Here is a 116,496-nt window from a genome sequence, read left to right as displayed (position 1 = left end):
TCAACTTTAGTTTCACATATGTGGTTATTCTGTATTGACAGCCAATGTAGAACACGGTGAGAACTAATTTATTCAAATATTCTTTCATATTATTTTTGACAGTTTGTCATAAAAAGAAACAACATGCACAAAATCATTCTGTTGCAATAATCAGACTTTTTGAGGTATATTAATGCATAGTTTAATTAATTAAAATACTACACACAGTTACATTGCAGCGGTAAATGTAACTTTAAAGGATTTGCATTTAAATAAAAAATTTCCATACAGCAGCATAACTTGTTACTTCTATAGTAAACTCCATTGTCTGAGATATTAATTAGCTAAAAACAGTAACTGTAGCTCTTGCGGCTGACAAATGTGCAGCTTTTGAAATAAGACACAGCTTTGCTTATATGTCATTTGTAATAGTTTAATCATGCAATATCGGATATATTTCAGTTTCAGGACTGCATTTCTAGGACCATAGATTTTTTGTGACTCTATTAGAGGAGACCTGATTGAAACCCAAAAAAAACAGGTGCAAATACTTTTTTTTTTTACACAGGTGCCATTTTATTCTTGAATATAAGGCTTGTATAAAAGATGCTTCCAGTTAAATTTAGGTATGCAAAAGGAGTTAAGATTATGCTTGATGTTGCAAAATACAAAGTTCTCTCATGAAACTCTAGATGGTGCAGGTTGATAACTCATTCTAATAAAATCACATTATTATTAACATGATGCAGCTGATTGGTTTCTTTTCACAAAACCAGCCAATGAACTCACTGCTCAACATCTCAAATACTTGCTTAGCGCTTGCAGCTGCAGTACGCATTAGAAACCCTCCACCTTCCCCAGCTCCACCTGTATAGATCTGTTATGGGGTTATTTCATGTATGTTATGTGTGCAGCAGCAGTATTTCCTACATGCTCACAGCAGCATGTCAGTGGATGTACTGCAGCAACAGCGTAGCAGATCTAGTCAGCCAAACACATTAACATTGTCATGTAAATTACCATGGAAAACTCTCAGAGTTGTTTTGACAGAACTGGTATTTAATACCATAAACACATAAACAGTTTTACTGTTTACTAAACTTTGTTAAGCCGGTCGCACACCATGAGATTGCTTAATAAATGGAAGCTAATAAAATGTAAGTTTTTCACATAAACAGAAAATAGCTTACCTCCTTGATGAAAAATATGGCAATAATGGCCTTGTTCTTTATGGTCTGCGCAGTACAGAAGGTGGATCAGCCTACAAATTTGGGCAGCTAAATCGATCAACAGGCCCACACAGAATCTGCGCCCACAGCACTCAGCAGAAAGCTCAGCAGATTTATGAAAAACACCCGAAACAAAGTTCTACATATTATGCACCATTTGCATGTTCATCCCACAGATTTTGTCCAAAAATAGCACTTCTATATATGTGGAGATAAAGTCCATAGATTTAGTCTGGCCCTGATCATTCTTTTATATCCAATAGCATCACTTGTCATGTGAACTCAACATAGGCGATAAATGTCCCCCTTCCACTTTACTCTATCTTAGTGAACAATTAACATATTGTCAGCTAGCTGGTTAGCAAATGTAGAAAAAATTTAGAAAATTTTTAGAAATGGCAGTTAGCTACACTTTACCTTACGAGGCATATAAATAGTGTGGCACGCGCACGTTTCATAATTTCTAATTAAAGTCTAGCAATTTTATATAGCAATGTCACTGAAGATTTGGGTTATATTCTGTGTGATCACAGAGAAGAGATGATGCCAACCCCTCAGAGGACCTCAGATGATGCCAACCCTGAAACAACATACTGAACTACCACATTTTGCTATAAGTTTGATTGCATCATATAATAATTGCTGTTAATAGTGTTCATCGTCTGTTTGATTATGTCTTTAATTGATTTTTCCGTACATTTCTGCCATATGTACATTAACTGACAGTCACAACTGATAAGCTTGTGAAAAGAGCAACAATATATAAGTGCAAATGATAAGTCTCGGTTAACCTAACGCAGTACGCGTAGCATGTATATATATTATACACACACACACACACATACATATATAATTACCTTTTTATTTTTTTATTCCATGGCAGAAAAAAAAGCCATACTTGTGAGATGTAAACTGAGACTTCTGCAAAAAAAAGTAAGAATTGCAAGATATAAGCTTGAAATTAAAAGAACAAAAATCTGAATGTTAAGTAGGCTATATCTTGCAATTCTGAGAAAAATGTTGCAATTACCTTTTTTTATTGTATTATTCAGTGGAGGAAACAAGCTTCCATAAGAAGTCTATTGTACAAAGACGCAGAACATGTTGCGTAATATCCATTAATGGATTACACAAACATACTGTACCACTATGACTGATTATATGGAGCTCTGTATTGTGGATTGCTCTTGAAATCCAAATGACCACTCGGTTCAAAGCAATGCAACATTTGATGAAACCTTTTAGAGTAGGATCATTTATAATATCTGTGGATGACAGTTGTGCCGTGCAGCATGCACTGTAGGCAGGGTATTTCAGAAACATGCAGTAATTGAGGTGCTGTAGGAGGGATGGACATCACTCTCTTCCAAACGATGCTCCATAAATAAAACACTTCAGCTCACTGTATGAAGTGTCCTTCACAAACTTTTAGTACAAGCTGCACCTCCCAGCACAATGCTATAATCATATACGGGGACTTGAAGCATTCATTTGCAAAATGATGAAGGTTAAAGCAACTTAAAGTGAGTGGGGGACTGCAACTTTATATATGTTACTTGCGATTACGTGAGTACTTTTCGATTCTTAATTTCGATGTCTTTGTCCCCTTGGAAAGACTTGACACATCCTGACAGAGAAAAATATCACGGTTTGGAATAACACGGGGCAGAATAAATTATGACCATTTTAATTTTTTTAATTTGTGAGGTATGTCAATGGCATGTCTGTTTTAATGTTTCAGTAAATAAGCAGCTTTCTGAAAGCAGTATCACTGGTTGGGTTAAAACAACCCAGCACTGGGTTCGTCCCTTTTTGACCCAGCGCTGGGTTGCCAAAATAACCCAAATTGGGTTGTTTTTAACCCAGCGGTTTTTAGAGTGTAGTTACTAAAATATTATCACGAGTTAGTAATGTAGTCTAGTAATGATCTATGGCAGGGTTCCTCAAATCTTGTCCTGGAGGGCCAATGTGCTGCAGAGTTTAGCTTCAACCCTGATCAAATTCTAATGATCCTGAAGACACTGATTAGTATGCTCAGGTGTGTTTTATTAGGGTTAGAGCTAAACTCTGCAGGAAAGTGCCAAAGTGGATCTCGCTTTGGATAAAAGCGTCTGCTAAATGACTAAATGTAAATGGCAACCTGCTCAAAATTGAATTCATAATGAGCTCAGGTATTATTCACACTGTGAGGATCACAGTATGAGGATCATGTGATGTCACTGTGCTCATCGCATGATCTCACGTGTTGACTGGGTGAGGATCGTTTGAGTTCAATGACCTCACATATTACTCACACTACTGTGAGTATAACAGTATGAGGATTGTGTGATGTCACTGTGATCATCGAATGATCCTACCTGGTCTCATGGCAAAAACGTACCTGGGGGCTCTTTTTCGCGAGACACCAAATACCAATAAGTACATATCACTGCAGTTTCCAAAAGAAATGAACACTAGAGGCAGTAAAACCCTGACACCTTTTAGTCCTTTTCACACAAATTTACAGTTTCGATTAATAAAGCGTAATTTTCACACAATTACTTGAAGAATATTATGTTACGACTTCAAAACTATTGTAAGAGTCAAAAATTAAACAATTTTATTTTTGTGTTAGAAATGCCCCATGTTAAAGTGCCTGTTGTCCTGAGGACTTTTATTCTGACAGGGCGGAAGGCGGAAAGGAGAAGAAAGTGAGGAAAAAGAGCTTGTCAGTATTCAAGGGTTTTATTTCTCTAAACATTCAGTTAAAGCCCCGAAAACATCCACAAGCGCTCATGCAAGCATTACACTGGTGGCAGCTGTGTTTTTCGTCGGATATTCGAGTTTCTTTTTTTATTTATGCTTTATTTTTTTGCCAGCGCCTTGCACGAGCACAGTGTGGACATCTGTGTGATACCAGCGGGACTCCGTGAAGTTCGGTGTGCCATTAATAAACTTAAGAGATGTCAGACGAGGAAGCCCAAGCACCGTGGGAGAACAGTGCTCATACCTTAGTTTTTTTTACACGTTTTGTTATATTGCTGCCTTATGCTAAACTGCTTTAAATTACTTTTTTTACACATCAATCTATACTCCAAAATCTTGTCCTGGAGGGCCAATGTGCTGCAGAGTTTAGCTTCAACCCTGATCAAATTCTAATGATCCTGAAGACACTGATTAGTATGCTCAGGTGTGTTTTATTAGGGTTAGAGCTAAACTCTGCAGGAAAGTGCCAAAGTGGATCTCGCTTTGGATAAAAGCGTCTGCTAAATGACTAAATGTAAATGGCAACCTGCTCAAAATTGAATTCATAATGAGCTCAGGTATTATTCACACTGTGAGGATCACAGTATGAGGATCATGTGATGTCACTGTGCTCATCGCATGATCTCACGTGTTGACTGGGTGAGGATCGTTTGAGTTCAATGACCTCACATATTACTCACACTACTGTGAGTATAACAGTATGAGGATTGTGTGATGTCACTGTGATCATCGAATGATCCTACCTGGTCTCATGGCAAAAACGTACCTGGGGGCTCTTTTTCGCGAGACACCAAATACCAATAAGTACATATCACTGCAGTTTCCAAAAGAAATGAACACTAGAGGCAGTAAAACCCTGACACCTTTTAGTCCTTTTCACACAAATTTACAGTTTCGATTAATAAAGCGTAATTTTCACACAATTACTTGAAGAATATTATGTTACGACTTCAAAACTATTGTAAGAGTCAAAAATTAAACAATTTTATTTTTGTGTTAGAAATGCCCCATGTTAAAGTGCCTGTTGTCCTGAGGACTTTTATTCTGACAGGGCGGAAGGCGGAAAGGAGAAGAAAGTGAGGAAAAAGAGCTTGTCAGTATTCAAGGGTTTTATTTCTCTAAACATTCAGTTAAAGCCCCGAAAACATCCACAAGCGCTCATGCAAGCATTACACTGGTGGCAGCTGTGTTTTTCGTCGGATATTCGAGTTTCTTTTTTTATTTATGCTTTATTTTTTTGCCAGCGCCTTGCACGAGCACAGTGTGGACATCTGTGTGATACCAGCGGGACTCCGTGAAGTTCGGTGTGCCATTAATAAACTTAAGAGATGTCAGACGAGGAAGCCCAAGCACCGTGGGAGAACAGTGCTCATACCTTAGTTTTTTTTACACGTTTTGTTATATTGCTGCCTTATGCTAAACTGCTTTAAATTACTTTTTTTACACATCAATCTATACTCCATACACCATAATGGTAGAGCAAAAAACAGGTTTTTAACATCTTGGCAAATTTATTAAAAATAAAAAACGTAAATGATTCCATTGCGTAAGTATTCATACCCTTATCTGGGACAGTTAAAATTTAGCTCAGGAGCATTCATATTGCTTGTAGATGTCACTACACTTTGAGTGAAGTTAACCTGTGGCAAATTCAATTGAATGGATATGATCTGGAAAGGCACACACATCTTAATAAAAGGTCTAACAGCTGGTAATGCATATCAGAGCAAAAACCAAGCCCTGAGGTCAAAAGAACTGCCTGTACAGCTCAGAGACAGGACTGCATCAAGCCACACATCTGGGGAGGAGTTTAGAAAAAAAATCTGCTTCATTGAAGGTTCACAGAAGCATGTAGTCTCTGTTACCCTTAATGGAAGATGTTTGAATCAACCAGGACTCTTCCTAGAGCTGGCCTCCTGGCCAACCTGAGCAACTGATTGAGAAGGGATTTGGTTGGTGTGGTGACCAAGAACCTGATGGTCACTCTAGTTGAGCTCCATGATCATTTGTGGAGATGGGAAAAACCTACAGAAGGACAAACACCACTGCAACACTTCATCGATTTGGGCTTTATGGCGGTGTGGCAAGTCTCAATCCTCTCCTTGCAAAAAAGAACTAAAGGACCCTCAGACTGTGAGAAATAATATTCTCTGGTCTGATAAACCCCAATTCCAAGCATCATGTTTGAAGGAAACCAGCTCTGCTCATCACCTGAGGAGTACCATCCCAAAAGTAAAGTGTGCTGGTAGCAGCCTCATGCTGTGGGGCTGTTTTTCAGTGGCAGGGACTGAGGGACTCATCAGAGTAGAAGAAAAGCTCAATGCACCAAAATATTGAGTTAGCCTTAAAGAAAACACAGTCCAGAGCATTCAGAACCTCAGACTGGGCAGAAGGTTTACCTTCCAACAGGACAATGGACCTAAGCACACAGCAAGAGTGGCTTATAGACAACTCTGTGAATGTCCTTGAGTGGCCCAGACAGAGCCTGAGCTTGAACCCAAACAAATATTTCTGGAGAAACTTGAAAATGTGCGTCTGCCCCCATCCAACCTGACAGAGCTTGAAAGGTGAAGAGGTGAGGTGAAGAATGGCAGATAATTGCCAAATGCTAATGAGCAAAGCTTGTCGCATCAAACAAAAAAGACTTGAGGCTGTAAAGGTGCTTCAGCTAAATATTTATGAATACTTATGCAATGTACTTATTTCAGTTTTTTTATTTGTTATTCATTTACGAAGTTGTGACAATTCTGTTTTTGCTTTGTAAATATGGTGTATGGAGTGTAGATTGATGTGGGGAAAAAAGTACATTTAAACAGTTTAACATAAGGCAGCAACATAACAAAACGTGAAAAAAATGAAGGGGTATGAATACTTTCGCAAGGCACTGTAAATGCTCTTTTGCTCAACCACAAGTGACATTTCTGGGCCATGTGGTATCATCTGCGGGTCTTCAGCCAGATGGGAAAAATATTCCAAAGGTCAAGGATTGGCCTACTCCAGGAAGTCCTACAGAAGTTCGAGCCTTCTTAGGTTTGTGTTCATATTACAGGCGTTTCATTCACTCCTTTGCTCAAATTTCAGAGCCACTGCATGCTCTAACTCAGAAAGGGAAGTTGTTTGTTTGGACTGAGACAGAACAGGAAGCTTTCAATTCCCTGCGACATGCACTTACAAATGTTCCAATTCTTTCTTACCCAGACTTTTTAAAAGAGTTTTTACTCTTCACGGATGCTTCTAACACAGCCATTGGGTGTGTTCTATCTCAGTTGAATGCTGACAACAAAGAAAGGGTCATCGCTTACGGTAGTCATGTTTTGACATCTACGGAGAAACGATGGTCCACCTATGACAGGGAGTTCGCCATTTCCATCAGTACCTCATGGGGCACTATTTTTGGATCATCACAGACCATAAGCCCTTGCTTAGTCTTAGGCGAATGGTTTTGGATGGCGATCCAACGGGTCGCTGAGCAAGGTGGGCTCCAGAGATTGAACTCTATGACTGGACTATTGAGTACCGAATGCATGGTCATAAACATGCCAATGCAGATGTCATGTCTCGTCGACCTGACGAAGAGAGTAGGGAGATTTCTAATAATTCTGAGATCAAGTCTGTCCATTTAGTGGCCACTTCAACGCAGACTGAGGTCACCGAATCGTATTCTTCTTCTGTACAGCCTGCTTCTTCTGATACATGTTCTGGGTTTGAACCTTCAAATTCTGCTTTCCTTACCTGTTCCAGCGTTGCATGCCTGGCTATGGGTAGTGAAGATATACAGCAGGCTCAGACAGCTGATCCTGTCCTAAGCGTTGTCGCTGAATGAGTATCAAGTAAGAAGAGACCTACATATACAAAGCTGAAAGGAACTGCTAGAGAACTGAGGTATTTCTGGAAAGATTTCCCAAGGCTTACTTTTGTGGATTATGTTCTTTGCCGTAAAGTTAGACCCCCACCAGGTGATCAGATCTTGCAGGTTGTAGTTCCACCTGCGCTGCAGCCAAAAGTGTTTGAGAATTTGCATGGTCACTCGCTTTTTGGACATTTCAGTGCACACAAGACATTGCAGCATGCTCTAGTGAGATGTTTTGGCCCCACATGTCTAGGGACATTAATTACACTGTGGTGTGCTCAATGTCAAGCCTGTGAATCAAGGAGACCACCAACGCCTCATCAGCAGGCACCAATGCAAAACATAATTGGAAGCATGCCTTTTGAGAAAATTGCTGCTGATCTAACAGAGTTGCTGTTACTCAGAAAGGGAACCGTTATGTTCTTGCAGTAATGGACTACTTTACAAAATATCTCAACCTCTATGCAATTGCTGATCAACATGCAATGACCATCGCTAAGTGTTTGTTCGAAGATTATGTGGGCCAGCATGGAGTGCCCCAGAGTTTGCACACTGACCAAGGACCAAGTCTGACTCTGACTTGGTGAAAGAGGTGTGCTCCCATTTTGGGATTTATAAAACAAGGACATCCCCATATCATGCTGTCAGACGGTATGGTGGAACGTGCCAATAGATCTATAAAAGATCAGCTTGAAAAATACCTGTATACCAAAGGGGGAGAATGGGATGACCACTTAAAACAGGTTGAATTTGCTTACAATACAAGTGTTCATTCATCGACCAAACACACACCTTTTTTCTTGGCACATGGCCGAGAAGCTCACCTTCCTGCTGATTTTCTTCTGGGTGTTCCCATAGCACCTTCTAGAGCTACCCCAGGAACCCCAAATGAAATATGCGCATTCTATGCTTGGCTGATTACGTTCTGTTTTCACCACTGTTGCAGACAATATCCAGACAGCTGGAGCACAGCAAAAGCATTACTATGACCACCATATCCGCCATACAGCTTATCAGCCTGATGATCTTGTATGAGATGATCTTCCAGCTATGTCAAGACACAAACTCTCTCCAAAATGGACTGGACCATACAGGGTCTTGAGCAGATTGGATTCATCCACAATTTGCATTGGAGTGACATATAAAGTGTTAGATCTGCTTGATCCTAGGTCAAAGCCTAAAGTGATTCACTATAATTGGCTAAAACCTTACCGCTCTGTGTGGTCCCCTGAACTACGTAGACGCCCTCCGCTTACAATACTATCAGGGTCCAGACCTTATGTTCTTCAAGATTCTTCAGTACCCAAGTCTGTAAGACCCATTCAAGGGGTGCAAGAGAGGGATGGTACATTACCTCCTGTTCAGAATGTACTGTCTGAGGGGTCTAGAGCTAAATTGTCAGTAGAAATCTCTTGTGAAGGTCAGGACGTTCTGTGCATCCTCCAATACGTTATAGGGAATTATAATGTCTTTATTTATCTCTATAGTGTTTTTTCCTTCCCATTTGCTAATACATTCCTGAGTATGGGATTTTGAAGGGTATGGTAGAAAACACAGTGGAATAATGTCAAATGAGGTCAGAAACATAACACATTCAAGTTGTTATATGTATGTTGTAAAAGTTTACTGTTGTTGAAACTTTGGAATTTAGTTTTTTTATGTACCTAAAAGTGTTTTGTGTTGAAATTACAAATGTATGATTTTGTTGTGGCTTTTCAGAAAACAAGGACATTTATTTTCATAAGGGGGAAGTAGTGTAGATTTTTTTTTTAATTATTATTATTATTAATTTATTTTCATATGCTATTTATATATCAAACATTTCTTAAGCACCAAATCAGCATATTACAATTTCTGAAGGATCATGTGACACAATATTACAGTTTTTGCTTTATTTTTAATTAAATAAATGATGCTTTAGTGAGCATAATAGACTTCTTAATGAATTAATGAAGGAAGGAAGGAAGGAAGGAAGGAAGGAAGGAATACATACATACCGTTCTGAATGGTAGTATTTCTTTGTTTGTTTGAAATCCCCAGTCCTCAAATATTTTCCAATATATTTTTCAGTGACATAATAGTCACCCCTTACATGTGAAAATAAAACAACAAAATAAAATAAAACAAAAAGCAAAAATACGTTAGCTCATTGAAAAGAGAGCAAACCAACCCTAAACCTATAGCTATATATAACAAATAGCATACTGTTATTCTTAATAAATTACACAAATAAAAATATAACAATAGCATACTGTATATAACAAGCATTCCTGGTTTCATATACAGTAAGGTGCATTACATTTTATGAAAAAATGAAATAGGAAGGTATGCTCAGATGGACTCTGGGTGGCAGTATTACCTCACAAGTATTACATGACTCATTACATTAAGAAGGAAGGAAGGAAGGAAGGAAGGAATACATACATACCGTTCTGAATGGTAGTATTTCTTTGTTTGTTTGAAATCCCCAGTCCTCAAATATATTCCAATATATTTTTCAGTGACATAATAGTCACCCCTTACATGTGAAAATAAAACAACAAAATAAAATAAAACAAAAAGCAAAAATACGTTAGCTCATTGAAAAGAGAGCAAACCAACCCTAAACCTATAATATCAACAAATAGCATACTGTTATTCTTAATAAATTACACAAATAAAAATATAACAATAGCATACTGTATATAACAAGCATTCCTGGTTTCATATACAGTAAGGTGCATTACATTTTATGACAAATGAAATAGGAAGGTATGCTCAGATGGACTCTGGGTGGCAGTATTACCTCACAAGTATTACATGACTCATTACATTAATTCTTGAGCCCATTCCAAGTGTTGAATAACACTAATTTGTGAGTTGAGTGTCACACTATAATACAGTGATTATAAGAAAAATATACTCCACTATATATAAATATATTTGATCTTCAATTTGAAAAGTATAACCAAACAAGATAACATATTTGTCTTAAAGCTGAATTTCACTACAGCTACATAAACATTTAAATTATGCATAATTATTTGTGTGGAGGAAAACTTTGTATTTCTGTATTCAAAGACTTTAATCTTTTTGACTACCTAACAAAGATCAAAAGGTTTGAAGCGTTTGTCTAGTATTAAAACAAAGTCTTGGAGTATTGTTACAGTGTGCTGTCTTTTTGCTCATTTTGGGAAAACAATTCACCCTACAACTCTGAATTCTGAGTCTGAACAGGTTAGGGTTGAGACTGGTCAGTTCCTACACAAAATACCACACGCTCAAGTGTCTGAGGCTCCAGCAGGTGGTGCTCAATCTTCAGTCTGCATGGATTCCCCTCACGGTCCAGTAGTGACAGAAACACTGTATAAAATGTATATAAAAAGCCACTGTCCTTCAGATGAGATGTTAAACTGAGGTCCTGCCTGTGGCCATTAAAATCCCAGGGGTCTGCCTGAGCGAAAACCTCCAGACAAATTACTCCTATTAGCGCCTATCCATCATGGCTTCCTAATAATCCACACATAATAGTCTTCTTTCCACCAATACCTGCTGTGTAGTCAGCATTCTAGTATATTATGATGGTGCATAAGGAGATTCCAAAATGCTTTGAACGTAAGTGTGCAGTCAATGGTTATACATGCAAGGAATTATAATGTGCAAATGTTGTTTTGCTTTGTTAGAGTGGCGGTAAAACGAATGTTTTAAAAGAAGAATTTCATCCAAATGCATGCATTGATTTTTTTAATTATATATATATTTTTCCTGAATAAACACTATGCATTGATTATAGTGGTAGATTGTGGCATAAGAGTCAAGACTAAGATGAGACACTAATATGAGGCTTTCACTCGAGGACAGGAACAGCCCAGCTAAAGCTTCACTGCTAATTAGAGCTGGCTTCAGCCTCATGGTGACATATTGATGGACAGGGATGGAAATCTCTGGAATAAAAGTATGCTGTGAAAAAAATGTGTTTCCTGAAGTGAGAACATATTGATTCAGGGTATGCGCCAACGAAGCAGGCCTGCAGGATATAAACACTATAGCTTAATTGAAATGAGCATGGATTCGTGCAAACAGGCTCTGTTTTAGAAAGTCAAGCTATTGGCAGATTATCTATACTGTACTGAGAAGATCAAAGATGCAGTGAACTTTGTGGCCGGTGTTCAAAGAAACCCCTTTTTAAAGCAGTGACGGGTTGGTTCTCTGGGTAATATAGGGTTTGAACTGCAAATGTAATTGAAGGCTTGTCAGACTGAATTTTAATAGAGCATAATGTTCAATAATTGACATAGATAAGGGAGATTATAATGCTATAAAGTTAATGTACAGTGCAACTGAGTATTAGCATTTATTTTCTTTGCTCTGTAAACAGTGTGGTGTCCAAAACCTATTCTCACAAGCCATTTTTGTGTCAAATTAATAATAATAATATATGCTAAATTACTGCAGAATAATCAGAAAAGTTCAGACAAATCTCCAATGATGTCTGCAAGTGGATAGAATCATATAAAAAATGCATGTTTACAGAAATTATTAATAGTTTGATTTAAATTAAAGGAATGGTTCACCTAAAAATGAAAATTTGCTGAAAAGTTACCCATCCTCTGGGATGAGGATGAGTTTAATAGTTTGATTTAAATTAAAGGAATGGTTCACCTAAAAATGGTGAACCAAAAAATGAAAATTTGCTGAAGAGTTACCCATCCTCCAAGATGTAGATGAGTTTCTTTTATCATCAGAACAAATTTGGAAATTGGAAATTGCATCTCTTGCCCACCAATGGATCCTCTGCAGTGAATGGGTGCTGTCAGAATGAGAGTTCAAACAGCTGATAAAAACATCAACAATAATCCACAAGTAATCCACATGACTCCAGTCAATCAGTTAACGTCTTATATGTGAGAAGTTGCATGTTTGGAATAAACAAATGTATCATAAAGATGTTAAACCGCTGGTTCCTCTATTCATAATAGTGTTTTCTCTAGTTTCCTAGCCTTCATCAGGATAGAAATATGTACAGATCAAGCACTATTTACAAGTGAAAACAGATCAAAAGAGTTGTAAAGAAATATGTTAGTGGATTTTGATGTGGGAGGAGGATTAACTTTTTCAATGGCTTTTGGCTGGAATGCCAGTTTCAAAAAAAGGCCTCAATCATGGATGATGATTTTTCTTATAAACATGCAGATTTTCACTTATTTCTTATGTTTTAAAATTTATTTTTATTTTTCCCAAATTTTCAAAATTTTTGGGTAAACTGTTCCTTAATAATGTAAATAATACCAATAATAATATATTTAAAAAATTAACATTTTTGCCACAATATCTGGTGAAAAAGCCTTACATATAGTGACTAAATGAAGAAAGTGACTGCCAAAAGCATATACGTAAATTTAAAATATGTATCTCTTTTGTTTAACTAGAAACCATTTTGTATGTGTGCTCATTCATTTTTGCTAATTAAAAGTATACCCCTAAAGAAATGGTTAGTCATATTGAGAATATAATTAAAATGATGCAAAGTGACATGACTTCTCAGCATGTGTGAAATCTGCAGTCCAAACAGAATGAAATGCCCTAATGTGCAGTTCCTACAGAGCTATAGGACAAAAAGTGACTATGACAAGCAAATGCGTCTGTGACCGTACAAGATGCAGCTTGAGGCTGTCCGGTGACGCTGCAATGCAGTAGCCAGCTGCGTACCAGCATGAACAACCAACAACACAGCTAAATCTAAAAATATCCATTTTATGGATGTATATAGCATAAGATGGAGTAAAACAGACGAAAAGATGCAAAACAAAAGATTCCAGTGAAACTTTATGTATCTAAGCAGATATCTAGGCATATAAAGTCTGTGGAAACACTGTGGTAACAAATTAATTTTACAAAACACCATATACTGTACATAGATGACCGAAATGTTTCGCTCAGGCTCACTATAGCACATATAACCATTAACTATTTTAAATACCTCGCTATTCTCACAGGTTTCATAAGATCAGAGGCCTAACCTGTTAGTGGGAGTGATGAAAGGAGCACAAAGTCATGCAGCTTTAGCATATACCATTCAATTGACTCTCCCACTCTGCAAATTACCAAATATATTTATAAAATGACAAGTGTACCTGAGAGAATTTTGTGACAAGTGAACTTCAAATAGTCTAATTTGTTCTGCTTCAGCAGCTCTCCTCTCTCTCTCACACAGTACATTTCTCATGCCTTAATATATAAGCAATCCAAAAGCATCATGCTACATATTTCTGAATCAATGTTTCATTCATTGCCTATAGAGTGGTCTGAAGGTCAACAGGTGTTTTCTTTCCACTGTTTTTTTTTTATTTATGTATGGCTTAAAATGTCTTAATGTTCACTGCTGATAGTGTTACCATAGACTGAAGCCATTTCAAGTTATCTTTAAAATATTGTGTATGAAGCACATCAAATGGACAGTTCATACCCTCAAAATTAAAACTGTTATCATTTACTCACCCTCATGTTGTTCCAACCCTGCATGATTTTCATCTGTGGAAAAAAAAGAAGACATTTAATTTTAAACCACAGGAGATTTTGCTTAACATTTCACACTGCTCATTTGTTACTCGGACAATGTGAAAATAAGGACATGTGTGCAATTGGGTGTCTTTTGCTAAGCATGAAGTCAGAACATTCTAACACTGCATTGTTTCACGCTGTACAAATTTGGCTCCACAAAAGCAATGCTAACCTTGCTTCTAAATTAGAAATGTGAAACATGCCTTTACCTGGGGTTACAAGTGGGCTTAGAGTGAAAATAACCAGGGTTTAGCACAGTGTGAAAAGCCCTATTTGATGAATGCCAATGGTGTCCTGTGTTGTTTAATGTAACTGTGCATGTAAGACTAGTACATTCTAGGGTCCTATATATGACCAGCCAAACAGAAAGTTACAGAAACATTTTAATGAACAATGAGCACAAAATGTAAATAAAACATCAGCATACATAACCACCTGAATAAGGCATAGCAAATGACCGACGGCAGAAGTAACAGCTACTTTAATGTTTGACTACTGTCGTCAACATGTTCTAATAAAAGGAACAGTGCTAATATTGTGTGACAATTACCAGAGCATGCAGTCAAGTACAAGAACTCAATTGCAAAATTTAGGGGTGGGCGATATACCGGTAGACATGATTAACCGGTATATTTTTTACTATCATCTCTATCGCGTTTACACACTCTCTTGATGTTGCTGTGCTATGTGGTCATAATAACGTATCGTTTGCACATATATTTAAGCATTGTGGTTTAAAAACAAGTGATATTGAAAATTCAATCAGCAGCGAAAGAGAACTTATTTCACTATATGCACATGCTGTCTAAGAGAGGCACACGCACGTGAAGGCGGTGCTCATATTTCTCAGTTATTTTTGACACTTTATAGGCCTTTAATAGTTAAATACACACATGTATGTGTCAAAATGCCAAGTATGCAAGTATCCTCATAAACAGAGCAATAAGGTCTTAAATGAAAGCAAACCGCTGAGAAAAAAAAAAAAAAAAACACGTGTCACAATTTAAAATTAAATTAAAGCTAAATTGTCACATAAAAGGAAGGTTACCAAGATAAAAATGAGTAATTCAGCTGGTCATTTGATCTCCAAAAATCAACTCCTATGAGACGACCTGCTCCATTTAAATTGATTCTGCGGAAATCGTTCTGAGGAAAAAGAAAACATTTCATAAGGCTATTTTAAGAATAAATTTGAATAAATTAAGTTGTTTTTATGCATTCAAATAATTAGACATGCTACAACACAATAAAACATATGGTGAAAGAAAATAAAACATTTCATAGGGCCCTAAATGTACTTTTTGTTAAACTTTGAATAAACTAATGTGAAGTTGTAGAAGTTTCATGATTTTAATTAATTAGACATGCTTTTTGATTAATAAAATGTAATTTAACTATTAAAAGGATTCCAGAAAAATTAGAACAGAATTTGGGAAAAAAATAATTAATTAATAATTCAATTATTATAACACCTAAAATATGTTGCGTGTAAAAAGTGTTGGTTTCAGCCAGTTGAAGGGTGGGTACATTGTGTGCACATGATCAGAATGGTAGGCCTACCACCTCCGCCTCATTTTGAACCAGGAAAAACCCTGATAGCCTACTCATTGGTGTCTTCACCTCATGGGAGTCTACATGATTTTAAACAAATTTTTCAAAAGCTCCAGGGGTAAAACTTTTTTAATGAGGAAATAATTACAGAGTACACCTTTAAATAAGTGAGGAACAAAGAATGAAGAGCCGAGCGTTCGTGCATGAATTATTGATGATTTAGTAAGTAGCAGGGTTTTTATTAGGCCTGTAATTTCTTTATTAAACAAGTGAATTTAGTTGAATTTAAACAGTATTAAAAATATTAAAAGTTGGATCCCCAGAAGTCCTTGCTAATCCCTGTTGGATAAAACTAACATCATACTTTAAACAAAAACGTTCTCTCTTTTTCTCTCTTTGTGTGAATTTTCTTTTAAAATATACTCTTTCGTCTCCAGCTCTTCAGTTTCAGTGTCTGTATTATATGAAAGTGAGGACACCCACTCAACTTTAATAATACTGGAGGTGCATCACTCAGACAGCCTGTCTTTGTGAATAATTCTTGTGTCATTGATAATGCTAAAGGTTATTGCCATGCTTGACCACAAGTTTAAATGACCTGCCTCCCTGCCTGAGACTTATCTGAAAAGAGCAAGGGTGTTATAAGTCACACTTTTTCCTGGTGACATTTGGCCCTCTACTGACTTGATAGACCATCACCTTCTAGGCAGTGCTGCCATTGCTCAGTATAATTTAAAAATGGGGAATTTTCTCAGACAGACTGCGAAAGACATTCACATGTTTGATATAAACTGTTAATTGAAGTACAAGTATGCATCTCTGTTTAAATTTAGTCTAAAACCAATGATATGTTATAAACAACCTCATTTTAAATCGGTCTGTAATGCAAGCAGATAGAATGGCACCAATGTTTTAATGCATGATTTCTAATATTTAAGTAAACGTATCAATCTGAGATTGTGTGATTGTCATAATTGTAAGCATCTACACCAAATCCTGTGTCTCCAGCATAATCTCAATGCCTGGTAGGAAACAAAACATGTCAGTGGACTGTTGAGCAGCATACTTCTGCACTCTGATATGAGTTACACGTAATCTGTCTTGAAGTATAAAACTTCCAACAGGGAGGCTGAAATTACCAGCATGAAATATGCATAAGATATTTTAATATGTTCTGGCTTGTTTTCAAAGTTAGGTAAAAAATAACCACTCAAGTCAGGTGGGAGTCAATATTTCATGAGAGTAGCCCAGAATGACCTGGCATCCCTGGTTTGTTGTATAACAAGCACCTGGTGGGATGAATTCAAAAGAGAAAAAGAGAAATGGAAATACAACCCCTCCGGAAAACATTGCAATGTTCTAAAGCCCTGTTACAGTGCTTTTCTCTTTTTATCCTGTAAAATGGCTTAGGTGGATGTGAGCACTGGGGCAGCTTTCCAGACTGAAGCATACATCACATCCATTTTGAGTTGTGAAATCTTGTTCATTTGGGTTTTTACTTCGTTTAGAGGTCTAACACCTTTGCTTTGTTCAAAAACTCACCGAGCTGCACAACAGACTCAACTCACAACTGAGTTTAAAAGAGTTTGTCGTTAGCATGTTGCTAAGCTAACAACATGATACATGAAAATTGGCATAGAAACTTAATTTCACAAATAATTACTAAGAATCTGCAAGTAACACATTCAATTGAATTTGAAATCTGATGTAGAGAGACTGAAACAGTATTTCAGAGGCAACATTCACACTGTTAGCCTTAGTGCTCAATTTAGATTTTTGCTCAGATCTGATTTTTTTGAATAGCTGTTCACATGTTTGTTTTAAATGTGGCAAATATCAGATTTCCAGTGCAAAAAGACCACTGTTCTGAACTGACCCTCATGCACAAAATAACTATATGAACAAGGTTGCCAGGTTTTCAGAACAAAATCCACCCAATTGCTTCTCGAAACTAGTCCAAAACTAGTAAATATCACTTTAGAGGGGTCACTTCAACCCAGTGGTTTTCAAACCTGTCCTGGAGAACCCCCACGCCTGCACACTTTGTATGTCTCCCTAATCAGACACACCCAGTTTAGTTCTTGCTGTCTCTACTAATGAGTTGATGAGTTGAATCAGGTGTGTTAGTTGAGGGAGAGACATACAAAATGTGCAGGGCTGGGGGGTCATTCAGGACAGGTTTGAAAACCCCTGACTTTAACCCACAACATTGAAAAACAATGGGCGGCAACAGTGGAAAAAGTAGCCCAATTCCGAGGGAAAACTGTGGACTTGGCAAATCTTGCGCAGCACGCTGTTATACGGAAGTAAACACGGAGGACATAAAGTAAGCGTTTATTTATAGTGTGATCTGCTGCATAAGCCAGTGAAATTGTGCACAGCCAGTATGAAAAATAAAGACAAGTATGTGACAGAAAACTTTTATAGCCTACTTATGAGTTCTGACACATCACTGTACTTCCACTGACTACCTTTCGCAGTTGTCTTGATAATTTTGGGTATGCAAAATCTTTTAAGTGACTCCCATGAGCGCAGAATTGCGACAAATGTTGATCTAGAGAGATGAATGACCTTTTATATTTATATTTTCAATTTATAGTTAAAATTTTTTGTTTAATTTTGTACTATTATTTTGTTTTTATTTAACTTCAGTTTTAGTAATCTTGGTACTTAAACTTATTTTCCATTTTTAGCCAAGGCAGCATTTCTAATTTTCATGTAATATTTTTTTAAGCTAATATTTATTTTATGTATTTTTCCAATTAACAAAAACATGCATTTTAAATAATTTTTAATTAACAATACCAACACTGCATAGAATATACAAATAATGTCTAAAACCGTACATTTTAACTAACTTTACCTATTTCAATCAATATTATTTGGTACAGGATTACATAGTTATTAATAGTTATAAAAAAAAAAAAACATTTGTATTTCTGTTCAATAGTCTTGTCTGCCATTTTAGTGGATCTTTTTCACTGACCTCATTGCAATTCTGGGATTGTCTTATACATTAAGGATACATGTGATTCTGTCAAACAAGGTATCTTAAAAGGGAGAATAAAATGCTGCTTGCATTTCCGAACATCTGGGACTATGATGTGTTAAAATGCTGTCAAAGTAGGCAGCTCACTAGGTTTTGGAACAAAGCGGCTGTTGCTGGTTTAATTCTGCATACATGCTTATGGAGTATATATAATGCATACTAAAAATAAAATAGGTCAGTTGAAAAAATTGGTTCAGCTCTCACTGGCTGCAAAAAAACTGAACATGTGCAATGGCTTCTAGAAGAACCAGTAACAACCCAATTTATCTCAATCTGTCCTATAAGGTCAGTCACCTTCAAAACGTTGTCAATTTCCCATGACATTTCTTGCTATTTAATGTGTAATTTAGAAGACAGATAAAATCTATTTTTTTTGGAGAAAGAGAGAGAAATGCATTTGGAGTGAGTCAAAATAATTTGGAGTCAAAAATAGCAATACATTTGAATATGAGATTCCTCCTGTGAAAAGTTGCCATGGGAACACTGATTCATCAAAGGTCATATCTATTCGTTCACGGTCATATCTATTCATCTGGAAAAACTACTGGAAATTAATAACTGGTAGGATTTATAAAGGTCATATTGTTTCACACAACAAAAGAATGGGCGAAATTAAATGTTAAAATAAACAATGAAATGTTTGCAGTTTGAAATGATCTGCGGCCTTTGTAAGATATCATTTCAACTACACATGTTTTTTGACACTTTTCTGAAGTGCTCCTCCAGGCCACAAAAAAAAACAAAAAAACAGTAGAGGTCTTGTTGCAGGCCTCAGGCTACATGATTAGATGTACGCTATCAAAACTAAAAATAAATAAAATCCTCACCCACTTACCATGAACTTTGTATAGGTCAAAGCACTTTAAACAGAAACACCTGCATGCAAATTATTCTAATAAAATGTATTTCTAATACGTTTCATTATTTTTTTCAGTAGTTCGGGGAAAAATGACAACAGCTTTAAATATCCAGTGATCGCATATTAAACGTGGCCTGAGGTGTTTGACCAGGATGTTAGTGAGCCTAAATCAGTTTTTAGTGTGTCTACTTAAAACCACAGAATGCAAAGTCACATTTTTAGTCACACACAACATATAAAACTACCATAAAATATAAACTACCATTCAAAAGTTAAGGTCAGATTTTTAAAAGAAATTAATACTTTCATTAGAACAAAGACACGTAAAATTTATCAAAAGTGACAGTAAAGACATTTAAAATATTACAAAATATTTCTATTTGCTGTTGTTTTGAACTTTCTATTCATAATAATGACCTAAAAAAAAGTATCAAGGTTTCCTCCCCAAAAAATGTAGATGCATATAACTTTTTAACATTTATAGTAATATAAAAATGTTGCTTGAGCAGTTAATCAGCATATTAGAATGATTTCCGAATAATTGTGTGGCACTGAAAACTGAAATTGAAATTGAAAAAGTGAAATGATGGCTGCTGAAAATTCAGATTTGCCATCACAGGAATAAATTACATTTTCAAATGGCAAACAGTTATTGTGTATATATGTATTGTATACATATATATACATATATGTATTGTAATATTTCACATTATTATTATTACAATTTACAATAACTTTGCTATTTGACAATGTTTTAAAATGTAATTTATTCCTGTAATGGCAAATCAACATTTTATTACTACTGGTGTTACTGTATTTTGGGTCAAATAAATGTCATAAAAAAAGCATAGAGGACTTCTTTCAAAAGTAATTAACAAATCTTTCCAACCTTAAACTTTTTTGAATGGAAGTGCATCATCTTTTTGGAGATCATGAAATAAACATGATAGTTTTTTTTTGTTTGTTTGTTTTTTTAATTTCTGATATAGTTGATATTATATTTATGATAATAATTTACTTACATTATATAATAATGGATCGAAATACTAAAGACTTAATCTAATGGCCAATCAGATGCTTTCTAGAACAAGAATGTCCTGCCCCTAATACCACCTGCAATCAAATGGATATAGATTGTTTTTCCCAACCACATCTCAAATAATGTTTTTGTTTAGAATTTGTATTATTGTTAATGAACAGCAAAACAACTTACAAGACTTATTTTATGAAGCATTAATTAGTCAATCACAATGTAGGCAACATATTTTTGAGTAAACCGCAGCAATTTTTGATTTGTGCTGTAGTAACCTTAGCTAATGACAGTGACACTAACTCCCATCAAGCTATGTTTTTCTCTATAATATTACCCAGGCTTCAAAGAGAACTACCCGATAAATGGCACTGGCTCCCATAATCAAAACAATTTACTCCTAAAATTGCTTGCGGATTGACATGCAGAAGCAACCCGCCTGTGATGTGAGCAAAATACATCCAGTATTAGCATCTGAAAAGCGCTGTAGTTGCCAGCCACCAGCAACTGGGCATTTGAGAGAGATGAGAGCTAGATTCAGTTCCTCAGCAGCAAGCTGATGAGATGTCACATCTCCACATGAATATTTATGAGGCTCGTGGTCGTGGGCGGCCTGGGAATATCAGAGCGTTTTACACAAGAGTTGTGTGGCGCGTGACTTTGTAGAGCGCTTCTATGATGACGTCACGTCTAATTCATTTTTCTAACAGCTGGAAGTGGTTTAAGGTGGGATGTCGAGATTGTCCAGTGGGAATAACGGTATAAGAAATCCTGAAACCCCTGCTTTTGCCATTAACTAGGAGTCCCTGGAGGCTCAATATAGAGTTAAAGTGAAACACTATTCCTCCTCATTAACACTTGATACTGAACTCTCACTCCTATGAATATTTACTATGAAGGAGAAAATGGCTCAGAATCTATTTGTATTCATTATCGTAGTAAATGTTTACATAAGTGAGAGTTTAGCTGTTAATTAGGAAGAATATATACGAGAAGGGCTCAAATACTGCGGATAACTGTTCCAACCTACACCAAGACTGTCAGATTATTTTATACTCTTACGTTAACATTATTCCAAATGACAAGTATGCTTTTTGCTACTGCCATTCCTTTTAGTGCTTTAGCACACATCAAAATACCCTTATTAGATTTGAAAAATTCCCTTTTTAGTGTGCATTTCTTCTTATGCTGACTGTATACTGGTCTCAACGTGGGTAGAATAGCATTCTGCCTAATAAATAAAAAGATTTTGCCATTAAAAAAATAATAAAATAAAATCTCCAACTACTACTACTATTAATACTCATAATCATAATAACAGTAATGTTAAACATAACAATATTATAATACATTCAATTTCTATAATATTTGCAAAATACATGTTTTAAATAAAAATGATATTGAGTGATACTACTACTACTTTTATTACTATTAGTAACATCAACAACAACATTAATAGTATATTCTGCACAAATATCTAGTTTTAAAATAAAAATGAACTGTTGATATTTAAATGATTCTACTACTAAGATCATCGTCCTATTTTCTAGCATATTTTGCACAAACTCATAAAAATAAAAATGTATTGCATTGATATTGATAAGGATACTATTACTACTACTAATAATAATAATATCATCATCATCAAACTATATTTTATAGCACATTTTGCATAAAAAAAACTTGGTCTGTATCATGGAAATACTACTACAGCTAATCTAAATACTACTACAATTAATCTAAAAGAAACTAACAATAATAACAATTTTTCAAACATTTTCTTGAATATTTTACACAAATACATAGGTCTATGGTCTCATTTCAAGTTGAGTTTGCAGTGGCTTGAAATGAGACCATAGACCATCTCAGACTGAGACGAATTAAACACTGAATGTGATTTGTCTCAAGAAGCAGGGAGAATGTTTAAAGACAAGCATTAAATCTAAACCTCATGCTTGGCACTATTCTGCAATGCCCGGCCCACAAATATACGCTTCCAGCTGGTAGAGAGATAAGCAGAAGCATTTGCTCACATGAAGCAAATGGGTTCGTTGAGAAAATCAATACTGGATGCATTTGAATCTGTCTATTCTGTGGAGGTGTTTTCATCAAGCCACTTTGATGAAAGCAAAAGTACCAAATTAGAAAGCAGTCCTTGAAATATATTTCCCCCTCCAAAAAGACACACTCATACTAGTGCTTTTAATTTCAAGAAAATGTTTGCTTGTCATCATAGGTCTATGGTCTCATTTCAAGTTGAGTTTGCAGTGGCTTGAAATGAGACCATAGACCATCTCAGACTGAGACGAATTAAACACTGAATGTGATTTGTCTCAAGAAGCAGGGAGAATGTTTAAAGACAAGCATTAAATCTAAACCTCATGCTTGGCACTATTCTGCAATGCCCGGCCCACAAATATACGCTTCCAGCTGGTAGAGAGATAAGCAGAAGCATTTGCTCACATGAAGCAAATGGGTTCGTTGAGAAAATCAATACTGGATGCATTTGAATCTGTCTATTCTGTGGAGGTGTTTTCATCAAGCCACTTTGATGAAAGCAAAAGTACCAAATTAGAAAGCAGTCCTTGAAATATATTTCCCCCTCCAAAAAGACACACTCATACTAGTGCTTTTAATTTCAAGAAAATGTTTGCTTGTCATTTTTTTTTTACATTTTTAAAACGGCATCTAGTTTTGGCCATGTAAATATTCACTGCAATAAAAAATAAATAAAAAGCAAAAGCAAACTACATCTAAAAAATTATTTAAATATCGAAAATCAAGTAATTAAAATATGACATTAAACAAGCACATATTCTGTGCCATACATAAGACAGATAAATGAATCACTCTCTATTATAATGGCCCGAAGTAATGACATGTAAAAAAAAAATGAAAACCATTACAACATTATATATGCATTACTGTGAACAGACTGTTCATGTTTGCAAATGAAGCATACTGACATATGTGAGATCTTATGGATATACGAAAGACTGGCAAAGAGAATAAACACCCCAATATTATAATCCCATTTAAAATGCTAAGCAGATCCATTTAAACCATTTGCCCGCACTGACAAATCATATCCTTAACAAATTCTTATGTATAAATATTTTAAACACCGCAGCAGGAGATGATTACGGGTACAGATTTAATGCAGCGCAATTGCATTTGGTTGGAAAGCGGTCGCTCGTTGAAAATGTGGGGGTAGAATGAGAGGAGTTCCTGACCTTGGTGGATGTGCTTTGTGTCCATCAGGATTCCATTATGTTTGTGCTCCCATTTTTATAGTGATTGGAGCACATCAATCACATTTAAAATTCTAACAGTCTTGCCCACCACTGTAAGAACAAATGAAATGTCACAGGAATCTCGTAGCGATCTTCTCGGGGAAGATCTATGACGCCTCATAAAACCATATAATATTTTAGAAAAGAAAAACAGCACAAATAAATTAATGTTCACCTTTTATTTGTATTTAGCCTTCATACAAACAAGAAATGTGAAATCACTGTCAAATAATCGTCTCAGACTCACCTAATTAATATTAATATATTTAACTTCAAACTATAGGTTAAAATACACTACCAGTCAAAAGTTTTTGAACAGTAAGATTTTTTTATGTTTTTAAAGAAGTGTCTTCTGCTCACCAAGCCTGCATTTATTTGATCCAAAATACAGCAAAAACAGTAACATTTTGAAATATTTTTACTATTTAAAATAACTGTTTTCTTTTTGAAAATATTTTAAAATGTAATTTATTCCTGTGATATCAAAGCTATATTTTTAGCATCATTACTCCAGTAACATGATCCTTCAGAAGTCATTCTAATATTCTGATTTGCTGCTCAAAAATCATTTTGTATTATGTTGAAAACAGCGGAGTAGATTTTTTTTCAGGTTTCTTTGATGAATAGAAAGTTCAGAAGGACAGCATTTATCTGAAATATAAATCTTTTGTAGCATTACAAATGTCTTTATCATCACTTTTGATCAATTTAAAGCATCCTTTCTAAATAAAAGTATTAATTTCTATAATTTATTTCCGAAAGAAAGAAAGAAATCACTGACTCAAAGCTTTTGAATGGAATAGTGTATAATGTTACAAAAGCTTTTTATTTCAGATAAATGCTGATCTTTGGATCTTTCTATTCAAAGAACATAGCCAGTATAAAGAGTATGAAAAGTGCTCGGAGTTGCTGCAGAAAAAAATAAAAAAGCGCAACAACAAAACAATGTTGCTGGAGATGGGCTTATTGAAAATGCAAACTGATTGGCTGCCAGCAGCAGGCGCTTTGAGAGTGGTAGAACGTCTCGGTTACGTATGGTAACCCTCGTTCCCTGAAGGAGGGAACGAAGCCGGGGCCTCTCAGTGCTTCTACCTGTTTGAGGTGAGAACACAGGAGGATACCGGCTCCGCACGAAGGCTATAGAATCTAGCGAATGTGTTAGGGGTCGCCCAGCCCGCAGCCCTACAGATATCTGTCAGCGAGGCGCCACGAGCCAGCGCCCAGGAGGATGCAACACTTCTAGTTGAGTGAGCTCGCAACCTGAATGGGCTGGGCACACCCTGTGCCTGATAAGCCAGGGTGATGGTATCCACTATCCAGTGGGCCATCCTCTGCTTAGAGACGGCATTCCCCTTCTGCTGGCCTCTGTGAGAGACAAAGAGCTGGTCTGAGGTCCTGAAGCTTTGCTTAAGGCTCGGACGGGACAGAGCAAAACTAGGGCTGGGTCTGCCTCCTCCGAGGGCAGCGCTTGGAGGTTCACCACCTGATCCCTGAAGGGAGTAGCGGGAACCTTGGGCACATAGCCGGGCCGGGGCCTCAGGGTTACCTGGGAATCAGTCAGCCCAAACTCTAGGCACGAATCGTTGACCAAAAATACATGCAGGTCCCCTACCCTCTTGATGGAGGCCAATGCCAGCAGGAGTAAAGTCTTCATCGAAAGGAACTTCAGCTCAACCGTCTGCAATGGCTCAAATGGGCCCTGCTGTAGTGCCATGAGCACTAGAGTCAGGTCCCAAGAGGGTATAGAGGGGGGCCGTGGAGGATTTAACCTTCTCGCCCCCTTAAGGAACCTGACGACCAGGTCATGCTTCCCCAGCGACCTCCCTTCTTTGGGGTCGTGGTTAGCAGCAATTTCAGCGACATAAACTTTAAGTGTGGAGGGAGACAGCCTTCGCTAAAGAATCAGCCAAGGAGGGGCTGTCGCGAGGAGCACTAGTTCCGGGAAGGCCAATAAGGTGCCACCAACAGGACCTGCTCCTAGCCCTCCCTGACCTTGCACAGCAACTGTGCAAGAAGGCTCACTAGGGGAAACGCACACTTGCGAAGGCCCCGTGGCCAGCTGTGTGCCAGTGCGTCCGTGCCGAGTGTTCCCCCGGCCAGGGAGAAGAACAACTGGCAGTGAGGTTTCTGTAGAGGCAAACAGGTCTACCTGAGCGGCTCCGAAACATCTCCAAACCCGTGCAAACCACAGCATGCCTGGAGACCTGCTCTAGGGGCACTCCTGCCTGGAGAAATGCAAGGTCTGAACACAGGTTGAAGGTTTGGCTGCAGGCCTGTGTAACTTGGACTGCTCTTGAACATATTCAGGCAGTTCAACACTGACTGAGCACGTCCCTGCATGAGGCGTGCTCGACCAAATCCAACTCCATACCGAGAAAAGAGATAATCTGTGTCGAGGAGAGTTTGCTCTTTTCCCAGTTGACCCGAAGGCCCAACCGGCTGAGGTGTGAAAGTACCAAATCCCTGTGTTTGCACAAATTATCCTGAGACTGAGCGAGTATGAGCCAATCATCGAGGTAGTTGAGAATGCGAATGCCCTGTTCTCTCATGGGAACAAGGGCTGCCTCCGTAACTTTCATGAAGACACGGGGTGACAGGGACAGCCCGAAGGGTAGGACCTTGTACTGGTATGCCCGCCCCTCGAACACAAACCGCAGGAATGGCCCGTGGTGCGGAAGGATCGACACATGGAAGTACGCCTCCTTCAGGTCGATCGCTGCGAACCAATATTATGTGTAACACTGACCTGCGTTTGAGCAGAGGGTGCGTGGGTAGTCCGTTGGTTCATCCTCCCGATCCGCCCACTGCTGCTCACTGGCGAGAGAGGAGGGCCCTGCGGCCGGCTCCTCAGCACAGTTTTGCTGGAGGCTGCTGCGCAGAAGCGGGGGCAGCGGCCGGGGGGGCTGAGGCGCTGCCACCGGCGGCCGGGGGGAGGCAGCAGCTGCACGCCGGGGCAGGATGGACCTGACGGCCCCAGTCGCTGACGGATCTTCATCCCCAGAGAAATCCGGCTCACCCTCCGATGCTGCAACAGACATCCGATCGTTGGGGGGAGCCTCGGAAGAAACAGGTGGTACCCCCCGGGAGGTTCCAGCCTGCTCTTTCGAGGGCTCCGCTGGTTTCGGAGTGCCGGCTGGCTGGGGCATCCCCGGAGGGGAATTCCTCACTGTGACTGTAAGACCAGCCCTCGATGCCATCGAAACTTTTCTGAAGACAGTCGGTTCCCTTCAGAGATACATTTATATAAAACACCCGCGACATGTTTTGATTTTGAAACATGCATTGCTCAGGTTTATTCAACGAAGTCAAACGCCACAAATAAATCAATGTATGGGAAACACTGGTAATGTATATCATAATATCGGAAAAGTGTTTAAAAATCATATCACCGTTATTGAAAAAAATTATATCGCGATACATATTGATATTGAATTATTGTCCAGCCCTACATGTACATACACAAATGTATGATGTTAATGGATGAGATGACCCTATAAGATGGCATTTCATCATTTAGATGCCATCAGTAATTCAAAAAGGGCCTTTCCCCAATGCAGACAGAATATCAAAAGAATAACTGTACGCAATAAGGTCACCTTGGGATTTGCCATTGATCAGTGCCAGTTTCTATTCCGGGTGAGATGCTGGTCTAAAGGGCAATTATCATTCCTGAAGTGTGCAGTTAGGCTTTCAGAGATCCCTTGCTCATTCTGATTTTAGCTCCTTTGTTTAGCATGTACGAGGAAACATCTGCAATGCTGCTGTGACAGTCGACGTATTTGTCTTTCTGGGGGTTTTCATCAGCTCGTTATTTCTCCACATCGACTGGTGATGGCCAGCCGTAAGTGAATTGAATGTGCAGACGGCCCAGTTCCTGGGCAGCAGGGTGAAAGACAGTTGGATATGTTTTTAGAAGATGGACTACGACTCATACATGGCAGGTGAGCTCATGCTTAGCAGCAGACATTTCCCAGTGCTGAATGGCTCACAGATCTGCCTAAGGCTACTTGAATACAAATGGCATCTGCATCCTCTCCTTTCCACAATCCTATAGTGTGCAATATATGTTTTATCAAACTTTAAACAGAATTAGCTGTCAATGAAAAGTGTTGGAGGAGCCTACTGAACTGTCTCTTGACAAGCTTCAAACCACTTATAATTTCAAGTAGTCAAAATACCATTTTAAAATGTGTAGTTAGCTTTAGTTCAGTGTACTAAGAGGTAGCTGACTACGAGATATTTCAGGTAAACTTGTTGTTTAAAGATATATAAATCCAATTATACAATTATTAAAAAAGAAACGGTACAAGTACAAACAAATAGGGCAGTCGGGCAGTCCACCCTCAATACCACGACAGAGGTGGCCCTTGAGCAAGGCACCGAACCCCCAACTGCTCCCCAGGCACCGAAGTAATATGGCTGCCCGTTGCTCCGGGTGTGTGTTCACGGTGTGTGTGTGTGTCCACTACTGTGTGTGTGCACTTGGATGGGTTAAATGCAGAGCACAAATTCCGGGTATGGGTCACCACACTTGACCACATGTCACTTCACTTCACTTCACTTGAAATTAATGGTTTATGTAGTACAAAAACATTGACAAACCTATACACTGTAAGTGTTTCTACATCTTAAGGCACATTTTGGATTTATATTAAAACTGATATACATTTAAACAGATTTATTTTAATGAGTTCATTTATTTTAAAAAAGAAGAAACAAATGTTTAGATTTTATTGTTTTACCATTCTTGTCCCAGACTTTCAATCTTAAAATGCAGTGTCAAATGCGTTCTTACATATTAAAAATGACGATAATCTAAAAGAAAGGGTTCAAATGAACACAAACATTATCAGTATTTACTGTGTGAAAATCATTATATCAATTTTTAACATCGTTAGTAGACGAAATTAACTGGCAAAAAGTGGCCATCATTGAATAAAACATGCATAATTTGGCATTAAATATAGTTCATAAAATATAAATAAACTTCATATTTCATTCAACAGAATTCATGTTCAACCGAATCAGACTGCTACTTTAGAAAGCTGCGTCTCTAAGGTCTTATTAGATGGACTTTGTGAGAGATTTTGCTGTGCTGCAATACCCTGAATCCAATAGCATCAACAGTCCTACACATGTTTATGTGGATACAGAAACATTGCTTTAGGACAAGAGCCCATAAACTGTTGTTGAGACCACTGAAAATGCATCTACATCAAATTTTTCAAATGTAATACTTTTTCCATTAAATGTTATATTATAAGTATAACAGTTAGAGTGAAAAGTAGAAATGAAACGTGAATTTCAAAACTAATGATCATGTTCTCTAGCATGATTTGAGATTATCCAAAAGCATCATGCCAGAAGTAAGACATTCTGACGTTCACTAAATTTATAAGAACAAATTTAACCTAGAAATAGTGCATAATTTCTATTACTTTCCAGGTTTAAATTGTGATAAAAAAAAAATCCAGGATTTTCAATGTGTTCTCAGACAGAGAGAGAGAGAAAAGAGTATAGATTGACAAAACACTACTATTTAAAATAAAATATACATTTTCTGTTAATAGTTTATACAAAAATGTTAAGCAGCACAACTGTTTCCAGCATTGATAATAATAAGGAATGTTTCTTGAGCATTAAAATCAGCATATTAAAATGATTTCTGAAGGATCATGTGACATTGAAGACTGGAGTAATGGCTGCTGAAAATTCAGCTTTGCCATCACAAGAAAATAAAAATAAAATAAAACATATTAATACAGAAAAGTTTTTTATCAATTGTTAATCCTATTTCACAATATTACACAATATACAGTACTATATGTATACAGTAAAAACCGTATAAATGCAGCTCCTGTGAGCACAAGCAATTTCTTTCAAACATGTTAAAACAGTCTCCAAACTTTTGAACATTAGTTTACATGTACAGTGGGTACGGAAAGTATTCAGACCCCCTTAAATTTTTCACTCTTTGTTATATTGCAGCCATTTGCTAAAATCATTTAAGTTAATCAGCTGGACTCAAATTAAGGTGTAGAACCATCTCAAGGATGCTCAGAAGAAATGGACAGCACCTGAGTTAAATATATGAGTGTCACAGCAAAGGGTCTGAATACTTAGGACCATGTGATATTTCAGTTTTTCTTTTTTAATAAATCTGCAAAAATGTCAACAATTCTGTGTTTTTCTGTCAATATGGGGTGCTGTGTGTACATTAATGAGGAAAAAAATTAACTTAAATGATTTTAGCAAATGGCTGCAATATAACAAAGAGTGAAAAATTTAAGGGGGTCTGAATACTTTCCGTACCCACTGTACATGTAAACTAATGTTCAAAAGTTTGGAGACTGTTTTAACATGTTTGAAAGAAATTGCTTGTGCTCACAGAAGCTGCATTTATACGGTTTTTACTGTATACATATAGTACTGTATATTGTGAAATAGGATTAAAAATCGATAAAAACAACTTTTCTGTATTAATGTTTTTTATTTTTATTTTCTTGTGATGGCAAAGCTGAATTTTCAGCAGCCATTACTCCAGTCTTCAATGTCACATGATCCTTCAGAAATTATTTTAATATGCTGATTTTAATGCTCAAGAAACATTCCTTCTTATTATAAATGCTGGAAACAGTTGTGTTGCTTAACATTTTTGTATAAACTATTAACAGAAAATGTATATGATTTTAGCAAATGGCTGCAATATAACAAAGAGTGAAAAATTTAAGGAGGTCTGAATACTTTCCGTACCCACTGTATATGTATATATGGATACTTTATCGAATTTGCAAGTTTTTGAGTCCTCTAATCTCCTCAGCTGACATTCTGTTTGATCTTCCCTGCTTCATTACTAGTGCAATTTCTAACAGCAGAGAATCAGGCCAGTCCAAATCTGCAGCTTATAATTGGGCCTCAGCTATAGCTAGCCAGATGCGATATTACCCCACTGAATGAACTGCTCCTAATACCTCGCTGCTTTTCTGAGACATGCTCTTTGATGACACCATTGGAACAACCATCGTGCACAGATGCTTACAACAAACGGGTTTCAGAGTAGTTTTATTTTCCACAGCAATAAGGTTAATTTTGCTGTGGAATGATGCTGTAAAGATAGCACTAAACAAAAGTAGTGCACTGCCCTGTATTTGTCCGTCTGTTGGCCATTTATCACAATCAGCAGCCAGTACTGTGTCCACAAAACCAAATCCCATTCCTGTATACAGTGTAAGGTACACAATGTAAGTCCAGTAAACAATGTAAGGTGATCTAAAATGTGAAGCACTGTAGAAAAAGGGTGAGAAGATGGCTGATTTAATTGTGTAGTCACTGTGATGTCCCCCGTGGTATCTGACGTGTCCTTATTTTGTAGCCAGCTAGAGGCAATTAATCTAAGCTTAGCCTCACAATTTGCCCTCTTGGCATGTGCTGTTCCACTGTTTGCTTTCAGTGTTCTCTAACTATTGCAGAGAACCTGTAGTGAAAATACATTGGCAAAACATGCCGATGATATTGTAAGTTGTTATATGCCGTCTTATCTCTGGTGTGGCTGATTGTGATGCATGATGCATCAGTTAAATGCACCAGCTGAAAGAGGCGGTTTGTCTGCACTGTTTCTCTGGTCAGCCCTGATTGCTGTGCTCTGTGAGTAAGAAGCATTGTACCATCACCAACCTGCCACCTGATATACCCACCCCACTGCTACCAAATATTAATACTAGGGCTGGTAAGTGATATACATTTATAAGCCCTTCTGCTCTTTGTTTAGACCAGGGGTCTCCAAACTCGGTCCTGGAGGGCCGGTGTCCTGTAGAGTTTAGCTCCAACCCCAATTAAACACACCTGAACAAGCTAATTAAGGTCTTACTAGGCATACTAGAAACTTCCAGTCAGGTGTGTTGAGGCAAGTGGGAGCTAAACTCTGCAGGACACCGGCCCTCCAGGACCAAGTTTGGTGACCCCTGGTTTAGACCAAAGCCAAAAACGACCCTTATTTTTACGCAGAAAACACGCAGTAGTAAATGTGAACTGGTGTATGGACAAGAAGATAATGAATTATAAAACTCTAAAGATATAGCCTACACTAAAGATATATTTGTAACTAAATTAATATAATTGTTTGATAATATAATATAATATCATATAAAAATTGTTACTTTTGACTCTACTTTTGCCCCATATCTTGTGTAGCGTCTGGACCAATCAAACACACAATATATATTTAGTTTTTTATATTTAACAAATACTCTGTAACCCCCCTCAGTTAACAAGCCATATGAGGACCCATGAACCCTTTCCCCCGAAATGCGTAACACCCCAGGAAGCCGAACAGGCCCCTGGTTGCATGGCAACCAACGCTGATATCACTGAGTTTATTGGCCAAAAGTATGTAAAGCAGGGAAAATCCCTGCATGTCCCAGGGCAAGAGGCAGAGTAGAAATGGACTTTTCTACTAATTAATTCATAGGAAAACCTTTCTTTGAATGAACACACATGATCCTTCAGGTCACTGGGTATATTATTGTCATCGTGTATTTGGTTTTTGAAATTGTATACTGTTATGCAGACTTATAATCGAAAACACACTCCTGTCAGCTTACATATATACAGTGGGTACGGAAAGTATTCAGACCCCCTTACATTTTTCACTCTTTGTTACATTGCAGCCATTTGCTAAAATCATTTAAGTAATTTTTTTTTCCTCAATGTACACACAGCACCCCATATTGACAGAAAAACACAGAATTGTTGACATTTTTGCAGATTTATTAAAAAAGAAAAACTGAAATATCACATGGTCCTAAGTATTCAGACCCTTTGCTCAGTATGTAGTAGAAGCACCCTTTTGATCTAATACAGCCATGAGTCTTTTTGGGAAAGATGCAACAAGTTTTTCACACCTGGATTTGGGGATCCTCTGCCATTCCTGCTTGCAGATCCTCTCCAGTTCTGTCAGGTTGGATGGTAAACGTTGGTGGACAGCCATTTTTAGGTCTCTCCAGCGATGCTCAATTGGGTTTAAGTCAGGGCTCTGGCTGGGCCATTCAAGAACAGTCACAGAGTTGTTGTGAAGCCACTCCTTCGTTATTTTAGCTGTGTGCTTAGGGTCATTGTCTTGTTGGAAGGTAAACCTTCGGCCCAGTCTGAGGTCCTGAGCACTCTGGAGAAGGTTTTCGTCCAGGATAACCCATAACCCACTTGGCCACATTCATCTTTCCCTCGATTGCAACCAGTCGTCCTGTCCCTGCAGCTGCCTTTCTTTGAATGAACACACATGATCCTTCAGGTCATTGGGTATATTATTGTCATCGTGTATTTGGTCTTTGAAACTGTATACTGTTATGCAGACTTATAATTGAAACACACTCCTGTCAGCTTATATATATATATATCTCTACCATGTGTAGTATCTATGAATTCGCCTTCTTATGATCGAAACAAGCGTGTATATTATATATTGGTACATAGGCAATATATATTAGGGTCCTGAGAATCTTTAGTAATTTCGATTCAAGTCCATTTGCAAATTACCATGCTTAGAGACAAAGGGTCGTAATTCTAACTACGTTCTCTAGGCTCCATCACGCAGTGAGCTGTTGCCCTGCATCATATTTGCCATAATCAACTGTATGAAATGTCAGATGACCCACGTAGGTCTGGGGCGGGACAAGTGCGTTAAATGCGTTAATTTTAACCTCGTTATTTTTCACCATAATTAATCTAATTAATGTGTTAAATTACCAGTCCTAATTAATACACATGTAGCCATTTCTGCAGTTTCTTAAGCCTGTAAAGCATGCCTAAAATATAGGGCTGAGTAAAATTATGAAAATCAGAACCAAATAAAGGTTGTCTTCGCAGGCTGCATGCAATAACAGAATGAAGTCTGGTTTACAACCAGTGAAGTCCAATTTACAAACAAACAACTATTTTAAACTGGTTCTTTGTAGTAAGTTGAAAACAAACAGCGCAACCAGAGTCGTCTGATTCATGAACAAATTACTATTTTAATCGGTTTCATTTTAGTGAATCAAAAACATACAGTGTAACCAATGTCTGGTTTAACATAAAATTACTCGTTATATATACTGTTCTGTAAACATGCAGTCCAGTCATTTACAGGAGAGACAATTGCCTTCTACAACTGAATTAACTGGTAAAAAAAAAATCCTGGTAGTGGCAATTTTGGTAGTATTTACAAAAATTATATGCATCGTGTACGGAACCAAATTGAACAACTAGCTGTTAATGACGTATTTCAATGTGTGCCAGAGTTGTGTCAATTTTTTTCTGTATGCGTGGGTGCAAGAAATTACAGGGAACAAGGTTCAAGAAAAGCAACAAGACAAGAAAAGAAAAGACATGCATGGTTACCCAACAATTCAGCCCAACTGCGGTTCTCCTGGAGGCATCATGTTAGCTGAAGTTTGTTTGTATTCACTCAACTGCATCCACCTGGGTGTCTCTCACAATCCTTTCTGGAAAGTAAAAAAATAAGAAAATTTTGGAAATGTTTTAATGTACAATAATTGTATCCAAATGTTAACTGATTAAAGAATGGACTATTTTAATTTGTGTATTATTTTTAAAAATATATTTATTTTATGGTGGCCTTGATACAATGTAATTATACATTTAGGTACTGAGTAATATTTATTAACTACATGTACTTACTATATTGTTAGGGTTAGCGTTAGGGTTTGGCTTAGGGTTACTTGCATGTGATTATGCATAATTAATTTATTATAATAGTAAGTACATGTAACAAGGCCACCTTAAAATAAAGTGTTACCATGAATTACAGTATATGTAACAATTTGATTTGAACTTTAGTTTAAAATGCTATTTTTATTTAGTTTTATATCACAAAACAGCCAAGCTTCACTGTCCTACCCACAAACAGGTTAACTCTCAGTAATCCTCTGCTTTATTGATTTGCCCGACTGCTGCAGGCATTTCATATGTTTCAAAGAAAGATTATGTCATGAAGCTTTTGCCTCAGAGTGGTTTGCTTTCTATTCTTGGTGTAAATCAAGTCAACTCCCAACAGTCTGAATCACCAGGGCTTGTCAGTCTAACACCTACTATACTACAATATTGTGCAATCCATTAGTGAGCCCTTCGAAGTTGCCTTTGGTGCACTTTTTACATCTTTCAAAAGTGTTCTTTGAGTTTCGACTCAAAAAGGAAAGTGAAGCCATATGCTCGTCACAGTGAATGGCACACATCAACACATTAACATTCTCACATGCAGACCGAATCTGTAAAAATAGCTCATTCTGACAACCGATGCCTGTGCTTCCCCTGTGCTTTCCCCCATAAACACATCGGAGTACATTTAATACATTTTCTATCAAGTATCACAGAGTTTCCTCTCAGGTGAGCGTCATGTAAAATAATAGTGGATGGAGCTCAGGGGATTTCAGCACCCCGATCTAATCCCATAAGCCAAGTGTATGGCCAGAAATGAGGTCAGGTAGAATCTCTTCCTCTACAAAAACCAATTTACCGAGTATGAGTGGAGAGAATGCACCAAGACTCATTGAGTTCCAGCAAATTGTGTTTGTGAGACTTAGCAGGTCCCTCATCTTACTCAAAAAGACAGTCAAGCAGCCACGGTCAAGTGCTGTGGTCGTGTATCTAATGAGACTGAATGGATGTAGGCTGACTGTGTGTGAAGTGACGAGGCCGAAACAAATTAAAGAGCTCTCCATGTAAAGAGAGTGAAGGGAAATAGACTGGTAGAGAAAATAGACTTCTCTCATGCATTCCAATGATGGCACCTCAGTGGTCAAATTATCACACTAGATGCAGGCCGCTCTGTGAGCACGGCAGGGTTGATTGGGTCTGAAGGTGGTCTCCTTCACTCCTCCTGTGCCTCTCAGATACTCTGAGCCCTTTCTTCTCTCAAAGGAACTGAATCGCAGCAAGCTCCATATGGATCTACATTGACCAGAGAAATGAACCATCGCTGTCACATGTCATCTGATGGAAGGAGCACAGGGGAAATCTTAAAATTACTGTGTTTTCCCTCTCCTGCCTGATAAATTATATGTGGTTTTTCCATCAGCAATGCAACGGATTGTCTTTCAAATACCCTTATTGAGATGATATCCCTACCCATCTGTCACAACTTTATGCTGAATCTCCCACTGCGGGTATGGTGAAACATTTTTGACATTGAAATCTTTGCTGCACAATAAAGCGTTTAATAATGTTCATTAATAAGTGAATGGATGAGGATAACTGACAAACAACCTGTTATTGTGGTAGAGCTCAGAGCCCACACTGCTCCCTAAGCAAAACAATCACACATTTGTTTTCCTATCATGGTGGACAGTTTCAATGACTTCCTTTTTTTTTACACTGAGATGATTATATTTTCTATCTCTTGTCCCTATCCAACAAAAAAACAAAAAAAAAACACATTTGATAGAAAATTCAACTGGTAATGGGATTCTGGGAAATAAAGTGTTATTCAACCTTGATCCTCTTTTGCTCACCAAGCCTGCATTCATTTATTAAAAACACAGTAAAAGCTAGAATTGTATTACATTTCAAAACTACCATTTTCTATTTTTAAATATATTATGTATAATTGTATAAATGTAATTTATTCCTGTGATGACAAAGCAGACATTTTAAAGCCATTAATCCAGTTTTCAGTGTCACATGATCCTTCAGAATCATTCTAATATGCTGATTTGGTGCTTAAAAAAGATTTCTTATTATCAGTGTTGAAGATGGTTGCTCTGCATAATATTTTCTATAGATAGATAGAAAGTTCAAAAGAACAGCATTTATTTGAAATATAAATCATTTGTAACATTAAAAATGTCCTTACACCACTTTTGATCAATTTAGTGTGTCCTTGTTGAAAAAAAGTATTATATGTAGTGAGTCTAAACTTTTGAATGGTAATGTATAAATTAAGTACAGAAACTAGACACTATAGGTGACATTTAAAACAGATATGTTTCTTTGTCTGTAAGGCACATAATACTTTAAAAAATCAAACAATGTTTGCAGCCTCAATTAAAAAATGTAAAGCATTCTGAAATTGCATTAAAAATACAATGGTGAATTCTAATCTTCTAAACCATTTTAAGATTTTTTTTTTTACCTAATTTATTTTTATGCCATTTTACAAATATGGACGTCTCCAAAAGAAGGGTTTGTCAGATTTAGCTCACTTCTGCGTACAAATTTGTCCCCAAAATATGGTTGGTTATGTAGGCACACACATTACTCTGCTAATCTGCTGCACAGACGTTATTTGAGGTGAAAGCCCCGAGTTGTAGGAAACATCATGGCACACTATGACCACATTTAAACCTGGTCTTGATTTTACAGACAAAGCAACAAAAAAGTTTATTTAAAAAAGCACACTTTTGCTTTCAAACATACTTCTACATGTTCAAATTTCACCGCAACTGTGATCATTTTTGTTTCAGTTCAGCCACCTGTTTTAGCTTGTGGTTCTGGCTTTCTCCAAATGTGGTTTCAGTGATCAGATCATACAACATTTTGGAACTCATTTTCTAACCTACTCTAATCGGATCACTTGATGTTAATACCAGGTGCAAACAGGGCATATATGTTCACATCTGCCTCTTTCGATGCACTATGTGTGTGAGTAGTTAAGAGATCACAGACCATATCCAGTAGAAGCTCGACTCACACCTGGAGGCCTGGATGATCTCAACGCCTTGATGGTTTGGCCTCCACTGAATCTTGCAGGACTTTAGAGACTTTCCACTCCCACACTTGGACCCCCCTCACTCCAAAAATAAGAGTTTCTGTGTTATAGCCCACCATGTGCTGTGAGGATTATCTCTTAGTTTAACTCAGGATGGAAGCTTGCCATGCCATCTGCTCCGAGGATGATCAGACTCGGGGATTCACGCCAATGCCTGACCGGCAGTAAATTAGTGTTTGTGATGAGGAAACCCAGAAACACAAATAACCGCACTCTGTATCACCCAGCATGTTTTTAGCCACACCATTAGTGTGCTCAACGGCTTTGCATACGTAGGTTGTAAGTAAATGGAAGACCGGACTGGAGTCACAGTTAATGGTCCAATTACAGAAGATAATGGTGCCTTGTTTAATTGCTTACTAAGTTGTAGGGGGAGATATTTAGTGGTTGTGCGTGCTGTTTGATAGTGTTGCATCTTGATCTAAACTGCCCAGAGTCAGCACACTTTTACTCCAGTAAGCATAGATGGCTTTAAAGCCCATTTCGTTGTCTACACACTGAACATTAATATGTGCTTACCCCAAGCTCTTCGTTTTATGTTTTCTTGCTCAAGCTGAATGTGCCTGTGTTTGAGTTCTGTGAGATTCTTCGACCACATTCTTGGGTGCTTCTAAAAAAAAATAAAAACTAAATAAATAAAAAAGGGAGGGGGTAATTCCATAATGTGAGATGCTTCAGATGGACATTAGCACGTTTAATGTAACTTTCGAACTGCTGCAAGGCTGTTCACCACTGAATGTGCTGCTCAAGATGACATTTAAGAAATAATTGATGACGGGACGTTCGGACTGGAGTCACAGTTAATGGTCCAATTACAGAAGATAATGGTGCCTTGTTTAATTGCTTACTAAGTTGTAGGGGGAGATATTTAGTGGTTGTGCGTGCTGTTTGATAGTGTTGCATCTTGATCTAAACTGCCCAGAGTCAGCACACTTTTACTCCAGTAAGCATAGATGGCTTTAAAGCCCATTTCGTTGTCTACACACTGAACATTAATATGTGCTTACCCCAAGCTCTTCGTTTTATGTTTTCTTGCTCAAGCTGAATGTGCCTGTGTTTGAGTTCTGTGAGATTCTTCGACCACATTCTTGGGTGCTTCTAAAAAAAATAAAAAATAAAAAAAATAAAAAAGGGAGGGGGTAATTCCATAATGTGAGATGCTTCAGATGGACATTAGCACGTTTAATGTGACTTTCGAACTGCTGCAAGGCTGTTCACCACTGAATGTGCTGCTCAAGATGACATTTAAGAAATAATTGATGACGGGACGTTGAATTATTAGAAAAATAATGCACACGTTACACCTCGGGTGTGCATTATTTTTCATAATTCAACGCCCGGAGTCAATTATTCCGCTTATACTCGGTTGTCACACCTCAAGATATCGATCAGATGACATACTGCAAGGCATTCGTCCAGTTTTTGTACTTAATACGCTATTGTGGGTAGGATTAGTTTCTTCCGCATCTCATACAACGCCTCCGTTGCTAATTCCAAAACGTCATTTTAGATCTAATAACGGAGGACTGAGCCGTTGATAGCAGACTTTTGCAACTATTTAATCAAGCTATTAGAGAGAGAGAATTCCGCTTATACTCGGTTGTCACACCTCAAGATATCGATCAGATGACATACTGCAAGGCATTCGTCCAGTTTTTGTACTTAATACGCTATTGTGGGTAGGATTAGTTTCTTCCGCATCTCATACAACGCCTCCGTTGCTAATTCCAAAACGTAATTTTAGATCTAGTAACGGAGGACTGAGCCGTTGATAGCAGACTTATGCAACTATTTAATCAAGCTATTAGAGAGAGAGAAAGAGAGAGAGAGAGGGAGAGAGAGAGGGAGAGAGAGAGCGTGTGAATTATGTTTCCTCTGAGAGTCTGTGTCTCTCAAAAGTGTTCGGCAGCAGCGCCTCTACTAATAGTGAAACTTTTAAGTTAATTTTCTTCATGAACAGTGCCGTCGTTACCTAGCTTGTAAGAAATGTCTTGTAGCTCTTAAGTTGCTAAACTATTTTACTAATAAAACTGATAGCGCTAACAACATAAGCGCATATCCGTGTGTGCAAACTATGTGTGTGTCAAGGGAGAGAGATGGAGAAGTAGAGTATGTGCTTTACGTACACAATACAACTTAATTTTGTGGCAAAACATGGAAATAATCTCTCGGTTTTATCCTGTTGTTTGCTATATTTATTTGTTTGACCAGTGTTGTGGGTTTTGGTCATTTTGCTGTTGTAAACTGTAAGGACCTTTGAAATAACTGAAATAATTTGGCGAAGTGATATTTACACGTAATGCGGCCAAGAGCTGCCTGGAACTACGTTTGCCGTGCGTTTCCCTGAAAATAATTGCACACTTTAGAACGTTGGTCACCCAATCAGATTGAAGCATTCAACATAAATCTGCATAAGAATGAGTAGTATAAGCTGAAATAAACACCGGTTTCCAGACAGAATCTGTGTTTTTGAAGGAAAATCGCAGATGAAATTTAAATATGTACTGTATTGATATTATTAAAAAAAGAATTAAAATATAAAAAAATAATATTTAATAATTATATTACATTGAGGCAGAACTAACACTGTGTAAAGCAACAAGTTCTTCTCATCAGAGTTGTTTAATAACTTTTTTAATATTAATTTATTCATTAATATTTTATTCATTTTGAAGAATACTGAATCTTTTTTTGTGCAGGAGAATAAATACATGTTCATATTTAGTCAAGAACTACAGTAACATCATGTTCACATGGCGAACACAACGCCTCTGCAATTACTCCCGATTTCTCTTAACATGGCAACACCAGAGCTGTCAGTCAAGTCATGGGAAACAAAGTAACATTACTTATTTGAAAAAGTAACTCAGATATTTCCTTCTAAATTAAAAAGTAATGCTTTACTTTACTAGTTACTTAAAAAAGTAATCTGATTACGTAACTCGTGTTACTTGTAATGCGTTACCCCCAACACTATATAGAAGTACTGTAATATGCCCCTATATTTAATAAACAAACACTCACAGGCAAGAGATCTGTAAAACATTGTGAATGACAGATATAGCCTTGCGGATAAGTATAACACGTAATCTATAGGAAATCTTTCAAATCCAAAATGCATGTATGCACCACAAAAAAAAAACTAAACTGTAAAACCTCTTCCCACCCATAAAGATACTTCAAAAGTCTCTTTAACTGGGTCAAACCACATTCAGGGATTCACACATCAAAAGTTATTAATTGATTAAAGGGGTCCTATTATGCTCTTTTACAAAGTCTTGATTTTGTTTTGGGGGTGTACTAGAACATGCTCTCATGCTTGGTGGTTCGAAAAACGCATTATTTTCACATAATTTACATTATTACAACACCTCTCTCCCCAGGCTGGCACAAACGGCTCGATTAGTTCTGGCTTCGATGAAGGTCCGCCTTCCGAAAAACAAAATGTGTTGTGATTGGTTAGCTGTCCCAGTGCGTTGTGATTGGCGAACAGCTTAGACGGTGTTTCAGTACTGCCCCGCCCCCTTGCTCCGTCTGTCAACAAAAGCTTTTGGCGAATCTGGCACTTCTCACTCGTGTTGTGGAAGCTGTTCTCAGTAAAATGCGCAGCACACAATAGCAACTTGGGGTTATAATGCTCAGGAACAGAGTTAAAAAGTAAATTGCAACCACTGTTTCCTGACATCATCCGCTTTCGGAAGCCCAAACAAAGACGTTTGGGCATGGAGGTGAAAAAAAACAGCGTTTCAGGCGGTCGCGCACCAGACGAGAAGCGCAGCGCCACATCTTTAAAATTAAAATACATTATTTTCTATGAGTGTAGGCACACCGGCGGCATCCAGCTACGTCGTGTTATACTTGTAAGAATCGTTCTAGAACAGCGGTTCTCAATCCCAGTCCTCGCGTACCCCCACTGTGCATGTTTTGCACGTCTCTCTTTGTTAACACAACTGATTCAGATCATCTCATTAGAAGTGAGCTTCGTGCATGAACTGTGTTCCGATTGACATGGTCCCTACACAGTGTCCATTGCTCCCTACTCCCTGAGCAGGTGAAATCAGTTGAAGTTTACTTCACTTTGGAATATTCATTTAGATTTGCGCTGCACCGCTGCCTGCAGCGTCTTCACACACAAACAAAACTTACTAGAGAAGCGTGAAGTGGGACATAATATACCTCTTTAAATAATACAATTTAAATTCACGTCTCGCACACTTAAATGCCCTTTGTATGGAACATATACGCACCCTTCAAACTGGAATCATGGAGGAATATCCGGTAATGTCCACTTCGCAGGGCACTTACAGTCAAATATAGCAAACGTATGAAGCAATAAGAGAAACACACAAAATGTGCAGAGCGGGTGTACACGAGGACTGGAAATGAGAACCGCTGTTCTAGACAGGCCAAAAATGTGAGGCTACAGCACAGCAGCTCTTCTTCGTCGTCTCGTCTGATGCATTCACTCAACCTAGCGTTCAAACCACGACCTCGCCCCTCACCACCCCCAACCATTCGAACTTCTGTAGGCGGGAATTCTTTGTAATGAAATTCTAATGAGCCGCTTTGTGATATCACAAAGCCGCACTTACAGTCAAATATAGCAAACGTATGAAGCAATAAGAGAAACACACAAAATGTGCAGAGCGGGTGTACACGAGGACTGGAAATGAGAACCGCTGTTCTAGACAGGCCAAAAATGTGAGGCTACAGCACAGCAGCTCTTCTTCGTCGTCTCGTCTGATGCATTCACTCAACCTAGCGTTCTAACCACGACCTCGCCCCTCACCACCCCCAACCATTCGAACTTCTGTAGGCGGGAATTCTTTGTAATGAAATTTTAATGAGCCGCTTTGTGATATCACAAAGCCCGGAAACCAAACGCTGTAGTCCAAACGAGCCGTTTGCTGTAGTTCTTGAAAATGGATTTTAAAAGATTATCTCCCTTTGGAGTGGACTTTGAGATTTGTATCTTTCTAGATCTTTTTTATGCCCAAACATACACACTACACACTGACTAAAATAAAAAAAGTGAAAAAGCATAATAGGACCCCTTTAACACATAGTATGTTTTCGTCAAAAAAAAAAAAAGAACCATAAAACAGTTGGAAAAGTGAATTAGCCAGAAAATTTTGAGAATACACTAATGTTCTGCATTCACACGTAAGGTGAAAACAACTGAATGTGACAAAAAAATCCTTCAGCTTGTTCATTGAAAATCTCTATATCCCCTGAGGGTAACGCAGCAAAGCTGACTACGCCGACTATGTTTAGCACTGGTGGGACCCACATTAATCCAGCAGTTTAAAGGGGGAGGAGAGCCAATCTCTGGGAGGGAAGTAACGGCAGACGAGCAGCCTCTGACACCCACAGGCACCCAGTTCCAAGAGCATCAGTCCTGAGCGCATATGAGCATTACAGCAGCCAGCCTCACTCTCTCTCTCACTTCTCTGTCCCCTTGACACTGCAGGGGTGAATACTGAATTCAGCAAGCGCTTTGCTCTCCCCCTCATTCTGTTTTCACAGAGCTCTGCACAATGCTCAGATGAGAGAGGGAGAGACAGTGTGTTAGAGAGAGAGAGAGAGGGCAAGTTAAAGAAAGCCAAAGAGAGAGCGAGAGGGCGAGCACATTACAGAGAGCGATTGAGGAGAAGACCAGAAAGAGAGCGTGTGCTTGAGATCGAATAGTTTATTGCAATAGCGACTGGAGGTCTGGATTACGCCGCTTTAATCCTCAGGAGACTTTGTGGGACGTTTTGAAGGTATGAGCTAATTTTTGTATAAACAGCCTGTTTTAAAGTGACCACAAAGATAATTTCTTCCACATTAAATGTGGAAAAAACTGAATTGCTGATGGAGAGCTTCTGCAGTTGTTGTGCGATCATTATTCAGAGGTTGTTTCTTACACGAGTAATGTGAGTCAACCACTCTGGAGTGAGACACATCCTGTAAATAACAAGCGCTCATGTAGACATGCGTAATGTGTGAGCGTGGTTTTGAGATCTAACTGAAACATGTGATGGGCAGTTTGCGGCTGTTAAGCAGATGCTGGGCTCAGTTCTTGGTGATGCACTGGTTAAGGGTAAAATATTTATCCTAAGTGAGTGCTGTAATGAATAAGAAATGAATTTTTCCAGTATTCAAGTCAATATAAGGCTTACTGTAAATTTGTAGAGGGAGAGTTTACCAAAAAATTAATTTACTCACCTCTTGTCGTTCCAAACCAGTAAGACTTTCTTTCTTCTGCAGAACAAAAAATAAAATATTTAAAAAAATGTTTGTGCTTTTTTGTTCATACAATCAAAGCCAAAAAATCGTTGTGTTTAACATAAGAAAGGATTGGTTTGGAGTGACATGAGGAAGAGGAAATTATTTTTGGGATGAACTATCCCTTTAAGATTTCGCACAGATTGCATATGGTTCAAAGATGTTCTTTATGATTTTAACATCAGGCATTTTATCTTCAGAGCGACGGGGATGGAAAGTGAATTCGGAATAAAAATGGCAGACAAAGGCACATTTTACTGTCATATTGTCAGTACAGAACCTTGTTTCAGGTATCAAACCAAGAAGTTCACTAAACAAATAATGACACTGCACATGCCAGAGGGGAAAGAAGGCTCTACTACGGACAGACCCCCTGAATAAAGTCTGGCTGAAATCTTCAGTCATTTCCTGTAAACTACAATTAGAATGACAATGTCCTACCCGAGCATCGGTGCATATCTGAGTTGCCTCATGCCACTGTATATAACAATGATGGATGATTATATGTTTGAAAAGGTTCCCTATGACAGACTAGACTAGTTTTATGCCTGCTTTTTTTTGTATTATTGCATGTTTATGTAATGATCCCATTGTTTGCATATTAAACACAGTGTAATGTGCACATTTGCATTTGACAAAGGAATCCATTCAATATTCATTTGCCTCCAAATTAACACACAATAACATTTGTTCTCTATTTCCCAATGGCACAGCGTTCAACATCTCAGCTCTGCTGATAATAGTCCGCATGGAAAGCCATTGTTCGAGGTCTTAACATCAGCCATGTGTGTTCAGACCTTCAAACACTAGTACATCAGAGCCTAGGTTGTTCTCTTGGGCTTCATGTGGAAGGGCCAATAACTCTGTGAATATGAGATTAGACACATTGTTTCATTGGATCTAAGACTCAGAGGACAACAGCACAATTAAACACATCTCTTTATTTACCACAGCCTACATTAATGTGGTGGCTAAATACAGACTGAGACAAAAGCTATGAGAATAATTAGTTTTTTTTGAAAATAGGCTTATATTTTTACATTACTATTTTAACTTTTTACATTTTATAATATCCTATTATTTACAATTGTTTTAATTTAAATTGTATTGTTAATAGACACAGTAAAAACGTTGTAGATGCAATACATAAACACTAATAAAAAAACTCTAAATTGTCTTTATTTTATGTAATTCTTCAAGAGATAGTTCACCCAAAAATTAATCTGAGTTTTTCCAAACCTGTTTGACTTGGAACAGAAAAGAAGATATTTAAGAATGCTGTAACCAAACAATTTTGGTAACCACTGACTTACAAAATAAAAATAAAATGATAAAAACCTCTGAAATATTTTTGTTATATATATCTTTGTTGTTGTTGTTGTTGTTGTTGTTGTTCCATATAAGACAGAAATTCATACAGGTTTGGAATGACATGATGGTGAGTAAAATATATATTTTTTATTTATTTATGTATATATATTTATTTATTTATTTATTTATTTTATTTTGGGGTGAACTATCCCTTTAACTAAGTACCACCTACACCACTCCTCTATTGCTGGATGTTGGTCAAAATTCGATATTGGCCATGAAACTCAAGGTATGATAAATCACTCTACTGTTCCAAACACAACAGAATAAGAAATCATCATGACATGGTACAAGGTGTATATGGAACAAATAGCCTTAAAAGGGCCATGACCGTCTGCTCTTCCAGCGCCATGAGGGAATTAATGCTCAAATCAACCTGAATCAGAACCAGGTTATCAGAACAAGCACTTTATTTAAAAACACAGACACACTGTCCTGTATGTGCCAGATATTGATCTGGTGAAACAACAAGCAAACACCAAATTTGCACAATATATTGTACTTGTAATTGCAATTTACTTAACCACACAAGTAGACAATGGTGTTCCCAAATGTGGTGACCACATCAAAAATCAAGGATTAAAAATCTAATTTAAGCAGAATGTGGAAATTAATCTTTTAAATTTATGATGCAAAAAGAATAATACATATTTAAGATTCTGCAATATTTCTAGGTCACTATTTACATTTGTGATACTCTTTCGACAGACATTACAGATGCTAAAGCTCAACTGAAGCTCTTTGTTGCTATTTGAATCATCTCAAATCATGCTTGAGAACATGATCATCAGGTCTGACACAAACTTGTGGGGATCATGCAGCTCAAATGATGCTGTCATTAAAGCAAAAACGGAGAAAACCCAAAATACTTAGACATCCAGAAATGCATGTTAAAGGGATAGTTCAAAAATTTCAACAACAAAAAAAATCATTAAAACATTAAATATAGATTGTATGTATCTATACACCACATGCATTGTAGCTGTATAAAAGTCATATTATGTGCAAATAGCTTTGAAGTGATTCACTTTATGTAAATTCATTTTCAAGATTAAGATTCATAAGAACAACATATAGGCCTACACATCTTTGTAGTGACACAGAGAAGAAGGGGAAAACACTTTCATCTACTGCAAAAACAAAAAACAACAACAACAAGCATGCTGTAAAGAATCAGAAAAAAAGAGGATCCAAACACTGCAGCAACTAGAAGCTCAGTTAAATAAAAATATTTGCGAGTGTGGGTGCTGAAAATCATTCAGCCTTAGGAAGGAAAGCATACACTCTTTTGGGCAGCACATGATATCACAGAGAAAACAAATAAAGAGCAGTAAGAAGCATTGTTATGGGCCACAGTAAGACTTCTCAAATGTAACATGTTTTCATAATTTATACTGTGATGTTCACAAAAACTATTTTTTTTAAAAAAGGATGTTCATTATGAATGGATGACAGGCACAATTAAGCAATTTGTGAGCATTTCAGTATCAGTGATGACTCACACCGGAGTGAGATGAATAGATGTTTGGCCAAGACAGTTTGTAATAAATAATACCTTATCAGCCCATTCACTAATTAATCATGCTTATAAAATGTCATGTTTGACATACATAGAACTGTGTTTATATATATATCATTTCTCCAGCCTTCACTGTCACATGATCATTCAGAAATCATTCATAATTGTGAATGGTGTGTATTATAATTTCCACAAATATATGAAGCAGCAAAATTAGTTGTCAGCATTGATAACAATAAGAAATGTTTATTGAGCATCAAATCAGTGTATTGGAATAACACTGAAGACTGAGTAATGGCTGCTGAAAATTCAGATTTGCCATCACAGGAATCACTTTTCTCATCCCATAAGATGGGTAAATGTTAAAGGGGTCATATGATGCGATTTCAATTTTTCCTTTCTCTTTGAAGTGTTACAAGCTCTTGCTGAAAGAAGATCTGTAAAGTTGCAAAGACTAAAGTCTCAAATCCAAAGAGATATTCTTTATAAAAGTTGAGTCAACCACGCCTACCTAAAACGGCTCGTTCTAACACGCCCCCACATGTCTACGTCAGGATGTGGGAAGATTTGCATAATGCCGCCCAAATGTTCACGCAAAGAAAGAAGGCATAACTTTTATTCTCGCTGTAGTATTGTTGCTGCCGCCATGTGGAGACGTTGTGTGTTTCATTGTGAAAGCGAAACTACTTTGTTTGGCCTTCAAAAAGAGAACGATATCCGCTTCGTCATGCCTAGAGCGGCTCCGTGCTGGTCGCTGAGGAAATACATCAACTTCGCGCTGTGGATCACCAGATCGGCTTTCACCGTGGACGAGGCTGAGTCCAGCCCGGGGACGTCACATGTGGTTGCCGCAAGCCCGCAACAAAATAATGTTCTTTTTAACAACATCATATGACCCCTTTAATGCATCCTCTAAACATGACAATCATTCATGCAAGAAAGAGAGCAGTAGAGCATAAGAGAGCAGACATACATACAGTATTATTAGCAAAAGAACACAGAGTTCAGAAACCCATGTGCTCAAAAGTCAGAAATGCACAACTTACATGCACACCCACGCATCTATTTTCAAAATGCCCTGAGAATCCAAAGACTTGGCCCTGTGAAGTGCACTTCTAGGTCTTGCTGGGCTAACCGTGTTGTTTCTGCCATGCCCTCTTGTTGAGCACAAATGAAAAAGGGATTTGAATGTTTTCTCTGAGGGACTACAGTTGGCCAAGGGCATACATGAGGCAACTTATCCAATTTCAGCGATGGTGTTTAGGCAGAAGGATTGAATAAATCCACAATATGATAAACAAAAGTAAAAGCCATCAGTTTCAGTCTTGAAACGGAAACAAAACAGATCTTTATATTTTGACAGGTCTTTATGTACTTTGACAACTATGGGTAAAGGCATGAGCGTACCTTTACATGACCACAAAACTTAAGCACCAACAGACCAGGGTACCTTAGATGCTATATTTAATTTGATGGATTGGATATATTGTTCAGTCGACCTCTTACCTAATATTTACAACCCATGCTTTCTGTTTCTCGTTCACTTGAAATTTGCAGGAATACATAATGTACGTGTTTCTCCGGCTGAACGGCGATAATATATTGACTCTTATCTATCCCTCAAAACCTTATTTCCGCTTGTGTCAAATGCAATATGCTGTCTACCCTGACTAATGTCTATTATTCTTGAGTAACGTAGTGCTTTGAAGGGGGAAAAATACCAACATCCTCTCTGACATACACAAGTTAGTTTACCATTCACAGAGAAAGTATCCTCCTGATGTCTTGTAGCTAAATAAGAAATTGCAAAACGAGGCTGTGTTGAAATTTTATAATTTACTACAAAATTTACAACAGTTAAATAAACAAGAAATTATGTCACTGCCAGACTGCCAGATCAGGGGTGTCCAAACTATGGCCCGCGGGCCGCAGGGAGTTTTAAAAATGATAGGAGTCTCAATCTGCAGAGGTGGGCAAAATACTGGCGTTTTCATCCAGCCCGTGAGGCAGTTGGTCCAAAATAGCTAATTTGATGCAATATGGCGCTGTAGCCTGTAGTGCGGTTTATAACCCCTGATTTACACCATCCCGCCGCTGCGACTCGCCCACCGGAGCTGATCGCGGCCACTCCAGTCAATGCTCGTGTTTGCACCAGAGCATGTGAGCGGAGCGGAGAGGGAGCGGAGTGGTAATATTTCCTTAAGAGCGCAGAGCGCCTTTCTGAAGATTCCGCTCCGCTCGCTCAAAACGCTCAGCGCCGTTCGCTCAACCCAGAATGCCGTTTGGTGATTTGCTTGTTCGAGATCGAGAATCTGTAGAGATCGAGAATAGTAGAGCAGTTATGGAGTTCAGATATTGTTTCAACGAAGTTGCAATCCTTCTACATAAATGTAAGGTAAAAAATCTAAGTTAAGAATGAGCAGGGAGAAGAAACTGAGAGGGAGTGGGGGGAGAGTTAGTAGATATATATTGGAGAATCTGAAGCGGCACATTGCCAGAAAGCACGAGGATGTGCTATGCAAACATGGTGCTGCAAAAGGTGCTTTCACATTGAGCAGCATTAACTACACAGAGCCGTTGTTCACTGACGAGCTGCGCCAAACCACGTTCATATTCGCGCGATTTTTAGCGCAGCTCATCAGTGAACAACGGCTCTGTGTAGTTAATGCTGCTCAATGTGAAAGCCCGCAGGTCATGGAGATTTACCGCTGATTACAGAACCGGCTTTCTGACAAGATGCGCGTTAAATATCGCATTAATCGTGCAGCCCTATTACACACCATAATAAATGAATAAACAGGTAGGCTAAGGTTACGAAGCTTCGCTCACATGCTCTGGTTTGCACCAGCCACGCCGCGGCACGTTTCAGAATATGTTATTTTGACCATAGACTGGTTTTGACAGACGCTGTGTTCAAGCCACACAGCAAATACAAAATAAAAGTTTTGTTTTTTTCTTGCAAAGATATGCTTTTCTCTTCTGTTTTCCACACACATTTTTATGAAAATTGATATAGTAGTGTTTGTTTCCCTGGATTATAAATTGCGTTTGTTTTTTTCACCTGAAACGTGCTTCATGCTGATGTCCAAGGCAAGCGCACATTAGATTGGTGACGAATGAGAAAAGGCAAGTGAGTTTGTATTGTGCATTTTCCAGCAACCACGCTGCTAGTTTCAGTTTCGCTTTAAATATTTAGGCTGGTCGTTTATAATATATGTTTAGAGTGAATGCCACTATAATTTGTGTTTGTTTTTTAATTTACAGTTCGTTCTTTTTTTCTATTCCGAACACTGCTAAATTTACAGGTTTTTTTTGTTTGTTTTGGTTTTTTTGTGGAGTGTGGGGAACATGTTTCTAATGTTTGTAAACGTTTCGTTTATTTTACATTATTTCTGAATGTAATGTGTCTTATACATCAATCAACTTGTACACCAATGCAACTTATCTGTGTCATAAAGTGCTCATAAAAAAGGTAGAGATGGTACAAGAATAGAACTGCCATGTAGACATAGGCGGATTAACCATATGGGCAATTGGGCAAGTGCCCAGGGGCACCACGTCCAGGGGGGCACCACGCAAATGTTCTGCGGTAAAACAAGCTATGTATTCTCAAACGTCTATCTAGCCGTGGCCTATACATAGACTAACCTTTCATCAGAACGTACTAAGTTCTCTGAAAGTTTTTTTTCTCTCTCATGCGTGAAACAGAGGATGCGCGATCTATCGCCAGATTCACACATAGGCTATCCTACTGCGTGAACCCGTGCGCTTTCGTTTCGACGGCCATATATTACTCAAACAAATTCTAGGTCCTAGAATAGCAGCATGCTGTCGCGCAACTCCCGTCTCTTCAACTGAAATGCCTCGCTCATGGATGCGTGAATTCGCTACGGAGCGTCAGCCTTGCGCGTACGTTGTACTTTGCAGCCATTGGCAATCAAGAAAGGGGCAAAGTGTAAACGAGTGAGTTTGTAAGTTTTATTTTCAGTTCAAATCATCACAAAACTATATGTAGCTATGTACAGTGCTTAACAAATGTATTTGACCGCTCGTCAAAAACTTGTTTAAAACTAAAAATTGTGTTATCATTGGGCAAATAACAAACTAAACAACTAAATAGTCTTTATTCACACATAATAACCAAAAACTAATAAACCAAAAAATATAAATAGGCTATTTTATTTTTATTTTGTATGGCCTCCTTTTGGCCTTGATAAAAGCTTGCATTCTTGCTGGCATAATTTGTATGCCCTTTTCCACAGTCTCTGTTGTTACTGACTTCCAAATAGTTTATAGTTGTTCCCAAAGACTTGCTTTTAAATTAAACTTTTGTGCAATCTATCTTAGAATCATTCAATCCCAACAATAATTATATTTTAGCATTAGAAACACTACTTTGACTAAAGATCTTACACATACTGGTGGATTAACCATTACAGAAACATAACGATGGTAATTTTGGTAATCACCTTAGTTTAGGGCAGCTGTGGCACAAACCTATTGGGTGGTGGCCAAATAAATTTGTTAAGCACTGTAATTGCACACAAGACCATGCACTCATTGTTGCATTTTTGAAAACACCCTTTTTACACAAGGGAGTAAAACATTAGAAAATGTTTTTGTAAATTAAATATAAATGAATGAAGAATGAGCTGAGAACAACAATGACTCTAAAAAGATTATCCACTCTTTCTTTTTTCCATAGAGTCTGAAGTGATTAACAGATTGGATTATTATTATACCTGTAACAGTTGGCTACACTAGTTATAAAATGTTTCAATTTGCTGCATACAGTTCAGATTTATATCACATCTTAGACCAGATTACACCTGTAAGAGGTGGGTTCACAAGTAATAAATAATTTATATCATAATATATTATATCAATTATATAATAATTATATAATTATATAATAATTTCAGAGTACACTGTAAAAAGTGGTAACCTGATTTTGTAAGGATTTTTGTAGCCTTGTTATCAGATCAGTTTATTAATATAAAATTGTGCAAAAAAAAAAAAATCTAAATTATCACATGAAGCACATTTCATTCATTCTTTTTTTTAACCTAATTATTTTTTGTGGAGGGGGGGTTGTCACTCTAGGTGTCGTTGCCCAGGGGCACCAAAGAGTCTTAATCCGCCTGGTAACCTAATTTTGTAAGGATTTTTGTTGCCTTGTTATCAGATCAGTTTATAACAATTTGTAAAAAAAAAATTAATCTAAATTATCACATGAAGCACATTTCATTCATTCATTAATTTTTTTAAATCTAATTATTTTTTGTGGGGGGCACTCTAGGTGTCGTTGCCCAGGGGCACCAAAGAGTCTTAATCCGCCACTGTATGTAGGCCTATGTACAAGTAAGTGAGTATCAAAGCTTAATTTGTCATAAACATATTATGAGGCCCTAACACCCCTCACTTAATGTGGAAAACTTGATATGGCCCTCGAGTCAAAAAGTTTGCCCACCCCTGTGCCAGACCCTTTTTTCATTTTGTTACCTTAAAAATAGTTCCAAACGAAGACCATGTAGCGTCTGCGTAGGATTGTTCACAGTTCCAAGTCAATGAATGTTTGAACCCTCGCTACATTTTGAATTACTGCTAGCACTGTACAAAGAAGGACAGTTTATTGCTCCGTGGGCAGAAAATAAATATTCCTTGAATTGATAAATGATTATATTGTCTGCTCGGTGGACGGACAGATCAAATAATTGTAATATTGATTCTGCTACAGTTAATTCGAAGATATAATCTAAATATTTATTATGAATCATAACCAGTTATAATTCGTCATAAATATTCCCCTTTTTAGAGCTAATAAATAATAATAAACGTTACAACCAAATTAAGTGAATATTTAATCAAGTCTTGCTTGATTCAAAGAATCTGATTTGACTAAATAACCATACAATTGTTTGTTTACAACAATCAATATACCATTTAGTTTTAGTTTTTATTAATGTTTAAGTCCAAATGCTACAGTAACACAGGCTATCCTCTCATACTGCTGCCTAATCCATGTGTCTAAACTTGATAGGCTTTCAATTGGATGAGCTTTACGGAGCTAACATGATTGGTAATTGGAATCACTTTTAATCACAGGGGAACTCTCAACTTTTCATTGTTGAATGAAGTTTTAAGATTTAATTATAAGATTTCCTTCATTTGCATATCATTCTCTGCTCTGAATAACCCAGGCACACTGCCGTCAGGCTTGTAAAACAGTAGTGAGAGCATATTTAAGAGTATAATTTCATATCATTTACCACTTTCAATGGTGATATATAAGTATGTTTTCTTCCTCTGAGACATCACTTGGTTGTACGTCTCTAGTGTGGTTGTGAGTCCTCAGCCTCTGCTTAACAGCCCTCTCTTTCTAACATGATATGACAGTGTAACTTCAGTGAATCTGCTGGGTGATGCATGCTAGAAAGTTGCATGTTAATTCAGCAACAGACCCAGAGAGTAAAGTTCACTCACATCACCTTACATCACGTCAGCCTGAATACACCAGTTAATTCATTTACCACAGACTGGCAGTAAACTTTCATAGTCAACAAGCAAAAAAATAAAAGTGCAAAATAATGAGGGCATAGTTTTAATGTGTGATGACCTTTGGACAGACACCGAAAGTGCTCTTTCTGGGTGCACTGCACTTGAGGTCTTTGAGCTTGTTAAGTGTTGAGACAATTGCTGAGGTTTCTCCATGGGGAATAATAATATTGCTGCAGAGACACAATGTCCTGCCAACCATAAGACATCTCGCTACTACGGCACACAAGAGGTCTCCAGGGATTCGTATTGCAATCATTTGCTCTGCTTGGTCTGTCTGGCACGAGCTCATACTGTTTATTGTCCTGCCCTCTTTATCTGCATAGATTTTTTGCATGTTGCAGCATAAAATCACTTCTAACTAAAACATATAAACATATTTCATCTCCCATTCTGTCAGATGGGTGCATGTTTTAGAAATATTAAACCAATATATTAAGTTGGGGCACAGTATGTACTGTAACAGGTAAGGGTTGGAGAGGGCGGGAGAAAATAAGTCCTGTGAGAATATGGGAAAATATTGTTTCATCTCGTCCCTCCATTGCCAGTGCTGTGAAATCACTGCAGTGTGCTTCTTTTAAAAGTCATGATTTTTTGTTTTACTGTGTCCTGCTGATCTGGATTTGGCAAACTAATCATTATCCGAACAGTTTAAATATTGCCTTACTAATATAAAAAAGAAGCTAATCAATTTATTTATTTAATGAACATATGACTTATATTATGTATATGATGCATCTAGATATTATTTAACATATGTACACTCATGATTATGCCAGACGATGATTCCCCATCTGGGTAATATTGCTTTTATACAACAGTTGAATAAACAAGAAGTTAATTTAGAGAAAATTAGATTTTAGACACAATATTGCCACAGCAGAAGTAACCATTGCTCTGAGCAACACAGCAGTGGCATTCTTAATGAATCAGTGTTTTGAATGAATCAGATGAACAAATGATTCAACTGCTCCCTCATGCTAATATTAACGACCTTTGACCCTGAATGAAATCGCTTTTTTGAGAAAAAAAAAAAGTGGTTGAGTTAATGGTTTAATGATTGCATTAAGACAGTTGCTGTGTTCTGAATAGCATATTAGCATATTATGTAGTATTTTTATTGTAGGCTTAACTAAATATTCCAGAAATGGTAGGCCTAACAGTAATATGGTAGTAAGCTATTCCAAGTCACTTGTTTAATTCCTAAATGAATCAGTGTTTTTTGATTAATTGTTTGAGTGAATGATTGAATGACTCATTTGACAGTCATTTCATTCATGAATGAATTAGTGTTTTTGAATTGAGTCTAGAGCAACTAATTGACTAGTAAAAAGGTTTAGTTGTCTCTGCCTATTGGCATAATGGTGTAACCTGCAGAAAAATTCAGTAAAGACCAGTGTTTAATTGTGGCTTTATTTTAAGCATGTGGTGGTGGAAGTGCTGTATCATTTCCACTAGCCCCTACTGCATATAAGATGTATATTGTATACTCAATGAATACCCCAGTGATTGTTTTTTTTATTTACATGGGTCTCATGGGTCTAATGTAGCTTATTTCTGATTTGAGAATATTTTTATTGTGTATTTATGTTAGAGTAATAAATAAGCTCCATTACTTGTACTCCAGCCTGTTATTGATTCACTGATTGGAACACAATCACCCAGTAACTTTAGAAGCAGCTGTGAATCTCCAATAGTATTTAAAGAAGTTTTTGCCTAACATGGCCTCATTAGTTACCTCCATTCATACTGTTATATTAATTAACATAAAATATTTCCATCTGCTACACAATAAAACATTTTAAAGCCTTTGGTTGATATACCATCTTAATTCTCATAATACTTGGTACAACAGTGATGGATAGTCCTCTTGTACATAATTATACAGGTTCTCTCTATTAGAGGGTGATTAAGAGGAAAGTTGTCTGATTTGTGACCCCAAGCATCTGGACCGGCTTTTGCTTCCTGTGACATACCATCTGTGTTGCCAGGTCAAAAACAACCCTCCTTTTCAAGTGGGACCACCTCATTTTCAAGACTAATGCACTGAAAATGAGCACAGAATTGCACATCCACCACTTTCCTGGAGGTCTGCCAACAGTTGTTCAACTCTTGCCAAACTCCCTCGTTCTTGCAGTCTTTTTTTGCATGCTTATTTCTCAAACCTCCCAGTGCTAAATGTGCTAAACGAACTTGAGTGAGCCAATTTGCTCAGCATTTGTAAAGCCCTTCAAGTGAGATTACATTATAGCAGAACAGACAAAGATTTACACTGCAAAGATGAAAACATAACAGACAGTGATGTTGTCTTCTGCTTTCATTGCATGCCAACATGATACCCAGACACCTCTGCAAATCCTCATAATCTCATTGATTTAAAGTGCCGTTACTTCTTTTCTTCTGCAGGTGGTTCACAAAAATTTCAAGCGCCCCAGGAATTCCATGGATGTTAGTTGTTGCATTCCGCCGAGGCTTTGTGGAGTTCTTCATATTGAATTCATCGCTCCTTTGCCGTCACCATAAAAGTCACCTGTATCCATCTTTGCACCTAAAGGTTGTTCCAATGCTCATGGGGAACTGTCTGCTGCTGTTCCTCTGGTGCCTCTTAGACAAAAGCTTTGTTTCTCCTCTCCACTCTTCATCCCAGAGCAGGATGGGGAAGGAGCAGCACAGGAACATGATGGCACATAGGAAACATGGCATGATGGGAGTTCACAGAGTCAAGAGAGGATGGGTCTGGAACCAGTTCTTTGTTCTGGAGGAATACATGGGTACTGATCCGCAGTATGTTGGAAAGGTAAGATGACATTGATTCTCAGAGTCGATGTTTAGGGTCAAAGGTATTGAGAATAGATTGGGAATAAAACTGTGGGGTGTTCAAAGACTTGAACTAGAGCTTGTAGTTATTTTTTCATCTTTCCTTCCCTTTTCCTCAGCTTTGAGTTGCTTGAAACTAAATATTCTATATACCACATAACATGGTTCATAAACTGAGCAACCAGATGTTGCAATGTAGACTGCAAGACGTGATTACATATAACAAGATAAAAATATAATATTGAATAATTTTTTTTTTGCAGTGCATTGGAATAGGCAGAAAAATGCATATTCATACATACGTAAATATAATTTGTGCATTCAGATGTATGCTAAATGTACAGACATTGATTGCCGCAGATTTGCAAGAGCAGCGAATAATGCAATATGCTCTCCGAAGGTAATTTATTCAAAGCAGCAGAGAAATTGATTAAAGTGTAGCGACTGAGAGCATGCAAATAAAACATTTTCAGCATCTGCAAATTAGGACGTAAATGCATTTTTATTAACTGCAAACTGTTCGTGTGATTTTAAAGTGGTTCACTTCATTAGTTTGACTTCAGATTTTTTTTTGTCATTTTGTTTGACGAACCAAACAAAATGACAATCTGACATCATCTTTATATCTATGGGACATGTTCTGGTCCACCAAAACTGTTACATGTCAAACATAAAAATGTGGATGTTATAATCTGAAACCATTTAATTAGTATTCACAGCAATGGGAGAAGGTTAAAAGGGCTCCATATTGTATCCCAGGCTGAAAATTCAATATCAAGGTTCTCTACAAAGGAGGTTGGGATTGAGCACCTTCAGCTTAAATGGGATCAGGGCTAAATTGAATAGTTTGCAGTCAATGCCAGTGCAATCAGTGTGGCCTAACTGAGTGCTGTCTGTGCGGATGCACGTTGGAAGACAGGGGCTTGTCACAGGTGTGTTCTCAACCACATGCCACTTCTACTTCTGTTGCTTTAACACACTGAATAACAACTCACTCTTTTTCACTCATGATCAGCCAAATTACACTGTTGTCTGTAACCTCTGATTTATATAACCCCAAAAACAGCAGTAGCAAGAGCAAATAAAGGTTTAATTGCAAACAAGCATGTTAGCCTGTCACTATAAATAGAGTTTGTTGGCTATAACCTCCTTTAACTCAGGTCACTGGAAGAATATTGCTTACAGGCTACTTATGAATTGCATGGATGATGCTCATGTTGGCATTAAATGAGCAAGCTGCTATTTAAATAATAATTGTTAACAGTAATTGTCAATTGTTGACATTTTATCATCACTGTTATTTTATCATTTTCTTAACCATTACTAATAATGTAGGTCCATATAATAGGGTGGGATGAATTTGCATATTCATGCACTATGAACTACCATGGCAGTGCGGTATTGGAGAAGCTACTTTTTTTTAGCTTGTAGCTTTCTCGGACAAACTAATATTGAACCTGTTCAACAGAATAATATAAATATGGGTATCTATGAACATATCCAGATTCTAAAACATGACCTAAAATGTACAGGTTAAATTTCTATATTATTTAACAGATTATTTAATCACCACAACTAAAGCTAAAGTTTAAAGTATTAAATTATAAACTACCATGAAGTTTATAATAAAATATGTAGCCTAAATTAATCATTTGTCCACTGCTGTATATACTGTAAATATTCAGTGCATTTATTCAGTGAAGGATTCAAACTGACTCAAATGGTAAGTCCTGAATTTGTGTGTGTCTGTGTGTGTGTGTGTGTGTGTGTGTGTGTGTTAAAAGAATCTGCTCAAAATAGTAATTTGTTTGTGAATGCTGTATGTGTTCACTAAAAAGAAACAAAACCAGACATGCATCAAACTACAGTGGAAACGTTGTGTGCAAGAACAGTTTAAACACATGGATCTCAACACATTTAATTTGGACCTCAAACTAAGGTAAACTTTTTTTTTTGTATATTCCCTAGCGCCACTGCCAAAAAGCGATGTGTGATATCTTGATTTTAAGAATCAAGATTGTTAAAAATGAATATTGCAGTTCATCTGGAATTCAATATGTTCAGCTCTAGTTAATATAATTTATTTTATATTTACAACCCCATTTATCTGGCACAAAACAATGAGAATGTCAATTAGAGTGAGAGTATACTTCAGGAGATACATAAATGTTCTCATCGAAATGTTGTGATAAGCAGCAGCTTTTGACTAAATATTTTCTTTTAAAAAAGGACATAAAATTCTGCCTAAAATAGATCTGTGAACATGCATTTAAATAATGCATTAAATGTAATAAATTGCATGAATTAATTTACATGAACTGTCTGAATAAAACAGTCTATTAAAATGAAAGACTACAAGAGATCATATTTGATTATTGCCTCAGCTTATTTGACTGTAAAGCAAAATTAGATCACTGTAAAACTGCTGTGCTGCTGAAAAATATAGATAAATTGGTAGTGCAGTTAATTAGATATTTTTCAGCTGTGTTTTGTCTGACACGTTGTACACTTAAGATAGTAGGTCCCAGTGTATTTTTATTAGATAATCACACTTTAAACTTTGCAGTTGTGGCTTCACACCTGCCATATGGGGAGACTGTGATCAGATGTGGCATCATGGGAAATTATAACGCATTCCATCATGCAACGTTTGAGCTGCCGCCACAATTAAAGTGGCATCACACATGAAATGTTACATAAAAGTTACATGACAGGAAAACTCTAATTAGAGCAAGCAAGAAAAACCTCGGAATGGGGAAAGAAGTAGTTCTTTCATTGTGTGTTTTGTGCTTACAATGTGCATTGCACATTATAGGCTACTCTCAATTCAGTTATACCTTGTTTAAAGGGGTCCTATTATGCTCTTTTACAAAGTCTTGATTTTGTTTTGGGGGTGTACTGGAACAGGCTCTCATACTAGGTTGTTTGAAGAACACATTATTTTTCACATATTTTACATTATTACAACACCTCTCTCCCCAGTCTGGCATGAACGGCTCGAATAGTTCCTATATCAAATGAAGGCCCGCCTTCTGAAATACGAAATGTGTTGTGATTGGTTAGCTGGGCCAGTGTGTGTTGTGATTGGCAGCACTTGGCGGCTGGTCGGGAAATGTCACGCCCCTTACCATAGTCGCCTGCGAGCTTCAGTGTAAATATTGCGTCAAAATCAAAGCAATTTGAGCGCAATTTAAACCCGGATGATTGTAACCACTCTAAGTTTGCCTGCATTGGGAAAGCTAAAGTGTCTCTGACATAGTGATAACACTCGTTGCCTTCTCTAGTGCAGCTCAACCAGGTCTCGTCCCATTCGTCGATATTTGTGATAATATTTGGAAAATATGTGTTGTAGTCCAAACGAGTCGTTCGTTGTAGTTTTTGAAAAGTGATTTCTGTTAAATAAAATATCTCCTTTTGAAGTGGACTTTGAGCTTCGTAACTTTGCAGATTTTTTTTGTTTATGCTCAAACAGCAACATTACAGACTAATTAAAGCTGAAAAAGTGAAAATGCATAATAGGACCCCTTTAAAAATGAATGGGTCAGTTTGAATAAATGTGACTATCCATCAACTCCAACAATATTTGAAGTTTGAGAATGTTGGGTGCTCGGTTAAACAGTCAGTTCTTTCTCAGTAGAAGTAAACTGTAGAAAAATACTGGATCGTATAACTTTGAGCTGTAACTGAACAGCCTATTTGCAAATTGTGGTCAAATATATAATGTTTCAGAGGTTGTCACAAGAAAGCCTTTAATTGGATTCTAATTTGAATGTTTTGCGGAGTTATTACAGCTATTTTGCTAATAAATTATAATTACTATTGGAGATACACCAACAATTAGACCCGAGTAGAATAAGAATTGTCCTCTGAAATACAAATTGTGATTTCAAACAAACCATTTCATTTCTAACAGTCAGAGAACGTCTTACATTTTCATTAATGCTGACAAAGTTACCAATGTACTTTATCAAACAAAGACAAGTTTTCTTTTTGTCTTTATTTTTCCATGTGAAGCAAGTTACACTTCTTGTTTGCCCTTTGCAGTAAGGATATATTACCCCACTGTCACATTTTCTTTCCAAGTATAACCTTTTCAGCAGAAAATAACTCTTCTTGAGAGCCTTGCCTTTTTTTCTTGGTATTTTACTGTCAACACTAAGCATCCTCCTTACCTTTAAACACATTATGTGAGACCATGTACTGCTATATGTCCACTGGAGGTCACCAATTGAGGATAGTGTATTTTTAATTTACTAGCCTCATTGGCATTCATAAAAGTTTGGTGATATAAATAACTAACTCAACACAGATTAGCTCTATCAAGGCTGAGTTGTAGCTCATGGATTATCTGCTATCTGCTAAGTGAATCAATTGATAGCCTGTTGTACCATATCTAATGCATTATTTTGTATTAGTTACTTGGCAGGACGACAGGGTTTAGCAGGACAGAGCTCCTCCTTTGAACATTGTGCATCCTTTCACATTACATCAGTGATTTTGTTTTCCTTTCAGAGTATTAATTCCAGAACTTCAAACTTAATTCTTCCTTTCCAGACAAACTCAGTTTCACCCCAGCTGAAGAATTTGCTGTTTCCTTACGCTTCCTCTGAGTTGAAAAGATAACAGTTTCCTGCAACACTCTATAATCTTACAGAGTCCTTATGTTTTGTAATCTTTTATTTAGCAGTTTTTTATCTTTTCTGAAAAAGAAGGGAAAAAAAAACTCCAGTACAGCCATTATATTTTCAGCTGAAGAATATCTGTGCTGTAAATAAATCAATGATGTTGAACCACTAACAGAAAATAAATAACAGAGTTATCCACATCAATTCTCTTTGGACATCCTCAAACTGTATGGGTAATAATATGCCACCCACTTCATTAGCCAACGTGTAGTCACATGATCAGAGACTGAAATACTGTAGGATTGGTTTGGATAGGCCAAATTTGATTTAGTAAATGGATTAGAATAAATTGTCATAGTCCCATTGGATATGCCAGATTTGTGTTTTATAACTGATTATGTCTTATAACACAAATGTGTCTGGTTTGTGTTTGTCGATTTGCATGTATTTGCATATCTTTACAGGTAAATTACAGTAATGAAAATTTACTCACCAGCTCCCAGTGAGATTTCTCATTGTCACTTTTCACGTATCAGCTTCACTCTGACCTGGATAAGGGAGATAGTATGGCGAAGTACACACTCTCAGGTGAAGGAGTTGGCTCTATTTTCACGATCGAGCCAAGCACTGGAGACATCCATGCCTTAAGGAGCCTGGACCGAGAAGAGAAGCCTTATTACACACTGAGAGCGCAGGCAGTGGACGTGCTCACAGGCAGACCCTTAGAGCCCGAGTCGGAGTTTATTATCAAAGTCCAGGACATCAATGACAATGAGCCAAGGTTCCTGGAGGGCCCATACTCGGCTAGCGTCCCAGAGATGTCACCCGTCGGTGAGTTCACTTCTCATTATGTCCCAGATGGTTGGATGTTTGATACTGTGAGAAAATCTTGGCCTCAAAGCATGTTGCTTTAAAGTAAGATGAGAGCCGTTCATTCTTGATGTGACGATCTGAACTCTTCTTCTTTATTGTCCACATATTCAAGGTCAGTAAAAGACATTAGACATTAGTCTGTTGCTCCTAGTAATTAACTGCACTGATTTAACCCTGCTGAAAAATGGCTTAAACCAGCCTAAGGTGGTTAGTTGGTCTCCCAGCCTGGCCAAGCAAGCTAAGCTTGTCTGTTTTGATGATTTTAGAAGGATTTTGGGCACGTTTCAGCTGGTAAGGCTGGGGACCAGCTGGCCAGCAAGTCTGATAACTAATCCCAAATGCTTAATCTTACAGCAAATACTGAGCAAAACAACTGTTCTGACTCTTATATTTCTGAACAACATTTTTGAATTGATTACTTAAAGCCCATTATTTAGATTTGCATTCTAGTGCAGTGAGACAGTGTGCAGCCTACTCACATTTACTTGCATTTTTTGTACATACACTTGTGAGAAAATGTTTGAATATCAGATGTATGACAAATACAACTAAGAGAGTACGAGAACTGAGCAATACGTAGTCACAATAAAAACATTTTCTTTCATATAGACCTTAGTCAGGTCTTAGACTTCTTATTGAATTAATTGCAGGTGAAAACAAGTCTGTGAGGGATAGATTTACAGTCTTTACAATGGCACGCAGTATTTTATTTTTTATTTTTTGAAAGACATTTTGTCAGCTGATCAGTATTTTGTTTAACAACAGTACAGTAATTTAAACACACTGTACTTCTATCCCCCAGAGACTCATTTTCATTCCTGTCAAAAATTAAATATGGTGCTAGCCAGATTAAGGTATACTGTGACGCACTTTCGAGTGTAACAGATTATCCACAAAGAAAAAATAAATGTAGGATGGGAATATAGGTTGTTTAATGGATTCTGAGATGTGGGTGATGCACTCAAAAATGAATGCAAGATTGCAGTTGGTAGTGAAGGGGCGGGTTTTAAGCAGGCTAAATGACTGGTAAAGTCCCACATACATCACCATTCATTTAAAAAAATAAAGTTATGACATTTTGATAAAACATGAAAGATATTTCTCTGGTCTTTATATATTCATATTTATATGAAATCATAGTGCTATCTAATGTGGTTAAGTACATATTTATATTAAAACCTATATAAAACCTATCCTTATATACACTGTAAAAGTGTTGGGACACCTGACCATTACACCAACAGGGACTTTAATGACATTGTCTTCTAAATACATCCCTAAAAAGCTCAGCGCCAGAAAAACTGTGCCATTATTCCTCCCCCACCAAACACTACAGTTAGCACAATGCAGTCAGACAGGTGACTGTCTCCTGGCATCCTCCAAATCCAGACTCGCCCATCAGACTGCCAAACAGAGAAGCGTGATTCATCGCTCCATAGAACATGTTTCCACTGCTCCAGTGTCCAGTGGTGGCATGCTTTACACCAGGGGTTCTCAACTCTGTCCACTTTCCTGGAGAGTTTAGTTCCAAACGTGACCAAACTCACCTGTCTGTCTAGTGATCCTGAAGACATTGATAAGCTTGTTTTGATTAGGGATGGAGTAGGGGTGGGCGACATGACCAAAATCTTATATCACGATGAGTCATTTTATTTCACGGTAACAATGTACTGTATAACAATATATACAAAACTGATTTAGTCAAGAACAGTGAGAGATTTTATCTCTTTTGTTGTTTGATTAACATGAATGACAGTGTCATTCATAAAAAATGCTTTCATTTTAAGAGCTGCCCAGATCCAATATACTGTTACACATGTGTTTTCTTTCTCAGCTGTTTGCTTTCACTTAAAGGGGTCATATGATGCTATTTTAAAGATAATTATTTTGTGTATTTTGGTGTAACAGAATATGTTGACATGCTTTAATGTTCAAAAAACACATTATTTTTTAAATACTGTACATTAGTGTAGGTTCTCTATGCCCCGCCTCTCTCAAACACGTCGTTTTCAACAAAGCCCCCTCCTTTGACAAGCGCAGTCTGCTCTAATTAGCAAGCTGACCCAGTGCATTGTTATTGGCCGAACACCACAAGCACGCGTCGGAAATGTAACGCCCCTTACCATAATCGCGAGCTTCAAGCTTTCAAAGTAAATATCAAGACAGTTAATAATGTTGTTAATTTTACCATCAGTTCAAGACCGAAAGGGCAACAGAGTCGCGTGACAGACACAGTGATGATGCAGTACACAAGCTGCGGTTAAGACAGCTGACGTGCTATGATTTCTGACAGGCAGTTCACTCTCCTGTGATGTGAGCCTGTTCCCCTCACACACACACACACGACACGTTACTCTGCGCATTACTATCAACACGACTGCTGTTCCTGAGACCACGCCTTCTTTCTTTGCATGCACATTTGGGCGGCATTATGCTAATATTTCCACATATTGACGTAGGTATGTGGGGGCGTGTTAGATCGAGCTGTTTTAGGTAGGCGTGGCTGACTCTTAACTTTTATAAAGAATATCTCTTTGGATTTGAGACTTTAGTCTTTGCAACTTTATAGATCTTCTTTATGCACCAAGAGCTTGTAACACTCCAAAGAGAAAGGAAAACTTGAAATTGCATCATATGACCCCTTTAAGACCTAAATTACTGTGTTTACAAGAATACTTGCACACACACAAGTGTGTGTATTTAACCATTCAAGGCCTATAAAGCAGCAAAAAACTCAAAACTCAATACGTTCAATACTCCCGCACTCTATGAGCAGTGTCTTCACCTGCGCACCTCTCTGACAGTGCTCAAAAACAGTCTCTCAGACAGCTCAAAACTTATTTTACTTATTAAACTCACTTATTTTTAAACCGCAATGTTTTATAACGTGTGCAAGCTATACATTTTCATGACCACATAGCGCAGCAACGTCACGGGAGTGTGTAATCACGATAGAGACGATAGTCCAAAATCTCTACTGGTTGACAAATTTCTACCAGTTAATCATGTCTACCAGTATATTGCTCACCCCTAGGTTGAAGCTAAACTCTGCAGGAAATAGGACCTCGAAGGCCAGAGTTGAGAACCCCAGCTTTAAGCCCCGTTCACACCAAGAACGATACCTATAAAGATAACGATATTAGCGTCCACACCAGCTAATTATATCGTCTGTTTATTCTAAGTACACATGCGTCTGCTGCTTTAAATTCTCGAGCTCGTTATTGCAAGATGGATTCTGATTGGTTGTCAATGTTTGTATCGTTCATCAGCTGGAAAAAATGTGACCCTGTCTGTGAAATCCAGGCTAAAGTCTCAAAATCGAATTAACAAGATCGATAACAAGCATCAAAGTTTGATTTCAACCATTAATTTCACTATGGTTTCAATTTTTGACATGGTCTTACTCAGTCAATATTAAAGATGTAAAGGTTATATTTTCACAAAATGCTCTACATATTTATGAAGGATGGTTTTATGTAGAAAACAGTAAATCACAAAAAAAGACTTTAGCTGGGTTTTCACAGGCAGGGTCACAATTCCTTCTGAAAATGATTCCAACAAAATCGTTTCTCTGTGCCTTTATCGATATAGCTGTGGTGTGGACTCTGCTATTCTTTAATATTGAGAACGATTTTTAGAACTATATCTTTATCGTTATCTTTATAGTTATCGTGCTTGGTGTGAATGGGCCTTTACACCACTCCATTCAGCGCTTAGCATTGTACATGGTGATGTGAGACTCCCACCATACAGTTTTTGTGCTGATATTAATGCAGTGGAAGTTAGGAATTCTTTAGCTATGGAATCAGCAGAGCGTTGGTGACTTTTACGCACTATGTACCTCAGCTCTCGGTCACCCCATTCAGTGATTTTATCTCCTGCTTCATGGCTGAGGTGCTGCTGTTCCTAAATGCTTTCAATTTCCAGTAATACCTCTTACAGTTGACTGTGGAATATCTAGCAGTGATGAAATAACAGCCTTATTGCAAAGGTGGCATCCTATCAGAGTACCACACTTGAATTCACTGAGCTCTTCAGAACAATCCATTTTTATCACAAATGTTTGTCAATGCAGACTGTATGGCTAGATGCTTGATTTTATACACCTGTGGCAATGGGTCTGATTGAAACAACTGGATTCAATCATTAAGAGGTCCATAGACTGTATATTTGTATGCTTGTTATTTATATACTGCTTTTAATACATACTGTTCTGAAGCAGCTTACAAAGAATAGTGCTTTACAAACACTAGTGAGCAAGCCAGAGGCGACCCTGACAAGCAAAAACTCTCTGAGATGTTTAAGCTGATGAGGAAGAAACCCTTGGAGGAAGCAAGACTCAGCAAGGAGCCATTTCTCCTCTGGCTGACACATGATTAAACAAATTGAGACAAACATAAACCATAACTCTGTTACACAATGTATGCTTGTTTACAATTGCAGTACGATCCTAAGAACAATTGCATTTATCGAGAAGTGTCTTAAGAGTCTATGGTCTGTATTCATCATTATTGTCTGCATGTGGCAATTCTAGTGTCATTTTATTGCCTCTTATGGTCTCTTTCATGTTTGTAATCAGGTACATATGTGACGCAAATAACCGCCACTGACGCTGATGACCCTACTTATGGAAACAGCGCACGGATTGTGTACAGCATCCTTCATGGGCAGCCCTACTTCTCTGTTGACCCCAAGACAGGTGAAAGATTTATTTTTGGGGTTTGTTGTATTTAACACATGATCTTTTGCATTCTGCACACCCTTCTGCCCAATGCCTTTTTGCTGCTTTGTCTTTGGTGTGTGTGTGTGTGTGTGTGTGTGTGTGGGTGAGTGTGTGTGAGTGAGTGAGTGTGTGAGTGAGTGAGTGAGTGAGTGAGTGTGTGTGTGAGTGAGTGAGTGAGTGGTCCCCACGGGTACAAAAGCTTATAAATCATACAGAATTAAGTTTTTTGAAAATCTAAAAATGCAGAAAGTTTCCTGTAAGGGGTAGGTTTAGGGGTAGGGTTGGTGTAAGGCAATAGAATATACGGTCTGTACAGTATAAAAATCATTACGTCTATGGAGAGTCCCCACAAGGATAGCTGACCAGACGTGTGTGTGAGTGAGAGTGTGTGTGTGTGTGCACGCATTTATGTGATACAGACACGTACATCTATCTCTTTGTGACGTAGTGTAAGGTGTCTGCAGGTGTCTAGTGCTGAAAACAGCACCTTCCCTCTTTCAGTCCATGTTAATAAGATACATAGCTATATTGCAATTCCAATCAGGCATCATGCACTCTAATTAAAAAAGGTACAAAAGCTGTCACTGGGGGAGTACTCTTTTAAAATGTACTAATATGTACCATCTATGTAATCTGTACACTTTAGCTATTAGCATGCAACTTTAAGGAACTAAAATGCACATTTAGAGGTAAATTAGTAAAAAAGGTATACTGCCTCAGTGACAGCTTTTGTACCTTTTTGCTGAGAGTGTGTGGTGTTCTGAAATATTTCTAAACACTATAGAAATTAGTTTGTGGTCACACAATGCAGTGCATTATTTCCATGCATTAATTTCACAAATGTAGAGATCAAGAAAGTTACATATGTACGTAATATTTTGTTTTTTGTATCTAACTAAAATTAACTGATTGTTTTTTTTGTTAAGGCTTCCGCTGAGATGTGAAAAACAAAACAACAGATTGATTGTCCTGGACAGTGTGAGTAGCATCTATATTGCACATATTATGTATTTTGTCAGTACAGGACTAAAAATAACAACGTTGCTCAAGGAAATAATTACATGCACGTTTTACATTAGTAGGCCTGCTAATTACTCATGTATTAATCCAGTGTACTGAGCACTAAATACTATAGTTCCCACCACAAAAAGTCCGAATTATTGTATGTTGCTATTTAATATGCAGGAACTTTTTTTCTGTCTACAGTACTTATATCGCAGCTATGCATGATGTCAGACTATAAGGTGGCTGAATCCCTCTTACGTGTGCTGCCTGTTAAATACGTTATGCATATAGTATCACGACTTTAGTTATGAAAATGTTTTCTATGAATACATATGGTTTTGTGCTTTGTCATTTGCATTATATGCTATTAAAATTGTACATAATGTACAAAAGCATATCATTACACGTTTTTTGAAGGAATAGTTCACCCAAAAGGAAAATGTGCTAACAAAATAAATTACTCTGGAGAAATGTAGCATTGCATCACTTGTTCACCAATGGATGCTCTGCAGTGAATGGGTGCCGTCAGAATGAGAGTCCAAACAGCTGATAAAAACATCACAATAATCCACAAGTAATCCATTTCTGTCCATCAATTAATGTCTTGTGAAGCCTAAAGCTGTGTGTTTGTGTAAATAAACTAATTTACATCTCGCATGGTCTGAGGGTGAGTAGCCTACATTTTCAGCAAATTTTCATTTTTGGGTGCACTGTTCCTTTAAGCCTAATTTTTTGGGTGCACTGTTCCTTTCAGCCTAATGTTAGCAGAAAACGTTTGATTTGATCAACATAATATTTGAGATATATATGAGAGATATGTGTGCATGCAGGTGTGGAATAAATGTCTTTGTGTCTACATGTGTATAGAGAATGCTGCACATATGTTTCACCAGTAGAGAGCACTGCTCTCTTCTACTGTGTGTACATGAGTCTGTAGTCTTTGTAAAGGACATTCAAAAATAAACATGTTTTTTCTCTGTAATTAGTTTACTTTCAAATCAACACTTAATAAATATGCACATAAATACATTATAAATGCCTATTTTGCTGATGTACTGAGATTCCACACCTAATTACACACCTTATAGTAATAACATAATAATGATATTGATTGATGCTTACTGGGAAAAACAGATTTCGTGGGGTTTTCTGCTCATTGATCAATGTCAGTGCTGTCTTATATTATGCTAACCAGAGGAGAAAGGTCATGGAGTTCATAAGCACGAGGCCAGTGATAGATTGATAGCACACAAGTATCAGTAAGAATGAATATCATGAGTTACAAATATCTATTTGAGGACTCACACTTTAGTTGATTAAGTGTCAGTCAGCGTCATTGATCCTCCCGAGTCCTGATGTGGATGAAACACTCAGGTGTTACTGTAATTCACTGCATCATGCAGGTGGACAGCACAGCAGATGCATTCATAGAAATGATCGTGGCCGGAGTATAATGGAAATTCTGGTTTATGTTGCTCTTGAGAAGAGAATAAGAAATGGTGAACCCACATGATTGTGTTTTACGTCAGGTGAAGGAGTTGGCTCTATTTTCACGATCGAGCCAAGCACTGGAGACATCCATGCCTTAAGGAGCCTGGACCGAGAAGAGAAGCCTTATTACACACTGAGAGCGCAGGCAGTGGACGTGCTCACAGGCAGACCCTTAGAGCCCGAGTCGGAGTTTATTATCAAAGTCCAGGACATCAATGACAATGAGCCAAGGTTCCTGGAGGGCCCATACTCGGCTAGCGTCCCAGAGATGTCACCCGTCGGTGAGTTCACTTCTCATTATGTCCCAGATGGTTGGATGTTTGATACTGTGAGAAAATCTTGGCCTCAAAGCATGTTGCTTTAAAGTAAGATGAGAGCCGTTCATTCTTGATGTGACGATCTGAACTCTTCTTCTTTATTGTCCACATATTCAAGGTCAGTAAAAGACATTAGACATTAGTCTGTTGCTCCTAGTAATTAACTGCACTGATTTAACCCTGCTGAAAAATGGCTTAAACCAGCCTAAGGTGGTTAGTTGGTCTCCCAGCCTGGCCAAGCAAGCTAAGCTTGTCTGTTTTGATGATTTTAGAAGGATTTTGGGCACGTTTCAGCTGGTAAGGCTGGGGACCAGCTGGCCAGCAAGTCTGATAACTAATCCCAAATGCTTAATCTTACAGCAAATACTGAGCAAAACAACTGTTCTGACTCTTATATTTCTGAACAACATTTTTGAATTGATTACTTAAAGCCCATTATTTAGATTTGCATTCTAGTGCAGTGAGACAGTGTGCAGCCTACTCACATTTACTTGCATTTTTTGTACATACACTTGTGAGAAAATGTTTGAATATCAGATGTATGACAAATACAACTAAGAGAGTACGAGAACTGAGCAATACGTAGTCACAATAAAAACATTTTCTTTCATATAGACCTTAGTCAGGTCTTAGACTTCTTATTGAATTAATTGCAGGTGAAAACAAGTCTGTGAGGGATAGATTTACAGTCTTTACAATGGCACGCAGTATTTTATTTTTTATTTTTTGAAAGACATTTTGTCAGCTGATCAGTATTTTGTTTAACAACAGTACAGTAATTTAAACACACTGTACTTCTATCCCCCAGAGACTCATTTTCATTCCTGTCAAAAATTAAATATGGTGCTAGCCAGATTAAGGTATACTGTGACGCACTTTCGAGTGTAACAGATTATCCACAAAGAAAAAATAAATGTAGGATGGGAATATAGGTTGTTTAATGGATTCTGAGATGTGGGTGATGCACTCAAAAATGAATGCAAGATTGCAGTTGGTAGTGAAGGGGCGGGTTTTAAGCAGGCTAAATGACTGGTAAAGTCCCACATACATCACCATTCATTTAAAAAAATAAAGTTATGACATTTTGATAAAACATGAAAGATATTTCTCTGGTCTTTATATATTCATATTTATATGAAATCATAGTGCTATCTAATGTGGTTAAGTACATATTTATATTAAAACCTATATAAAACCTATCCTTATATACACTGTAAAAGTGTTGGGACACCTGACCATTACACCAACAGGGACTTTAATGACATTGTCTTCTAAATACATCCCTAAAAAGCTCAGCGCCAGAAAAACTGTGCCATTATTCCTCCCCCACCAAACACTACAGTTAGCACAATGCAGTCAGACAGGTGACTGTCTCCTGGCATCCTCCAAATCCAGACTCGCCCATCAGACTGCCAAACAGAGAAGCGTGATTCATCGCTCCATAGAACATGTTTCCACTGCTCCAGTGTCCAGTGGTGGCATGCTTTACACCAGGGGTTCTCAACTCTGTCCACTTTCCTGGAGAGTTTAGTTCCAAACGTGACCAAACTCACCTGTCTGTCTAGTGATCCTGAAGACATTGATAAGCTTGTTTTGATTAGGGATGGAGTAGGGGTGGGCGACATGACCAAAATCTTATATCACGATGAGTCATTTTATTTCACGGTAACAATGTACTGTATAACAATATATACAAAACTGATTTAGTCAAGAACAGTGAGAGATTTTATCTCTTTTGTTGTTTGATTAACATGAATGACAGTGTCATTCATAAAAAATGCTTTCATTTTAAGAGCTGCCCAGATCCAATATACTGTTACACATGTGTTTTCTTTCTCAGCTGTTTGCTTTCACTTAAAGGGGTCATATGATGCTATTTTAAAGATAATTATTTTGTGTATTTTGGTGTAACAGAATATGTTGACATGCTTTAATGTTCAAAAAACACATTATTTTTTAAATACTGTACATTAGTGTAGGTTCTCTATGCCCCGCCTCTCTCAAACACGTCGTTTTCAACAAAGCCCCCTCCTTTGACAAGCGCAGTCTGCTCTAATTAGCAAGCTGACCCAGTGCATTGTTATTGGCCGAACACCACAAGCACGCGTCGGAAATGTAACGCCCCTTACCATAATCGCGAGCTTCAAGCTTTCAAAGTAAATATCAAGACAGTTAATAATGTTGTTAATTTTACCATCAGTTCAAGACCGAAAGGGCAACAGAGTCGCGTGACAGACACAGTGATGATGCAGTACACAAGCTGCGGTTAAGACAGCTGACGTGCTATGATTTCTGACAGGCAGTTCACTCTCCTGTGATGTGAGCCTGTTCCCCTCACACACACACACACGACACGTTACTCTGCGCATTACTATCAACACGACTGCTGTTCCTGAGACCACGCCTTCTTTCTTTGCATGCACATTTGGGCGGCATTATGCTAATATTTCCACATATTGACGTAGGTATGTGGGGGCGTGTTAGATCGAGCTGTTTTAGGTAGGCGTGGCTGACTCTTAACTTTTATAAAGAATATCTCTTTGGATTTGAGACTTTAGTCTTTGCAACTTTATAGATCTTCTTTATGCACCAAGAGCTTGTAACACTCCAAAGAGAAAGGAAAACTTGAAATTGCATCATATGACCCCTTTAAGACCTAAATTACTGTGTTTACAAGAATACTTGCACACACACAAGTGTGTGTATTTAACCATTCAAGGCCTATAAAGCAGCAAAAAACTCAAAACTCAATACGTTCAATACTCCCGCACTCTATGAGCAGTGTCTTCACCTGCGCACCTCTCTGACAGTGCTCAAAAACAGTCTCTCAGACAGCTCAAAACTTATTTTACTTATTAAACTCACTTATTTTTAAACCGCAATGTTTTATAACGTGTGCAAGCTATACATTTTCATGACCACATAGCGCAGCAACGTCACGGGAGTGTGTAATCACGATAGAGACGATAGTCCAAAATCTCTACTGGTTGACAAATTTCTACCAGTTAATCATGTCTACCAGTATATTGCTCACCCCTAGGTTGAAGCTAAACTCTGCAGGAAATAGGACCTCGAAGGCCAGAGTTGAGAACCCCAGCTTTAAGCCCCGTTCACACCAAGAACGATACCTATAAAGATAACGATATTAGCGTCCACACCAGCTAATTATATCGTCTGTTTATTCTAAGTACACATGCGTCTGCTGCTTTAAATTCTCGAGCTCGTTATTGCAAGATGGATTCTGATTGGTTGTCAATGTTTGTATCGTTCATCAGCTGGAAAAAATGTGACCCTGTCTGTGAAATCCAGGCTAAAGTCTCAAAATCGAATTAACAAGATCGATAACAAGCATCAAAGTTTGATTTCAACCATTAATTTCACTATGGTTTCAATTTTTGACATGGTCTTACTCAGTCAATATTAAAGATGTAAAGGTTATATTTTCACAAAATGCTCTACATATTTATGAAGGATGGTTTTATGTAGAAAACAGTAAATCACAAAAAAAGACTTTAGCTGGGTTTTCACAGGCAGGGTCACAATTCCTTCTGAAAATGATTCCAACAAAATCGTTTCTCTGTGCCTTTATCGATATAGCTGTGGTGTGGACTCTGCTATTCTTTAATATTGAGAACGATTTTTAGAACTATATCTTTATCGTTATCTTTATAGTTATCGTGCTTGGTGTGAATGGGCCTTTACACCACTCCATTCAGCGCTTAGCATTGTACATGGTGATGTGAGACTCCCACCATACAGTTTTTGTGCTGATATTAATGCAGTGGAAGTTAGGAATTCTTTAGCTATGGAATCAGCAGAGCGTTGGTGACTTTTACGCACTATGTACCTCAGCTCTCGGTCACCCCATTCAGTGATTTTATCTCCTGCTTCATGGCTGAGGTGCTGCTGTTCCTAAATGCTTTCAATTTCCAGTAATACCTCTTACAGTTGACTGTGGAATATCTAGCAGTGATGAAATAACAGCCTTATTGCAAAGGTGGCATCCTATCAGAGTACCACACTTGAATTCACTGAGCTCTTCAGAACAATCCATTTTTATCACAAATGTTTGTCAATGCAGACTGTATGGCTAGATGCTTGATTTTATACACCTGTGGCAATGGGTCTGATTGAAACAACTGGATTCAATCATTAAGAGGTCCATAGACTGTATATTTGTATGCTTGTTATTTATATACTGCTTTTAATACATACTGTTCTGAAGCAGCTTACAAAGAATAGTGCTTTACAAACACTAGTGAGCAAGCCAGAGGCGACCCTGACAAGCAAAAACTCTCTGAGATGTTTAAGCTGATGAGGAAGAAACCCTTGGAGGAAGCAAGACTCAGCAAGGAGCCATTTCTCCTCTGGCTGACACATGATTAAACAAATTGAGACAAACATAAACCATAACTCTGTTACACAATGTATGCTTGTTTACAATTGCAGTACGATCCTAAGAACAATTGCATTTATCGAGAAGTGTCTTAAGAGTCTATGGTCTGTATTCATCATTATTGTCTGCATGTGGCAATTCTAGTGTCATTTTATTGCCTCTTATGGTCTCTTTCATGTTTGTAATCAGGTACATATGTGACGCAAATAACCGCCACTGACGCTGATGACCCTACTTATGGAAACAGCGCACGGATTGTGTACAGCATCCTTCATGGGCAGCCCTACTTCTCTGTTGACCCCAAGACAGGTGAAAGATTTATTTTTGGGGTTTGTTGTATTTAACACATGATCTTTTGCATTCTGCACACCCTTCTGCCCAATGCCTTTTTGCTGCTTTGTCTTTGGCATTCCATTCATGCCGTGATCTCCTGATCAAAAAGTAGCTCCTCTGAGAGGGGAACTATTAGGATTGATTAGTCTTTAGAAGAATGTCAGAGGTTTGCCTTTTCATGATACGGCTTGCAAAAGCGTTGCAGAACAGATTAATGATGGCCTGTTCAATTCTTCATATTGCTGTAGGTCTTTTATGTCCATTAGAAGAGTACATATGCGAAAATCCTGGGGGCGGGGTGGGGGGGACAGGACCCCCCCTATTCGAAGGTTGTTCCCCCATAAAAATATGATTAAAAACCATGCTCTGTATTGTAAATAACCTTTTATACTTTAAATAACTTTGTAAGTAGTAAAACAACACAAACGCAAACGGGGCAAAAATTGGTTTTAAGAAACATTTTGAGTCTCCCCCTTCCTTGCCTCATAGTGTTTTGGTCCAAATGCCTGCTTTCCTCTTTTACATCACCTCAGTGTTGCCAAGTTTTCCCACGGAATTGGGCTACTTTAACACTGTTGACGCGGGTTGGTTTTCATGTGCACTTGTTGAAGCGATCCCTATAGTGCATGGGAATTCGAGGACCCCCTCGAAATGCGATTGGGTTACTTTTAGCGTCCACACCAGCTAATTATATCGTCTGTTTATTCTAAGTACACATGCGTCTGCTGCTTTAAATTCTCGAGCTCGTTATTGCAAGATGGATTCTGATTGGTTGTCAATGTTTGTATCGTTCATCAGCTGGAAAAAATGTGACCCTGTCTGTGAAATCCAGGCTAAAGTCTCAAAATCGAATTAACAAGATCGATAACAAGCATCAAAGTTTGATTTCAACCATTAATTTCACTATGGTTTCAATTTTTGACATGGTCTTACTCAGTCAATATTAAAGATGTAAAGGTTATATTTTCACAAAATGCTCTACATATTTATGAAGGATGGTTTTATGTAGAAAACAGTAAATCACAAAAAAAGACTTTAGCTGGGTTTTCACAGGCAGGGTCACAATTCCTTCTGAAAATGATTCCAACAAAATCGTTTCTCTGTGCCTTTATCGATATAGCTGTGGTGTGGACTCTGCTATTCTTTAATATTGAGAACGATTTTTAGAACTATATCTTTATCGTTATCTTTATAGTTATCGTGCTTGGTGTGAATGGGCCTTTACACCACTCCATTCAGCGCTTAGCATTGTACATGGTGATGTGAGACTCCCACCATACAGTTTTTGTGCTGATATTAATGCAGTGGAAGTTAGGAATTCTTTAGCTATGGAATCAGCAGAGCGTTGGTGACTTTTACGCACTATGTACCTCAGCTCTCGGTCACCCCATTCAGTGATTTTATCTCCTGCTTCATGGCTGAGGTGCTGCTGTTCCTAAATGCTTTCAATTTCCAGTAATACCTCTTACAGTTGACTGTGGAATATCTAGCAGTGATGAAATAACAGCCTTATTGCAAAGGTGGCATCCTATCAGAGTACCACACTTGAATTCACTGAGCTCTTCAGAACAATCCATTTTTATCACAAATGTTTGTCAATGCAGACTGTATGGCTAGATGCTTGATTTTATACACCTGTGGCAATGGGTCTGATTGAAACAACTGGATTCAATCATTAAGAGGTCCATAGACTGTATATTTGTATGCTTGTTATTTATATACTGCTTTTAATACATACTGTTCTGAAGCAGCTTACAAAGAATAGTGCTTTACAAACACTAGTGAGCAAGCCAGAGGCGACCCTGACAAGCAAAAACTCTCTGAGATGTTTAAGCTGATGAGGAAGAAACCCTTGGAGGAAGCAAGACTCAGCAAGGAGCCATTTCTCCTCTGGCTGACACATGATTAAACAAATTGAGACAAACATAAACCATAACTCTGTTACACAATGTATGCTTGTTTACAATTGCAGTACGATCCTAAGAACAATTGCATTTATCGAGAAGTGTCTTAAGAGTCTATGGTCTGTATTCATCATTATTGTCTGCATGTGGCAATTCTAGTGTCATTTTATTGCCTCTTATGGTCTCTTTCATGTTTGTAATCAGGTACATATGTGACGCAAATAACCGCCACTGACGCTGATGACCCTACTTATGGAAACAGCGCACGGATTGTGTACAGCATCCTTCATGGGCAGCCCTACTTCTCTGTTGACCCCAAGACAGGTGAAAGATTTATTTTTGGGGTTTGTTGTATTTAACACATGATCTTTTGCATTCTGCACACCCTTCTGCCCAATGCCTTTTTGCTGCTTTGTCTTTGGCATTCCATTCATGCCGTGATCTCCTGATCAAAAAGTAGCTCCTCTGAGAGGGGAACTATTAGGATTGATTAGTCTTTAGAAGAATGTCAGAGGTTTGCCTTTTCATGATACGGCTTGCAAAAGCGTTGCAGAACAGATTAATGATGGCCTGTTCAATTCTTCATATTGCTGTAGGTCTTTTATGTCCATTAGAAGAGTACATATGCGAAAATCCTGGGGGCGGGGTGGGGGGGACAGGACCCCCCCTATTCGAAGGTTGTTCCCCCATAAAAATATGATTAAAAACCATGCTCTGTATTGTAAATAACCTTTTATACTTTAAATAACTTTGTAAGTAGTAAAACAACACAAACGCAAACGGGGCAAAAATTGGTTTTAAGAAACATTTTGAGTCTCCCCCTTCCTTGCCTCATAGTGTTTTGGTCCAAATGCCTGCTTTCCTCTTTTACATCACCTCAGTGTTGCCAAGTTTTCCCACGGAATTGGGCTACTTTAACACTGTTGACGCGGGTTGGTTTTCATGTGCACTTGTTGAAGCGATCCCTATAGTGCATGGGAATTCGAGGACCCCCTCGAAATGCGATTGGGTTAGTTTTAAGTAGCAAGTGGGCAAGTTTTGTTGCGAAAACCTGGCAACCCTGCATCACCTACACACACACACAAGTCCGGTGAGCGAGAACAAGTCAATAGTCAATAGTTGTGGAACTCCAAGGCTGTCAAGGCTATTGAGTTCATTAAGTTTTCTAAATTGTTTTAAGTAAATGTCACTACTCTTGGAAATTTGCATAAAATTTAGGCAACTGTTAGATCAAGAAAGTATTTTCTAGTTTTTCTGTGCAACATTCATCTGTCGTAGGGAAGTATGTTACTGTTTAAAAGTTTAGGCTCAGTAATTATTATTATTATTTATTTTATTTTATTTGTTTTTACCAGCAAGGGTGCATTCAATTAATCAGAAACACTTTTACATTGTTACAAATTGTCTATTTCAAATAAATGCTTTTGATCAAAATTTTAAAAATAAATAGCACAACTGTTTTCAACATTGAAAATAATGTGTTTCTTGAGCACCAAATCAGAATATTAGAATGATTTCTGAAGGATCATGTGACACTGAAGAATGGAGTTATTGCTGCAAAAAATTTTGCTTTGCCATCAAATAAATAAATTATATTTTATACTATATTACAATCGAAAACATTTATTTTAAATTGTAATAATGTTTCACTGTATTTTAATGTTTTACTGTATTTTGTTACAAATACATGCAGACTTTCAGAAACATTGAAACATTTTGCCAACCCAAACCTTTGAATGGTAATGTAGGCATATCTAGATACAGTCTTAAAACTGACAATACATCACATGCCCACTCATTTAATACTTTATTATACATCAACACTTTATTTATGAAACACAGAATGACAATAAGTTAATAAACATGAGAAAACATGAGAAAAAAGTAAATGGTTAAACCATTTTAATTATTCATGAAGGCATATGGGACTGAAAAAAAAACACCTTTTAGTATGTATATATATATATATATATATATATATATATATATATACTGTATATATTGTTTCATACAATTTCTATACTTGTTGATTACACTTGAAAAAATGCAGTACATGTGTACAGTATATATATATATATTTACCATTATTTATCTAATATTGACTCTCTGTCAGTTTATTTATGGTGAAATGTATATGTTCTCACATGCTCTCTGTTTCTCTCTCTCTGCATCAGGGATCATAAGAGTTGCCTTACCCAACATGGATAGGGAGGTTAAAGAAATGTACCAGGTGGTCATACAGGCTAAGGATATGGGTGGCCAGCTCGGAGGTTTAGCTGGGACCACAACCATCAATATCACTCTCCGTGATGTCAACGACAACCCACCACGGTTTTCTAAAAGTATGTACAAAAGCAGATGTGCAGAAATCATTATAGAGTGCACTGAAGCTTACAGTATACTGTCAGCATTTCTATATCAGCAGCAGTTTATCCCTGGCGTTTATCTTAATGTGAATTTAATCTGGTTTCATATTTGCTTTGCTCTTTGGAAACCTTAAACATGAGTCCATTATTTGAATTGTTTAATTCAGTTAATGGCTGGCACTGATAACAAAAAGGGGCTATCTTCAAAACAGGGACTGAACAGTAATGCATGACCTGAGAAGAACCTCAGATTTACAATTGGCCATGATTAAGTCCTCAAGGGCTCTTGCCAAGCACAAACAACTAAATAGAGTTGGATTTGCAAATGTGATTAGCATTCTAGCACTTCTCCAGAGCCACTGAAGTGATTAGTGGATGATTGTTGTTAACTACCTCTCAGAGTAATTTCTAAATGTAAAGTCTTATGTCTTTTCCTGAGGGGAGAGTTTGATGTTTGTGAATCTCGGCAGGTATCTTTCACCTGCGCATTCCTGAATCTTCACCTGTGGGCTCGTCAGTGGGGAGGGTCAAAGCTCATGATCTGGACTCTGGGAAGAATGCTGAAGTGGAATATAGCATCGTTCCTGGTGACGGAGGCTCCATGTTTGATATTTACAGCAATAAGAACACTCAAGAGGGAACAGTCATTCTAAAAAAGGTAGCGTATAACTTCTAGTACTCATTTTTAGGCATGTGACTGTTTTTATATTTACACTACTGTTCAGAAGTGTGGGCTCAGTAAGACTTTTTTTATATGTTTCAAAGACGTCAAGTCAAGTCACCTTTAGTGCTTTATGCAATACATAGCAGCTTTACATTGTTAAACAGGAAAGTAGTATATCAATAATGCAAGAGAACAATAGTAAACAGTCAAGTTTTCAGTTAAAGCCTGTTCATCGTTGATTCAATTGTCACCATTGAGCCCAGTTCAGTTCTCTTCCGATAGAAGTCTCTTATGCTTACCAAGACTCCATTTATTTGATGAAAAATACAGTGAAAACAGTAATATTATGGTAAAATAATGAAACATTATTGCAATTTAAAATAAATGTTGCATTTTTATTATATTTTAAAATGATTTTCCCCCCCTGTGATTGCAAAGCGAGTTTTCAGCAATCATTACTCCAGTCTTTAGTGTCACATGATCCTTCAGAAATCATAATAATATGCTTATTATTAATGTTGCTCAAGAGACATTTATTAATATTATCGGTAACACTTTACTTAAAGCCTTTATGTATAATGCATTATAAAAGTAGTTTTAACGCATTAATTATGCTTTGTAATGTACCTAATAATGGATTATACAATCTCATTAATAATTTTAACCACAGTTTATACATTATAGCACTTAGTTACTATCAATTCATTATTGCACTATGCATTTTAAATTTGGTTATAATTATTTACAACAAAATTAGTGCTGTCAAATGATTAATCACATCCAAAATAAAAGTTTGTGTTTACATATGTATGTGTAGTGTACTGTGTATATTTTTTATGTATATAAATACACATACAGTATATATTTTGAAAATATGTACGTTTATACATTTATATATTCATATGCAAAGAGTGAAAAATTTAAGGGGGTCTGAATACTTTCCGTACCCACTGTATATGCATGTGTTTGTATTTATACATACATAATTCATATACACAGTATACACTTTTATTTACATATTATTATGTAAATAAAAGCTTTTATTTTAGATGCGATTAATCGCGATTAATCGCGATTAATCGTTTGACAGGACTAGACAAAATATAATGTATTGCATTACACATTATGCATAATTACAATGCATTATACCCTTTAATAATCCTTATAATGCATCATACATAAAGGCTTTAAGTAAAGTGTTACCATATTATCAATGATGAAAACAGCTGAAAACACTTCTTAGGATGCTTTGCTGAATAGAAAGATTTAAAATCAGTCATTATTGGAAATAACAATCTTTTGTAACATTATAAATATATTTACTTTCACTGATCAATTTAATGTGTCCTTGCTAAATTAAATTATGTATTTCCTTTATAAAATATCATAATCGCCAAACATTTAAACAGTAGTGTACATTTATTTATTATTACGTACATTTTAATATCTATTTCTTTTTTACGTATAGCATTACATAGACAATTTGCATTAAAATAATGGTCATTTTCTGTCTTCTGTTGTTTTTATGTCAGATTTAAATATGTATATGAACATGAATGAGAGAAGATTATCACGCTGTGATATTTTTTTTACCTATTTAAATAAAAAAAATAACTTTAAAAAGCATCTGTGCAAAACAAATCAACTTAAATTACATCAGTGTCTTCATCTAAAGTTCAGTCTCTCTAACTTAAAAAAAGAAGTTAAAATTGGTTCAATTAATTCGCTGAAATAAAGCAAAACATGTCGCCATGACTTATTGATTGTATCATTTTCATTTACATTTCTTTCTTAAACAAAAGTAATCTTTATGTAGCTTATGCATTATTGTACATGAAACAGGAGCTCCTTTACCACACACTAAGTGAATTCTTTGACAGCATTTGGATGTTTATTTAGGCAATATATATATACTGTATATATATGCTGGCTTAGGCTGGATGACATCATATGCAAATCACAATGCCATTTGCATCTCTTTTACAAACACGCGTGAATTCAAGGATGATAGCAATAACCCCTTGTGCTCCTTCATTCAGGGGCTTGTGTGTGTTTACCCCGAGGTGAGTCATATCTTATTACTGGATGGCCATCCATAGCATCCCGAATGAATAATGCATAAAGCCATAAAAGCGCGAATGCTTAACCCACACTACTCAATGCCTGCTCTTGGACTTATCAATTCATTATATGCTTTGCGGTTGTCCTTAGAACATTGTTTTCCCATTCCTGTCTTGCCAACATGTGAAATAAAGAAATGCATTGGGGGTGATGACCTCTCAGGGGATTGAAAAACACATTGCTTGAGTTTCCCCAAGAAAGAGCCCATTATTTTTATATTTAGTGGACATGAATAAATGAGTGCACCCATTGCCATCAGAGCATCTACCTCTTGATGTGATGTGACAAGTAGAGATCCACTCACTTTGTTTCATGGTATGTTCCACAAATATGGTACACTTTGGTGCCATTTTAAATGCACTAGCACTAGAAATATTTTATGTTAGATAACATAAATCTAACCTTGAATGAAAAATAACTAAATACAAATATAGTAGCTATAGCTATATGCTTTATTAGCTACTTTCAAACCATGTCCTTACTGAATTAAATTTGGATTAATGTGCATCTTTTAACCTATTTTTTACTTTTTTTAACTATGAGGTTTTAAGTAATGTTAATGTTAGGTCAGTTATTTCTATCTTTTGCTGTATAGTGTATCAGTAGGAAATATCAGTTTACATTTCCAAACATTAATTTTGCCATTAATTGCAACAATCCTGTGAGATTTGCACAAGGAGTCTGACAACAGCCAGTGCTCCACACAGAGATCTGATCTCCTCATCATCCAGTCTGTCTGGAATGAGATGAAGAAACTGAAGAAACTGAGACAGACTAAATCCAGAAGAACTGTGGCAATGACTCCAAGATGCTTCAAGAGACCTACCTGCAAAGCTTCCTGAAAAAAATAATTTAATTTAATTTAGTTAATAGAAGTTAATTGATAAAGAAAATCTATTTATGACATTATTTTTGACAGCATCCACCTTTTACAGCATTTTTACACAAGTGCCTAAAACTTTTAACAGAACTGTATCTTTGCAGGTAGGTTTCTTATTCAGTGTGAAAATATACTATTTATGATTACAAGTTCTAAATTCTAATGTTCGACTAACCATAGTTCAATTTTAATTAAATAAACAGCCTTTAAATATATATTTACATATTTCAAACTCTTTCTGTACCCTGATGGTGGAATCTCCTCACAATTCATAATTTAAAAATTCATCAACAGTAGGTCATGAAAGGCACAGCAAAACATTTAGCTGTCCTTTATTCCATCTTTTATTTTCCACTTTGTTATTCCCCAAGCTGGGGCTGCACAGGACAAAGTGACATAGTCCTTACATTGCAAAATGGGTGTGCCATATCTGGTGACCCAAAAAACGTCTGGAAATGGATATGTGGGATCCTCACCGTGGGGCATGGAGGAGGGTCAATGACAATGCCCCTTCTTCCCTCTGTCCTCAATAACAGACTTCCCTCTCCTGTTATTTCTCTTTGACAAGCTGTTCCATCACGCCCCTGCTCTGCTACACAGGGACTTTTCTGAAATGCTGAGACTGAACATTTGGGGTCTCGTGGCTTTATAGGCTCAGTGCTGCTTTGAGCATAAAGAGGATCTACTAAGGTAATGGGTTGAAGGGATAATTGTCTCTATATTAACAAAAGGATTAAAAGGTGGACTTTGCTCTTGCAACATATGGGATTATCTGAATCCTTCTCTTCAATGAAAAAAAAATGCACGTACAGTAGAACGAACAGTAGTTTTGAAGAATCATGTACATGCATATGAGATGAAGAATCCGGTCATATCAGTAGCACAATAGCTGTTTTAGTGTACATAAAGCAGGTTGCCTTTGCCTTAACATACTTTACAACTTCAAAATGCCTTTATATGTCTTTGAGGAAACACAAATTCAAAGTTGGAACGGATTTTGAATACTTCACAACTTACAGTGTAGATATGCAATTAGGAATTCATGAATAAATGTAAATTAGTAGGGGAATTAATTAAAGTTTTGGTATGTGCACTGTACTGAATAACAAAACAACTCTGTGGACTAGCATCTGATTAGCATTCTCTTTTGAGTGGAGTGTGGAGAGAAACGGGCCTTTGTGTAAATTCTCAGAGGAACAGCCTCGGAAGACTCTGAAACGACTAGAGAAACAGTGCCATCTAAAGGTGTCCAACGTGACTCTGTTTCAGAAGCACAAAAGAACAGAAACGGGACATGTTTGGTCTAAAACCAATGGGTTTGTCATGTAAACCAGACTGATGGTATTCTCCCTCTAAGGTCACTTGTGAGCTAAGCTTTACATGCTTTACACCATTAACAATGTCCAAAGGTTGAAATACAGGGGACACTGTGTTTCAGATTGGCCAGCTGGCTCTCTGTCCTGTCATGTCTGAGGTTGTTATTCTTTCAGCATGGTCAGCGCTATAGCAGGCACGTATCTCAACGCTAGCTTGAAATGACAATGGCAGACATAATTGTTGTTTTCTGTCACCAGTGATAAGACCTCCTGTAGAACAGCAGTGTGGTGTAGACATAATGCTGATGCTTTTTAAGTAGTTCTAAGGTCTTTGAAAAAATCTTGGCTGACAATGACAAAAGTAAGTTGTCTTTGTAATCTGTCTTTTTTGATGAAAGTGTCTCTTTCACTGCTGTTGAGGACTTATATTCCCTAAGCTGTTCTGGAAGACTTATGTCTATTGTTTTTGGCTTGCAACAGACTGGGACAAATTGTTCTTTTTACACTCGGTTGAAGTCATTAACCAACCCCAGTGCAGTAAAAGTTTTTCTTTTCAGATCAGCACACTGCATTCTGGTGTGGAATTATTTGTGCGAGGCGTACTGAAAATGAATAATTCATTTTTTTTGGACTAATCTAAAATCTGTTAATAAAGATGCTGAAGTTTTATCAAAACTGTGCATCAAGAATTGCTTCTGTTGCAAATACGAATACTTTCGTATGTAAAACAAGTCTTTTTAAAGTCTTTTTAACGCTGTAAACTTAAGGTTTTTTTGTTTTGTTTTGTTGTATTGCTTTGCTTCGTTTTGTTGTTGTTTTGTTTTGTGTTCTTGTTTTTTTTATGTTATCACTTAAATAGACTTGATTGAAATCAATGAATGTAGATGTTAGCACATGAAGCACATTTCTAGGTTAACATTTTTAGTTCATTTTAAAAGCCACAATCATACACCGACAATCAGGCAACTATTAGTGGAAAAACTAATCAGCAGGACATGATTTATCAAACGTGTTCTGCAGTCGCTCTTATTATCTGAGAAAGAACAAAGCTAATTGAACTAATTTTCTTGCTCCATACTGTCATGCTTTGTTTGTCATTTCATTCCTAAGACATTAATTATAAATTATTTTAAGTCTCTCTCTCTCTCTCTCTCTCTCTCTCTCTCTCTCACACACACACACACACACACACACACACACACACACACATACTTGCATTTGTGGTTTACGGGGACTTTCCATAGGCGCTATGGTTTTATAGTGTACAAACTGTATTTTCTATTGCCCTACACCTAAACATACCCCTTATAGAAAACTACAGGCAATTTTTGAATTTCATAAAATATCTTTTGTATGTTTTTAAGCCTTTTGTTTTTTACGGGGATAGAGGAAGTGTCCTCATAAAACATGCTTACGTTGTAGTACCCATGTCATTATACACATTTGTCTCCTCATAAACCATATATACTAGTAAACACACACACACACACACACACACACAGACAGGCATATATAAAATATATTTTAGAAATATTTTGTAACAATATATACACTACCGTTCAAAAGGTTGGGGTCAGTATTTTTTTTTTCTTTTGAAAGAAATGTATATTTTCATTCTCCAAGGATGTGTTAAATTGATAAAAAGCATATTGTTAGAATCTTGTATTGTTAGGAATAATTTCCATTTTGAATAAATGCTGGGGTTTTTTCCAACCTTTTATTCATCAAATAATCCTGAAAAAGGTATCACAGGTCCCCAAAAAATAGTAAGCTGCAGAAATGTTCCCAACATTGATAATAAATCAGAATATTAAATGATTCTGAATGATCACATGACACTGAAGACTGGAGAAATAACTGGAGTAATGGCTGATCAAAATTCAGCTTAGCATCACAGGAAGACATTTTATTTTAAAGTATATTAAAATAGAAAACAGTTATGTTATATTGTAATAATATTTCACAATATTACAGTTTTTTTCTGTATTTTGATCAAATAAATGGAGCCTTGGTGAACATGAGACTTCTTTAAAAAATCATAAAAAACTTACTTATCCCAAACTTATGAACAGCAGTGTGTGTGTGCGTGTGTGTGTGTGTGTGTGTGTGTGTGTGTGTGTGTATATATATACATATATATATATATATATATATATATATATAAAATAATTTAATAATATTAATTTATAGTAGGGCTGTATAAATTTACGCGTTTATAATGCATTAACGCAAATTCATTTTAACGGCACTAATTTTATTAACGCGTGATTAACGCAGTGCACATTTTCTGTTTGACCCGTGACCTAGCCCGTAGTTGGAGAAATGGAGATGCACTGTGTTGCCAACTTAGCGACTTTGCAGACCCCTGTAGTGACTTTTTTTTCCCTTCTTCTTCAAAAAAGCGCTATAGCGACAAATCTTTAGGGTTTGCCTAAACCTTCGGCCTGTTTAGTTTCTGAGACTCGTTAGTACTGCCGGTCAAGTGCGAGGTCCCTCTTTCCCAGCACGCACACCTCTATCTGCGTCTGCTCTGTTCAGCAAGCGGCCGAGAAGATCAAACAGATATTTAAAACAGATATTATGTTGCTTCTCTAATTTTACATGCAAGTATAGCCGAAATCACAGCACACCTATTGTCTTTATCTTATGTATATTTGATCTCATGGTCCCTCTAAGCGAGATCCCAATTTCGTCGGTCCTCCGACGTGACGTCTCCGTTCCCTCCTTCAGGGAACGAGGGTTACATACGTAACCGAGACGATTCTTGTTCAGATAAACTTCTTGGAAGGGAGAGCTGGTTATTAAGTCTTAATGGGTTGCGTTTCACTCATTATTTCATATTCATTCTGTTGTCTGACAACAGAAACAATAAAACATATAAATGAAAAAAAGAAATTTAACTGCATCAAAATACAGTATGTGGGCACAGAGAGGCAAACAAATTTAATAATAAATAATAAACGTACATTTTGCATGTTCAGAAGAAGTGAGCTGCCCTGTCCTGCGAAAATGTAAACAGGCTTGTGTAAGTAAATTGCTCAGTGCAGGGTGCGAACTACGGGGGAGCAAGAGGGAGCTCGGCTCCCCTTAATAAGACATGGGCTCCCCTGAAAACGGGATTTGTGAAATTTTGGGGGGTCTCAAAAATATTGACAATGTGTTATTTTGAGTGCAATTTCAGTTTTGTGTAATGTGATCATCGTGGATTATTATGTGTAAAATTGCAAAAATAACATTAATTCATGCATGACGGCGATTTAAACCTAATTCCCTTCAATAAAGATAACTATACATGCTATTCTTGTCATGAGCATCAAGGTGTGGGAACGCTGCAGTGCAAATTCCACTCATGTTTAGTACATGTTAACGCAAAGATTCGTAGAAAAAATATAAACGTTGGACTCTGTGGTCGATTTTGTGTTAAGGTAAGGCATGTTATTCGAAATTATGTGTTGTGACTGGGTTGTTATAGGTCAGTGCAGTAATGGGAACCTGGTATTTCTATGTTTTTTTTTCCATGTGTCTAATACACATGAACAAGTTCTTTGAAAAAACATCTATAACCTTTAAAACATGTCTAGTCTCCATGCTCTATGTTGAGTAAACTCTAAAAAACACTGGGTTAAAAACAACCCAATTTGGGTTGTTATTAACCCAAGTGCTGGGTAAATATAGGACAGAACCCATCTTGGGTTAAATTTACCCAGCAAATTGGGTAGCTAATGGGTTTATTCATTTTTACTATATCACTAGCTTATTTTTTTACTTAATACATTAAATAATGTTTACAGATTAACTTAAATCATCTAAACTTTTCTAAAATACTCCACACAACCACTGGTTTGCACGATAACGTCCTTTATTTTCCTTTATTCATCATTTACAGCACTGTTTATATCGTTTTTACAGTTTTTCTCAGTCGTTTTGGTGCATTTCTCAAATCAGAAATGAAATGATCAAAACTACTTGTTCAACCTCCACATCATCTAGTCCTTTGTACACATCATAAAAGCAGTTTCTCATTCTTTTGAACAAGTTGTGATTGCTTTGTTACATTCATGTAATTGATTATGTACATTTATCTGCGGTTTCCTACATTATTAGTTGCTAATGTAATGTTGCTCAAAATGTATTATAGTTTTCTGTGCAATAGTCTTACCCCTAAAAACATCTAGTCTTTAGTTCATCGTATAAGTCATTAAATGCAAAATAGTTAATCTTCAGTACTCCAGTTCTCTTAAATAGCTCAAAGGTGCATCTCATGAATCTTCAGTTGGAAAGCATATACTGTATAGACAGAGGATAACACAAGAGTTACAAATTTTGACAATGGACGTTCTTATTTTTTTATTTTCATCTTTGTGCCCATATTTCTTTTTCCTTTTCTATATCACAATGACATTGTAATGTGTGTTTTTTTTTGGTCAGACCACTAGTAAAAGTGTAACTGGGAATTCTATCCAGTCTCTTTCAATCAATATCCCACATACAGTAATGTGTAAATTAGTATTTTTGAAATGGATATATGGCATACATAAGCATATGGCATACTGTTCAATACAGTAACTGTCATCCAAAATGTTGCCATAGTTTACTTTAGGTAATACTAACAAAGTGCACTGTTATATTGACAACATGACTAAGCATTTTGACTATCTTGTTTGTGAACAATGGCACAAGTACTTTTCATTCTGATGGCACTGATATGTTCATTGACATAAATACTTACTTTTGAGAGATGAGCTACAGATTTTGAGTAAGTTACAGGCTTTTGCAGGTAATCCATTGTGTGGTGCTGTTTGTACGAATTGTTTTGAGAAATGCACATACTTTTTTGCAAACATTAAGGATGATTTGAGAAATGCTCCAAAGCGACTGAGAAAAACTGTAATAGGATATACATATTGCCTATATTTAAACTCATTTAACAAACATTAGAAGAAAAATTCAACATTAAACAGAAGTGTGATCGACCAGTCTCTGTTATTCTGTTTCCACCGTAACAGCGCTGGAGTCGTGTTTGGCTGGGAACTGCTAACGGACCGCCGCCCTGCGTTTCACTCTAGCCGAAACATGCTGTGACTCCATAACCTGCCAATAAACAAACAATAATCACCTGAGGACATACAGCACAGTAACGATTTTATAGATTAAATAAAATGTACACAAACCTGTATTTTACTGAAGAATGCATCAATTCGATGGCGCTTAGAACTGCTCTCTCGTGAAGAGAAGACGCAAAATCCCCGCGATAAATAACTCAACCACTGGGTTACGTCTGACCCAGGATCTGAGTAACACAAAAACTACCTAAACATTGGGTTGTTATGTCTGACCCAGGAGCTGCAAAACAACCCAAACACTGGGTTGTTACATTTGACCCAGGAGCTGGGTAACACAAAAACTACTCAAACACTGAAAAAATAACCCCAAATAATGACCCAAAAGGCTCAACCCAGCATTTGGGTTAAAAAAGTAACCCAGGATTTTTTAGAGTGTATGGTTTCACTAATAATAAACATACATTTGCATAAAGCATCCGTATTTGTCCATGTCCATGTTGAATAGAGTATTAAAAACTTGAACAGAGTTAAAATGTGCATTTAGAACAGATAAAAATGTGCAATTAAATTGTGATTAATCACGAGTTAACCCATGACACTCATGCGATTAATCAAGATTAAATGTTTTAAGCGATTGACAGCCCTAATTTATATGCAATAGAAGATATCTTATGTAGAGGTTTTTTTTTTAAATCATTAGTTATTAGCATTTTTTAATATCAGCATGGATTAAAGTGAATTTAACGCTGTTGCTGAAGTTCTGAAATCTGCAGTCTGTTCGGTTGAGCTTAGCTACCACAACTCTTTGCTTTTCAGGTGACTGTGCCAAATTCTGCCTTTATATGGCTGAATGAGCACAGTGATGCAAGAGCCACTGGCCAAAGCCTTTTCTCCCTGCTTTCTTCTTCTCTTCCTTTATTCTCCCTCCTGTGACTCCAGGGTTGAGTGAGCAGCAGCCTTTCCTTTCCGTTCCCCTCGCTTCTGATCTCTGCATGAGCCCTCTGTTGTGGAAAGCATTTTTACTTAGATCACGAGTTTTATGACCCGAATAAAGATGGTGCTGTTTTGTTATTCTTTGACAATATACAGCCACAAACAATTTGACATCATTTCCTCTCAGCTGCAACAAATGACAATAAAACAGAGTGACTGATGATGTCTCCTTATTCATTTTACAGCGTCTGGACTATGAGACCAGAAAGGCCTACACCTTTAAAGTAGAAGCTTCAAACGCAGCTCTTGATCATCGATTCCTACATTTGGGACCTTTTAAGGACACTGCCACAGTGAAAGTGAATGTTCTGGATGTGGAGGAACCTCCTGTCTTCAGCCGGCTGTCTTATAGAATGGAGACATATGAGGACACACCAGTGGGCATCATCGTCGGAGCCGTCACAGCTGAGGACCTAGATGTAGGCAACAGTCCTGTTAGGTATGTGAGAAGCACACAAACACACAGACACAGATGTGGGTCAAATCGAAGCACTCACACTTTTCCTCACCTTTAAATACATGTGTATATACACAACGTCCTGTGGGAATTCCTTTCAAAACCACTCTACATGAACAAGTCCAAGTATACTAGACAACATGAAACAATAACAAACCTGTGGTCCCATGGGTTTAGTCCATTGGGCAATCTTGTTTTGAGCAGAGCGTGCACTGCTTTGATTCAATCCACTCTGACAAACTTCTGGTGCAGTTTGCAAGCGTGGACCTTATTTAATGTGGCACGTTTGCTTTTTTTAGGTCTTCATTTAAGTGCCTGAAAGTGTTAGCTACAATGTTGATGCTAAAAGCATCTGAGAGCATAAGACAAGTGCAATGTCTTTATGAAAGCATTTGTTTTAATATGAATATTTCATGGAGGTACATCAATGGAGGTGGTGGTATAGAAACTCTCAGCTCTTGTTAAATATTTCACATCTTTGGATTGTCTATTTATTATATTTAGTGTTCATTTTAATTAATGTGGATTTGATTTTTTTTTTCTTTTCTCTTTCAGCAATGAGTGGTAATTATTTTGTGTAAGATATTTATTGTTATATATAGATTTATTAGGTTACACTTTATTTGAAGGTGTCCTTGTTACAGTGTAATTACATTTAAGTACTGAGTAATATTAATGAACTACATGTACTTACTATATGGTTAGGGTTAGGATTCGGGTTACTTGCATGTAATTATGCATAATCTAGTGTTATTATATAATAATAAGTAAATGTAACGTGTAGCAAGGACACCTTAAAATAAAGTGTTACCTTTTATTATATTAGTTTTTGTTACATACAAAGTACCTTTTGTGGGACGGACATTAAACAAGGTGAAAGGGGCATTTCAGTATTTGTATTACTGCGCTTGTCTGTGTCTGCATATTCCAGACCAGGGGTGCCCACACTTTTTTTGTGTGGGGGATCTACTTTTCAAATGAGAAACTCACCAAGATCTACCAAGTGAAAAATAAATAAATAATAAAATACATATAAAATAAAAAAAATAAAAAAGCTTGTTGGGATGTATCTTTATATTGCATTCATTTAATTTTTTATTAAAAATAAAAAAATAAAATAATGTTCAATTCTTAGTACCCCCTTAGAACGGTGCCTACATTTACCTAAAGCAGTGGTTCTCAACCATTTTTACTCCAAGACCCCCTTCTCTCCAAATCAATACTGCAAGCCTAAACTTTTCTATTCACTAAAACCTTTGTATTTGTTATTACTTTCCAATTACATGTATATTTTTTAACAAAACAGGTTCAAGATAGATTTAAATATTCCATGTTCTTTTTTGCAAACATATTTTGCAAAAATGTCATTGCAGATATTCTATACAACTTAAAAATATGTAAAGCTCAATTATACAGTCATTTTAACTTATAAGCACAAGTCAACCTGCCATACCAATCAATACCACAGAGAGATGCCAAAGGACTGCATATAAACTACTATACGGGTCCATTCAGAATCACTAAACACACCAAAATGCAAATGAAAAATGAAACCATTCTGAACTCAGCGATCTGAAGGCAGCTCAACGCCACAGTGAATAGTTCCTCTGTCAGAACACTGTTTGGAGCATTTAGGCTACTAGTGTGACACTGGCTTCTTTTATCCAGCCAAGAGCTGTAGTTTGCGTATCATATGCTCATACAGCGGTTTTGAGCCGCCGTTCAGTCTGTAGCTTATTTCACACAGCGCGCTGAGAAACGGTTTGCTGCTCTGAAACACAGAACATCACAGAATACGTTGAGAAGTGGTGCTGTTATTTATGTGTGTATATATATATTTATAAGTAAACTGATTTTTGAACAGACTGTGAGCTACAAGGCTGCATTTTTACTTGTTTAACATCAAAATTCTGGTGAAAAGCTACATTATGACTGGGTACACTTTACAATAAGGATACATGAATAATCATGTACTAATGCCTAAATGAATACTTAATTAATCAAGTACTAACGATTATTAAAGTTGTTAACTAATCATGAATTAATGAAGAGCTATCCTTAACTACGACTGTAGTCATATGGATTCATTTTAGCCTTAATTACATGTTAACACATGTTTGATAGTTAATGCATTAATTACCATTTATGGGTAAACTAAATCAAACAGCATCTTTAAGAAATAATAAGAAATACTCTGGCTTTGAAATTAATTAAAATAATTTAATATCATAATTTGAGCTTTTGACATCTTCAGCTTCATGATTGATCTTGTCTGTTTTGTGTTGTTTTCTTTCCCTTTAAACTCACCCTGCTGTGACTTAAATAAAAATAAAACCTCAAAATCCACAAAGAACATTTGTAGAACAATCCTGAACAAATGCCCGGAAATAGTTCTCTGTCCATCCAGACGCAGGCCGTGATGACACTGTAACTCCGCTCTCTGACTTCTTGAAAATCCAAACCACATCTCTTAACAGGGGCTAAATACTCGCTGTGTTAGTACATGTGTATTTGATAGTAAGTATAAAATAAATCATGAGCTGAATTTAGTAGGTAGTTAACAGCGAATTAATTATGATTGGGCCAACATAATGCATTAACAAGCCATGAGTTATTGTTGGTGTATGGGTTATTAATAATGATTTAGTTATGATGGGCCCCTCAAAATAAACTCATGACACAATGTATTAACAATCATGAAATAAAAACCATTAAACATGCTGTAAGTCATCTTTATTCATTTACACCACCAATACAACAAACAATCTATCTGGGTACTTTGTTGTGTATTTTCAACAGTTTCAATATGAAAAATAACTTTTTATATTTATTCAATATACAGTATTTATTGAATTTTGGGAGGGGGAAAAATCAGTTTTTATAATAAATCTTTAAAAATCAAAATCTGGATTTGAATTTGTTTTGCTATTATAACCTATAGATGCTATGTGAACGTTTGAAACAGAAAATAGTGGTTTTCATCTTGCCACTTTCTTGGTAAAGAAAACACATTTTTACTGGATGGATTTATAGCGTTTTGGAACCAAACTCTTATTACCAATTAGACAAGCAAATCATGCCAAAAGAATGCTTTAGATTCAGCTGTACTTTCTCTCATTAAATGTGAAGTAAGTATTCTTGTACTTTTGTCTTTTTTTGTGGTTTTCAAATACTTTTTTGCTTCAAATCAAAGTTTGTAATGTTGTGATTCACCTTGTAGCTTGTTGTTTGTTTGTTTGTTTTTTATTCCTATGGGGAAAATGAAGTGGATGGGCACTGTTGCACTGTATTGTGGCTGATATACTTGCATGTCTCATGATATACAGTACATTATGCACCACGCATAACTCTGCAATGTACATGCGTTGCAAAAAATATGAATCATGACTATAATACATTCCAAACATGTAACACCATTAGATCTGATTTATATATTCAGAACGCCTCCAGTCAGGTTTTCTTTATTTAAAATGTATAACTTACTAAACTTACCCAGAGGATGGAATATAATGAGGGGTGATCTGACAGCAGAACTGAAGTTTGTGAAGTGCAGTGTTCAGCAGCACTTATAGAAGAATCCAGTTGAGACTCTGGCTGAGGTTTTGCTTGTATAGCAGAAAACCTCGGGCGAGCAGGTAGAGAGACACCTGAGACAGAAAGGAAGGGGCAGGAATGTAACCCTGATAAAGGTCTGGTGCTACAGGGAAAAAGCAGACTTCCTCTTTCTTTACTGATCCACTAGGTTGCTTATATTAAAGAAACGGGGGTCTCTGCAGGTCACAGCAGTGGGCTGAAAAGTAGCAGACTAGTTTAAAGAGACCAAGAGTGCTCATACACATGCAGACAGAAAGCAGAAAGTGTACAAATATTATTCTACAACATCAGCATCTAGTGACCGATTTTATGTATTTAATCAAATTTATATAATTAGAGTTATTTTTAATAAAATAATTTAGATATATAATAATTGATATAGTATTAACACACACACACACACACACACACAATGGAAATTTACTTTATTATTATTTTTTTTTACAAAGTCTCCTCCTCTGACATCATAAATTCCCATTGTGCCAGTGGATATGGAGTAATTTTGCAGACTTTGGGAAATGAATTGATGGAAATGTATTTACTTTAATATACATTTATTTCAGGGCTCTATACTGTAGATGGCAGTCAAAACTTAAATCAGAAAGTTTGTGAAGGAAATTATTATACCAATTAAACCTACATTAGCTGTATGTTAAGTCAATGAAAATCCAACAGAAATTTGTTTTCATTATCATCTATTAACACAAGACTTTCAGCCTTCTGATGTTTCTAAACAAATCTTTTAAGAAATCAACACAGTTTCAAACACTACCCTGCAGTTATTTTTTTTCTGTTCACTGAAGCCTCTCCCTCGTAGCAGGAGGACGTGACCAGGCCCGGATTGGCTAATCGGGAGCACCAGGAGGATTCCCGGTGGGCCGGTCTGTTTTTTTGGCCGCGAAGGCCGGTGTTGTCATGCCACTGAGTTGAACTATGCTGTTCCAAGGCTGCCTGCACTCATTGCAGCCCCACTCTTTTTATTTATTTTCTCGCAGGCCATATTATTATTTTCACCAGATCATATCAGTAACAAATTCTCAATTGATAACTAAAATATATAACTAATCATTCTTTTTGCGCAAATAGTTGTTTTATTTGTGAAGCGTCCGCTTTTTTATTTTACAAAATCAGTTTGGGCGAATGCAAACAACTTGTTGATCATGAGCCCAACATTCAGCACGGCAGGAAAACATTTAATCTACCTTTAAATGGGAAGACGTCTTTCATTGTAAGTTAATGCTGTTAAATAGAGAGGGGAAAAAATGCATTACAAAAAATAAATAAATAAAATAAAATAAATACTTGCGTAGGCTATTCTTAAACTTGGACCTCATTACTGAAGTAAAAATCCAAGCACCAGAAGTGGCCCACACTCTCTTAAGTTTTCTTTAATTGAAAAATATGCATTTTCATTCATTCAAAGCTATAGTTGCAATATTTTAGATCAAAACTTTAAGTGCCATTGTTTTTAAAAAAATGCTTGATTGACTGACATTTCATAGACCTTCAGTTGTTAGATTTTCAAATTTCATGCCATTTGTAATTTCACAGTATTTTCACCTCCTTAATTACACGTGTGAAGTCACAATTCTATAATGGTACAATTTACTCAGGCCGATGACATTTTTTGCATGACATTTAAAATTATTTTTAGAATAATTGTACATAAATAGGTTAAGCAAAACAATTGTGATTATTTCTGAGAACGTTTTAACTGCAGGCAGACTTAGGCCTACATTATGGTACAGTACAAATATTTGAACATCCCTTATTATGTCCCTTATTTTCTTAAAGAATAAACACTTATTTTCTACAAGAATAAACACTCTTTTCTTAAAGAATAAGATAAAGAATCACAATTGTCCCTTATTTTCATTAATTGGCAATGATGACGTAATTATCTTTTGACTCCCCTGACAGCGGAACCTTGCTCAAAAAAAAAGTAATTGTTGGAGATATGCAAGCAAAAAATCATAGATAAAAAATGTATAATAGAAAGCGCAAAGATTTCACTGAAAAGGCCAGTAAAAAATAACTAAATAAATAAAATAAAAAAACCCGTAAGGCATGAAACTCCAGGGCTGAAAATGAGTCCCACTCCGGCCCTGGACGTGACTGTGTTTTTTTCTGCTAAGCAATAAAGTGCAATGGTGCCCATCCACTTTTTCACTGACCGTGGTTCTGGAAATATGTTTTCTATTATTATTATTATTATTATTATTATCATTATTATTATTATTACTTTTTGTTTTATTTATTTATTTACTCACTCCCAAAATAAGTCTTCATTAAAGAGTTGTAAGCCATGAATCACGACATTTAGACGTTGATTTAAAGCAAGACAGTATCAACTAGCAACCTCGTGGTTATAATGGGAAGATACTCTTCCAGGAAGAGTATGCACTCCATGGCCTTATAGGGTGACCAATAATGGAGCCTTATTCACAATTAAAGTGAGAATTAAATAAATAATAATCGTTCTGCTTTTTTCCAGTCAGAAATTCAGTCAGAAGTAGAACAAGACCGAATGGAGCTGAAGTACTGTAGATTCAAGACTCAAACACTGAATCCTTTGGGCTAGATCAGTCATGAATTAGACTCAAAACTGACTCACTCACTGGTGGCCATCTACTAGCGTAGCCTACAGGAAGGGCCATTAAACGAATCAGAGAAGGAGCCTGCATGAGTCATTTGTTCTAAAAAAAAATTACAAATGATTTAACTCACTAGAAAGACTCCATTATTACCTTTCACCTTTCACTTATTGAATGTCCCACAAAAAATACTTAAAGAGATAGTTCACACAAAATTAATTTACTCTCATGTCGTTCTGTGAAACACAAAATTATATATTTTATATGTCTCAGTGTATTTTTCTATACATTGGAAGTCAATGGACACCAAAACTGTAAATCATCACCAAAAAACAGAATTTTATTTTTATTTTATTTTTTGGTGAAATACTGTATCTTTTTAAATAATCGTGAAACTCTGGGGAAAAAAAACAACATTTTATATGTGAGTTCTAATTCTAATCTTTACCAAAGGGACCTACCTAATGAAATTCCTTTAATTGAACAGAACATGTCTAATCTGGTTGATCAGTTTTTTTGTTGTCGTTGTTGTCTTTGATACATTGGTTTGTAGATATTCTGTTGAGTGGAGAAAGGACTCTGAAAACCACTTTGACATTGACCCTGTTGAAGGAACTCTGTCTGTCAGTGAAGCCCTGGACAGAGAGAGAAATACAGAACACAACGTCACTGTTGTAGCAACAAAAGTTAGTAAGTATGGTGGATTGTGTTTTATCCAGATGCACAGCCTAGATAACCAAGCAGGTTTACATTCATAAAAAAAAACTGTAGATTGAAATGGGGATAAACATTTATACCAGTCCATATTTCTAAAGACCACATCTCCATCTAGTGGACAAGAATGAAAGTACAGCATTGCTTCACTCATACCAGCTCAAATAAAATGTCAAAATCATAAATAAAAGACCAATCCAGTTAAAATAAGAGATTTGTCAAAAGACCAAATAAATAAGTAAATTATTTTGCATCAAGCTGATTTGCAAATGAAAAGCCACAAATACAAAGTTTTCTTCAGAAATTAATGATCCAGCAAAAATCCTTTTGTTTTTGTAGCTACAATGGATGTATTATAAGGATTTATTGTAACATGAAAGCAACTTCAAAATTATCAGATCCTCAAGAGTATTACTGGGCGTCAGTATAACACGTCAAAAACTTTCGGAATTCTTCATTTGTCCTATTTATTTCCTTTTTCAAATATGTCTGACATTTTTGCCGTTTTCACTGATCTGATTCATGGACAATACTTTGTTTGTTCTTTCAGACAACCCCCTGCTGTCCAGCAAAGTTACTGTCACAATCAAAGTGCTGGATGTCAATGAATTTCCTCCAAAACTTGCCTTTGTATATGAGACATTTGTTTGTGAAAATGCAAAAGTAGGACAGGTAAGAGAGTGTGTGTGTGTGTGTGTGTGTGTGTGTGTGTGTGTGTGTGAATAACATGTGCTTCAATTTGAGTTTCTGGGCCTTTTTGTTGGTGCTGCAGTGAATTAATGTGAGAGAACTGTGCCTTGATCTTCTCCTTTCATGCTGAAAGAGAGCTACTCCCAGTACAACGCTGCCTATCCGTGTCTCCCTATTCAGTCTTTCATACCAGAGAGTGAAGTTCCCTTGCTTATATGTAGAAATGTGCGGAATAAATGACACAACAAAGCCTTTTCAGAATTCACTAAAGACAGTCAACCGATCAACACAAACCCTTGAAGACGTATGCAATTTTCATGGGGAAGCAATTATTAATCAATTTACATACACACAATACTAAGAAATTCCTTTAAAAATATTTAAACAAATGGTTTAAACGTATTTAAGTATGTTTAATACGTATAATAAGTATACAAATGAATCAATGCTAGCACAAATGTAGTTTCTTTAGCATTTACCAAACTGTATTGTTTAAAAATTAGAAGTTCATATTTTTTATTAATTCCTCATTTGCACATCTATTCTGAATATGTAGAGCATTTATAGAGTATTCATTTCAATTTAATGGAAATTTCTTAAGACAAGTGAAATGTTTAAATCTTAAAACTGGATTATTTAAATATATTAATAATCAATGTGTTAGTATTTACTAAATGTCTGACAACAACAAAAAACAAAAGATCATGATAAATATGAATACAAATGTAAAAACAAAAGTGAATATTACACACTTAAAAAAAACTGAAATATTTTTGGAGGCTGGAATTTTTACTTTTTTTATTTTTATGAATGATCCTTTATGCCTGACAAGTTAAAATATACATGATCATTGTTAATACTAACAAATGTGTAAAAACAAATGCTTGGATATGTGTTCAAGTTTTCAAACTTTTTCCCAGTTAAATATGCAGAAACAGCTGTCTTTGAAAAAGCATAAACACTAACCAGCAATGGCTCAGCCAATAGCTTGAGTTAGGGGCGGGACTATCTGTATGTCCAACCAATGACAGATTGGTTGATGACTTGTTAAAGTGTTGAACCTGTTTAAAACCAATCATCTGCGTGTTTTTTCTTGTGCTTGGGGAATAACATTTATTTGCACACATTGATAGTAAGAAAACATATTCATAATATACTAAGGGAATGGAGTACTAGATAGTTTTCTCAGCCACGTAAAATCCTGTCAATCTCTCAGAATGCTTGACTTTGTCATCAGAGATCTGTGGAGTTGGCAGCGCACCCGTCATAAGTTCTGCCCCATGTGGTTGAGTCATAAAGGCAGTAAGCAACCTCAAATAATGCCTTTGAGGTTTGATGAGTCAAGCACGTCAGCTCTGTCAATCAAACAGACTATTGCTGTCTCTTCAACACTATAAGTGCTTTTACGAAATATGCAAGCTCTTTCTGTGGTGATTTATTCAGTTGACTGTTCTCTAGGTGATTCAGATCATCAGCGCCACAGACAGAGACATGCCTGCTGTCGAGCACCGATTCTACTTCAAATCCCCTTCACAGACCAGGAACAGAAACTTCACAATCAGGGACTATGGAAGTAAGTAGGAAAGCTGAAGATTTTATTATTTTTAAGCACATAACTCATCACTTAAAGGTATAATTCACCCAAACATGAAATTGTCAAGTGGTCTTTTTCCAAAAGTATTTTTTACATTTGTTTGTTCCATAGGGATATCAAAATATTATTATGTAAAGAATTCTAAGATATAAACCATCAGCTCCCAGATGAATCATACAATTTCACATAATTTCAGTTTAAGTAAAAATGTCTATGAAATATACTTCACTACACACACTACTGTTCAAAAGTTTTGGGTCTTTTTTAAAGAAATTATTCAGCCAAAGATGCATTAAAGTGACAGTAAAGACATTTATAATATTCTAAAATATTCATATTTTACATAAATGCTGTTCTTTTGAAATTTCGTTTCATCAAAGAATCCTTAAAAATATATAATGGTTTCCACAAAAAAATGTTAAGCAGCACAACTGATTACAGCATTGATAAGACATTTGATTTATTTATTGCAATGAAATGCTGCCACAACTACAATTTTTTTTGCTGTAGATTTAAATGTATTCATCATTTATTCACACAAAGTTGTTCCAAATCTGTGTGACTTTTGTTTCTGCTCAACACAAAAGAAGATCATTTGAAGAAGGTTTCAAATATTTTAGTTAATGTAATGAAAGAAACTGGGTTCCAAAACAACATTTTATTTTATTTTAATTATGTATTCATTTATTCAAAATATAATCTTTTTCATTTTCATTGTTGGGTGATTTATCTCTTTGAAGAAATATATTGAGGCTATTTTTAACTGAATGTATATAGACTTATATTAAAGTCTATAGACCTATAATCTGATATTCAAAAACATGTTTACAGTAAATACACTTATATATGAAATCACCTGGAATATTCCTTTAAAGCTGCAATATACAGTATGTATTCATCAGCTGTTGATGTGTCGTTGTACTAAAAGTTGGTTCAAAGAGATTTTTTTAGGCCATGTTATTCAGAAAAACAACATATATATTATATATATAACAGTATCTACCGGGAGAACAAACTCTAAAATACCCAAACTAGTGCTGTGACATGAATAGTGGTCACATCCCAGAGCAGCACATCACCACATGATCCATTTGTACAGACGCCTACAGCCTCGCTGCCTGCTCCCGAGCTCCGTCCCTAGTGTTCTCAGCACATGAATATCATCAGCTGTGATTCACAGAGACAGGGTCACTCAGGGCTACACAGCCAAACAGGCACAAGGTGTGCTTTAATGGCTCCTACCTTGTCAAGAGAAATCCCCCAGTTGTCCAGGCGTAACAAACCCCTCATGACAGGGTCAGTCGACCTTCCAGGCGAGGACAAGCACATCTCAGCACGTTGACTCAGTGCTATGAGTGCCAAGCAAAGCCCTCACCATCAGATCAGCAGGTGCCTGCCCTGCTGTGTTTTTAAGCTTGATTTAAAAGTATTTTCAATTTCCTTTGGGTCATAAGAAACACTTGGCTAGACACTTGAATCAAAGAGGATGGGCTATACTGACTTAAATGCTTAAAATCTTAATTTGTATCTTTTTTTATGTTTGAACTGAATTATGGTGGTATTGAATGTGCACTCAGTAATTGTTTCCTCATTTTAGAATATCAGTAGCCTAATAAAAGTTGTTTTATTTTACATGGAGCAGGATTGTATGCATGTTTTTGAACAGTAAGATTTGTAATGTTTTTAAAGAATCTATTCTGCTCACCAAGCCTACATTTATTTGATCCAAAGTACAGCAAAAACAGTAAAATTGAAACATTTTTACTGTTTAAAGGGAACCTATTATACCCCTTTTTACAAGATGTAAAATAAGTCTCTGATGTCCCCAGAATGCATATGTGAAGTTTTAGCTCAAAATACCACACAGATAATTTTTTATAGCTTGTTAAAATTGACACTTTTAGGGTATGAGCCAAAATGCGCCGTTTTTGTGAGTGTCTCTTTAAATGCAAATGAGCTGGTGCAGCCGGCCCCCTTTTCAGAAGAGGACAGAGCTTCAAGAGCTCAAGCACCGGCAATACCGGTGCTGGCCTTTGCAAATAAACATTCCACTATTAGTACAAGTCTGTTATCTTTACAGAAAACGTACTCTGTTTAAAAGTCAATCACCTGATTGTACTGTGCATAATAAATTATCGTTTATGAATTACACAGACAGGGAGCACGGCGCAATAAAAATAATGACAGCTGGTCTCATTGTGCCTTAGCATGCTATCACAAACTTTATATGTCCCACGTGTGATTATGAGCTCGAAAAATTCAAGCAGTCAACTTCACATTGAGCTGCGGTAACGAACCTAATTTCCCTCTGGGGATTAATAAAGTATTTCTGATTCTGATTCTGACATTGCTTTCATATGCAATTTTTAATTTGAAGGCAGCATCAGTGAAAACGGGCATAGCTTTAGCAAAATTAGCCTTACAGAGTGCCCAGAAGCTCTTTCAGAAAGGCAATTTGGAAAACATACATGTGATACTTACTTTGTCTGGAGCTGTCGTTCGTGCAAGAAGCGATGGTATTGATCCCTAAACATATAGGGGACTTTACCAATTTTTTCCGGGATATTTCCTTCGAAAATAAAATTTAACCACAGTGTCCTCAGCAGCTCAGATGGAGGGAGTCTATGGAGATGCCTATGTTCGTTTGTGCATCCCAAAACACAACACTTGTAATGCCTCTTTAGCGCTGACATTGTAAATATCCAGCAGCTAACGTTACAGCAAGAAAACAGTAATGGCGGACTGCTGCTTCTCACTCAGGCCTGTGTCTATGCTAATAGGGCAGAGAGCGTCACAAATGGGCGGGACTTTTTCCCTTCAGTAACATGTACAAAGGGAGAATCTGAAACCGCTCATTTGGGGAGACTGTTTATAATTTTTTGTGATTATAAAAAAAATGAGTGGGTGGATTTTTACCATTGTAGGCTGGTTGTTTTCACACACTGTGGCCCCACAACTGTGTTCAAACACCTCATAAAAGTCATATTTGCATAATAGCCCTAGTAAAAAATAAATATATTTAAAATACATTTATTTCATACTAAGTATAGTTCAAATCTATTAACATATTTACTGACATATCGCTCAAGACTTACTGATAAAAAAAATTTAATTAAACATTCTTGGAGTACTACTACTCTGCAACTTGGAATATTAATTTATTACTGTGAGCGATGACTAGTTACCTGTTCCAAGATGGCGAAAAATTGAAGTGTGTGTGTATATATATATATATATATATATATATATGCTCCAAGACCTGAAATGGGTGTGTCAAATGAGACATTAACAATGTACACTTAGTGATGGGACAATCCCCCTGGAACGACCTGGGGTTAAGTACCTTACAAAAATAGAAACTTGCAGAACATACTGGGAATGTTTTAGCCTAAAGCTTTATCTACAAGGCCACACTATCATCTAACCAATACAATTCCTCAGTAAGGTTGCTATTAAATCTGTAGTTAACACTGCAGATGATGGTTGGAAGAAACATACCTATTGAGATTAAAACACTCCTCAACAGCCTGAAGTGTTGTGCATCCTAGTTTTGTTTGTACTCCAGCTGTGTCAAAGGCTGTTCTCAGAAAGGTATATCATGCTTTTCCCAGGAGTACCTTATGTTAGCTTGTTATCCCCTTAACCAGAACCACTTTTTTTCTGAACTTATTTCTACTTCAAAGGGATCCATTTTTCTTCTTAATTCTGGAATCAGGCCAGTCCCTGTACTGCATAAGTGGCTCGTGAATTCATAATATTCTGTCGTGGACAAATGTTGGAATGGCAGGTTATGATCCCTGAGAGCATGACTGTGATTATCACTGATTATCTCCAGATGCAAATGCATCAAGTACAATCATTTATGGCCTACACTAAATCTGCATTATAGACAGTCTCATGATGGTCTCATGGGCTCGATTTCAGACAACACATCTGGAGTGGTGACCAGGCGAGGGGGGTTCCGGAGACTGGAGCAAAGCATGTACCTGGTGCCGGTCGTTGTGGAGGATGGCGGGTATCCGATCCGAAGCAGCACGGGGACGGTGACGGTGCGGGTGTGTACCTGCGACACAGACAGCTCCCTCATTTCCTGCAATGCGGAAGCCATCTTCTTTCCCATGGGACTCAGCACTGGAGCTCTAATGGCCATTTTGCTGTGCATTGTCATTCTGCTTGGTGAGTTAGACACATTTGTGTCCAACAGAATACTGGCAAGACAAAGAAATATGCATTTTATTCAGTTAATGTAATAAATACAAAAGATACAAGAAAAAAGCAGGGCTTGTGCTTGCATAGTCAAGTCGTTTTTGTTTGTCATTTGATTTGGCCCAAGGCTCTGATAGCAGGACACTAACAGTACCGACAATTGTGCAAACCAAATAATAGAAGTATATGTGTATTTGTTTAACTTCTGGGAGTTTTATGTCCCAGAGGTTTATTTTTATTAAAACTAACAGATTATTTAATAAAGAACTTACATGAATTTACAAAAGCCTGTATACAGTATTTATATATTACTGTTCAAAACTTTTTCAAAGAGTTTTTGAAAGAGTCTTATGCACAAACAGACTGAATTTATTTGATCAAAAATACGTAAGAAGTAAGATATTATTACATTTTGAAATAACAGTTTTCTATTTGAATATATTTTAAAATGTAATTTAGTCTTGATGGCAAATCTGAATTGTCAGCAGCCGTTACTCTATTCTTCAGTGTCACATAATCTTACAGAAATCATTCTAATATGCGGATTTGATTCTCAACATTTTTTGAACATTTAAATTTACATTTACCTTAGCAAACGCTTTTATCCAAAGCGACTTACAAATGAGGACAATAAAAAACAGTCAAAACTAACAAAAGAGCAACAATATATAAGTGCAAATGACAAGTCTCGGGTTAGCCTAGACTTGGCTAACACTTGGTACACGTAGCAAGGTGTGTGTGTGTGTATACAGTTGGTACGGAAAGTATTCAGACCCCCTTAAATTTTTCACTCTTTGTTATATTGCAGCCATTTGCTAAAATAATTTAAGTTAATTTTTTTTCCTCATTAATGTACACACAGCACCCCATATTGACAGAAAAACACAGAATTGTTGACATTTTTGCAGATTTATTAAAAAAGAAAAACTGAAATATCACATGGTCCTAAGTATTCAGACCCTTTGCTCAGTATTTAGTAGAAGCACCCTTTTGATCTAATAAAGCCATGAGTCTTTTTGGGAAAGATGCAACAAGTTTGTCACACCTGGATTTGGGGATCCTCTGCCATCCCTCCTTGCAGATCCTCTCCAGTTCTGCCAGGTTGGATGGTAAACGTTGGTGGACAGCCATTTTTAAGTCTCTCCAGAGATGCTCAATTGGGTTTAAGTCAGGGCTTGCATTTTGGATTAATTGTAGAGGTTTGATAGAAGTGGCTGGAAGACCTACCAAGAGAGAATTGCAATAGTCCAGCCTGGATAGAACAAGAGCTTGAACAAGGAGTTGTGTTGCATGTTCTGAAAGAAAGGGGCTGATCTTTCTAATGTTGTATAAAGGAAATCTGCAGGCCCGGGCAGTTTTAGCAATGTCGTCTGAGAAATTCAGCTTATCATCAATCACAACTCCAAGGTTTCTAGCTGTATTTGAAGAAGTTATGGTTGATTAGCCTATCTGGATGGTGAAATTTTGATAAAGTGATGGGTTTGTTGAAACCACAAGCAGTTCTGTCTTAGCCAGGTTGAGTTGAAGGTGATGGTCCGTCATCCAACACGAAATGTCTGTTAGACATGCTGAGATGCGAGCACCTATCGTCAGATCATCAGGATGGAATGAGAGGTAGAGTTGAGTGTCATCAGCATAGCAGTGATATGAAAAGCCATGTTTCTGAATGACAGAACCTAGTGATGCCATGTAGACAGAGAAGAGAAGTGGTCCAAGAACTGAGCCCTGAGGCACCCCAGTAGCTAGATGTTGCGACTTGGACACCTCACTGCAGGACCGGGCAGTTTTAGCAGTGTGGTCTGAGAAATTCAGCTTATCATCAATCACAACTCCAAGGTTTCTAGCTGTATTTGAAGAAGTTATGGTTGATTAGCCTATCTGGATGGTGAAATTTTGATAAAGTGATGGGTTTGTTGAAACCACAAGCAGTTCTGTCTTAGCCAGGTTGAGTTGAAGGTGATGGTCCGTCATCCAACACGAAATGTCTGTTAGACATGCTGAGATTCGAGCAGCAATCGTCGGATCATCAGGATGGAATGAGAGGTAGAGTTGAGTGTCATCAGCATAGCAGTGATATGAAAAGCCATGTTTCTGAATGACAGAACCTAGTGATGCCATGTAGACAGAGAAGAGAAGTGGTCCAAGAACTGAGCCCTGAGGCACCCCAGTAGCTAGATGTTGCGACTTGGACACCTCACCTCTCCAAGATACCTTGAAGGACCTATCTGAGAGGTAAGACTCAAACCACTGGTGTGCGGTTCCTGCGATGCCATTTTCCATTAGGGTTGACAGGAGATTTTGGTGGTTCACCGTATCAAATGCAGCAGACAGATCCAGCAAAATAAGTATAGAAGATTTGGAAGCCGCTCTTGCGTAGGGCTTCAACAACTGAAAGCAAGGCAGTCTCAGTCGAATGTCCACTTCTGAAGTCAGATTGGTTGTTGTCCATGAGGTTGTTCTGTGTGAGAAAGGCTGAGACTTGGTTAAACACAACTCATTCAAGTGTTTTTGCAATGAAAGGTAGAAGGGAAACCGGTCTGTAGTTCTCTAAAAGAGTTGGGTTAAGAGTGGGTTTCTTAAGAAGTGGGGTTATACGAGCCTGTTTAAATGTTGAGGGAAAAACGCCAGTGTGAAGGGATGTGTTAACGATGTGAGTGAGTGCAGGTACAACAGCAGGAGAAATGGCTTGAAGGAGATGAGATGGAATAGGATCAAGCGGACAAGTAGTAGGATGATTGGAAAGGATGAGTTTAGAGACTTCTGCCTCAGAGAGTGGAGAGAAGGATGAAAACGAGTGTATGTTTGCTGGTAAGATGTGTTTGACAGTTTGTGTCAAACATTCAAACATTATTTGAAATAGAAGTCTATTGTAACAGAATAAATGTTTTAATGGAGACTTTCGATCAATTTAATACATTCTTGCTGAACAAATGTATTGATTTCTTTAGTAACTTCAAACTTGAACATTAGTTTAGATTGTATTGGTTACTTTTGTCCCAGACCTGGACTTTCAATCTTACTGTTTCAATAATACAAACATGAATTACATGTTTAAAACTAGGATAATATAAATAAAAATCATAAATCATTTTTGCAATCATTGTGTAAATTTTTTTTCAACCTATCACTTGTGAAGAAAATAGTTTAATTGTACTTAATTTCCAGTTAAGCTATAATTTTGTAATCATGCAAAACATGAACATACTATTTTATGTTTGTATATTTAAGATACATTAATGCTAGCAATGAAATCAGCCTTAACAAAACAAAACCATCTTCTAGGGAAACAAAAATTAATTGTCATCACAGAATGCTATTAAAAAGCACATCATTTGAGAGGAAATGTTCATGACTTTCAGAAGAAAATTACTTACAATGTTTTTGTGATGCATATAAACACACTGCTGGACAAATTAAATAAAATAGTAAGGTCTGAAAAGTATGTTTTAAGAGTTTATAAAAGCCAAAGTGCCCATAGTTACAGAAACGCCCATATAATATAAAGTATACTGTACATAAAGCATAGAATGTGAAATCATTTTTATAATAATTATTTTAAAACAATCTTCTATATGCGAAAAAAAGAGCTGTAATGGGACAAGAGTACTGAGGAAGGTAGAATTGCAATAAAAGCTCTGTATTGCAATAAGTACTAGGTAAGTGAATCGTGTAGCAGAGAGTGACAGTGCAGTGAAGTGATGTGCTTTGACTTCATATTTTCATTTGGCAGCATTACAGAAAAGAGAGATTCCTTTATACGGCAACCACTTGGGGGAGCTGATGCAGAAATAATGATTAGAATATGATAAATATTATATTCTAAAAGACTAGAAAATAACAACAGGAGAAAACCTTCCCCTTAATAACACATGCAGGTTGATTCAGCCAAATTTCCCCCTCTGCTTCTTCAGAAAGCGTGAATTTTTAGGTCTAATCTTTAATTCTCGCAGCAGCGCTTGTGCCTCCCTGTCTCTTTCTCTCTCTCGCATCTTTCTTTGAGTGGAGTGGAGTGGGGCGAGCGCTGTCTGCCTCAGAGGATGGAGATGAAAGCTCAGAAAAACTACCTCCCCTCCTCTCACACAACCGAGGCACTACGATGGTGACAGACAGCAAGTCAAAACTGCATTATGGCTACCCTCGGGCTGCCGTTCTCTTTGGTCCCGTTTTGAAAACCCACGCCAGAACAAAAAAAGAAATCAGCTAATGGCTCCGGAACATGTGACCACCCCTTTTTTCACTAGTTGTTGTCACTTAAAGGTCATGTACTGTATGTATGTCAAAGTGTATTATGCCTCTGGTGTTTTACAGTGATGGTGGTGCTCTATATGGGCCTGAGAAAACACAAGAAGAAGGACACTCTGATGTCGTCTAAAGAGGACATCCGGGACAATGTGATCCACTACGACGATGAGGGGGGTGGGGAAGAGGACACCCAGGCCTTTGACATAGGTACGTTACGCAATCCCAAAGGCATCAAAGAGATGGCGCAGCTGCAAAAAATAAGATCAGAGGATGAGCCCAATCGGGCTAGTGCGTGCATGCCCAACGAGGACAGCGAGGACATCCGAGCCTACATCCATCACTGTCTTCTGGAGAACTCAACACCTCCGTATGACTCTCTGGTCACATATGCATATGAGGGAGAGGGATCGGTGGCCGAGTCTCTCAGTTCCATTGAGTCCTGGGTGCTTGAATCCAAGGAGGATTACAGAAATCTCTGTGACTGGGGTCCTCGCTTCAAAACACTGGCTGGGATATTTAAAGAGCATGAGTGTAAGGACACGGAAAATGAAGCACACGCTGAGGCACTAAATGACAGACTGGACTGAGAGCATTTTCACAGGCTCACAGTTTATTTATTTCAGGCATGGCACTTAAAGGAATAGTTCAATCTAAAATGAAAAATGTCATGTTTTTCCAAACCTGTTTGCCTTACTTTCTTCTGTGCAATAGTTTAGCCATGTATGAAGCATAGTTCACACAGAAGCCACCTTCAAACCAAATGGCTTTCTGCTGGTCAACGTGAAAATCTGTGTGAGCAGTTTGTAGCTTAAATCTGTGTGGGGAAATATTTTGCCCTTAATGTGATCTCATGGATTCCTATTGAAATGATTAGATTTTGCCTGCAACAATTTGCTGAATATTGGTAAATATGAACGCACCTTAACACAACAGACATTTTAAAAATGTCTGAGTGTTCTTAGGTATATATAATGAAAGTCAATGGGGATGACATATTGTTTTGGGCCCTATTGGCTTTGATATGGACAAAAAGGTTAAAACTTCACTGAACAGCAATAAAAGTCAACACATCTTAACACAATTGAAGACATTTTAAAAATGGCTTGAGTGTTATTTGTCTATACAGTCTGTACAATAAAAGTAAATGGGGGACAAACTGATGTTTTGGATTATATGGACAAAATGTCTCAGGTTACCCATGTAACCATGGTTCCCTGAGAAGGGGAACGAGACACTGCGTTCCCTAGAGGACACTTTGGGGAACGCCCTCAGCGTGACCGGTGTCTGAAGTGCATGTGGAAACACGACAATGAACTTGTCATTGGCCCATGACGTGTTACTGGTGCGACCAAGAGTATAAAAGGGCACCTGTAGCACGGGTCATCAGCTTCTTGTCTGAAGGAGATGTGCACAGGAATGCCTGAAGCATGGCAAGGGGACGCAGTGTCTCGTTCCCCTTCTCAGGGAACCATGGTGACATGGATAACCTGAGACGTTCCCTATCGAATGAGAACTCACACTGCGTCCCCTAGAGGACACTTTGGGGAACGAATCCCCACGCTGAAGGAATGACTGTCTTATCGGCAGGCATAAGCCAGGAACTCTTAAGAAGTTCTTAAGTGCACTATTACATGGTAATTTCCAAGAAGTGGGAACGCGAGAAGCGGTACTGCCCATCTACTTTTAAACATCTTGATATTGTGAGGATCATAGCTGAAGAGGTGGGACGTGAGCCGCGGAATAGCCCACCATCTCTGTGTACTTCTCACATCTATCCACACAAATGGAGGGAAACCCCCTTGTGGTAAGTACTGCAGGTCATAAGAAGTGGGAACGCGAGAAACGATGCAGCCCATCTACTTCAAACGTTATCATATTGTGAGGATCATAGCCGAGGAAGTGGGACGCGAGCCGCAGAATAGCCCACCATCTCTGCGTAATTCTCACATCTGTGCACACACACAGAGAGAATATCTTTCCCTGCGCTGGCACACAGTAAATAAGAAGTGGGAACGCAAGAAGCGTTACTGCCCATGTACTTCAAACCATATAATACTGTGAGGATTACAGCCGAGGAAGTGGGACGCGAGCCACGGAATAGCCCACCCGTCTCGCATATATCTCACAGTGTTAAGCGTAATACAAAAAGGGAAGTGCCCTGCCTTATTGCATAACAAATTAAGAAATGGGAATGCAAGCTGCAATACCGCCCATCTTCTCAACACATGTCACAGTCATGTGCAGTAGCCTACGGAGGCAACATGCCTCATCCCGTTTACTCGAAAATAACCATCTCCGCGTACTTCTCACATCTGTCCACACAAACGGAGGGAAACCCCCCTTGTGGTAAGCACCGCAGGTCATAAGAAGTGGGAACGCGAGAAGCGATATAGCCCATCCACTTCAACCGTTATAATCTTGTGAGGATCATAGCCGAGGAAGTGGAATGCGAGCCGCGGAATAGCCCACCATCTCCGCGTACTTCTCACATCTGTCCACACAAACGGAGGGAAACCCCCCTTGTGGTAAGCACCGCAGGTCATAAGAAGTGGGAACGCGAGAAGCGATATAGCCCATCCACTTCAACCGTTATAATCTTGTGAGGATCATAGCCGAGGAAGTGGAATGCGAGCCGCGGAATAGCCCACCATCTCCGCGTACTTCTCACATCTGTCCACACAAACGGAGGGAAACCCCCCTTGTGGTAAGCACCGCAGGTCATAAGAAGTGGGAACGCGAGAAGCGATATAGCCCATCCACTTCAACCGTTATAATCTTGTGAGGATCATAGCCGAGGAAGTGGAATGCGAGCCGCGGAATAGCCCACCATCTCCGCGTACTTCTCACATCCGTGCACAAAAATGGAGGAACCCCCGCTATCACATGGTAATTTACAAGAAGTGGGAGCGCGAGAAGCGATATAGCCCATCTACTTCAACCGTTATCTTATTGTGAGGATCATAGCCGAGGAAGTGGGACGCGAGCCGCAGAATAGCCCACCATCTCTGCGTAATTCTCACATCTGTGCACACACACAGAGAGAATATCTTTCCCTGCGCTGGCACACAGTAAATAAGAAGTGGGAACGCAAGAAGCGTTACTGCCCATGTACTTCAAACCATATAATACTGTGAGGATTACAGCCGAGGAAGTGGGACGCGAGCCACGGAATAGCCCACCCGTCTCGCATATATCTCACAGTGTTAAGCGTAATACAAAAAGGGAAGTGCCCTGCCTTATTGCATAACAAATTAAGAAATGGGAATGCAAGCTGCAATACCGCCCATCTTCTCAACACATGTCACAGTCATGTGCAGTAGCCTACGGAGGCAACATGCCTCATCCCGTTTACTCGAAAATAAGAAGTGGGAAGCAAGAAAGATTCTGCCCAACTTTCTAAACCCATAGCAATTCGTATAACAGAGAAACCTGAAAGAGTGGGACGCGATTCGCGGAATAGCCCACGTTCCTCAACACATCTCACAACCTAACACCGATACAACGGGAAAACCGCTATTGTACTGGGAAAACTAAGAATGAAATTAGTGACTGATCCCCACTACATAACAAAATTGTAGTATAAGAAAGATACTTTTCAAGTTGCAAAAGACAACATAAAACTGAAAACAACGTTCAACTGTGGCAGTAAGGGCTTTCCTTATAAACAAAAGCTAACAGTAAATCAAATAAAAGCCTTGGACTCAGGGCTTTGGCTTGCCTTTCTTGGCTTTGATAATTTCCCTGAGGTCCTGTCTCTATCTTGGGTGAGGTCGCTGCCCAGCGCCCCGACTCCTCGGAGGCGGGGCTCTCGCAGCTACGCTCGCCTTCTGACTCTGCCACCAGCTGGGCCCGGCGGTAGACTCAGCTTCAGGTGGTTGATCGAAAGGACGCCGCCTACGGCAAGGAATGTAGTGCTCAAATGCCGCTGACTTCACCTTCGCCTCCCTGAACTTACGGACTACTGTCTCAACAGCAGCTCCAAAAAGCCCGGCAGGCGAAACCGGGGCATCAAGGAGAAAAGACCTGTCTTCTCCTTTAGCCCCGACAGGTTAAGCCATAAATGCCTCTCCGTGACAATGAGTGCCGCAAGAGAGTGGCCGATGGTGCGCGCCGCTTGCTTGGTTGCATGGAGAGCAAGATCACATGAGTGGCGGAGCTCCTCGATTTCAGCAGGAGCCACGTCCCCCGCCGCATCAGCGTCCTTTAGCAGATCCGCTTGGTAAGCCTGCAATACCGAGATAGTATGCAGGGTACCGTCCGCCTGCCCAGCCGCCTCGTATGCCTTGCCCACGAGTCTAGAAGTAAACTGGCACGGCTTCGAAGGCAAGGTAGGAACCCTCCACGAAGATGCCTGGGGAGCAGCGAGATAACCCGCAAGGGATTCTTCCATCTGAAGCATCTTCGTGTACCCGCTGTCTTCCAGCCCTTTCACATTAGCGTAGTTTGGAAAGACGCGGGCAGAGAAAGGATTCCTCCATGACCTCAACAGCTCGCTGTGAAGCTCAGGGAGGAATGGAAAGCTCGGAGGGGCGGAGCGTTTATGACCTGCTAGGAAACACTCATCCTGACGGCCACTAGACTCGCGTTCCTGCTTCTCCGCCGACCAGTCCATGGTTAGCCTGGCGGTGGCGCGGGTCATGACGTCCAAGAGTTCCCCGTACGCGGGTGACGAAGAGGAGGCGGGTTGTGATGTAGCCTCCGCCTCAACTCCTGTCACGTCTATCTCCTCGGAGCTAGACCGGCTGAGTAACATGTTCTCTGCCGGATCAGAAGAAACTGGAGACCGGGCTTCCAGATCCGGTTCGGGAGCAACAGAGCTGGCGACCGAGGATTGGGATAGGGAGAGACCCGCCCCATGAGTGCAGACGGCGCTCTGCCTCGGCAGCAGCGGGTCCAGCACCATGAGGCGCAGACGCTTGGCTTCCGTCCTCTGTAAACAGAGCCAAGCGGGAGCGCAGCAGTTTCACTGTGAAACGATCACAGTGGGCACAGCCAGCTCCCTCGAGAGCCGGTCGTGCATGCTGTGCCCCCAGACACACCACACAAAGCTCATGAGAATCACTAGGTGTGATGTACCTTTCACATGGTGGGACACATCTTCTAAAACTGCACTCAGACATTTTTTTTTTCTCACGTTCTGTCACACACGCACACACAAACAAAACGGCTGAAGACAAGAAGCTGATGACGTGTGCTACAGGTGCCCTTTTATACTATTGGTCGCACCAGTAACACGTCATGGGCTAATGACAAGTTCATTGTCGTGTTTCCACATGCACTTCAGACACCGGTCATGCTGAGGGGGTTCCCCAAAGTGTCCTCTAGGGGACGCAGTGTGAGTTCCCAGCTCATAGGGAACAGCTGAAACTTCACTGAACAACAGTAAATGTCAACACCCCCCAACACAAAATAAAATATATATTTTTTAAAGATTAAAGATTTAGTCTATGTAGGTTGTACAGTGAAAGTCAGTGGGGACAAACTATTGATTTGGACACCACTTTGAGCATATGAGCGAAAACAGTTGAAGCTTCACTGAAAAGCAGTAAATGTGACTGTACCTTAACACAAAAGTTAGTTTTTTTGTCTATACAGTCTATACAATGAAAGTGATTGACTTTGAATATATGAACACAAACAGTTGAAAAAAAAAGAAACAGTTGTTTTTTTGTTGGGTTTTTTCCCCTGCAGAAGAAAGTCAGTCAAACAGGTTTGGAATGACATTAGTGTGCGTAAATGACAGAATTTTCATTTTGGGGTGAATTGTTTCTTTAAATGAATTTATCGTCTATGGCAAGGGAAAGACACTGACAAGGCTGGCTATGTGCCTTTCCTATACCTCATGCATATTTTAAACTCTTCTGTTCACTATTTAGGAAAAAACGTGGAACTGTAAATTTTTCCGACTGCATTTTAACATCTGTTTTATATACTTCTCCAAGTCAAAGAACCAAAAAAAAAAACCCTCTTTGATATAAAAAGTGCCTCATGAACTGCTTTATTTGTCATTCAACTGTTGACATTGTTTATACTGTTATTTGTAATGATCCAAGCAAGAGAAGTCTATAACCTCTGTGTCAATGAACCAAGAGGAGGAAAAATAGCATAAACATCACATTCAAAAAAGCGTTGCCCTGCTAGCAATTCTTCCAAACATATTTACCAGCACTTAGCAGGAATTCTGCCAGGCCAGTGCCCAGAACGTCACAGTCGGTGCTTTTCACTGATGCCCCATGAACACATCTGTTTGGATCGCCCTCACTGACTGCCCCAGCCTGTGCTGCTTGCTTCCATGGTGATTGAGCCCCTCCAACCCTCCTTACTGTCCTCCGGGCCTCTGCCACTGGTTTGATAGCCACAGGCTCTTTACGCTTGCTGTCTTCCTGTCTAACTGTTGTGGTGGTGCTCTGACATCACCCTACAGCGATTCATCAGAGTCGTGGCTTTACTCTAGAGCAGCTCATTCCAGTGATTCTGTGTTGGTCATTATAATGTTCATTTTGACCCACGTTTTCTAACAGTCTCCCTGAGAGTGGAGCTAATGAGAGAATATGAAAGAATCTCTTATCCATTATTGATTATATTGTACAAACCTGTGTCTATAAGAAACTCAAATTGAGACTTTCGACAATAAAGTTATTATGTTTGTGTTAAATGCTCTTTGCTTCTCCCTCCCTAGGTTCACATTTTCCAGAGTTAGGCCTGTTACACAATGCAAGTGTAAGCATATTTTTATAAAATGTATATTCATTTTATAAAATTTTTTGTTAATTATAATACAAATGAATTGTATTTTGCAATACTGTTCAAAAAAAGTTGGGGGTTTTTAAATTTAAATTTAGAATTTAAAAAATATTTTCATATTTTCATATATATTTTAAAATGTAATTTATTCCTGAAAGCTGAATTTTCAGCAGTCATTACTCCAGTCTTCAGTGTCACATGATCCTTCAGAAATCATTCTAATATGCTGATTTGATGGTTAAAAAACATTTCTTATTATCAATGATAAAAAACAGTTGTGCTGCTTAATATTTTTATGAAAACTGCAAAAAAAAAATCCAATATTTTTTGATAAATAGAAAGATCAAAAGAACAGCATTTATTTGAAATTGAAATCTTCTGTAACATTATAAACCTATTTACTATCAATTTTGGCCTTGTCAACTGTCAACTTAATGTATTCTTGCTAAACACAAATATTAATTTCTTCATAAAAAAATCTTACCTACCCTTACCTGCAACTTTGAATGGCAGTGTAATTAAATTATAATTAATTCCAATTTGTTTTTATATTACAAATAATTATAGCCGATAAAATAATTGGTTTTGAATAAAAAAAATTACAAACATGATTTTCATGGAATCTAATTTACATGTGAAAGTTAAACCTCAAAGTAACGATAAACTGCTTAAATCATCAGGATTTAGTCAGATTGAAATAAGGACTGTTTATGTGCCTTTTAATGTGTGCATAAATCATCTTAAATCAAGGCCATCAGATACATTTTACATCCGTAAACAATGGGTAAGTACTTTGCTTTATAATTTCAGGTTTATGTTGATAAACATGTTTACAATTCATTTTCTTTGTTCAAAAACTACACATGGCAAAAATAGGCTCAGAGCTTAAACTCTAACTGTTCTGCTTAAGTAGGCAGTGTGAATGCTGCAACCTGTTAATATGGGTGCTGAAATAAATACATGTTGCTTACATGTGTGGTGTGAAACAGGCTTTACAAACAAGTTTTTTGGCAATTTTGCGCACCTTACTCTTTCATTGTCAATTTCAACCTTTACAAATGCTGGACTCACCAATATGAGTTAATAAATAAAAAAATGCATGGCCTTATTTATAACCTGCATGAAGAGACAAGGAAATGACTTTTTTCCCTCAGGCTATATCTGCATATTTTTCTTCTTGTCCGTAATCAAGTGGTTGATCAAAGAAGACGTATCTTTCATAAAAACATTTCCACTTTTCAATTCCTTCCCTTTTCATCATTAGACTATTTTTGTGCTCTCGCAATCCAAAGAAGACATCTTACTCTACCAAGTATTGAGAAATATGACTTACCTTCAGTTTTAAAACCTGTTAATGCACTTAGAAATGTCAAGTAGATTCTAAATGTCAAGTTCTAAGTCTTATTGTAATGAGCCAGATAACACTGAACTTTAATTGTGCCATAAAGTCATACCCTTAATACAATAAAACAGGGCTGATTTTAGCTTTTGACAGGTCTTGCTTCAGGAAGGTCATAAGTAACTGTCTCTTATCAACATCTATTTGAATTGATCCTCTGCTAAGGTATTGATTATTGCTGCTGTCTCGATAATACGGAAATGAATAGTTTTCTCAGGGGCGTAGATTACGCGGGGGATGCGGGGGACGCTTTTAATATCACGTAAATTCGTCCCCCGCACTTTTTCGGGCAAGTGTGTTCGCATAGAGGTTTTCAAGAGCCGGTGTGAATAAATATAGATTTAAATTCAAAGAGACAGGATAGTCTGTGCATGATCTGATGATTTATTCGGACCCAGAATAAGGCGAGATGAACATCACGGAGCGCTAAGCATTCCGTGCAGTGTATGTTTCATTCATCCTCGAAGCCGGAGGGCGCTCTAGAGCATCTCGAAAGCTGTACAAGGAAATTCCTAATATGGACAAAAAGCGTCCAGCTATTGCTGACTCCGAGGGGGCACGGTAAACGTTGGGCTTGGTATGCCAAGACTAAAGCCTCCACTAACCAGTGGGCAAGTTTTTGTTTAAAGACAGCCTTTCCCTTCTGCTGACCTCCAAAGCAGACAAAGAGCTGGTCTGAGGTCCTGAAGCTCCGCATACGGTCCACGTAAATGTGCAGAGCGCGAACGGGACAGAGCAGAGCGATGGCTGGGTCTGCCTCCTCCCGGGGCAGCGCTTGC

General features: G+C 37.6%; 1 protein-coding gene across 2 annotated transcripts; it reads left to right on the top strand.

Annotated features, from left to right (window-relative positions):
* Window positions 1-43,509: 43,509 nt before the first annotated feature.
* cdh12a (cadherin 12a) lies at window positions 43,510-108,198 on the top strand. Of its 2 annotated transcripts, XM_016271125.1 has the most exons (13): window positions 43,510-43,646; window positions 56,003-56,393; window positions 61,575-61,626; window positions 69,169-69,411; window positions 74,033-74,152; window positions 78,255-78,422; window positions 78,917-79,104; window positions 89,669-89,922; window positions 96,682-96,818; window positions 97,393-97,514; window positions 98,991-99,105; window positions 103,051-103,302; window positions 107,641-108,198. In XM_016271125.1, exons 2-13 carry the CDS (start codon window positions 56,043-56,045, stop codon window positions 108,159-108,161), a joined length of 2,523 nt encoding a protein of 840 aa, XP_016126611.1. In that variant the 5' UTR covers window positions 43,510-43,646; window positions 56,003-56,042; the 3' UTR covers window positions 108,162-108,198. The 2 variants fall into 2 exon arrangements, with proteins under 2 accessions (XP_016126611.1, XP_016126618.1); XM_016271132.1 differs by lacking the exons at window positions 69,169-69,411; window positions 74,033-74,152 and adding an exon at window positions 66,491-66,610 and having other exon boundaries at window positions 61,575-61,869.
* The last annotated feature ends 8,298 nt before the right edge of the window (window positions 108,199-116,496 follow it).

The sequence above is a fragment of the Sinocyclocheilus grahami genome, unplaced genomic scaffold (assembly GCF_001515645.1).
Source record: "Sinocyclocheilus grahami isolate Dianchi unplaced genomic scaffold, SAMN03320097.WGS_v1.1 scaffold5.1, whole genome shotgun sequence".
NCBI classification, from domain to species: domain Eukaryota; kingdom Metazoa; phylum Chordata; class Actinopteri; order Cypriniformes; family Cyprinidae; genus Sinocyclocheilus; species Sinocyclocheilus grahami.
This window is presented reverse-complemented; position numbering and strand designations above follow the sequence as displayed.

Coding starts and splice junctions, on each gene's coding strand:
- cdh12a (XM_016271125.1), top strand. CDS start 56,043: ATGTTAGTTGTTGCATTCCGCCGAGGCTTTGTGGAGTTCTTCATATTG. Junction 69,412..74,032: donor CCCAGAGATGTCACCCGTCG/GTGAGTTCACTT, acceptor GTTTGTAATCAG/GTACATATGTGACGCAAATA. Junction 99,106..103,050: donor CACAATCAGGGACTATGGAA/GTAAGTAGGAAA, acceptor GCTCGATTTCAG/ACAACACATCTGGAGTGGTG.